Source organism: Hippoglossus hippoglossus, chromosome 11, assembly GCF_009819705.1.
Source record: "Hippoglossus hippoglossus isolate fHipHip1 chromosome 11, fHipHip1.pri, whole genome shotgun sequence".
Taxonomy (NCBI): domain Eukaryota; kingdom Metazoa; phylum Chordata; class Actinopteri; order Pleuronectiformes; family Pleuronectidae; genus Hippoglossus; species Hippoglossus hippoglossus.
Genome location: NC_047161.1, coordinates 16,870,740 through 17,014,918, shown reverse-complemented (window position 1 = coordinate 17,014,918; position 144,179 = coordinate 16,870,740). Strand labels below are relative to the sequence as shown.

Here is a 144,179-nt window from a genome sequence, read left to right as displayed (position 1 = left end):
GTCTAAACCCATTTTAGGTGTTGCAAATAACTTTTACATTATTTCCTCATACAATTGCAAATACGGCACTTCATTTTCCTTGACTTGAGGGCTCTGCACTTAGAAGTGACACATTAAAAAGCCATTTCCTTAAATTGTTGTCAAGTTGGAACCAATCAAAAGACGTGCGAGTGCCGGAGAGTGCAAATTAGGTTCAGTTATTTTTAATATGCCACACAGATTGTGAGGACCTGTATTTCGTGCCAACTCTGAATCGCAGTCACTGGATTAACTGAATGATTTAAAAGCATGAAAATATTAGACAGAACACTCCACTATCTAACTATTATATTTAGGTTTTAATGAATTATTGTTTTGATGAGGAGTGGATGGTGCGGAGAGACATAATTTGAATAGAAATCCAATTGAAATGGATTTGTGCTTTGCGTCATGAGTCCGTAGCCTGAGGAAGGGCTTCTTTTGAAAAATGTAATAAAGATTATAATGAACACAGTCCCATGTGGAGATGCTTTGATTTAACAATTTAATACACACAAGGACACTTGCAAATTTGCAAGATAGTGCATGCTGTACCTCTGCACTTAGAATATCTTAAACTGTTTTTTCTGAGGCTTCGTTCATGCTTTTCCCCCCCGTAATGAATAATAAATTAGTGATGTTGTCTCAGTGCACTCAATGAAGTGTTGAACTTAGACTAATTCTGTTCAGAGGGTCCTCCTCTTCACCCTCAGGCTCTGTGAGGTGAAGCTTAAGATCGGACTAAGGAAGAAAATACCCTGAACTGAATTTGCCTCATTGTTGTGAGCTTCAGACTCAGTTTGTTTCCGAGGCCACAACCATGAATAACAAGTCACTGAGAGAATATTTAAGACATTGCATTCGGTCAGAGTGACAGTCCAAGGATATTTATATATATATATATATATATATATATATATCCATATATAAATCAAATATATATATATATATTGTTAGCATTGTACTAGCTAACAGTTATCATTGAAGTAGACACAGAACAATGTTAGTTTGTAGTCATATATCTTGCCACCTCATGTCAATATTTATTCTTGTTTTATCTCTGTTTGTCTGAAAAAAAACATTTGGCTCTTTAACTTGTAAATGCTGCACAATGTTCACCAGCTCGTTGCTGACTGAGTTCACTTTTGCTTTGGACTTCAAGTGGTGTTCATGGCCAGGCGTACACTTTTTAGTACAGGGGGGTGCGAGGAGCCATCAGATGCTCCCGACCGCACTCCAGGCTCTCACACAGTTGAACCAGAGTGACAAGTTTCTGCATTATTTCTTGAGAAATCCACAAAGATGTTGAAAAATGAACACAATGTTAAAGAAAGTGATAACAATATTCTGGATCCACCCTCTTAAATGAATCCACCACAAAAGTCAATGGTTTATCCTTGGCCCGATCGTCCAGTCGGACAAACAGACAGCAATCAAAAGATAACCTCCTTGGTGGAGGAAATAAACCTGCAACTTGCAATGTTGTGTAGCATCACTCCTCTGTGAATAAGCCTACAACTAATATCAGAGTTTTGTCCTCTCATTATTGGATTGGGGAACTAAAACAGTAGAAGTTATGGCTTTAAGCCCCATAAAGCTGAGCAGAGCTGCAAAATTCAGCTGCAAATTCCCTGTGGATTCACTATTAAATGACCCCACTTTCACATTATACTGCCATTTATCCAATAATATACAAAAGATATAAATGAGCTATTTTAAGAGGCGCAGCTCTCTAGGTAGCAGTATACGAGATACTGAGTTTAAAAAGAGTTCCTGCCGTTACATCTGGTGTGATGCAGCGATGCACTTTTGAAGAAAGCAAGTACGTACTCAGCACAAGGCACTGGAGGATTTTCAAAAGATAGTACCAGACAGTATTTATCACACAGGGAAGCTCTTTCCCACCCACACACAGTCCTGAGGCATCGAGCACAACTCAGACTCTTGCATTGTGATGCTGACTTTACGTTAGAGATTAAAGTTTCAACACACTTCTGTCAGCGAGGGCCCATGAGAATCATGTACAGCAAATGTATGTATTATAGATAAGACATTTATAGGATTTTCTTTGTGTCATGATTTTTTTGCTGAGCTGATTAAAACGGTAAAAGCGACTTACATCAACAAAAAAGAAAAACAATGCACAAAGGTTCTTCAAGTCTAATCCATGAGAGGCAGACGCGTCTTGGTTAATGGCACATTGAAGAACTCTCGAAAAAGATTCATGAATCTGTATCAGCAGTTAGAAAATGGCTTTTCATATCCATCTTTTTGCCCCCGTCTGGCTGGGACATCTATTATCAGCGGAGAGCCCAGCACATTACAATTTATGTGCTTATTACTGCTTCAGACGGCATATGCCCAAAGCAGGGCCTCGGCTGGTGGTCTTATTCTTCTTTTGACAATTGATGTCTGCCAGAGCTGCACCGCTGACTGGAGCAATGGTGCAGCTCTGCACACGACAAACAACACAAACATTTTTCAAAACACGACGCATGAGTCTCTCCTCGTCCTCTTTAATAGGCTGACAATGCCAGGTTAGATTCCAGACAATACATAGTGTTTAAACAGCCTGAAGTGTTGGTAGATGTTGTTACTGACAGGTGGGCTGCTGCTGGCATTTTAATAGTAAACTGAAATACATACAAACAGATGTAACATAGTAAAAACTGCATATATGAAATATATTTGAGAACATGAACAAACTAAGTGTGGGGTTCACAGGTATAGGACAATATGCAAACCTTGGTGGTTCCTATGGGAAAACACATTAAACAAATTATACAAAGCAGGTAACAAATAAAAGTAAACTCATGTACATAGAATGAAACTGTGAAATTTCGATCACAACAACAACATACCAGGTATCTCACATTTTCCATACAACAGTCACCCTCACCGCATTCTGAATAAAGAACATGAGAACCATCCCTTATATTGACATTTTAAGATTATAAAAAACAGTAATGACAAAAGAAATGGGCTGGCAAAATAGGGTAAAAGCAAACACTGCACCTCCACTACTAACATACCAAGGAGTCATCCATCATGTCCTTTTTTAACTATTCATAGAAAACTCCTGTGTTGTCCCAGTGGAACAAAAAGGGAAGTTTTCTTTTCTTGAGGCTTTGAAGACGAGGGCAGAATCGGATCTGCTCTGGTCCTCAGTTCACTGAAGGACTGACGGACATACATCTCCTGGTTTGGCATTTCCTCCACAACCCAGAGAAACATTACAAAGCAACAACAACAGCATAAAAAATCTTCACTGCAGTTGCGTCTGAACAGGAAATTAATATCTCATGACAAAATGTTGATGAGAACACCCTGCCAAAGAAGCACAGAAGCTCAGTCATGAGGATGGGCCTCAGGGGATGTTATTGAATTTGCAATATAAATTATAATAAAATGGACAGTCTGTGTTATCCATTGGCAATATGACGATGTAAAAGATAGGGGCATAGTCAAGTATTAGTCTGTAAAGGGAACATCTCCTAGACTGGAGTTCAAAATGGACAAAATTGCAAAAATAATTCCATTTCTTCCTCATATTGTTAAGACTTTAAATCAGAGTAAATGGGGTCAAAATGTGTCCCTTCAGTCTCCTAGTTGTAATTCGGCACAAGCTACGATATCTCCCACTCCCACTTGGCAGAAAGAACTACACTAGCAGTTACTTCCAAACTTAATCATACATACGATTCAACTCATAGTTGATAAAAAGGAGTTTCAGTTTTTCTGCATCTGATTTTACATTAGTTAACCAGCCACTACAAATCTGCATCACATAGGCTTTATATAAAGATCGATCAATCAATCAATCTAATTTAAATGTATAGCCCATATTCACAAATCACAATTTGTCTCATAGGGCTTTGACACATCTTCATGTCCTACCACTGTCCATAATTGAGGACAAATTATCCGCTATGATGCCATTTAGAGGTACCACCCTCATGAGCACTTGACCAATGGCGAGTCGGTCTAAGCTGTCAATCATGACACTTCACCCTGTTTTTATAGCATCAAGTTTAAAACACAACTGATCAGTTGGAAACACAGTGCTAAGAACTACCTAAAATTACAGAATCGATGTGTATTTGGACTTTTTAGTTTGGTCCATGTCCAATCTACTAACATGGAGAATACAGCCAGTCACCAGGGGGCAATTAAGATACTTTGGCTTCACTTTTGGGGAGCTGTCACATCATCCATATTTACATACAGTCTATGGTGCAACAGCAAAATAGTCTATAAACTAAAGAGCGTGACTACTGAATGGTTCCCGTTTTTCCCCCATTGTGCCAACGTCACCTAAATGCAGCACACGACCAAAGTTGAGTTATTTTTTAAAGAGGTTAGAACTTAATCAAGATCAATTCTATGATGATCCTCTGGTGGAAATGCTGTTTTCATTCTAAAGGGAGAGTAAGAGAAAGAGTTCAGACTGAATGAGGAGCTACTGGGTTATTTGAGCACCAGAGTGCTTCTGCAGACCCCCTTGATTCGCCTCAGAGACCTTAAGAAATTGACAGTCAGACATCTGTTGGAAGAAGCCAGCAGCCGACAGTGAGTGTCTCTGTGTTGTTTGTGTGACAGCTGTCATCTCAGAACTCAGCAGGAACTCCAGTTTTCCTTGTTTGTCACTCCAGTGTCTCCCATTCTCTTTCTATTCTTCATCTACCTGTATGGCATAGATTCATAAAAACAAAGTTTGGATTCAGTCGGCTTAAATGAACACATTTTCAACTTGTGACGACTCGTCCTTGTCCCAGACTACATTTGCATTTCCATGCTTCAAAAGACAGTGTGTGCTGCTGAGCTTTGTTTAAAGTTTACTTTAGTGTTCAGTCTGGATGTGCTTTAAAAACTCCGGGATCCAGGAACTAAACGGATTCCTTTGTTTTGTATTTTTAAAGATTCATGGTGTGAGAATGATGAAAATGATAAACAAAAAACAACTTCAGTACAAAAACGTTGGCATCAGCTCCTGAAAAACCCATGCAGGTCAAAAACTGGTCGATGGGGTTTCATCCCGTTTCCTTCATCTCGACACCTTTGCTTCAGGCAGAAGACTGATCTGACGTTGTTTACATCTCTCTGTCAGTCTGAAGGCCACTGATGTTCAAGACTACTTGTCTTAGAAGCCAGTGCATTGCATCTCCAAACCCGTGGGGGTTTTCTTCTTTTGGAAAAAATTGATTGCCTCTTGTTTCGTCCCACATAGGTATGTATTTCATAGGTGGTAGTCTGAGCAGCATTTCTCCACCGTGCTGAGGAAAACCACTAAATAACAAAGTACTTTCTGCACATTCCGTAATCATGATTTGTTTTAATTTATTCAAACCAAAGACTGTATAAAATATGGACAGCGCCTCTCCTCTTCATCCTAGTATACTGAAATGAAGCCCAAATATCCCGGGTACTAATGCAGCCATCTTGCACATTTTGAGCCAGAGTCTGAGCAGCAGCGATGGAGCCGTGGTAAGACGGTCTCACTTATACACGCGCTTGACCAATCGTGAGTCAGTCACAGCAGGTAATCATGATGTTCTACCACGTTTCAATATCATCAAATAATAACTTTAATTAAAAAAAAATTAAAAAAAAAAAAAACTTCCTGGAAAATTGTGCTCCTAAACAAACAAACAAAAGAAGAAAAAAATCATTTGACATATACTTTGACTTTTTAGTTTGGTCCATGTCCTATCCACAAACATAGAGGACGCAGGATGTATGAACGATACCACCGCCAGCCACCAGAGTGACATTGAAACGCTTTGGCTTCACATTTTGGGAGCAGTCATGTGGTCCGTCTTCATATACAGTCTAAAGATTCATACATTTATATTGCTGGTAATGCAGCAAGCCATGTTTGAATGTGTGTGTGTGTGTGTTTTAAGGCAGAGGGTCCATGCAACAATCATCAGTGTATAGGGACAAAAAAATAAGCTGGTCCGCCTTTTCCTTGAGCCTGATATTTCAGTGCATACATCTGCAGTTCGTATATACTCTATATTCATGTGCATAATATTTTCCACATGCACAGATTGATTCAAGGATATATTCTTTGAGATGTCTGCATTCCAAGACACAAGCCAAGTCCCATTGAGAGGAAGTCAGCAAGATAATGAATAAAACAAAAAGGTCAAGTTTGGGTGTAACATGTCCTTCAGGTCTCACTGCAGACACCACCACCACCACCAGGTGTCTGTGTATCTTCATGACTTATTTATGGGTGTGTTTGTGTCTTAATGTATACTCAGAGGGGACAGTGAGCAGCCCACATCATCTCAAGGTGCTTTGGTACTCATGTATGTTTATACATGTCCACAGTTCCTCAGCAAGGCCTTCTCACTGCTGTTTTGAAGTGACCTCGGAGGGCTTGCAGGGGGGGGGGGATGGGGCTCTCAGAGGGCTTTGGCACTGGTGGTGTGGGAGACGGTGTGGGAGACAGGTTTCTGTGGGTAGCGGCTGTAGTAGTAAACCTGGAACAGAATTGCTATGTCGACCATGACCTGCAGCAGGCCGCATGTCCAGAACTGCACGGGAGCCTGGGTGATCAGGAAGTAGCCCGTTTTAAAGGTGTCGCCACTGGTCCACATCAGCACCATCTTGATACTAGGGAGAAAGAATAAAGGAGACTGATTAAAAACAGAAATTAATAAAACTCAACAGCAAGTAACATTTCATCATTCAAATCTTCGTGGTTACTAGTGTTTATTTTTGGAGGAATATGCACGTTTAATTCCAAAATGCGCATCTTTATGTCTGTTTTTATGTTGAAATATGGCATTGTCCTGAATTATTAGTTTCAATGACGTCACTTTTTATTTCACTATAGCCGGAGAATGTCTGCACAATCCTGACATTCTCCGGAGTTTGTCTTTCACACATGAACAATGGAGCAGGAGATTCTCCGTTCAGACGTGTTCAAAACGGCACAGAAATCTCCGGAGTGTTGCGGTGGGGGGGGGGCTGCAGCAGGCAGAGGCAGGACGCAACGTATAAATTCATATTTATTTTATATTTTACAGGACTTTGTTATTATTAATGTCAAAATTACTTATTTACTTATTTCATATCAATTTTTCATGAGCCATAGCATCTTCTTCTGTTACTTTATCTTGCTTGAACAGACCTTTACTGCATCTTGGAATCATTTCCTCTTGATTTATATTAACTCTATATAAATTGAATTTGTCACCAAGTGTGGATGTTAATGACAGTAAGAAATTGGGTCAGGGAATTGCAATATCAGTCCAGGCAAGTAGGGAATAGGAAATTTGCCACAATAACAACCATGGGAAATTGAAATAATGAATCTTCTCAGGGAGCAGACTTCTCATCAAATCGACATCCTGTGGCATATTTCCAACTGCAAAACTCATGAGTGTTTCTGACACATACTGAGTCGGATGTTCGTAGGGTTCGTGGATCATGAGAAACATCCAGAGGACGAGTTTTACAATAACCTAAAAGTTATTATTTTAGCCCATATGATTTTAAAAGGCAAAGCACTTTATAGGCATAATCTTTGTCCCCTTGATGGCACTGAGAAGCATGTGAACCCAACTAATGAGATGGAAAAGGAAGTCTAACGAGAGAAGAGGACACAGGAAAGGAACTAAGCCCTGGGGTCCAAACACAAAACTTTATATACATGTAATACCTTCCTAAAATAGAAAAATACACAGTATACCACTGCATGCAAGAAATATGGGGACATCACCTCTAAACATCCTGTAAAGTTCCATTAAAAGTGTTCCCGCTTGAGGTCATGATTATTTTTGTTACCAGCGTCTCACAGCAGCAACACATCTATTTTCTTTTTCTTCCCATAAAACTTTTATGTTTTGCTTGAGATAGAGGATACAATGTGGGCAATGTTGACAATGAAAGGACTGAGCCAGCGCTGTGTCTACAATGCACCACTGTGCACACAAACACACACAGGACTCTTTTCTAAAGCAACCTGCCTACAACAATATGAACACATGCTGAGACATTTGAAATCCTTTCGCTCAAGCGTGTCTGTTTGGTTGGTCAGCACTATTTGGTTAAGCTTTGCAGGAGATTCTTTGTCCCTGAGCTGAGTGCTACACTGAATTTGAAGGTTTACACTCAGTGTTATCTTAGTATGCAAGGTGGCTCTGGTTGTATTTATCCAGGTGTTTGTGGTACCTGTCTGAGATTTCAACATCCACCCAATACAATACAGGGCTTCTCCCTTTCCTCCCCTCACTTGAGTGTGTTACTGCGACAACATGGCAAACTGACGTCACCAGCCTAGCTGCAGAACATTTGTGGATAATGTAGCGACTGAGGCATTGATTTTCTAGTGACTACTTTCATATGTTGAAAAGGGAATATGAAATACTGTTGATTTTAACTAAGCCTTTATCCAAGAAAATATACAGCTAAAAAAAGATTGTGACAATATTGAACCATCATCAAGGTACAAGAGCGGTTGTTACTGCTTTAACCATATAGAAAAATGATTAATCACTTTTCATAGTGTTCCTGATATCAATATCAACAACATGCTACCAAACAACAATAATAACAATCAGCGTTTCCCCTTTATTAGTACAGCCACATTTAGCCAGGGAGCATGCTCGTGGACACCCATAGCTGCCTACCCTTTTTCCACTGGCTTGCTATTCTGTATCCTTGTCAAAATCCCTGCATAATATGCACCTTATAATGCAACTACACACCTACGGTCAATTTATACCTGTGTTACACCGAAAATTAGCGGATATGCATGAATTTTTATAAATACAGATAAAAGGCGATCGTCTCCTTTCACATTGCCAGAAGAGGAGTGTCATGACTGCTGGTATGTTATAACAGTCCGGGACCAGTAGAGGGCTCTAGCACTATTTGCATAGTGGGTATTTAAAGAATCGTGTAGTCCTGCATCTTTCAAAATGCGAAGATGTGAAGAGTTCCGCCGTGCACATGTTTCACAAGATGTAAAAACAGTACAGAAACTTTCATGACACATATGCCTAGAAGTTCAATGTACGTTGTAACGCCATGAAGAAAAAGTGCAGCGTCAGATCCTCGACTGCCAAAATAAAGAGTATGAATAAATTAGTGCGTTTACCCAGGTGTCATGTTTCCATCCAATAAAAACCCTGGTATACTGCAATCTGAATGTCTTTGGACTGTGGTGAGAAGAACATGCAAACTCTGCATATCATGAAGTTTTTCTCCAAACCAAGGAAGATAAAGTGAATCACGCGCAACCTGTTCATGATAGGCCATTTTTGCAAAAAGGTCATTGGTTATGCAGCCTTTAACTGTTTTAAATGAAAGTGAAGCTTTTTGCTTCTAATGCATAGTGATAAAACATCCTTGGAGAAACGGTGTTAATTATAATAATAATGAAATCTATTCGGATCCCTCTCGCTTTTTACTTTTCATACATTTTATTGTACTGTGGAATTCATTTCAAAGGGATAAAATTCAATTTTTTTCAATCTACACTCAATAAACCATATTGACAAGTGAAAATGTGCTTCTATAAAGTTTTTAAAAACTGAAATATCTCATTTCATCTCAATTCAATACTTTGTACAGTTACTGTTGAGTCTTCTTGCACAGCTCTGCCTTTCTGTGACCTTAAGTGTAAATCTTTATAGTTGTGTGAAAAGGTAATTGAGAAACTCATCTAGTCTGTCTCACTCCCTTTATTCTCCACATCCCGTGCTCAACATTTGACCTCAGGTTGATGTTCACGATATATTCCACTGCTTTCAATTTAATTTCCCTCTGATGTAAGACAGATCAATCAGAGCGGTAATCTCATAATAGGGTCATAACCATTAATCCACAGCGGGGTCAACTATTACCCATAAATTCACAACTGAATATTGTCACATGTTCCGATCCCTGTGGAGCCTCTGATGTAACCTACAGAAATAAACGTGTCACAGAGTGAAACATGGTGGTGTGTCAATGAGTCTTGGTGTTTTTTTTCCAGATTCCCTGCCTTTCTGTAAGCCGCTTAACAGATGTAAAGAATGGATGAGAGGTAATCTAGTGCCGGCCCCCCACCTCACCCCGTTGGGTTTAGTGTAACCCCAACTGCCTGTCTGTCTTTTAGCCTCTTCGGGGGAAAAGCTTTACAGCCAAATATCCTTTTGCAATATTCATGCTTCCAGTTTCAGCTCAGGCTTTTTCATTTGTACGGCCAATTTGTGCAAAACCTGCTATTTTCCCTTCTTTTTTTAATACATTTTTCGTTTTTTTTCCATTTTCACTTCTTACTTTCCCCGCAGCCTCTCCGAATGTTCCCTCTGGCTCCCATTTTCACACACTTTCTTTTTCATAAGCCCACACTCCACTACACTGCTCCTTCCTCCCCATTTATTCATCTTCTCACCACCACCTTCCAGCGTCTCCCCTCGTCTCTACACCTCCTTGCTTTCGCCTCCCCCCTGCCTGCCGTCCTCACACTCCTCTCTCTGTCTCTCAGTTAAGAACTTGTTAGGTCTGTGCGAAGTGACCCTCGCCCCCAACCTCCCTCCTCTCCTCCCGCCTGCTCCTCGGCGGCTGCTGTCTGAGTTATGGCGATGTTTTCCAGCAGGTAATGATGAGAAAGGCAGGATTCGTGTTTGATCAATTCCTCTGCTGGCTCCCTAATAAGAGGTAACACAGGGAGGACCGGGGAACAGGGCGCCATCATGTCTGGCTACTTATTTGTCACCTTCTCTGAGACACAGTATATAGAGGAAAGAAGTTAGAAAACACACTGAGCTCCTGGTATAAATTATGGTAGTGCAGAAGTGAAGCTGCACTGGACAAAACCATTTCTACAATAGGCCGCAGATGCACTGAATAGCTGCACTGGCTTTGTATATGTATGCTTTGATTTAAAAATAGAAACATTAAAGATTAAAGCACAGACCGGTGGATGTATTTATACATTACTTTAAGATAAGATTAATTTATTGGTAAATAGTCATTTGGGACTGCTTCAGGGGGAACATTTATTTTGAAAGTATAAAATTGACAAGGGAGATGAAGTGGAGCTATAGTGGGTCGTACATTTTTACAGTGCAAGTTCTTTACATGACTGGGTTGTAGTGGCTGTAAATCCATCACCAGAGCCGCTGGTGATGGATTATCCAGCACTGAGCTCCGGATAATCTCCTGACATTCTCCGGAGTATGTGAGAAGGTGAGAACGCAAATGTCTGAGTGAGAGGCTGAGAGTGAGAGATTCTCCTCCCTGCCCCCTATAGTGAAAACTCCAGAGGCAAACTCAAGAGAAAGTCCAGACACAGTTGTGTGGATATTCTCAGGGGAAAAGTACATACATTGAAAAAAAGACTCTAAATTCTATTTGATTCAGTTGTGCCATATTACTGGACCATAGAACCTCTAGCTGGTGTGCACATTCAAACACAAGGATCCAAGAGCCATTTAACCATTATTAGTGGTGAAGTTGATGAAGGGATGGAGGAAGCGGAGGAAAGATGGTGTAATGGACGATACGTTACGTTACGATACGTGTACATTGTTTTTCCAACATTTATTTTATAAATATCTGTATGTGTATGTGCATTAAGTTAGTTACATATAACTAATATATGGGTCACCTTGTTGAATGCTGAACATTTGCAGAGGTCTGAAACTCTCACTTTGCCTTTGCTGAAACTCATCACTTAACTTTTAAATACAGTGTCTGAGCTGGAAGTGCATTGTTATTTAGTGGATGAGGCACTTAACTAAGTTGCACTTACTTTTAGAATTATAAAGAAACCCAGTTGTTCTGCACAAACTGTTCTGAAAGAGGCTGTGCCACTTTCTGAAAATGTATATTGCAGTTCTTTTTAGGTCCTTACCGTCTGTTGGCTTTTCAATATGTTTAATTTGTTCTATGGGGGAAATACAAAGCACACACAAAGCAAAGACATTCCCTCACAAAATAACACTTCCCTTCCATCCCTAAACGGCAACAAAATGTTCACCCTGGAGAAACAGAAACCGACAGATTCATTTCCATCTATTGCAAGGAAGAGAAAGCGTGCCCCTGGTGACGTTGGCAGATGGCGGGTGGATGGGTTGGACAGATGGTCTGAAGGTTCTCCAGCTGCAGTGATCCACTGCAGGGAGCTGCGGCTGTTCAGTTCTACCGCCCAGCTACACACAGCAGCACCATGCACCCAGCCACAGGGGTGATGGCCCAGTACCATGACATGTCAATACACATCTATACAAGCACTTGGCTCTGTGAGAGTGTGTGTGTGCGACTGTGTGTGCATGTGACAGCAGCCTACAGGCTAAATAAGGTTCTGGCACTCTTATCTAGCATACTGGGACACAGCTCTGGGCCACAAGCCTTATAAGGCTGTAGTTGGCTGTCTGGATGTCCCATCTCCCGGTTTTTGTTTGTCTGTGTGTGTGTGCACGTGTGTGTTTTCTGTCTGTGTTGTTGTATTTTATTTGTTTTATGGCAGGCTGGTCAGTATCAGTATGTACCTCTGGCTCTGAAGGCCTAGGACAATCTAATAATAGTAGCAGCCTGAAAACTATTACCACAAAACCTTCAACACACTCTCATCCCCCTCGCACTGTACAAACACAAACACATGCCTCTTATCCAGCCTAATGTCCCCCATACAGTATCTGTGTTCACGTGTTTCTACAGTAGCTAGAGCTGGTTTCTCTTGGTTACAAATCCAGTTTCAATTAGTTCAGGGATTCAAGAAAATGCTTTCAGTTTATTAATTATGTCAAATTAAACTGAAACAAAACGTAAAAACAAAAAATTGTAGGAATGATAAATTAAGCCATTATTACACAGCCAGCATTTGTTTTGTTTCGCTTTGTTCTTTAAATGATGGAGGACTTGCTTTGGCAACAAATTAAAGTAAGTAAACAAGCCTATTCCCAACAACACTGGCAGCCTCTCTGTGCTCCTATGCTGCATTTTATATCATTACATAGCTTAGGTTTGATATCTCTGTTTTCAGTTCACTGAGTCATGGCTGCTATCCTTATTATTCTGTTCTCTAGGGGGGATGAGGTGTAAAATGACAGGCCTGTGCTTTCACTGACTGTATATGAGCTGTATGGGCTTGATACATCAGAAAGGGTGGAGCCTGATTAAGGGCTCAAGGACACTGCAAACCCAACTACACCTGCGACCTGCACCCTTTAGACAGTACCCAGTGTCAATCACACGGTATCCATGATTTACAAAATGAAAATCATGCTGTATTGAAGAAAACTTGAAACTTGCGATTGAAACCATTAACTCCTCAGGAAAATGTTTACTCACATTATGAATGGATTGAATGAAATGAGAAGTAGTCATTTTCTCAGAGACTTCTACAGAAATTGACTTCTTTTATAAACTGGTCAAATCGAGAGAATATAGCTTTCAGGCACTTTCGCTTTGGCTTCACTTTCCAGATCTGCAGTCTCTCCGATTGGTCCAAAGTAAGACCCTGCATGTTAACACAACTCGTGGAGCTAATGTAATTAGCTGGCTAACTGTAGGTAGCTAAAGCAGATGAAAGTAGTTGTAAAATTGTTGTTATTTCATTATTAAAACTGCTGCTGCCTTGTCTGACAGTGTGTTCTGTTGTGCAAACACACTGAGGACATCCAAGATGATTCATTCTACTGGCTACTTTTAATCTGCTCTGACTCCATCTCCCACGTTTATAAGGTGCTGAAGCTTTGTACTTCCAGCCTGAATATGCTAATGCTGGGAAGGTAGTCTAACACTTAATATGTGACTCTATTTGGAGTGAGGACCACACTGGCTGGGTCATTAAGTTGGAGGAAATCAGTGTGATGCTTTTCTCCATAGATGTTGGTGCATGAGATCTGATGGCTCTTACAGGAAAGGGCACTCTGCTTTTCCCCTCCTGTCTGTTTGTTTTTGTCTCTGCAAAATGCATGTGCGTGCTTATTGCACTAACACTGACACTCGCACATTCATTCTTTCACCCTTATATCTCACTTCTGCAGAACTCAAAATAACCTCAGCTCAAAAACGACCCGATCACAACCCTGCAGCCGAGCTCTAACCTTGAAAAATACACTTTAAAAGCAAAATAACCCTCCCTTTATAGGATTCAGCTTCCTATCCCTGCACAGATGCACGCACGCACGCACGCACGCACGCACGCACACGCACACGCACACACACACACACACACACAGAGAGAGAGAGATACCTTGAATGAAGTGCTGAGGTAATGTAACCTAGCAACAGCTTGCCAGACTCAACAGGTTGTACACAGAGGGACGACACACAAACAATCAACAACCTTCTATGGCAGCGTTTATCTGCAGGCTAAGAGAGACAAAGCTTCCTGTCTCATACTGACTGGGTATTACAGTATATTTTACACTTTGAACTACAGTAATTCCTATTTTAATAAAAGGTAAAATGATGATTGTGACTGTACTTCACTGCATGCTCAGCACCAAAACCATGGATAAAAAAAAAATTTTTAACAAACACAGGAATGCTAGAAACATAGAGTATAGCAATAAACCACAACTGTAATAGACACTCCGTATATTTCAGTATATTTCAAAGTGAAAGAAGTTTCCTTTCTTTTTCACATTTTATGGCAACATATTAGAACAAAATGGCAGTGATGATGAAGTTGTTTGCAAATGCTCCTCACTGAGGTGACGTTGATGAACTCAGACAAAATCCCTGCAAGCACATAAATGGTCTGTACGCTCGGTAACAATGAACTGATATGAACCTGCATTCTGAGAACACACGATTCAGTGTTTTGCACGTGCATGGAGCCAGATCTTGTGTTTGAACTTCATGGTTTGTATTTCAAGGGAGAATCTTTTTCATTAAATCAGTTTCTGATCATCTGCATTTGATCTGTTGTATCCATTACAGCCATTACCACCGTGAATTAAATCTCTTGTTTCTGCTGTATCACATTCAACATCATGATCTTGCTGGGAAACAGGGTAAGCATCATGGAGGCCAGAGACTTACATCAGTTACTTCCTTTATATTTTGGACTTCAGTCCGTTCAAATTCAACACTGACTGAACGATGGTGGAGCACCGCTAGAACAGAAAAATGTGTGGCAGAGATGGCACAGAGTCAAAGAAGTTACTGAGGGAGGCATCTGAGTGATGCACGTCATAGCACTGCTGCCGTTACAGGGGTTAAGAAATAACTTGTCCACCTGCCGATCGGAGCTGGAGGTGATAAGTACCCATGACTGCAGAGGCATTTGATTGTACCCTTTCCCACTGAAGACAAAATCCAGTTGTTAGTGGGCGTTAGTGGTTTTTTTGTCCACTGTGAAAGAGGCTTTACTGAAATAATGTGTCTTTGTTCGTCACTTCTATATCAATTACATCGTTTAGACATGCATCTTATTTCTATGGGTTTTATTGTGGGTGGGTAGGAGATGAAATAAATACCGCCCTCCCCCAAATTATTAGATTAATAATAAATTCCAAAATAAATGGGACAGATAGGGTAGGGGAAGGCCCAGTGCGGGAGCTGTCAAGGCCAGTTAGGTGGACAGACAGCCATGCTGGAGCCGTTATCTGTCTGCTGCAGTAACCAACAGAGAGAGAGAGAAGGGGGGGCAGTGCTCTGAGGCAGCACACACACGGCGAGGAAGCTTTTTCATCAGGCCTGTGTGTTCTCTGGACAATCTCAACCTCACACATCTTTAAATAAATACATTGTCACTTCAATATCTTCCCTTACATTTCTCTTAATCACATTTCCTTCATGCTGTATCTTATTTGAATCTTATTAATGTGTTGTCGGGTTCTATTTGAAATCTAATTTACGTCTCATTGTTTTTCATTGACCGTAGTACTATACAAGTAGTTGTATACGCTATTTGGAAAAGCTACATCATAGATTCTGAAACTGTGCATGCTTTCAAAAATCAATTTTACATTAAAGCCTCTAATTACAGCCTGACACTAGATGCAAATCAACAATCAGCCAAAATGATACATTAGCAATAGATACTGCACAGAGACACTTCAGAGGGCCAGTTGTCATGTTAGCATAATAAATGGTTGTCAGGAGCTCCGTCCTTACTTCCTGCTCGGCAGGTGCCAGAAATACTTAATAACCACATGTCAGTGTTAATGATCAGAGGTGAGACAATATAATCTGGAGCTATTATTCACAAGTGTGTGCTACAGTACAACACGCCCCCAGAGCTGCCTCTGATGGAAGCTGCACTCATAAATAATACAGCACTCATCAGGATAAAGGCGTTACGATAAATCCCAGATAAAACAGGCTTGGCTTTGATTTTTCTGATTTCTCTTGGTAAATAATCCTTAAGGCCCAAATAGTTGAGAAAACTAGGGACAGTAAATAACCCGTCTGCATTCAAAGTGTGTTTACACTGAGATTTTCAGGCTGTCGGAGACTTGGAAAGAAAACAGAATCCCACACACTGTCCATCACTTGTACTTTAAGTACAGTCACTAACAAACTTTTTGGAAATTGTGACCTGACTGTGAGAAAAATAAGTCGTGAGAGAAATGTGGTAATAATATCTGCTTGTCAATCCAAAATGTAGGTCCTGGATTTCACTGGGGCACATGTCTGCTGATGGCTGATTTGGAAAGCGGAGGGGGGGCTTTGCAGCACATATTACCTCTGAAATATATATATTTTTTAAGTGAAACGGTTTAGAGAGTTTCTGAATGCGTATATGTCTGCAAGTATACTACACGCACTTAAAAAAGAAATCGAAATATTACCTCTGCACTGTTTGAGCAGATGACGAAAACTAAAAGCAAGAGGGAATATATTTCAATGACTTGTAACTTGTTAAAGGCCCCATATTTGACACCTTTCTGGGATTTAATTTGAGGTATTGGTACCCCTAAGATGTGTTGATTAGTTGATTCAGATTAGTGGTTTAAAGTCGAAAAAACTGCTGCAATGTGTATTTCCATGTCCTCTCTTCTGCCTCTCTCTGGAGCTGCAGACAGAACGGGCTGTTTTCACCTGCCTCTTGAGCCCCTCCTCTGATTGCCTGACTGCACTTTGAGTGACATGCGACCAGGCCTATCACGGGTCTCATTCTGGCGGATTTGACGATCTCTCTGGTAAACACAGCTGAAAGTCACATTTTGTTTGGATACCGCTATAGAAGACCAGCCACATATTTACAGTCGGTAATAACAGGATGTTTCTGAACGGTAAGTTACACGGTCCTCATGTTTGTTAAAGTTTTAGCAGGACAGTCGGCCAATGTAGGAGTATCGTCCCAAGTTACAGTTCCGAGTTTCACACCGGAGTTTCAATACGGAGTAACGTAGACTTTATTCCGTACGGAGCACAGCGACACGGCACGTCAGAAGAAATAAAGCGTAACCCCTGGTCTCGAACAGTAACGTTCTCAGGAGGAAGGTGCACGGACACACTCTCTTCCTTGCATCCCTCCACGCTGCAATGTTGTCATGGTAAAAAACAGTTAAGTTTTTTTAAATTATGGAGACATTCCTAACAAGCTGCTAGCTCAGCAACAAGTCTCTGGGGCTGAGAGACGAGTGCGAACCCATATGACTCATACAGGGGAGGAAGTACGAAATGAGGCATTTCTATAACATATTTCTTAGAATGGACTGAGTGAAAAAGTCCGTGGAGTGACTGTTTTCATACTTTGAGGGTCCCTACTGACCCCCTTCAAGTCATTACATAAAGAAAACCCTGTCGTTATTTATTGGCCATTTAATTTAATCTATATCTAAAAGCCCAGAAAATGTATTTTACACCATATGGGCCCTTTAATATTAGAGTAGCCTACAGTTTATACCATGCAACTGCAAAATGAATATCACTCACTGTACTGACAAACAGCCCTTATACATCTATTTTATGTTTCTGTTGTGGCTCATAAAGGCTATAGTTCATAATGAAGGAAATTCTATGAGAATATGAAGGTAACCAGCCATTGCAGTTCAGTATTAAATCCATACCTCATGCCCTCAGTGGACTTGTTCTGATAATTGCAGTAGAGCTGCGGCGTGCCCAGCATTGCTTCGGCGAACACGGCCAGGAAGCCCAGAGACTCCACGAACAGCGTCGAGTCCAGGAGGACGTAGGTGATGTAGGCCGCCATGAGCGTGAAGGCCAGCACGCACTGCACATAGTCCACGAAGCGGCTCCACGACCAGAAGTAGCTCCAGTCAAAGTCTAAATGGTGCAAAACACAAGGGAACCAGAGATGAGTATATTGTGTTTTTTACAAATAGCCACTCAAGAAGTTTACTGACAAGATTCCTGTTGAATCTCTGAATGATGACGCTTATTGTTTAAAGTAGAATTGGTGGCTTATAAGCAGGACAAAACTCTAAATGAGTTTTATACTTACAGAAACTCCTACTTTCATAACATATATATATGGTGGTTGCGATTTCAGGTCACCTTGTCCTTAACTGTGAGACATGTCTTTATTATCCATATGTCCCTTTGTACTTGCATGAAATCAAATTCCCTCCTTCTCCTCAGTTCTCATTTTCTAGCACAGGAGGAAATAATTATCTTCTAATCCCGACTTTTCTTTTTCGAGCAGTATCTAGTTAATAAAAGGAAGCATAAAGTCTACTGCTGTGAACATTTCTAACTTCACACATGAGTTGCAAATTTTCACACGACTCCCACAATCTCCATCTTGTATTCAGGAAAGAAAAAAAATATATGTCACAGCTACAAATAGGCCGTTCAAACTGTGCACGACTTGGACCTGTTCTCATTCAGATTCTTGCAGAAGAAGGAGCAGCTTGTAAATCCAGGGTCTCGAGGGAGAAGGCTTGAGTTAAGGTAGTGAAAACCCCTAAGAGGCAGGGGGGGGGGGGACAGTCAGATTAAGTTACAGTATTTTCCACACAGTATTAATGGCCTGGATGGGAATCTGGACACTGATGAATGATTTGGAGCCCATTTAATGCCCTAACACCTCATGTGCCCTTTTCTCTAAGGAAATGATCAGATAAAGATTCCAAGCACAACATCAACTGCTTCCTGTAATAAGCAATAGAGCCAGTACTAATCACATTGTGATAATACTGTATCTCCGCGCTTCAAAGCATTGACTGCCTCAGGTACTACCCTACTGTAGCTGATAAGGGACTAGACACAATGAGCAACAGTAAAAAATCTGAACATATCTTTATGGTACGGGTGCTGTGAAAACAGTTTACTTGTAGCTGCTGGTTTAATGTGAGAGCAGAGGAGATTGAAAAAGTTAATCATGGAAATCTAATCATGAGAGAAAGATGTTGCTGCCTGTCTCTTAAATAGGGTTTCTACAAGCCTCAAATGCAATAAAGCCGATTCAGTTATGTTTAAATGAGGATCTGATTATCTGAGAGGCACATGTAGGCATTGAGGCCGACTGAGGCCTGTCTAGGCCTCCTGGAAAGGGCCTGACAGAGATTAAAGCAAAAAGAAAAGACAAATCATTGTTTAACAGTATTAATAAAGACATTAAATTGGCTAAATTAAACTAAATGGTTGCTTTCCAAAGCTTCATTAAGTTGGGAGTGAAATAAAAGCATTTATGACATTTCAGTTTATGATTGAAGGAAGTATTGTTGAGAAAATTAACAGTGAGTGATTTTGACATTTGGATGGCATTTCTAAACGAATACGCATGGGTGTATGCGTGCAAAGTAACCTGGCAGTCCAGCCAATCCAATCCAATTGTTGAATGTAACCGAGTAAATCTTAAAGAGCAGTTGAAACCAAGTCACAGCCGTCTGTCAACCCACCACTATGCACCGTGATTTACCATGGCAAAATCTTACAGTCATGTGGGATGGCGACACAATGCAGCATGCTAAACAAAAGGCGAGCAAACCGTTCAGAGTACAATCAACACTAAGACTATCCTTTGAGAGCGGTTATGTGTGCTGCTGTATAGCAGTGTTTACTCTGTAGGTATTTTGGCTGTAGATGCCTGGTGTAGCTGTGGCACCTTGCTGGCAACAGAGCCAGCGGACTGTGGATCTGGGCCAGCTCGCACCAGGCTGGCGCTGTGTGATAACAGCCAAACACTGGGGGAAGCAATCAAGGGCAACAAAGCAGATTTCAGCGCCAACCTGGCTGCTGAAAGCATGAGGAGCTTCACACTGAACATATGATACATGTAATGCATGGCTCCGAGTGATGATACAACCTTAGGCTGGGACTTCACGCAGTAGTAAAACCTGGCAGCAGCATTAACCTTTACATTGTGTTGTTTCGCTAATCTGCTGGCTAGGTAGCTAGTTTACAGTATGTTCCACCAAACTAAGCTGATCTTTGGAGTAGAGACCATGAGCTTTAACATAATTAGTGTGTATTGCACAAAACAGAGCACTGTAAAGGAAAATGCTAATGCTACTCTGTGCCTGCACTGTAAATAAGCCTCTGTTAGCAAACCCCTTTGTAATCTCCACAAACAGTTTCTACATGCGAATCAGCAGAATCTGTAGGCGAGGGGCAAGAATTTGGGTCCAGAAGTCTTCTTGTTTCCGTACCTACTTCGACTAATCACATTTGAGTGTTTTTGTGGAGAAACGTTCGACTTGTGTGAAGAAACTAGTCAGGCTATTGACAGTGTACATCGAATGGAAGACCTGGATCTTGGCCTGGATACCTGTTGTCTACACCTGAACCCCCATTCGCAATAGCAAGTCCACTGTATGTCTGTTAGCTTGTTTCTAGATTTCTTGTTTCTTCTGCCCCCGACTGGCTTAATGAAACTAACTATTCAGATAATAGTATAAGCTGTAACTGTAAAATGCAGCTACACTTTTAACGGTACTCCAATATTGACTTGTTCATACAAAAATGCTGCGGATATTTTAGCTTCATGTCTGAATGGGAGGAGGTGGAGAAGCAGAATAATAAATCATTTATTTACAGCAAATGGTAAACATGTCCTACAATATTTTACCTTGAATTTCTAATGGTAAGGCTAAGGTATGAGTTTTGTCTCCCCACAGTCACCAAAGTGCTTGCTCACTGTGGTAACTGTTGGGTTTCTCTGCGATGTTTACGGTCTCGGCCTTAATATGGAAAGTGCCTTGAGGTAATGTTTATTGAGATTTGTTGCTATACAAATAAAATTGAATTGAATGGTTTGGGTTGTAGACCTAACGACCTAATCTCATTGATTCGGGACATAATTGGAAAGACAAAATATGCACGAGCACAGCTTTTCTTTCCCATGATTTCTTTTTCCGTTCTTCAAATAAAAAGGAAAAAGTCTTTCTTAACTTTTGCCATTTCCAGGACTGGAATTGGGGTTGGAGGACAGTTAATACATGAAATTGCGACTTAATGTGGAGGGCAGGGACTCTGCAAAACTGGACACGTTTCCTCAAAAAAAGCTAGATTGTAATTATGACATCCTGTACAAGTCCTTGTCTCAGCCTCATGTTTTAGTAATTGCATTCCTTCATGTCACAATGTTCTGTCACTATATCTCAATCTTTAATGTGCAGACTTTCAGGATAAATCCGCCTCTAATTCTGAGCAGTTATTTGTGCATGGAAACAGCATCTTGTGGGCAGAGCTACATGTGACCTCATTCCACATTGACCGAAATGGGATGTTTATCACTGCACTGCACCGCAGATATATCCTGCCACACGCCATCTCTTGCTGAGCCACTTGTGTACCCTGGAGCATTTTCCTCTTCCCCTTTCATCCCTGCACGGTGTAGCTGCAGCGGTGGCTCTGTGTGGGCACAAACTGGAGCTGCACACAACAGACTCCCTGTGGTGGCTAAACATCTTGCACGCAGCTCGGTATGAAGTCCCACAGAGTCGTGGTACGTGTGTAGGAAGACTCAGGTCAGAGAATTGGAGATTTCAATTGCTTGTTTACCTAGAGTTCCCAGTCAGCTTCGGTTAGGCCCCGGAAAGTCTACGGGGGAAAGTGAAATTATGGCTTGCCGTCACTCAAAAGCACCCGTGGGAGAAGCAAGAAAATTATTATGAAAGACAGTTATAACTGCACTGCACGGAAAATTGAACTCAGAATTCAACAAGCTTCATTTTCAGACATTTGGACAGGGAACTTTGTCACAATGACTAATGGCCTTTCACTGCAAAAATCAAAGTACTGCCACCTGACTTAATGCCATGTCTTTTCTTTAAAATGGACTCAGGCTAAACGTTAGGACTCTAAGGGAGGGAATAACTGCACCCACAGGATAAAGTGATTTATTCAAACGTGCCATTCTCAATGAAGGTACAGGCAGAAACCCCTGAGGGACAAAAATGAGAGATGAGTCATTACCAGACAGAAGGACGTGTACTGCCATGTAGCTGAGTAACATCATTACACCAACTTGTCTGTGGTACAGGACAGGCATTGTGACAATCTACATAACTGAGGTTATGAATTTCTACCTGATTCGTTTTTGGGCAAGTCATTGACAGTGCTCTACACTTTTTGTAAGTTAGGTAACGAAATGTGTTATTTTTCAATTTAAAACTTATAAATTCCGTTGTTTAAATCTGTTTTTTTTATAACTTCAGGGTGGAACAAATGATTCAGATGTACTGAGATAGAGAAATCACAATTTGGTGTTTTACCACAAATGTGTTAATGCGATGTTCTGTCAAAAAACGGGTTCTGAAGGTTGTTTCATTTTACACTCAACTTTCCTGGATGCAAGACCATTTTGGAAACAACCATAGAGCAGAAACATCTATAAGAGCGGTTCAGTTTTACCATTAGGTAATATTCTCAATGTAATTTGTACATAAATTTGGTGCAAATGTTCCAATGTTATCATTTCCTAGTGACCATATGAGTTTTGTGTTCGCTTTATCATCGTAAGCACCATGTTTAATGAAAAGTATGATGCTAATATCTGAGTCGAAAGAGAAATGCCATGCAGATGGATCTGCAGATGATCTGCCAAAAGACAAATTGAGCTCAATCTACTACGTTTCACATTGATCGGTTCTCTCAAGATGGATATTAATACCAGGTTTGAACAGAGCCTGACTGGGATAAATGTTGAGAATGACAGTGAATGAGGATGTGTTGTTAAAAGCTTCTGCTCTTTGGAACAAACAGGGGAGCTACTCCACCGCCTGAAACCAGAGGGCCTTTTGCCTTTTGCATAGAGAAAATTGAATCTTTAAGCAGAACCTTATTTGAAGGTTTGCTTGCTGAAGTAAATTCATTTTTCTGCTGCTGGAGATTTTGAAAAATCCAATCAGTGTTTCTGATATAACTACAAGTAAAGTTTGACTCAAAGTCTCGACTGTTTCCTCACTGTCACTGCCAAGACTTTATATTTCTTACTTTTCCCCCTTCCTTCCAAACCCGTTTACCTGCACCTGAGCGATCACCAGCATTTCTGATTCTGACACAGCCAAATGATCTGATCTTTTAATCTCCTTAAAGGCTTGCAGCAGGCATTCATCCATATAAATCACACTGAGCTGCTATTACACCAGGACAATTCCCCCGTCTGACATCTAAAACTAGACATGCTATAAGAAAAGACGTACTGTACAGTGCAGATGTGGCCATTAGTGTGACTGTAGCTACAGAGCCACAGGCCTTCTCCGAGCCTATGACGACTTTCAGTCACAGCTTTCAAATTATGAGGCACAATGGCTCAGTGCTCACAGCTAGTAGTACCTATTAAGAATCCATCCTTATTCAGGCATGCTATAAAGTTCTATTAAAAGTCAGCAGCATTGTGTTTTTCTATCTGGGGTACAAATGCCCAGCTGTTTGATGGAGGTGCAGGGTGTTATAATGATTCTGCGCTGCTGTGAGAACAAATATGTGCTACCTAAAGCATACATAAAGGGAGCAAACTGAGCAATCAGAGAAATGCACAGGTTGAGATTTTCTCCTGCTGACTAAACAACACTCTGGTGAGTCACTGCAGAGAGCTACAACGTGAAGCTGCCCCCCCTGACAGCTGCACACTCATACCGGTTTGATGATTTGCTGTACTGCGAGGACCCTGAACCTGACCAGAGGTTCTGCAGGCCTCGGAGTGAAGATCTGTGTCTCACAAACTCTCATCCTTTTCTTCACCATTTATTCCTCCTGATGAGTGTTTTAACTCGCTCTATAAATAGTGGTGTACAACATGCTCACCCTTCCTCTGATATTACCACTAGTGGATCAATGAGCAGGTGCACACCAGCAAAGCTGCGACACAGGAACATGGCTTTCTGTTAATTCTAATGATGCTTGGCAGAGCTCACTGATCGATGAGCGTTCAGAAGAAGAAGCTTGAGCTGCTGGGGCCAGATTCAACATGCAGGGAAATTGAGGCGGCCGCCGGCCGGCAGCACCTTACCTGGGCACCGAAGAGGAGCAGATATCCTGCTGCTCCTCCTCTGATGCCAGAAACTGACAAAGAGGCAGAGGCACTGAACGCCACAAGACAAGGGGGAACTGTTCTGACTTTTCAGATTCTGTTGCTCTTAAAAAGGATTGGAAGTTGTAATAGACATCATAAAACCCTGAGCCAAGTCCACTCTGTCCAAATATTGTTTCCTACTGCCATCTAGTGTCTTTTCCAGGAACAACAGCCTTCTCTCCATTAATCCTGATTCGATAATACATACTCAGTGTGTCCAGTGTACACTACAGTATCAAGCTTTGGCTAGACAGGCAGTTCAAGAGTGCACAGATTATTGATTAGTTGATCATTTCAACAAGCTCAAACAAAACTTGCTTTACAGCAGATCCCAAACCACAGATTTCTTGACATACCTACTATAAAAGTGACATGATCTGTAAAACCAAGTGTAGTTCAAAGAATGTTTTAAAAAGCCAGTTAGAAGAAAACACAGATTAAAAAGTCATTCGCAATAAAAAGAAAAATCAACCATGAGAAAAGATTTTCATTCACAGTTCAGGGCAGGATAAGATGCAGACACGCAGGTTTAGGTGTCATCAAACACACAAAAACACTCAGTTTGAGAGGAAACAATTCATGCATCTCAAACCACAACTACTAAGCGTAACAGTAAGTGGTGAGTGGATAGCGACTGTATTATATCAACAGGTTAGTCTACTGTTAATCAATGATTACTAATGAATTGATGATTTCAGTCTGAACTGTCATTTCACATAAATAACAGGTTTAAAGCCAGAAGTAATACATGCAAAAAAATCTCATCCACACAGGTTTGTCACTGCAGATCAATCCGTCATTAGTACGTGTGAAGGGCAACATGCATCGCAAGCATCACAGCAGTGGCAACAATGGAAGCATTCATCAATGAATGCAGCAAACATGTCGTTGATGGCGTTAGTGATCGTCGGTTAGTGTCGGGCGGCAGCCACACTGGGTCATCATGCATGAAGACAGGGAAATGGAGAGGGGACAAGCGAATGAACTACAGCTGATGTTTCATGGCAGACACAGTAAGTTCTGTACATACCCAGAAAGAGCCTCTTAGGGATTCTGACCTCCTCGTCCTTAATGTCTGTTGCTACAGACAAAAACAAAAAATAAGAAGGAAAAAAAACAGGGAAAGAAAAAAAAAAAAAAGAGCTTGGTTTTCTTTGTTTCTTTCTGCAAATCCAGAGCTGACCCCTGATCTTCCAGGTTAATGAACATGGGCATTGCTCTGTAATACTCAGACATTTGAAATATAAAGGAGGGGGAAGGAGTTTGGGTGGGAGGGGGAAGGAGTTTGGGTGGGAAGTGGTGACACTGAAAGAATACTGATCGTCTGATTCCCTGATCAGTCATATCATTGTAGGGAAAATAGTACAAAGGTCTATGGAAGAGCAGCATTGTTTTGCAAGAAACATTGGTACCTTTGCACCATTAAAGGCCCTGAAAATATATTTTCTCAATTAGCTACATGGGACAATGTGCATAAAATATATGAATAAAAATAACACATTTAATTTTAGCACTTATACAGCACTTTTCAAGCTGTCCAAATCAAGAAATTAAGTTGCAATATAAATAAATAAAAATTCTAATGTTAGTTTAAACAGTTTTGGTTATATGACAGGAACAACTTGAGTAGAAAAAACAGAATTTAGACTGCTTATGTTGTTGGGTCACTGTCAATCAAACCACACCAACACGTACCTCATTGATGAATCGAGTTAAAAAGAGACAAAATAAACAAATAATAAATAAAGTTCCAGGCATGTTTACCTGATAGCATTGTTTTTTTTATATAGATACTACTGTTGTGAATTTTTTATTGTGACAGCCCAACTTCACAGTGACTTCAAGAAGTTTATCTAGAAGCCGTCTGGGAAAAAAATTGTTTTAATGCTGCGCTTGTTTCCTGACTCTGGTTGGGGAGATGTCTAAATGACGCTGCACGTTTTCCTCTCTGAATGGAGATGACCACAGTTTTGTGCTTTGTGCTAGTTTCTCTGTGATTTCTGAGTATTTTGAAATCACACAACTCATTTCTACTACATGTCCCTATGTTCAGACTGCCACAGGAAGCACAGACATCCAGTCCTGGATGTACAGTGTGTGTAGATGAGGGAAATGCGAGCTCTACATACAACATATCCTGCAGCCTTTGAGCACATGACTGAACAACTGTGGGCTGTTCCCTGTGTACACAGGCATGTAAATGCACCACAAAGAATGTAGTTTTTCTACATGCAGGTTACTGAATAACTTTATGAGACAAGCTAAATGCTAGTTGATTTACAAGTTATGTATTGTATTTGTTGTTTGTGCTTTGCATTGAGGTGCTAAATGAAACATGGTCAATCTGCCTTCTCATTTTCAATAGAGGGGAAGTGGAATTCTAAAACCACAAACATTAGAGACTCAGGAAGCTTTGCAGTATTTAAAACTCAAGCTCTGGCTAAAATCAACACAAAATTGTCATCAATGACAGCCTTGTATTTTTATGTATTGTGGTGCGTTATGACATGTAAAGCTCAAATTGATGGCCTCTATGTATTGTGTATGCGTTACAGTGCTGTTGTTGTTATCATTATTATTCTCCTGTTTCACCTACACAGGGATGAGAGATGCTATCGAGCTGCAAGCTAACTGCTTTTAGTTGTACATTGTCCTTGTAAAATAAAGTTAAAACATTTTTTTTTTTTTTTTTTCAAACCCATCCTGAACACCATAGGTGCATTCAGATGTGCACGGAAAATTCTCCAGAGGGGCTGTATGTGAGAATGCTACTCTCCAAGTGAGAGGCTCTGGAATTTCTGCTGTGTGTGAGAACACAGCAGGAGATCCTCCTTTTAAATGATAAAAACAAAAATAATACAAATATCTCAGGATCATAATTCACATAGTAGACAGTGACAAGAATGTTAAGAGAACGTTTAAGGGGCCAACGCTGGCGTCTATGTGGTGTTAACAAAAACATGTGATCTCCACAGTGGAGTTAACCCGGGATTGATGTGAACGCCTGTACTGGAGAATCTCCTGCTGCGTTCTTCACATGTGAAAGACAAACTCCAGAGAAAGCCCTGACCCTACCGGTAGAAATTCTTTAGGATTTATGTCTGAAACAGCTTTCAAGACTGACCCTGTGGACATTTACACTGGGGAGGAAGGGCAAGGTTATCTATTAACACCATGCAGGCACACACCCCCTTTCTCAACAACCATCAATGCACCTGCCTACACACTCACCCTCAGGCACATTCATACACAAACAGACCTCTAACACATTCTCTCTCCGTCACTCCCACACACTCCCACACACAGCCACTCTTTTCATGCAGAAACACTTGAAAGGACACACTCACTCGTTCACTCACACAGCGCTGATGTCACTAAGCTTTATCTGCACTGTGAAGAGGCCCTGTATTGGATTTCTGACCTAAGAAGGAGCGTCTCTTGGTGTTGAGTTCGGTGGCCATGCGGACGCTGGTGCACAGATTGAGCATGATGAGCATGGTGGCGATCATGATGATGCTCTGCCACAGCAGCAGCGTCTCGAAGTAGCGGCCAAATCTGAAGAAGAAAAACAGAAGAATGTTTAGACAATATTTCCCTTGGCAAATTTTTGCCACCTGGAATACTGCACTTAATATTCCAGTTTTCTAAGTGCAATTGTGCTGAAGTCAACCTGAATGATTGTATTCAGCTGCAGCATGTGCTAGTTTTTGTATACCTTGAGGTAATATAATAGAAAAATCTCATTTTGTTTACCCCCACCACACAGGGATTACACAGGGATAAACATTGTTTTTATACATTTTACAGATCTTTAACATTTAACAGAGCATCAAAAGGTGGGGACATTGCTATATGTTCCAACCTTTACCATCAAAAGAGCCATTTTGCCCCCTCTTCTACCAAATAAAATTTGTCTGGAGCCGCAAAACATATTTCATAGCACAGCTTATAAAGTTGTATTTATAGTTTTACTCAGTGTTGTGCCAGTTCACACTTAAAATGTACTAGTTCAAAGTTCAGTTCATGCAGATGAAAATACACTAGTTCACGTTCACAGTTCAATTTTAAAATGCTTAACTAAGTTCACGGTTCCAGAAATGAACTAGTTCACGTTCATTTGTTCCAGTTGTACTGGTTGTGTTTAAATTCAGCCTCATAGACTTTGGAGCGAAATCAAACAAACACTACGTTACTTCATGTACTGATCAGGTCCTGATAACTAGTGATGAGTGTGTATTAGTTCAAGTGAGAACAGGTCAGAGTGGAGGAGGACACAGAAACTCCAGCTCGGTACAAACCACCTGCAGCTTCTGCTCTGATCACGGAGCAGCTGTGGCCAGAGAAACTCGTTTTTTTCGGCTGCTTCACATGAACAAGCTCTGATCTTACTGCGTGTGTCGCTCTGAGCGAGTGAGAGGGGGCGGAGCCTCTGGGCCTGTGTGCGTACACGCTGTCTGGGAGCACCCACACACACATTTTCTATCGCTCCTGGTATTTCACATGATGGTCTCATACGATGATGATTTAAAAAATGTACGTGAGTGACGTTCACTTTCGCTGGAGTGGACGTCACTCACGTTCACCATATGAAAACTGATTCGTTCAGTTCATTGTTCATGAAAAATATAATTGTTCATTCATAACACTGTACTGGGAGCCACTGGGAGCCACTGGGAGCCACTGCAGTGGCCGCATGCGGCTCCAGAGCCGGGGGTTGCCGGCCCCTGCTATAGCCACATACACATACATCTTCTGAATGGCTGATCATAAACTACTTGAAGCTTCTTCAGTTTTGCTTGACTAGTTGCACCACAGGTTTACTGTGTAAAGTGGAGAACAGTAGGCTATTCAAAATATTTTCATTGAGGTGAAATATCTGTGTCCCCTCTTAAAAAAGGTTCAGTGTGTGAGATTTAGGTGAAAGGGATCTATTGGCAGCAATTGAACATAAAATAATCCTCACTATGATGCATTGTAGCAGCCCTTCATCATCACATAAATAGATGGATCAGTTATATGCTGAGCTGAACTTCAGGTAATACTTACAATTCTCAAAAACATAAACTGTTGCTCCAGAGGACATTTAGGCTAAAAGCTTAGGGACACTTGGATGACACCACAGGAGCAGTATGGAGGTCTCTTTTTCTGTTTTTTGTTTTTGTTTGAAGAAGTGGTCAATAGTTACTTTAATTGTATTGGATTTGGCCGCAGCACTGTTTACCCCTGAAACTCCAAAAGTGTTCTGTGGACTCAAACACTTCACCCACCCCTCCACCGGCATAGTGGGTGAGTAGATAATGAGTGAATTTCTATTTTAGGGTGAACTATCCCTTTGAATATTCTGTAGATTATATTCAATGAATAATATGCAAGTGAGCATCAAATTGGCAGATTTTAGACTGAGGTTTGGTCAGGGTACAACCTGATCTGCTGCAGGAGAACACACGGGGCGTGAGTGATTACCTGAAGAGTATTCTCAGGATGTTGGCCACCAGGAGCACCAGGCACACGTAGGTGGAGAAGCCCTCTGCGTTCTGTGTCCGGCGGATGTCCCTGTACTGCGGGATGTAGGGCACCAGACCGCCGAACACCATGGCCCCGGCGGCGACCCACGACACCAGCGAGTTGAACACGTACACGATCTGGTCGAAGAGCTCCTCGTCCTCCATGTTTCAGCTGCTGCTCACAACGCCTGGGGGTGTGAAGTGAGATCAACTGCCTGTCTCTGGCTCTGCGGAGACTGTCCTTAGGTGTCTGTCCTACTCTGGCTCTGTGGAGACTGTCCTCAGGTGTCTGTCCTCATCTGGGTCTGTCCTCCTCTGGCAGTGTGGAGACAGTCCTCAGGTGTCTGTCCTCATCTGGGTCTGTCCTCCTCTGGCTGGGTTGAGACTGTCCTCAGGTGTCTGTCCTCCTGAGTCTGTGAGGTGTCTATCCTCAGGTGTCTGTCCTCCTCTGGGTCTGTGAGGTGTCTGTCCTCAGGTGTCTGTTTTCCTCTGGGTCTTTGAGGTGTCTGTCCTCCTCTGGGTCTGTGAGGTGTCTGTCCTCCTCTGGGTCTGTGGAGACTGTCCTCAGGTGTCTGTCCTCCTCTGGGTCTCTGAGGTGTCTGTCCTCTGGCTGTGTGGAGACAGTCCTCAGGTGTCTGTCCTCCTCTGGGTCTGTGAGGTGTCCGTCCTCTGGCTCTGTGGAGACTGTCCTCCTCTGGCTGTGTGGAGACTGTCCTCGGCTGTCTGTCCTCCTGTGGCTCTGTGTAAAGGCTTTTTGAAGGTAAAGAGAGGAACATCCGTGTTTGTCGAGCATACCCCCCCCGCCCCCCCCTCACACGGACAAAGCAGCAGCTACTGCCACGCCATCATAGGCACGAGTGAGGCGACGACCCCGGGAGGAACCTGGGTGACAGCAGACAACAAGCAGAGGGAGACACCATGAGGGAGAAACTAGGCTAACTAGTGTCAGCAGTAACTTGGAGCCCGGTCGCTAAATTCAACTCTTGATGCTAGCTAGCGTTGTTTATAAAGGCTGCACTCAACTCAAGAGGAGAAACCTCCCCTCGCTTCCTGACGCTGTACAAACAGCCCTTGGTTGAAATCACCGGTAAACACGGAGTAACACTTGTAATCTGGTTTCTGCGCAGCTCCCCCTCGGTAACGTTACTCACAGTTTATTCTCTGACCGGTTTACTGCTGTTTAATCTCCGGTTTCTCCCAACACTTCCTGAAACGTCACGCCTTCCACACAAAGGGTCATCAACCGAGTCAAGATAGTTCCCGGCAAACTCTGTCTGAATCGCTTTTGAACGGCGTCAACACACATGACAAAACATGTAATAATAAACATATCAGTCCGAATGGAAAATCATGTCTTTCCTACAATCTGCAGATATGCGGATATTGATCCTTCTCGTTTGTTTTGTGGACATGTTGATGAAACTTCTATCCTTTTATTTTTCTGTGTAAAATAAGATAATTCTGGTCTGATTTATAAGTGGAGCATTTTAAAGTGTAAACGTCTCCCTGCTGGAGAAACTCCATAAAGTGACACCTTTGCTCAATCTAGTCTGGAGTTTATTGGTGCTTATCTGCACAGTTTGTGCACCAGTGAATATATCAGCTACTATCAGCCGAACAGCTGTAAAAGATATGTATCACCAGTTTTATCATCATGCTTGAGCAGGAAAACCACCATAATGACGGTTGTTGGTATCAGTTCCAGACATACTTTGTTTAAACAGAAGGATTCACTGAAGCATTTTTAACTTGTGTTCAGAAACTTGAGTTACATCTCCACAGAAGTTGTTTCTCATCAAAAGATGGATGTGCACTCTGCATCTGGACAGAGTAAAACCCATGTTTTCAATAGCACAAATGTGTTTTCTGCTCCAAAAATGTAATTTAATGTTAGGCTATGGCAACGCCAGTAACATGTCTCTAAACTATATGTTTTTTTGTTCTTTATTTCTTTAAGACGTTTGCAAGTGCACAGACCTCGTTGCCCCTTTTTGATTGAATTTAACCCTTTTAAAGATTTTTATTCAGTTTTTTGTTATTTTTTCTTTAAATATTTAGAATATTTAGAATATTATTGCAATAAAGTTGCAAGCAGCATTGAAGGGCCCTCAAACCTTTGTGTACGTGGGGGGCTGGTACAGATTCTGTGCCTTTACTGCAGAAACACATGATTCAAAACCTTTATGACCTTTAAATTCTGCACAAAGGAGCCGACTGTTCTGTTGTGTGAATGGATCATGCACATGACTTTTACTTTCTAAAGCAGCAATGCTTCATGAATGGAGAACAAGATGCTGTGAAACATTTCAGAGTGACAACTGAAGGAGAAGAAGTTACCAACAATATCAGAAATCATGTGGCGCTGAATGATACATTGTCTTTATGCACATATGAACTTAGAGGAAGTTTCAGGAGGATGTCAAAGTGGTAAAGCAGAAGTTTCCTGTTGCCACCAGTTGGAAATGTGACTGAGAGGAAATATTTCCATGTAGATGTGGACTTTATATAAAGATGGACAACATGATGGCTCCCAGAATTAAAGCCAAAGTGTCTTGATCGCCACCTTGTGGATGGCTGCAGTACAGGTCATTGATCCTGCCTCCTTCGTGTTAATGGATGGGACATCGGCCCAATTAAAAAGTCAATGAACATGTGAAATACATTTTCTCTCAAAGAAAGTTTCTGTCATTTTAAGGTAGTTCTTATCACACTGATGTTTGTTCATATGCTCATTTTTTCAGGTTAGTTTAATTTGAATTAGTTGACAGCTCAGACTGACTCGTGATTAGTTTAGTGCACGTATTGGTGGGTATTCAAAAAACGTTAAACCCTAAAAAATGCATAGAGATGAAAAATTAAGGAAACAAAATTTGAATTCTTATAATAATAGTGCTTAGTAATAACAACAACAACAACAACAACAACAATAATAACAAACTGACTGATATCCAGCAAATGTGTGGCAGGTATTACAATATAGAGCTACTGGCTGGTTTCTGTGACTGAGACAGATGTGTGAGGGGGAGCTCAGTTGAGGCAATACAAATACAAACTGTCGACAATAAATATTGCATAGAGGAGAAACTTCCATTACAAGAGGACGTTTTCTGCGCTGACTGTGGAGCCACATCTTCCTAAAATTTTCATGCAACCTGGTTTATTTAAAGTCACGACTGGGGAACACACACCACATCCTTTTAAAGGTGACTCCAAAGGCCTCTCCAACATCACACACAGTAGCTATGAGTTAAACATATTCAGAGGGAGTGAACAGGGACTGACTCTGACACAAGATCCACATTATGAAGATTATAATGGTTTAATGGAAGTTATATAATCCCCGTGGCAGACAGTCAGTCATCTGTCACTATGATCCAGGATAATCTCTTGTATAAAAACCAAAGCCTCAGTGTGGAGAGAGGAAACATTCCTACTCATCTGCAGGAAACAGAACACACAGTTGTCTGTCTGTCAGGCTGAACCAGTTCACATAGAGTTAACTAAAAAATGTTCTTCCTGTTTGGAACTATGCATACAAATCACCACAGATATCCATCAAGGCAGCCAAAGTAAGCTCACGTTCAACCGGAAATGTGGCAGCATTTACCTTCACAATAAAAGCACTACACTTGTGGAAAGGGACTTTTTTGGGATGCCAGTGTATGATAAAACATTTTTAATTTATGAATTTTTGTATTTATTGCATTGCAGATAAGATAAAATTAAGAAGCAAATGCTGATCCCGATTAAAAAAATGATGGGTATTTAATCAGTAACTGTGTTTCAATCATAGGGATTACAATCATTATCCTTTGGAAAAAAGTGTTATGTATCCATATATTCTGGGATATTTGACATTGGCTTTTTTCTGTGCCTGTTTTGAATGTCAAAGATCCAATTCAAGCCTGATTTTAGCACGTTCGATATGAATAAAGTTCATTTGTATGAACCACTGTATATAGAGATGCTGTAAGCACATAGCATTTTCTGCCAGGCTTTTAACCAATATATCAGGTTAGAACACAAGGTTTTAGCCTATTTACACTGGCTTTCAGTTAGTTTAGAAATTAAAAGGTTCTTTTAATTACTTAAAAGGCACTTTCTGTAGTATATTGCAGATATTGTTTCCCCACACTACCCTGCTCACACTTTGAGATCCTCTGGCAGGGGCCTTTTAATTGCTCCGGGTTCTCGGCTGGAGACATAGGGGGGCAGAGCTTTTAATACACACTGCCTGAGAAAATACAGCAGGCTGAGTCAGTACAGTCCTTTTGATCAAAGCTCAAAATGTACTTTTATTGTATACCGCATTCCCTGATTTGACCGTATTCTAGTTTTGTTTAGTGTTATGTGTGGTGATGATTAAATGTCTGCCGTACATTTAGCGTTTATATTCTTTTATTTATTATTTTATGACTTTGTTTTTGTTTGCTGTTTGTTTGTTTGTTTTTATGTTATTCTGTAATGTGTTTCCACTTGCGTGTTTTTGATCTGTGAAGCACTTTTTAACTTTGTAACTTGCGAAGTGCTGTATAAATAAACATATATTATCATTACTCGGAAACAAGACTACAGTGAAGAGGAAGAAAAACGGAAAAGTAATACCTTCCTGAAATGACTTTTATTGTGAAATGACGGGCACTGGAAGCGGAAGTGGTACAGTTTTCAGTCTGTGGAGTCACGTCACCGGCTGACGTCACTGAATGAGAGTGGTGACAGTTCCTCAGTTTAACCAAACTAATAAATGACTGGGACAGAAGATAAACTCCAGCAAAGATCAGCGATGTCGAAGACAGAGAGTAAAGACATGACAGAGGCGGTGAGTGTGTGTGAGTGAGTGAGTGTGTGTGTGTGTGTGTGTTTGAGTGTGTTTGACCTGAGCTGGTTGTGTTGTTGTTTTTTTTACACCTTCTTTTTAACCCCAACACTTTGTGACGTGTTTGTTCAGATGGAGGAAACGATGCAGAGACTTCAGGGAAGGTTTCAGGGCATCTCCGAACAGCTGGAGTCCAGACATATCCTTTGTTTCCGCATTAAGTCTTTACATCCGGAACACAAACTCTACACTGTTCCACACTTTCTGTTTCAGGAATGACGCCGGAAGCAGTTTTGGTTCAGGCAGCTGTGAGGTCTGTTAGTTTACACACACACACACACCTGAGGACGTGTGTCAGAACATGGCCATTGAGGGGCATTCACATTTAGTCTCAAGGGGAAAATGTTTGCTAATTCTGAATGTTAGATTTACATTTGTCAAATTCAAATTACATTAGAATGAGCGAAACAAAAAGAGTTTTGAAAAAAAGTGAGAATTGGTTTATGGGTAGAACTTTATATAAAAAACACGTTCTATTCACTACGGTCATTGAAGGAGCAGGTGTTACACATCACATTTCCAGTTTTATTATTTACACTTATTTACAATTGTACAATAAGAATATGTATTAATACATTTGTGTGGAAATGATTTTATTAAAATGTAAAATGACCAAGTAGTAAATATGTAGTTGTTATTTTATGGGGCAATGAAAAGAGTAATTATGAAGAATGATTTACAAATAAAATATTATGAATAACTGTAAAATTACATTATTGAATTCATGAATAGATAATGGAATATAGAAAGCGAAAACAGTAACTGGATGAATTGAAATGAAAACACAGAATTTAATCAGGCTTTAAAAAGAGAGTTTCCTTCTGCATTTCCATTTCCCTACTGCCTTTCCTTTTCCTGTTAGCCATTCGAGCTGTTTAGCCATTCAGCTTCCTAAGCTACTTATAAATAGATTAACATTTTATTAGTTATAATTTCTTATTTATTGCCCATTTTTGATTTAATATCATGAATTATTTGCACATTTATTTTGTCTTTTCGTTTATAGATTAACAAATTAATTTGTAAACAATTCTTAATTCCTATTTCTACCGTACAATTAGTTGTTAATTAATGCAATTATTAGTGTTTCCATGACAATTATGATCTTCCATTGCCTTGTCTTCATTTAAAGGTCCAAATTTCAAACAAATAAATAATGTAGTTTTTACACATATACTTTATTTGCAGTCCAACAGCACATTTTAATTATGATCTCAATAATAAACATAATTTACACAATAATCTTAGAAATGAAATAATTATGAAATGTCTCAGTCCCATTCACTTAAATGTTGTTTACAGTGAACTAGTGGGACTCTTGTAAAATAAACTCTCGAGCAGGGACAACTTCTTTAGATGTTGTGTTATGCACGTCGCTGTCAACCATTAACAGAGTATACCATTTTACCTTTGAGAATGTACTTACAATTGATGATTGTGCTGTACTGTGTTGTTGTTGTTGTTGCTGTTGTACTGTGTTGTTGCTTTGTACTGTGTTGTACTGTGTTGTTCTGTGTTGTTGTTCTGTGTTGTTGGTGTTGTTCTGTGTTGTTGTTCTGTGTCGTTGCTGTTTTACTGTGTTGTTCTTCTGCGTTGTTGTTTTATGTTGTTGCTGTTGTTCTGTGTTGTTGTTCTGTGTGGTTTCTGTCTGTTTGATGTGCAGATTTTTCCTTCATTTTCACACTAAATCAAATGGGAACCCGCATCAATGACCTTGAGAAAAACGTCTCCGACCTGATGACACAGGCTGGTATGGAGGAGCAGGCAGTTTCAAAGTGACAGCAGGCCCACAGTTCATCTGACACATGAGCTCTTTAAATGAAACCTTCAACAACTGTGGGTTCACTGTGGCTCTGCTGGCAGTGACTTCACTTTGCCTCTGAAGTTTCACTTTCATCAAACATCCTGAGGTCTTTGAGTTGGCATTAGTTTACCTCTACAGATGATATCACTTTAAGGGTTTGGCCTAATGTCAGTGTTTTCCAAGGTGCTACAATACTCCTAACAAATGTGTATCTCTCAGTAGCAACACTAATCACAGGCTAAAGAGCCTCCTATCACCATGTTGGCAGAGCATTTATTTTGTAGTAACACTCGTAATTGTTTTTCAAAGCATGTACAATCCAATCGTCAGGCATTACCTCCTTTGGTGTGGCCAAAAGAAGGAAGAGCCAAGAAATAGCATGGGTGAGAATAGAGTTTAATTCACGATTTATTGTTTACAGTCTATTTTCTTACTAAAAAATCTTCCTCATATCCTCAAAGTCTAACTAACAGATTTCAATGCATTTACTACCTCATATATAATATTTTCAAAATGTTTTAATATCTTTAATGCAGCATTGTTTACACATTGTGGTCTTCCTCTCCCCTGTTAGTTCCACCAACCTGTATGTGCATGTACGCACATTATGGGCATGTGTTGTTACAGCAAGAAATATAGTGCAGGACATTGTAGCTCAACAGTGCCTCTATTGGTCAAACACTCAACAAGCTTAAACACCTGGAAGAAGGATCCTCACTTACAGAAAACACTACAGAAGATGTATTCAGTGTATTAAAAGCAGTAGATTAACTGTTACCAGTTGAACTACTTACTTCAGTTGTTCCTCAACATTACTCTGAAACCAATGTTAGTCTGTGCGCTGCTTTGGTCACAGTAGTAATGTAGTAATCACAGTCTGAAACACTTTTTGTAACTATGCACACTGTTCATCTAAAACTATGAATGATGGGGGGAAAAAAAGTCAAGTTTTGGGAAATATCTCAAAGCTAAGATCCAATATTTTCACGGAATAGACCATTATCTCTCTTCTTGAGAAAGAACTACACAGTTCAGACCAACACAGGTTCAGTTTAAAACAGCTCCTGATTGGTTTATCAATGATTATTCCTTTATTTTTTTCACATAACCACTTAAACATTGCAATACAAAGTGACCAGTCGCTGTAAAATCTCCATATGTTGTTTTTTGGATGGCACTGCTACAGACTGAGGTATTGTTTAATTGAGGCCTGTAGTTTATCTTGATTTCAGAGAGATCACACTCTTGATCACATCTATGCAGTTTATTCCTGAGTACAACACACAGAACTAGGTAACATACAACTATGTGCTATATTTCACATCTTCCATCTTCCTCTGACATGTTTAATGCACATTATGTTGCACTCAGATTAGCCATCAGATAAACCCGAAGTATATTCTGTGTTTTTCACTGTGCACCAAAGTTAATCAAATGGCCAAATAAAGACTTTTCTGAACATTTTCGGTTACTGCTTCTTGGAATCACTTAATTATGTTTTACCTCACAGTAGTTTTTCCACAGAGCACCAATCATAAAATTATTCCTTTACTGTTTATATATGTATGTTAGCTACAGAATTGTAATTTCATTCTTTGTCACTACAGAGGTCACTTACAATATCAATTAACAATTAAATTCCTACAATCTTCTGGAACGAATTTTTAGAATCTGTCTACGGTAAGTTGAAGACCAGAGAACAGTCTACCTCTATTGGCCTTGTCAAATTCCCAGATTAGTGCAAATATTTGTGATTTTCTATTGGGGTTTTTTCACCCTATTTTCTAATTTTAAGAAATCTTAAAGTTGGTTATTTATTTATATGAAATGTATATGAAATGTACACTGAAATCTATTTTGCCCTGTATTTTGCAACTTTAACTTGTTTAATTGACATTTTTCAAACGACACCAATGTCTTCACTTGCTACATGCTAACTCTGAGTTGTCACACACGTCTAGCATCTGTTCCGTTTTATACGACAAAGAAGAAACGGTTAGATCCATAAGACAAGACGATGTGATATATGTTGTTATTTAGAATTTAAAACCTGCACACGTGACTGCAGTGTCAACTAGATTCAAGTTTTGGTTGTTTTCCCTCCTAGGTAGAAATTCACAGCAATCTTTCCAATAGTCTGTCCCATCAGTCATATGGCAGCATAAAGGATGTGGAAAGCAGATAAAAAAAATGTCATAACTCCACCATGTCCAAGCGGTGCCTTTAAATTCAATCAAGCTGCACCAAATTTCACCTACTCATAAATATCGGTCGTCTAAATATGCCTGATTTAAATCAATCAATCAATAAAACCTATCTTCATAAAAGAAATATGAAGATAATTGCTGTTGTTGAACCTTTCTATCCTGTTTCTTATACTTTTCAGTCTTGCGGAGAAGGGTTAAAGAGGTTTAAAAAGATTTTAAATTTGGTTCCAATACCAAGTAATTCACAAAAGACAAATCCACTGAAGACGTTACAGTGACGTAAACCCTGTTAATATGAAACTATAGTCCCCTCTAGTGGTCACACGTGGTCATTACAGTGAGTGGATGTGTCGCTGACCATGGTGCTGAAATTGAATTTGCTCAGCTTGCTGTTCAGCTCAAAGGTTTAGCTGCTTATGTTACTGGTACATCTGTACAACCCAGTGCAATCCAAATCTACCTTTTTATGATGAGACAAACAATCAGAAACACCTTTCAATATACTGTAGTTCAGTTTAGCACAACATTTTAATTATAGTCTTAGTAATAAACATATCATTTACAAATTATGATTTAAGGCCTGTAAGTGACCAAAAGAATTTGGGCTGCCCTCACATTTCTGTATATTTTGATCCGTTTGCCCCCTTGGCTCAAATTAAGAGTTGTAGTTACTACAGTATATAAAGTGATTAGTTACAACATTAACGTCAGTTACCTGCTTTATATGTTGGAGCTGATCAGTGTTATTTTAGACAATACTGTGCCTCTAACTGTGTGGTTTTAATATGGTTATGACGTAAAGACATGACGGTACATGAAGAAATGCTTTTCCCAGTTTGATGTAGAAGAAATAGAGTGACCTGCACACAACCCTGATCTCAACTCCATCCAACACATTTGAGCCTGTGAGCCAGGCCTTAATATTTGTTTATATCACTAATGCTTAATGGGAGTAAATCCCTGCAGCCACATTCCATAATCTTGTGGAAAGCCTGAAACGAGACACTGCCTGTTGCTTAGGAACAAGATGTCCAATAATCACACATGGGTCACTGTTCAGGTGACCATATATAAAATACATACATGATGTGGTGGTGGATGCACTTCCAGTGTTTGTGCTGTAGATGGCAGCTTACTGCCAAGGACTCTGCTCTAAGACTGTATAAATGTGAATGTATGTGCATGGCATGGGGCGCCCATGTGCACGTGCATGTGTGTACTTCAAATACTAATAAGCCTCACTGTCATGCTCAACACAGCCAAAGAGCAACAACACTGCTGACTGTGTTGCCATGGCAACTTGCACAGGAGCAGACACTTGTCTGCTTGAGTAAGTGTAATTATGTGTGTGTGATTGTGTGTTTATGTGTGTACACGTGTGTTTACCCATGTGTGGGGATATGTCTACTACTACTGGAAGACAGCCAAGACAGGGGGAGAGAGGAGAGGGGCTTTACAGTGTTTTAGGCTGATGCATTGAGTATCTTTGCAGAGCGTGAGCAACAGAGACACTTTTAGCTTTTTTGCACGACACAACTTTAGCAGTTGGGGCAGTGAGCAAGTTCACACAATCTTCTGTTGGCGGTGGAGTGGTGTGTGGGTGTGTGGAGAGCTGGGCTGGCAGTGAGGGGAGGCTAAGTGGTTCAGCCCTGTGGCCCACGCCGGGTACTCTCCACTGGGATGGTGGTAGGTGGAGCTCTAATGGCCGTCTGCATGGTTAGCACTCTGCACTGGATAGGGGCAAGCACTCCAGATAAAGAGAGAGAGAGAGTGTGTGTGTGTGTGTGTGTGTGTGTGTGTGTGTGTGTGATTGCATGTGGCTGCGTACACTCGTCTGCCATGTTTCTCCCTCTCCCTAATGCCACTGTTGTACACTTCACTTACGGGGTGAAACACAAAGTAAATGTCAATTGCCTCAAGTGGCTTCCTCTCTTCTATCTATCTATCTATCTATCTATCTATCTATCTATCTATCTATCTATCTATCTATCTATCTATCTAGTGATTAGTAATTTTGTTTTATTATCACTACAGAAGATTCATAAAACAAACATTAGCTTTTTAAACCCATTGCTCTGTTTTAATCTCCACCAAGCTGAGAGAGAAAACGTAATTTATTTTAGCACCTGATTCATTCAATGGCATTACACTACAAACAATTGGTTACGTCAGTCACACATATTTGCACCCGGAGCACCATCAGTGGTACAGGTGACTCTTGTGCAAAGCAGAATGCTGCACATGGTAAAACGTTCGTCACATGTTGTACCTTCTGTCGACGTCTACAAGGTCAACCCCCCCCCCCCCCCCCCCCCCCCCCCCACACACACACACACACACACACAGCAGCTCTGCGGGGGCACTCTCTTCATCTTTGACAATACTTCCACACTGAAAGTCCTGAATCGCTCAGACAAACCACAGAGAACAAGAACCCACAGAGGTGTTGGCAGAGATAAGAGTTAAAAATAGATGGGCTCTCTCTCTCTCTCTCTTCTACAACACACAAACATGCACACATGCATGCACCCAAACACACACACACAAACACACACACACACACACAAACACACACTCCCAGGCGTTCGGGGGACACCTGTGTGTTCCCAACCACCTGAGGCTCTTTGATTCCTGGTGTGCTTTAATCTGCGCTGTGCTCTCGTCTGCTTTTGAAGTGAAAATCCCTGCTCTCAACACACACACACACACACACACACACACACACACACACACACACACACACACACACACACACACACACACACACACACACACACACACACACACAAAACAAACCACAGATGACCACCACCTGTTATCTTTGTCATAGTAAATACAGACTCACGGCTCATCCGGGAGCCCAGCTCCCAATCATATATTCTCTTCTGTTCTATTCTGTTCTGCTGGATGGGCGAAGGGCCGTGCCTAAAATTACCCCAGCAGTTATTTCAGGGCCTTTGTAACATACATCACCTTCTGTCTGCTGTAATACATTTATATCTACAAGAATAGAAACTGATTTCCAGCTTGGCTCTGCCACAGATGTCCTTTCGCGGCTGCTGGAATAGGGATAGAGGTTTTGGTGAAGAGCAGGAGGGACCAGGTCTGCAGGAGAGGAGGGGAAAAATGACATGATGTTTTTATAAACATAGAAATGTTCTTTTTTAACAACACGTTTACCACCTCTCATCATGTACACACAGCATGGAATGTTATCCAAATGGATGTAATTTGTCATAAAACATAAAAATAAAAATACATTTTGGGAAATACGTTCATTTTTGCGAGTTAGATGAGAACAAAGAAATGATCACGCACATACCTTCCTGTTGGATGATACAGAACCAAGGAAGATTTGATTGTTGGCTTGTATGTTTTTTTGAAAACAAGATTACAGACAAACAACAGAATGGGTTTCAACAAAATTCATAATTCATGGTTCTTGATGACAAAAAAATCAGGCATGTTTAGGGAAACAAATCTGGATCTAGTGAGTTTAAATGTGGTTTCATAAGTGGACTGTTTGGCCTTGGCAGGGTTATGCACTCTGAATTCCATTCTGGTCTTTATTGTTTCCTCAAAGCAATCATGATTGCTTGTCTCACCAAAATTGCATAGGAATGCTAACTGTCACAATATATATGTACAAAACCTTATTATATATTGACAATTTACATAATCTCAATTTTCAAAAATAAGTTGTTCTTTTTAACAACATTTAGAATCAAGTCCATACAGTAACATGGTTGTATATCATACTGTGTAACGTCTCCATATATAACCAATATTTTCTATAAGAATGCACTGCATCTCCAGAGGTTGCATTAAAAACATCCAGTCACCTCACATTTGAATTCGCATCCATCCCCTAGATTGGTGCTTCCCAACCCTTCCATAGGGTGACAACATCATTTCACAGAACAGGAATAAAAATGAAAACCTATTTGTGCTACACCAAACTGAATATTTTCCATATTTTCTTAAAGATATTTTTTTGTCTCAAGTAAAACAATCTCAGAACATAAAATCTCTCTCCAGTGGTGGAACTACTCACAACTCAGTGACACACTGTATGCAATGTATAACATGGGGTCATAAACATAGACAAACCTCCCAGACCCTAACCCCTGAAACAACACAGGGCCAGACCCTCATTATCCCTGGAGGTGGTTGAAGTTCACACAAAAGGATGATTGATTTGATTCGAGCTAAAAGTCACCTGCGTGCACATGTCACGATGTCTCCTGTGGCGCTCTGAAAGAACCTCCTACATCTGATACCGCTAATCGGTCAGGATCACATCGGGTGTCATTTGGGGACAAAAACAAATCAGACAGCTCATGACATTCTTTGATTTTGATTGTTTTATTTTAAATTCAACTGTAGTTTTCATCTTTTGTAAAGATTGTGACTAGATTATACATTTTCTAATTTATCGGATTTCTGAAAAACATCTTGCGGTCGCCTAAGGGGTCCAGCTGCTGTTCTGGGTAAGTATAAGATTTGCACAAAAACCTAAATAGCTCAAAAGATTCAAAGCTCCTGATGCCTGAAATAGTGGCAGGCAGACTTCCAGCATATTCATCCATAGGCATGTTATGGTATAGGATAGAGTGACAGAATAAACCTAATTACTTCAATTTTTTACTTGAATGTACTTTCATGAAACTGTATATTTTAAAAATATCTCCACAACAACTGTTTTATTTCAAACCCTTCTCTATTTCCTCACTCCACCCAACTTCTTCTTCCTCTCTTTTTTTTCAAACTGCTTTCCTATTCACTCCTATTCATTCTCCCTCGTCTCTCTCTTCATCCCTCACTACTCATCATCCCTCCATCGGTCTCTCTTTCATCACTCGGTTCCTCTGTCTGCATCTTTCTTTCTATTTCACTCCTCATCTCTCCATCCCTCTCTCGATGTGGATACGTGAAACGTGGGTGTGTCCGATGGATCGGCAGCCAGCGACCAACCCCGTCTCTGTCGCCATGGAAACTGGGTCAGCTTCATGGTAGCCATGGCCGTGAAAAGTGCTCTCTTGCGACAGGTGTGTGTGTGTATCTGCGTTTGTGTGTGCATGTGCTTGATTCTGAGAGGAAATATACAGGTCAGGGAGATAAAAAGGAAGTGTTTGAACAGTTGTGCAGCTGTGTGCACATGTTTGTGGTCATTTGTAGAGCTGTGTGAGAGCATAGGTACATATTGCCTTTGAATGTATTAATATCTGAGGATATTAACATCATGTGGATATCCCACTAATGAAACCCACAAATAATAGATACAAATAATAATTATATTTCTATTTGTATAGCAACACATTACAGTAAGAAATCCAACAGTTCCCACAACCAGCAGACACTTGCCGGCTGTGGAGAGCATAGCAGCTGAGCAGATTAGGTCAGATTCTCGCACTCGGTTGAGACGTATACTTCTGTTCTGAAATAATTTTTCATGTTTTGTAAAATAAAAACTTTATTCAAAAGATGCTGCACAGTCAATGAACGCATTAAGGTGCTGATTATCGTCCCTCCCTCACCTCGCCCCTCGTTTCTTCCTCCCGCTCTCCTCTGCTACTCATTACCACTGCTAATTAAAAATCTGTCACACTACCTTCTCCTCCTTTCCCCCTTTTTTTTTCGTATCATTTCTCTCACTCCTCTTCTCTCTCTATGTGAGGTCACCGGAGTGGAATCAATGTCCGATTCAAAGGTGGTCGTCATGGTCGCCTCGGCCCCCCTCCCCTCCCCACTTTCCCCCCTTTTATGTCTCCCTGTCCGTTCCCATTTTGTCCCCACATGATTAAGCGGTTCAGTGCCCAAGGTGGTTCATCCATTGCTGTGCTTAAAGACAGGGTCATTAACACCAGCGAACTGAGACGCTAGAGTCGTTAGCTGTCTGGGAAAAAAAAGGTTATGAATGACTAGTGAAAGAAGCCAAATGTAATATGGGATTTTTAAAGCCGATGATGATGTAATATCCAAGGTTTTATATCACACCTTTAGAGTGACGAATCGAGGAGGTGTTGAAGTTGCGGCAAATGAAAGGAAACACATTGTAGTAAATAAAAGACACAACAATGTATCAGGTAACAACAAGAGCTGACAGTAGGTTAGATGCTGATGCTGATGCTGATGATGATGATGATGATGATGATGATGATGATGATGATGATGATGATGATGATGATCAGATACAGCCCAGAGGACATAGAAAGCAGGGTTCTCAGCACTTCATTCTGATCAACAGGAGAAATGTAAACTATACACTGTACATGAGTAGTCATCAGTGCCCCGTATGGAACTTTTCATGTTTTCATTTATTTTAAGGCCATACAAGACCAGCCATGTGTTTAACAAGGGGTCAGTTCACTAAAATTATATTTTCCCATTGAATTCCTGAAGCTGCCTGTTTGTTTGGTTTCTGAACTAAACCGCAGTCGGCCACAAGGGGATGATCAAGAGGATTTGGCTTCACTTTTGGGGAGCTGTCATGTCGTCAGTCTTTATATACGGTCCATGGTTCAAATTCACATGGAGCCAGTCATCGTTGTAAACACAGCAGGCAAAAAGTGATGCAAGCTTTACTAACCGTTCCAAAGAAAGTCTTGCAACTGAAATGGTGAGAGATGAGACAATACACAAAGGGGGGATAATTAGCCGATGAGCCAAAGGTGACAGAAATCGGGTGGGAAATAAACCACAAAGGCAGGAAGTCATGACCACATATAAGCTGTGTCTTAATTCAGGGGCAGCAACCTTCGTAGGCTGCATTTGAAGACTAATTGCGTCACAGTGAAGCAACTAGGCTCTCCCATTTTGAAAGGTCGGCACATGTTTCCTCCCTGAGAAACGAAGACTCCAATGGTGGATCCAGCTGTAGCTCTAGGCAACAACAATTAGGGGGCTGGTGACGCAGATCACGGAAAGCCTCTGTAGACCAGACCGTCTTATTTCGGTTCTGCCGTCGTAGTCTACGAGGCCCGAGAAGGAGGCGTTCTCGTGGGCCAGGTAGAAATGAGACACAGCTGTTGTAGGTGAAACAGGAAACAACTTCAAACAAGATGTCCTAGGTAACATATGTTCTAAATTCAGTGCAGGTTTTTAAAAATATGAGGGACAGTTAGTTGTATATACATAAATCGTGTAAAATTTAAATAAGGGTGGTAGGGTGGTGCAGCACGAAGGTTTCCGGTTCAAATCCAGGAACTCCAGCTTCCTACCACAGTCCAAAGACTGAAGACCGGGGTTCGGTCAGTTGGAGAATTTAAATTGACCTAAGGTTCGAGTGTAATTTCGAATGGTTGTTTGTCTCTATATGTTGACCCTGTGATAAGATAGCGACCTGTCCCAGTTGTACCCTGCCTCTCACCCAATGACACCTGGGATTGGCTCCAGTACTTCCCCTCGCAAACCTCAAAGTACAAGCGGTACTTATGGAAAATTAAGGCTATATCAGAGTGTACCTTGCACTGCAACGCAAGTTGAGAAGATAACATTTTTATAATTCTGCGAATTCCTTGACGCAGGTTTTACAGCAGATTTTAAAGCTCGACAAATTTAGGCAGCCTGTCTCTCAGTTTCAATCGGCACCGTGAAACAAAATGGCAGATGTTGCAACAGAGGGGTCATCACTAGACATTTTTCCTGATCTCATTACATTGCCATGAAACATGAAAGGGGACAAAAAGTAGAAAGAATTGATGGAGAGGAGAGAAAAGAAGGATCATTAGAACAGAGATGAGAGGAATGTTACTGCTCATTTTTGAAAGGTCACCAGTCTCTGTTTCCGACAACGGCAAGTTCGATACCCGAAAAGGTGATAGTGACAGTTGGAGTACACTACAGGCCTATAGGTAACATAGGTAAGTGAGCCTTGACACTCTTTTGCAAAATCACTTGACAATCACTGAGCAGACACAGTGTTCGCGCTCTGTGTGTGTAATCATCAGTGGACAGCTAGGACACACTTCTGTCTACAAGAAACTCACTCACCATCTCTCTCTCTCTCTCTCCAACACACACTCGCTTCACACTGCTCACCCTTGACAGCCAGTGAGAATATGAATTAAGTGTGAGGAGGAGAAGGAAGAACAGAGAAGATAAGTGAATGATAAAGGACAAAACTTTCTCTCCTCTATGTTTACCGTTGTAGTCGCGGTTGTAATACAATTTTCTGCATCACTGCCTCCTGGTGGACTGTAGGTGAAGCCATATGTTGTTCATAGGTCAGCAGGCTGATTTGCCTAATCTCTGCCTGTTCTTCAGACTGTGGAGGAAATGCAGGCGAACACCGTCTGCAGAAACCTTCTAGTTATTTGAGAATAGTTCCTGGGACTAAAACTTCCAGGTACTTTTGGTCAAAATGGGGGTTACATGTATTAAAGTTATGGTTGGTACGTTATTTCTAAAACAGTAACTCCCATTTGTTGAAATCCTCTTCACGTCCCGATAGCAATCAATAAAGTTGTCAGAAAGAAAAAGAAAAGAGCGTCTATGGCCCTCGCGGGACTGTAATTTAAACACTTATTCATGTCGTGATTCGGTCTGAATGCAATGATTGGCTGGCGTACCTGTCTGTCACTAACCGACTTGCCTGCCTGTACCCACCCAGTATGTGTTCTCCCTGGGCAGGACTGGAGTCTTCAGCCGCGGACACATAAACCGTTGAAGCAGAAAAGTCATCTTTTAGCAGTTTTCAGGCAGCGTGCATGTTTTGGGATCGTGGCTTTGACGAGAGGGCCGATGGGAGAGGGTGGGATGTATCACTTGCATATTGTAGCAAACTCTTGAAAGCTTTTCCAGGATTACCAACCCGGGATTTTATCCTGATAAAAGACACAAGAGGTGACGATTGTAATAAAGCTTGTAGAAATACTGTGGTCATCGTGGACACTAACAGCACTGCACACTGGATGCAAACAACAATTTGCAGTGCCAAGGTCAGATGCTTTGTTAAAAAAGATAATATGACCATTGCTCGAGCCTACACCAGAACCTATTTAGTGGAAAAACGAAATTTCGAAATTTCAAATCAAATTAAAGATATCAGGGATTTTGTGTGTGATGACAAAAGGGATCGATAAAAAGGGATAAAAATGGGGAGGAGAAGCCAGAGGACAGTGACGAGCTGAAGTGTCTGGGGAGAATCGAAAAGGAGGATGGAGGACAGAGGAGAAAGAGGGAATAACAGGGGGAAGGAGACGGGTGGAGGAGCCGTCCTTTGTGGAGTGTGGAAAGGTCAATTAGACAGTTTACTAGCCGCCATGGAACAGAATTACATACCACACACACACACACACACACACACACACACACACACACACACACACACACACACACACACACACACACACACACACACACACACACACACACGCACACGCACACGCACACAACCCCAGCCAGACGCTCACTTAGACATGAGTAGAGGTTTGGATTTCATTATCAGGCTGCCGGCTTGCCCATCAATTAGCACGGATAAGATTGTATCACCTTTCGCTGAGGGAATAGATCTGCAATCACAGCTCCGTGCTGTGATCTACACACACTGTCTCTCCGAGTCTGCCCTTGTTATAATACATTCACATTGTTTCAACAAATATTAAATCTTTTTTTTTCCCACTGGACCAAATATTATCATCTTAAATATTGAGGTACGGAGCAACATAAAAACCTTGCAGGGTCAATGGATTAAGTGGGCAATAGAGGACTTGAGGAAAGTACAACAGTGAACAGTGTCCAAGTGAGGAGATTAATGGTAGAATGGTGGCACAGGACAGGAGAGATGAAAGAGAGAAGAGAGGGATGAGAGGATGAGATGGGTTGGCTCCCATGGCAACCCTGTGTTGCCGAGGGACACACGCACGCACGTAGTCATGCATATTCATAGCAGTAAAATGGAAAGAGGCTCATACTATATTCGTGCCATTTTCAATGGAGCCTATTTCAATTAGAGGCCGGGAAATTCATTTCATATCAATTAATTTGATTTCAATAATACATATATGAAATTAGAGGAAGCAGAGGCAGAAAGAAAAACTGGAGAATGGAGATTTTGCGATAACACCAACAGGAATAGTTGGACATTTTGTGGAATATTTTGTTTTCATGTGGGAATTAAATGTGATAGGACAAGAGAAAATAACGTCACATTTATAAGCTTAATTCTGCAAAACGATATCAAAGGAAAAAGGTTGTTAAATCTTTTTTTTAATCTTATTTTTGATGGATTAAGGAAACAACATGAAACCTTTTAATTAGTTTTGAAGAAATTAGCTCCAACTAGCTTCACATCTCTGTGAAGGAATTAAAACTGTTGTTGTTGTAATGCTCCTCTAAAGTGAGATAGCATTACGCTGGACTCACATGTATGTGTTGTGCTTGACGCTGGGCGCTCCCTACGCTTGGTGCCGGTGTGATTGGGGTTAGCCTAACCCTAACCCTAGGGACAACAACCACGGTTAATGCTTAGGACATACATGGGCGGCTTTAAGCTAACGTGCCATGCCATAGTTATCAATGCAATGCTAAATAGAAGTACACAGGAAATAAAATCCACAACCAGAGGAACACACACCAGGTTCACCAGCTTCCTCTGCGACCACTCTGCTTCTGTTGACGTATGCAGTGCGAGCAACGCAACGCAACGGAACCCCGATGCAGTCTGGCAACTCATTACGTCATCCCAATTCAAGTGGATGAGTTCAGGTTGACACATCCAACGCATGCACGTGAGTCAAGTGCCACATCTTCCCATAGGCCTACAGATGTGTACTTCTGTAAGTCCAAACTGAAACTGGTTGTTTTAGCTGGTTATCTCTCTTTCAGAAGGATTGATGCCTACCTTGGGTGAAGGACACACACACACACACACACACACACACACACACACACACACACACACACACACACACACACACACACACACACACACACACGTAACATAGAATACAAAAAGTGTGTGTTGCATTGGTTGCTCAGGGGGATGGACGTTTACCTTGTGCTAAAGGTTATATAAATCCCAGCGAGGGGGAGAGAGGGGCCTCAGATGACCTCGATGATCACACTGTAACACACTGTAACCAAAATTCACACCTGCAACACTCCCTTACAGTAAGGTAAACACACACACACACACACACATTTGTTGTGTTCTGTCTGATTAAAAAGTGTGAGCATGTGTGTTTTTTGTCACTTACTACACCATATAAGAACAATAGTAAAACTATCTTTGTTATCAAGCTGTTGAGTAAATGGAGACAGAACACCAAAATAATGCGAAAATCGTCAATAAACATGCTCCCCCCCACTGACCCTTTTACACACTTTGATATTCACATGCTGTTCTAACAGTGAAATTATATCCATCTAAGATTTGTAAGTTTTCTAAAGCACATCACAGAGCAAATGTGAGCATAAGTTAATATAGCAGTGTTAACTGTTAATCTGCCACATGTTGTTGTGTATGTAGCTCATGTACGTTTAGTTCAAGTCAAATCGGCTTTATTGTAATATGTACAGCTTATATAAACCCCAGATAGATGAAAATGGTCACAGTCAATGAACTCTGCTAACTACAACAACAGTGTAAAACTATGTCACTGTAGCAGAATCAATACAGGAACTACAGTAGAAACCATTATATAACCATTCAGGATATTATGTTGCTGATAATAAATCCAATCAATGCGTATACTATTGTTTATTTGTGCATCCAACTCATGCGTGAATATTTTACAAGTCCTTGCTTGATAATGCAGATAATCGGAATAATCCAACATACTTTAATCCAACACTGTTTGTGAATCTGCATCACTGAATAAAAGAAAATCAACTTATTTTACAACAAAATCTGCCATGATGTTGGATTCAAGAGAGACTTAGCTTCTCGGGTTCAACCAGGACAGAGGGGATCACGGCCCAATCCGAGAAGGTTAGACCGATTTTCAAATCCTCTTCATCAAGCTCCGGGGATCAGCTCCTTTTCCATCCAAAAAAAACATCCAGTTCTTGGATCAACTGTCCAGAAACTAGTTTATCTTTTTGTGATCTCCCTTCTTCAGTGACTCTCACTTCACATGTTCTCTTTCATGCTGCCTTGGTTTGATTTTCCCTCTTTTGTGGCTCACAGGTGTGTCCAACTCATCATCTTCCTTCTTTTCCTGTTCAGGTGTAAAGGGTCATTCTGTCTATTTAATTTTTTCCTTACTGCTACATTGTTATGATGAAGGAATAACTGAGTGATCATGTAATAATGTAGGAATAACTACTGAGTACTGAGTGCTCATGTAATGATGTAGAAATAACTACTGAGTACTGAGTGCTCATGTAATGATGTAGAAATAACTACTGAGTACTGAGTACTCATGTAATGATGTAGAAATAACTACTGACTACTGAGTACTCATGTAATTAATACAGGAATGTCTACTAATTTCATAATGTCACAATACTGAATACTGAATACTGATACAACAATGTAGTAATTACTACTGAGTACTGATACAATATAGTGGTATATGACTTGTGAGTAGGCCACGCGTGTAATGTAGTAATGACTACTTAGTACTTAAACCATGGTGTAGTAATGATTACTGCATATTTATACAATAATGAAGTAATGACTACTCAGTACTTATACAATATTGTAGTAATGACTAATGAGTACTGGTACAATAATGTAGAAAAGACAACTCAGTACTCATGTAATTAAGCAATGACTACTTAGTACTTATACAATAATGTAGTAATGACTTGTGAGTAAGCCACGCGTGTGATGTAGTAATAACTGCTTAGTACTTAAATCATAGTGTAGTAATGACTGCTGCAATAATACAATAATGTAGTTTATCTCTCCATTCTTCTCCCTCTCTTTCTTTCTCCCTTTCTCCCTCCCTCTTTCCCTCTATCTTTCTAATTCCCGCTCTGTCTCTCTCTCTCTCTCTCTCTCTCTCTCTCTATCCATCTATCTATCTTTCCCTCCCTCCTTCTCTCTCTCTCTTTCTCTCTCTCTCCTTATCTTTTCCTCTCTCTCGATCTCCCCCCCCCTCTCTCTCTCTCTCTCTCTCTCTCTCTCTCTCTCTCTCTCTCCTTCCTCTCTCCCTCCTTCTCTCCCTCTCTCCCTCCTTTTCTCCCTCTTTGTCTCTCCCTCCCCTTCCCCTCTCTCTCTCTCTGTCTCTCCCTCCTTCTCTCCTTCTCTCCTTCTCTCACTCTCACTCTCACTCTCACTCTCACTCTCACTCTCTATCCATCTATCTATCTTTCCCTCCCTCCTTCTCTCTCTCTCTCATTATCTTTTCCTCTCTCTCTCTCTCTCTCTCTCTCTCTCTCTCTCTCTCTCTCTCTCTCTCTCTCTCTCTGTAAGAGCGTTTTCTTTTTGTTTTGATTGACAGGCGACATTGTCGAATCAGCTGGTCGGCATCCACCTTTGAGCAGCAGCCCGTCCAATGGGCCCTCGGGGGCGGGGCCTCCATGCTAATGTGTTGGCAGGGGAGACGCAGCGGTTCATTCATCTTCTTCCTCAGAGGTGAGTTAACGCGAAGGTTATTTTACACGAGGGAGGAAACTGATTCTGGAGCCAAACGTCACGTTGACAGGAGCTGGGAGGAAAACAAGAGGTTTTATTTTGTAGCCTAACAGGAGCTCATTCTCTTCCAAACATTACAAGGTAAGTGGAGGACATTGTTTATTTATTTGGAAACCAGCGTCACGTTAATGTGTGTAAGTGTTGGCAAACATTTGTCTAAAATAGCTTTACTTGCTCAAGCAATTAGTGATGAGACCGGAAGTCATGGGTTTTATTTTTATTGTGATGGGCAGAAATCCAAGGTGTTTTTTTCTGGAAGAGAACAGTGTCAGTGTTTAACATTTATTTATTCCTAGAAATGAGTAAAGTCGAGGTTTCACTTAGACTCTGCAGAGGAGTTAGTGGCTTCACTGACTTGCTCAAGGACACTCAGGGCTGCAGAGGCAATTGAACCTGGGATCATTGTTTCCTGTTGATATTAAAAGAGGCACATTGGTGAGCATATGGTGACAGGAAACACTTCCCCTACCACTACCAGTGTATTGTGCAGGTATGTGTCAAAGTATAATATGCTCTATATACTGTATGTCCGATGGATGATTAAACCGTTCAGAGTTAATGTCCTTTATTCTGTGGGAGAATAAGGGAACGTGCGTGTCGCACCGCCTCAACTGGACTCACATGCAGATAAATAAGCATGAATGAATGGATGGAAAATTGCCTTTTAATTGAAGCAGATGTTTGCTTCTGCATATTAATGAGAATGCAGTTGCAGGATCTGTGCATCTCCATCAAAAGTGTATTTTGCAGATTAAATTCTAAACTGTTTTGCCCCCAAAGTCTTGACTTGTTGAGCTGTGTGAGTAAAGCGGTTTCATTTTTATCAGTACTACCCAGTCCTCTGTGGATGACACCAGGACCTGCACAATCAATAGCACCAGCTTCCAGCGAGGGCTATGTGTGAACGAGTTGTCAGTACTGATGGCCCCTCATGTGGCTGTGCATCAAAGGGTCATATCAGATGTGTTACTGCATCATAGTAACTGACCGTGTGTGTGTGCGTGTGTGTGTGTCTGCATATTTGTATGCCTCACTGGGTCTGTATGTAATGTGGTGTTAATTGATTGTGTTCCTATACAGAACAAAGTCAGCAAAGCAGAGATGAATGGAAACTAAGACACACACACACACACCCCCATGACAGACAGCTGGTGACAGTGACGGCTCAGTTTGGTTCTGTAGCCCTTTGGCTGTCGGCCTTTAACTGAACCAGAGCAGGTCTTCAGTGCATGATGGGTAATAGAGCTGAAAGATATCACATTTTAGAGCTCAGTTGTTGTTTTTAAAGGTAAATATATGTTGTATATAAAAGTAGTAGAATACGGATGTATCGATGCTGTATATAGAAATATGACTGATTGTAACCTGGGGTTTTAATTTTGCCCGAATATGGCTGGACAGTATGGACAAAAAATATATCAGGATAAAATAAGTGATAAAAATCAATATTGATAATTATCACAATAATCATATTATAATTATACATGATCATAAATGTCACATTATTATTTCTGTTTAGTGTAAAGGCAGATTTTGAACTCTTCTTTATGAGCAGAGAATCACAAACGCTTGACAAACATTTTACATATGTGTTTGTAAGGATCGACAATGTCAGACCATTATATAGATATGTGTTACCCTCATGGTTAAATGCAATTTTTATTGTTGTATTGCTCAGTCCTATGCCCAAAGCACTGACTTTAACTTTTAGCACAACCCACTCTTACACTCATAAGAGATTGTTTATAGTCAGGCAAGTCAAGAGTCAGGCTGTCTCAAGTGGTGCTGAGGCTTCAGTGAGGGAGCTATTGCAGTGGTTTGATTAGGACCTCTTTCCATACTAATCCTCTCCTTCAAAATGTACCAGAATATCTCCTCAAACCCATCACATAATTAATAGAATAGAATAGAATGTAGGTCTTTCTGTGTCGAGTATGTCATGCCCTGCGATACAATGGCGAGCTGCACAGGGTGTAACACATGTCAGCTTGGATTGGCTAATGTATTATAATATAATATAATATAATATAATATAATGTAATATGCCTGTAAATGCTTAACCAAACATTAGTTTCACCATATAAACTACAGGATTCTTCACATACTGTACAAAAAGTATTTGAGATTGAATTTTCATGAGATATAAATATGCCTTCTGTTTATTTCCCTCAATTCTCAGTGTCACACACTGAAATAACTTTGATTTAATTGTTGTTAAGCAGTAGCTCATGTTTGTGTTTTGAAATTTGTATTAAAGCTATTGTTAGTTTATACTTGGCTCTCAGATTGTGCGTCTAATGTTGAGATCATAAATTGCAACGTCATGCCTCCATTCCAGCCTGGCTCCAACTCTTAAGTAGCCTCGGCAGAGTGATAACTCAAGAGCTACAATAAAATGTTTAAGTGTTCTCTTATTGATCCACACTTTAAGACTTTACATTAAAACAGGCTCCCATTTGTCTTTTCTTTTGTCATTATAAACCTGTACATTGTTACTGTTAATAAAAATAACCCTCAGTAGCATTTACAAAATGGCTACTCAGCGCTATATATTGTTTAGCTTTAGTGCTGTGACAGCAATCCACCACAGACACATGGGTACTGTTGGTTTCATCACATAGGATTAGACACAGGCCATTTCCTACAGATGCAGTAAGTTGATTACTTGGTTTTTGCAGTGATCTTAGACATAGACCGTCGCTCCTGGTTATTTACAGTAGAGAGAAGCTGCAGTTACACACAAAAGCTGAGTAACAAATCACTGAATGGGAAAACACATGATTGTAGGTTTGTAGGATTGTAGATGTAGATACGTACTTCCTCTACTCTGGAAATACCTATTGATTCCCATTCAGCTCCGAGCGACATGTTACGCTACAATTTCCTGTGTGTGTGAGTGTGTGTTGTTTGTTTTTCCAGCCCTAATCTTTAGTCCACTTTTCTGATGGCGGTAGATGAATGATCCTATGACACTCACAACCATCCTGCTCTCCTCTTCCTCTCTCTGCCTTTGTATCACTTACATTTTGTTGTTAGCCTGTGGGCAGGTGTACAAGGCATCTGTCTCATGCTTCACTGGCTCATTGTGCGCATCTGCTGTGCATGTGTGTTGCTGCATGTGTGTCTTTTGACTGATTGATTCATCCATTTCTGTCACATACTTTATAACCCTGGGATATTGATGTTGTAATACTATATATATATATATATATATATGTATGTGAGTGTGTGTCTGTGTGTGTGACACACTCTCTTGCTCCTGCTGATAATGGCTGTGCAACAATAAAGGAGTTTGGCGTAACTGGCGGATAAAGTCACAGTTATCCATATAGTACAATGGAAATGCAACACAACAGAAACATGATAATAAATATGCCAGTTCCTTTTTAAGATCATGTTTTTATCAGAGACATGTATAAGAGGGAGTATTCTGGTCACTTCTGGATTTCGAGAATCAAGACGTAACAAGGAAAAAGTGGTAAATTTACAAGAATCCAGTCATAATGTTATGAGAAAACGTAATAAATATATGAGAATAAAGCTGTAATATTACAGGAAAAAGATTTATTTACAATAAGGTCATAATATTACAGGTCATTGTTTAACAAAAAAAATCTGAATATTGCAAATATAAAGAAAAGAAAACTTTTTTTTAGAAAATAAGCAGCAAGAGGAACTTGACTCCCTCTCGATAAAATGTTTTTGAGCCAATCTCACTGTTTTTTGAGAAACTATGAGATCCCTTTGAATATCACACGGATGTAACCATGTGATGGCCTCACAGTCCTCGACCACTTCTAAATATTATGACTTTCATCTCAAATTCTCTGATGTTGTTTTCCCTTGCATGTGTCCTTGAAGGTGAAGGTGTATAGCCATCTGTAGCTGAACTGTGCGGCACATGTTTTGTTATATAACATCCCTGAGTGGTTCAGTGGGAATGTGTGAATAGTCTCCCGCAGGTGCGCCTCAAAATGGTCCATAGGTATGAACCTGAGTGTGAACCTGATGGTCTTTCTATATATATATCCCCCGGTGAGGTGATAGATTGACAACCCGTTAAGGTATACCCCCGCCTCTGGCCCAGTGCATGCTGGGACAGGCTTCAGCCTCTTATGACCCTGAACAAGATAAGTGGGTAAAATAATACAGTCTACAACAGATAAACTAAAGCGTAGGCAAAAAATTACCAAGTCAAATCAGTGGTGTGTTTTCAGGCTCATCTGTTTGCTGTAGCTTTGTATATGTGTGTATTTTGCTCTCTGTTCACTTTTTCTTATTTCAAATTTGAACACACACACTCCACTGCTTATTACCCTCTCTGCATATGACATGCATCCGATTGATTTTCACAACATACCCTTCTGTACATGGTAGGCTAATAGATAATTGTGTAGTTGCCATACTATGCTTATTGCATAAGCTGAGAAGTTTGCCAGGAATGACCCCATTCGTGCCGGTGGATACGGAGAAGTGAAAAACAAGTCAGCGCCAAAGTTAGGTTGAAATCAAGGAGTGCTGCCAAAACAAAAACAATACAAATACCTGGGGACGAAAAAGCAGAGCCATATACATAAAGAAGACACAGACGAGGATGTCAGGAGAGTTCGTGATGATAACAGAGCAAACGCTGGCGGAATGAATGCGTTACGTCCTGCCTCTGCCTGCTGCACCACCCCTCACCTGAATCCTCCGGAGGAGTCGTTGCTGTTGTGAATGCGTCTGAGCTGAGAATCTCCTGCTGCGTTGCTCGTGTGCGAAAGGAAACCTCTGGAGAAAGTCCGGACCCAATTCTCCGGAGTTTCCCCAGAGGTCTGAACACGCTTTACACTACTGTCAACATGCCTACACTACTCAACTGTCTGTGTGCCTGTGTGAGTGTAGGCTTATGGGAAATGGGCGTGTTTGTTCTCAAAAGTGTTTTCGTCTAATGCTGAAAAACACCTGAGCCTTGCATCCAAACAACTGTCCACCTTGGGTTTGTGTGTATGCGTGTGGGCTTCTGCCTGGGTTCAGAGTTGTCGCTGGAATATTATTAGCAACATTTTACAAGGTTGTACAGGTCTGACAGTCTGCAGACAGAAACAGTAGTGGACATTAAGTGCAGCACTCAGACATGAGGCACCGGGATTTTAGTACGTGTAACAATCGTGGCGATAAATACAACACTGAGGTGAATAAATGGGGGTTTTGGAGATATGGGAGGTAAAGTTTTGCAGAGAGGCAGACTCATAAGTTCACACGCACACAGCCGGTTTGTCCCCTGCGTTTCTCCCCAGGCTCGACATGCTGCCTGGTCTTAAATTAGAGTGAGTGCTGCACTGAGTTGAGCTGCGTTTCTATAGCGATGGATCCTGCGTGCTCCGGTCTCCAGAGGAATCTATGTCGATTAAAAAGATATGTAGATCACACTGATACGAGGCAACACCTCAGCTCCAACACCTTTCGCATGTCTGTAAGCACTTACATGTTCATGCAAATCCTATTCACTTTATGCTCACATGACTGTAACTGTTGGAGTCATGGATACCAACAGCATAAGGACATTTTGGATTCAAGTGTTGATTGCTGATAATTTTTGTTTACATTTTGCCAAAATTTTTTATCCAAGTCCTCCCTTTCCTGTTCCTCCGACGACTGCCACCACTACTTTTAACTAAGTATGTTTTCACACCTGACCACACCTGACCACACCTGACCAGGTCTCAGCTGGACCAAGGTCTCAGCTAAGCTTCATGTCTTTGTTGTTTACATTTGATCAGGTTAGTGTTGGTTTCACATTGCATTTTGTATGACATAAGTACGTCTTGTCATCATAGACTACGTGGGCTGTGTCTATCGATAGTTGACATTAATTGGTCTGTTGACGGGCATGAATCGGTTTTCTGCGTGTTGTCAATTTGATGGACTGAACTATCCAAAAGATGTTCCCAACTGCAAACGAAAACAAATCTGGATTCAGTTTGAAATCTCCGAAGGTGGGAATTAAAAAGGTAGGTGTGAAAGCGCCTTAACACTACTGCTACTGAGCCCCTACCACTAAAGTAGATCTCCTCCTCCCTCTCGTCCTCCTGTTCTGACTACTACCTACTTCCACTAGTTAGGGCTGGACAACATGTTTGAAATCAATATTATCACCTTATGGAATAAATGAATGGTGATGATAAGATTTTTTTTTCTGTTGAATGGTGCACATTGTAGTAGTGTACATTTTATGAACATTCAATGGAAAATCTAATCGCCCAAATAACCAAATGGGATGATACTGGTTCATTTCATTTCAAGGTGTTTGACAGGTCTTGAATATATATATTTTTTGTTCCAGAATTTGACCAGGTCAAATGATATATTGAATCAATGTAACAATAAATATCGAATCAAACATGGGGCATCATGTGGGATGAGGAAGCCTGCCCAACCCACGGCACACTGATGTATCAGCAAGCCAAACGGTCTGGTCCAGTTGGCAGATGGACGGTTTCGATTCGCCAAAAGCATCATCCTTTGCCGGATGGCTGTTTGGCAGTGAGCCAGGGCAATTGTTGTCATGACAACGTATTGTTCCATTTTACTTTTGTTGGTTTGGTGAGTTGCAATGACGACCTGTCAGAGTGCAGTTTATCACTCGCATATCAATATGTCTGCTGTCCGCTTCTCCACAGATGTGTCCATCTTTCTACTGTATAGTGTAATCTTACTCTCTGTAACACACTCACACACACACACACGCACACACACACACACGCACACACGCACACACACACACACACACACACACACACACACACACACACACACACACACACACACACACACACACACACACACACACAAACGTCACAGTGTAGTTCATGGTGCCGGCTGGTATTGGACTGGTTTCCTATTGATTGTTCCCCGCATTGTACATTTCCATTCTCACAACGGTTATTGCCACTGCAAACACACAACACACATCAATGCGCACATGCACCCACACAGGAAATGGATACTGAGGCCTAGCCTCCCGTTTTTGCTCTCTTTCCAACTCAATTACAGCTTTTGCCAGCTAATCATTTTTATTCACGGGGACACCGGCACATTTCCCCCTCCGGGCTACGTTCAGTTAAAGCCTGAGTGCATCATGACTGTGGAAGCCCACTGCTTTCCAACCCTGTTTTCTTCCTTGTGTACACTTGTGCTGTGAGGGCCCAGAAAGAGGGAACAATGTTTTTAAGAGAAGTGATAAAGTATAACTGGTGTGATCTGAGGTCAGATCATATCCTGTTTCCACAACTAAATTGGTGCGACAAAGAATTATACCAAGATAAGAATTTTCTGTTGATATGGATAATTATCAAGATCAATGTCACCTTCTTATTTGTTTTAAGTTTAAAACTTTTTTTTCCCTGAGTGAAGGTTGAGGTTTTAAACTATTCTTAATGGGCAGAGACACCTGCTGAACAGCAACACATTTTGATAAAATATTTCTATTACTATTAATGAAAAATATTGCGATTGATGAAAATTATATTGCGATAATTGATATTGTTGTATTGCCCAGTCGCACCCACAAAGAGCAACCACTCCTTTAACGGGAAGAAACCTGGAGCAGGACTGGACTCGGTGTGGGTGGCCGTCTGCAGCTACCATTCGGGGTGAGAGGAAAGAAATGGGGAAGAAAAGAGGTGAGGGAAAGGGAAGGGAGAGTGGAGAGTCTACTATATTATTATAGTATTAATATTATATAGTTTACAGTAGTCAGACTGAATGAAGCTAATTCTTAATAGTTGCATTAAAACTAATAATTTAGCACAAAAGGTGGTACTGCACCTAAGGGGGGTCAGTATTTTTCTGTTTATTATCCACTAAAGTGCTTCATTAAATAACTGTAGAAAGTTACAACCTAATTATCTTTATATTATTGTGCTAACGACCCCTCCTTTACTTGTGGCCAACATGTCCTCCACGTTAAACAACCGAAACGTGTTGTCCGTCCACGACCTCTACATTGACACAGTGAAGTGTTTTCAGCAGTATGACATCATCTGCCTGTGCCTTTCAAAGCTGTTACAAATCTTAGTTACCTTCACCAAGGTGGTGATGTTTTCATTGCTGTGTGGTGGCCTGTGTCCGTCTCTCTCTGAGCACCCCTCTATTTACAAATAAGGCTCGGCTATAGTTTGGTCAGGTTTCGGCACAAAAACATCTAGATAAGGGAACAATTAACAGTTTGGGTTGAAAAATTTGCTTCAAAAACTTTTGGCATCCTGGTGACAGTAAATCTAAATGTTGAGTAAATGTGAATCTAACACATATAACAGAAACTTTTTCAGACACACTTATTGTTTCACTAGCCACTCGATCCAAGGACTCACAACTACAAACCTGATCCTCTTAAATATTCAAATGAAGGGTTGGGTATAGTTAATTTTTTTTTTCGATACTGGTGCTAAATTGAAAATGGTACCAGTGCCTGAATGGTGCCAGAACCAATGCACATTTCTTAAAAACAATCACAAAACAGTCAATGATAAGAAGGGCTTTGTTATTTCAGTACTCAACCCTATTGCGATGACATAAATGAAAGTTTAACTGGGAAGAAGACACCTGAACTGTGAAGTAACGCAAGCCTCTGGAGAGACAAATCAATCATTCTCTTGGATTTGTTGGATCAACTATTACACTATTCTCTACAGGTGGTATAACAGAGCTGTTGCTTAGTTCCAGAACTGTCACCTAACCAGATCGTTTTTTCAGATTCACACTGATTTTCATTCATATATGTAGCAGAAGCTCTGTATTAGCATCCCCTGACTTCTTCCTTTGCTTCCTAATGACTATGGCCATAGGGAGCTGTCTCACTTGAACATAAACGTTGTTGCTGTCTTTCCTCTTGGGAGGACACTCTCCAACAGCTGATACATTTAAGTGATTTGAACTCACTCAGAAGAACCACTGCTGCTGAATTACAGCACTTGTGTTATCCAACAGTGGGAAGGTCCTTGAGTTTGAGAAAACAGTCGTGAAAATGTAAGCTTTAATAATACTGACTCTGGCACGCAAACATGTTGGCGTGTCCAATCAGCTAGATCACCATCAAACTGGACTGGAACACACATACACACAGTGACACGCCGCACTCACAGTCTCCCACGCGTTTACAACTCAGATTAGACTTCGTGTTTCCTATCAGTCTGACAGCTGGAATGAACATGCGTTAAGGCCCCTTCAGACTCGGTGAGATACGCGTCTTTCTCTATTGAACGCCTGCTGGGACAATTTTCTACAAGCCCTGCTTATCTGCCTGCTGCCTCCCATTTCTCTCCGTCCTTCCATCTTCATTTCCTTTTCACTCCGAGTCTAGTATCTCCCTGTCTATTTGTCTTCTCCCTCAGAGGTGTGAATCCAGATTGAGTCATCCTTCCCTCTCGTATTTTTTTTCCACTCAGAGCATCTCTCATCTTTCCTCGCTGTGTCTTTTCCCCTCCTTTAAACGTTGTCGTGCCACTTCATGATTGTTTCGATATGTGCAGGAATGTACGAGACAACCCGTGTGTGATGGAACTAATATGTCCTTGATGTCCCATGTGGAAACTGGCATGTTTGTGTGTCTATGTTATGTTGTGTCTGCTTTGTGTTGACGTGAACAGATTGTTAATGATGTCAGTGTGCACAGTAACAGCCTGTTGCCGGGCCAATTGATCCCCTTTGGTGGGATTTGCAGAGCAAGCGTTGAGGGCTGTATGTTTTAGGCAAATTGCAGCATTTAAGATTAAGATTTAAGATTTATGTTCGCCCCAGAGGGCTTGGAATGAGCAGTGTGACTTTGACTGCGTGTCATTGTTATTAGAGAGCATAAAGGGCTCCCTCCTGGGATTTGTTCCTTTCATAGGTTCTTATGGGCTTAGGACGCTAAGACTTAAATTGGCATTTTTGAGTTAAAGATAGTTAACATTTTAATGCGAACATCCAGTATTCAAAATGATCGCAGACCCATTGACAACTTGGGAGCAGTGAAACAATCTATAAACAAAACACTGACATCATTATCATATAAAGTTGATAAGAAGCGCAAGTATTTTGCTATGTGATCCAGCAGAGGGTTTTCACGATCAGCTTGACCTATTGCATGCTTCTTGGCCCATCAGTAAACTAAGTCAGTAATGTTACGTTGTTTTGCTTCGAAAACGGAGGGCGCTAGCAAGCAAAGGCATCCTGAGCCGACAATCACGACGACACAATTATCTGAGAAGCAGTGTGTCGAAGTGTTGTGATCGCAAAGTAATGACCAAAGATAAGGCTGTTTGTCGACTTTGTGCAAAGCAGCTTGCAGACTCTTATAGGACAACAAATCTGTCAGCTCACTTGATAGCTTTCCACCCCACACAGGAGGCACAATAGACAATCGGACCAACAACAACCATATCTGACAGTGCAATCCAAATCCATTCAAATATATTGTGAAGTTAAATCCATTCAATATAATCTTTTTGGAGAAGTGACAGCCCTTAAATTATCCCAACTATCTTTTTCTGCATGTTCTGTAACATATACAACAACACCTATTTATCTGTGACAGGCTAAAGGCTTCCAATACACGCATAGCCTAATTTGACATACATGTCCATCCACATATATGTGCATGTGCACTCAGATAAGCATCACCTTCACCGAAGCAGCCATAATAAGAAAATGTCATGGCTCTTTGACTCCCCAGAGATTTGATTTATTTGCTCTGAAAGGCAGCATAATCCCAGACTGAGAAACAGCCAGCGTTACCTCCAGACTACCTCCAACACCTGAACACTCTCCCACAGCAGATTTCTGCCTCAGTAAAATGAGCCGGCAGAGATGTGCGCACCTGACGTGAAGACACGGTGTGACCTGGGGACAATTAGAATGAACCCACAGGCTTCCTGACTTGTCAGTGTGAACTGTGTCTCTTTTGATTCTCACAGATGGGATAAGTTTCCAATGTGTTTGCTCGCATGGCTGGTCGCGCCTCTTGCTATCTTCAACAGGAAACTCTATTATCTGCTACATTTACTTCTCTAATAGAGGGATACGATCTCATCTGCCTCAGTCAGTGGCAAGAAACAAAGTTAGAAGTGTGTGTGTGTGTGTGTGTGTGTGTGTGTGTGTGTGTGTGTGTGTGTGTGTGTGTGTGTGTGTGTGTGTGTGTGTGCGTGTGTGTGGTGGAGCTCAGGAGGGTTTCAGCCAAAATAAGCTCACAGTTTGGTGCACATGAGGTGTGTGTGCCTCTCTTGATGCAGTGAATGATTTATAGAGCGACCTGAGTGAATGTCGTCAGTGATTTGGAGATATGGTTAAATATTCATTCCAAGTGTCTGCTGCTTAAGGCAGAATCAAACACATTTAAGGTTCTACACAATAAATTGTGTTATTATTATTGTTACAACATATAGAAACCGTAATATATAAAGAAATACTTTGTCTTTCTTGATGGTATTGAAATTGGCACGATTTCTGTTTTAAATACCAAAGCATAAGCCAATATGGGCTTATTACTGCCCAACCCTCTGCTTTTATGAATGACTCATGCTGGTTTGTATTAGAAAAACATGGTAAAAGTCAAAGCTTTTCTCCTGCAGCTACTGAAAAAAGACAAAGTTGTTTGAATTGCACAGTTCCAACAGGACTGCAGTGAACGCCCAGCTGAGTCATTCACTTTCTTAAAGCAGTGACCGTTTCATTGCACCTTTATCATGTGCCATCTATTTTACAGGCACATTTTCTCTTCATTTTCCTCTTTAACTGTGGAATCTGAGGGAATCATTCATTTTAGTGTTGCAGCTTCATAAAATCACAGGTAACCTTTTCTCCCACAGTGCCTCCCACATGTCACGGAAAGTCCAAAATATTTTGTGCGACTCTCCGTGACTTGGGTTTTTCGCTGCCTCTTTCCACATGACTCGCTTCGCCATAAAGCAGGACATGGTGTTATTTCAGCCACTGCCCCGCACCCGGCACGCTCATTCCTCAATTCAGAGGAGGATTTGTAGACGCTTAGCTCGGCTGCATCGGCTGTGTCCCGGTGTCAAAGTGCGAACGCTGTCAGGCAGGGCTGTGAGTCAGCGGTGGCGTCATGAAGGCACTGCAGTGCTCCCCAGCTGTGTGTGTGTGGTGAGGAGTCAGTTTATGGCCAATATAGCAGCAAATCACAGGCTCGCATTCACACAAGGTGATTAAAGAGGTAGAATATTATGAGTTGCTGTGGAAATCGAAAGACCTTTTGTATCATATGTCGGCAAATCATGTGCACCTCTGAAACAATCCATTTCAACCAATCATTTTAACAGATGATTCCGTGGATGAACTTTACCCTTATAGAGTGATGCGGGCACTTTTCCATTTTTAAAAGTTTTGACACACATAGCCATATCAAGACTATAGAATGGCACTCAGTAAAGTGCGTACCTCCACTACCAGTCCTCTTGATTTCCCAATCAAGCTGCACTAAATCGCATACTCATAGATATCAGTTCCCTAAACATGGCTGCTCTTTTCATCAATAGCCTTGCATTATTCCCTAGGACATCTATGACAATATCAAAACACGTCCTTATTATAAGTATCAGGATTATGTAAGAAAGAATTCTGAAGAAATGTCCTCTTGTGTATGGGTGAATTGTTCGATAGTGGTTGACTGTGAGGATATTGTTGGCTATATCTGTGTGATATTCAAAGGAGTTTCATATTTTCTCAAGAAGCAATGAGATTTGTTCAAGATTTTGGATCCAGGAGTAAAACTCTGGTGAGCACTGGTTCTCCATGGTGGTTATTTGCTAGATGGTGGTTACTTGTGTCGGGAAGAATCCAGGTTTTACTCTGCGTGTATGTCCTGTGCTGACACAACCGCACAGGGGAATTAGAGCTGCGGCTGTTGTTTTGTCTCTCACCTGCTCATCTTCACGCTCACCCTGTCTCTCTCTCTCCCTCTCTCTCTCTGCCCCCCTCCCCAGAGAGGTGAATTCGTCATGGGTAAACACAACAGTAAGCTGGCTCCGGAGGTCCTGGACGACCTGACCAAGAGCACGGAATTCAACGAGGTAGAGCTCAAGCAGTGGTACAAAGGCTTCCTCAAGGACTGTCCCTCTGGCATCCTCAACCTGGAGGAGTTTCAGCAGCTCTATGTGAAGGTGAGGCTGAGGTGGAGGGCAGGAGGGGAGGAAATCATGGCAGGAAATCATGGCAGTTTATGACTTAGTTATTCAGTTTCTTTACAACTGGATAATACTGTTTTTCATTCCCTGCTCTACCTACGTGCTCTGTTTTTTTCCTGTAGTTATTGTGAAATGAAACAAAATGACTCATAACATTGTCTGGTAGTTAGATAGAAAGCTGATGTTACTGTTGCTCTGGGGCATTCAGAGGAGCTAGAGCCTACAACACTGGCAGCTGTTGTTCTATGAAACTCTGACATTAATATTCTGGAGATTTTACGGTGGACAGATTTTTCATGGATGCACAATGGTTAAAGATGTTTTTAAATGAGTTATGAATATGGTCTCTCATTCATAGCTAAAGGGCTCAGAAGACATCTGTTTTTTCTGCTCTGACAATGGTGATATTAAGTTAGTGTAATAAATTTTCCATAAACACACTTACAACGTACTTCAGAGTAAATAAATTATAAATGAATGAAAACTGTCTTCCATCAGTTAGTTTGCACTGACATGATCTCAAGCAACTGACACTACAGCGCCCCACCTCTCCAAAATCATTGCCGCTATACTTCAGGATTGTGGCGGACGCACATTGCAGGCTCACTTTACAGGTTAACAATAAACACATTTTATGAAACAAGTATTTAAACACGTTAAAAAAAAAGTCCAACATTTCGCGCATACGCAGTAAAACACCAGACAAGACGTGAGGCGCACAGAACATATCTCTATGTGACACTCTAATCTGTTAACACGGACGCTGAGATGTTGTATTTTTCTTTAAAGTTCAATAAATGCATGATTCCAAAGTCACTATATTACAATATTACTATATACAATTATGATTTTTGCCATAATTGAGCAGCCATAATACATAACATATTTTTATTCAAATGATACATATGAATAATAATACACTGAAGGGCGATTGAAGCATGCTTACCCCTTACGTCTTATTTCACCATGTTAAGGAAAGTGACAAAGAATTCCTGGCTCCTCCTTTCTATTCTGATCCACTCCAAAATAAAATGTGTTCTTTGTTGGTCCATGCTCCACTCCTCCACTGCGTGTGTGTGTGTGTGTGTGTGTGTGTGTGTGTGTGTGTGTGTGTGTGTGTGTGTGTGTGTGTGTGTGTGTGTGTGTGTGTGTGTGTTATATATAAAACAGCATAAGCATACTAGGACTTTCAATAAATTTCTACTGCCCTTTTCAAGCATGGTATAATAGCACATCACACTGCTGCAAATGTTATATTAAGATTAATTAAATGATGTCTATAATAAGATTATGTTAAGTCTGTGATGAATAGTCGTTTCCCTTTTCACCAACATTTAGGAGGAGCTGCACAATTCAACAGACACGCCATTTATGTTGCCTTGTTTTTGTCATTTTCCACACTCCAGTTTTTCCCATACGGCGACGCCTCCAAGTTCGCCCAGCATGCGTTTCGGACGTTTGACAAGAACGGTGATGGGACCATTGACTTCAGGGAGTTCATTTGTGCCCTGTCCATCACCTCCAGAGGCAGCTTCGAGCAGAAACTCAACTGGGCCTTCAACATGTATGATCTGGACGGGGATGGAAAGATCACACGCATGGAGATGCTTGAGATCATAGAGGTGTGTTTGTGCCTTATTTAGGAAGGAATCCTCTCTGATAGTTAAAGATGTTCAGACAAAGCCCATCAGTTTTGTTTTCCCTTTCCCTACCTCTGCAGGCCATCTACAAGATGGTGGGCACGGTGATCATGATGCGCATGAACGAGGACGGGCTGACTCCTCAGCAGCGCGTCGACAAAATCTTCTCCAAGATGGACAAAGACCACAATGATGAGATCAGCCTGGAAGAGTTCAAAGAGGCCGCCAAGTCTGACCCCTCCATCGTCCTACTGCTGCAGTGTGACATGCAGAAGTAGAGAGGGATGGGTGGAGATGCAGAGGGAGGGAAGGGACGGGGAAAGGGTTGAACTGAAACAGGGATATGAGAACAGAGAGGTAGGAGAAGAAAAGGGGGATGCAGCTGAGGTAGGAGGAGGAGGAGGAGGAGGAGGAGGAGGAAGAGAGAGGTAGGGAAGATTTTTTTTGTGAGGCAGCGATGACAAGGAATGAGCCATATTTGGAACATAATGAACTGCTGATTGATGCCATTCTTTTCTTCCAACCCATCCCACTGTGCAGTACACTCCTGCAGGAGAGATTTACAGAGGAAATATATAGAGGTGCCACATTCCCACTGTCAGGCCCCCTGCTCAGCATGTGAGATTACAAGGCTGTGAGGTGGCTCAAGTGCAAATGTCAGCTATCTAACAGTTACTACTACACAATACTCTTAATTTTTTAATTCGTCTTCTTTTTACTTGGGAAATAACACAAGGTGTGCTGCCCTTTCCGGGATCTCTTCATTATGAGACTTCATGAAATGCCTTATTTCAGTTGTCATGAGTCTGCACCTGTTGCCTGGCAACCTCACAGTGATAAATGACGACGATTTAAGAAAACCATTGCTCCTGGCAAAGAAATAACAACTGGTAAAAGTGCAGCTTCTTGATTTGTCCGATTCTTTTTACACCTTTGGACTGAACCAGGCTAGCAGCACCGATGACAACATTAGGGTGGTGATATACGTATAATGTTATTAGCAACCAAAAAAGAATATTTCCCTAAAATGTCATTGAATGTAAGTTCTGCCAACCAGAATGCCAATTTCTAATCACACATGTGCTGCGGGATATTCTGAAAAAAAGAATAGCATCAAATCAACAAAGAGCCTGTTTGGTCCTTATAGAGCGACAAGAGAGAAACAAATGTGTTGATATACAGAAAATTACTTAAATGAACAATCACATTAGATGTGTGTGGGTTAGTCTGTCGTGAGCTGTGTCTCAATTCAGGGGCCACATCCTTCAGAGGCTGCACAGAGTGAAGAGTGAAGAGTGAAGAGTGAAGAGTGAAGAGTGAAGAGTGAAGAGTGCATCACAGTGGCATGACTAGGCTAAAACCCCCCAAAGGAGGAGCTCTTCAGAGGCCGGGTAGCCCTTGAATTTAAACACAGCTATAGTGTCTATAACACCATGAATGTGTGCATGTATGAGTGTGAGAATATGTTACAATCCAAATACACTTGCCCACAGATCAAAGTCAGATCACACTGCCCCACGCCCCGTGTGTGTTTTTGTGTGTGCAGTCGCATTTCTTATTACCTCAACGGCAAAATCCACCACCAGTTACATGACACTTTCAGAGAGCGTTTCTGATAGATTTCAAAGCAGCGTCCAGATGCTTTACACTCCACGTACGAGGCAGGTGATGAATGTCTCAGACGACTGCCTCCAGCCGAACGGTGACGCATGCTGATGTGTTGGTCAGGGGCTTCTAGCTGCGTCTACAGCTTTTTCCACATATGCTAACAAAATCAATATCTTATCGAAATGATTACGCATTTCATTCAAGGGACATGTAATTAGGTTAGAATAAAGCCCTGTACCTGACATAATGTAATCTGGATGGTCCATGCTCCCTGCATGGCTCTCCTTATGGTTTTGTTAGGTAACGTTTGTACTATAGTTTCTTTCGCATTCTTCAAATGATATATGTACTGTTTGCAGAATAATGCAGTTTTGCCAGTGCCTATTCTATTTATTTTAAGGTCAGAATTTTTCTAATTACTGGCTCACTAAAGATGCACATGCACTGAACTCCTTAGATCCTCCATATTTTCTCCCTGGAGGAGTTGCATGTGTAAACACAAATGTTTCACATACAAATTTTTGGCCCCCTAGTCTTAAATCAGGGGAATCCCCTGGTGGATTCATCACAAGCGAGTACGGGGGGTTTGATGACGAGTCTAACACGCGACTGACGCAATAATGAAAAAAGCTAAACGAAAACAAATACCTCCCTGTGAAAAAGCGGTGACACACACACAGAAGACAGTGATGAAGATGTCAAATAGAGTTTGTGGTGATAAGAGCTGACAACGGCGCCGGGCTGCTGTAGACATGATCACTTGATCTCCGCAGTGGAATAAATACGTCACTTCCTGCCCCTGCCTGCTGCAACCGGCTGCTCCACCACCAATGGCTGAAGCTACAATCCATGATTAAGGTTGGAAAGTAGCTTCCTTAGATATCTATACATTTATCAAAAGTTTAGTATTTAGCAAAATCTAAGCTAAAGGATGTGTTGTCCTTTTAAAGTAAGTTTGAATTGCAGACCTGAGATGGTGTCGGCAGTAGAACCAGATATAGGTAAAACACACAGAGTAAAATGAGATGTGGTTTTCCCTCAATAAGACCAGCAATTACAGCAACTAAAACCGTGTGGAGAGGGGCGATAATCGGGACTGTAATTACTGGCCCTATGACAGAAACAGTATTTCTCAGAAAGGCCAAAGCTGCCTCCATAAAAAACTAAAATAACCGTCTCTTCCTCTCCCACAGTCCTGCTCTTCCCCCTTTTGTCTTCCTCCTCTTTAAATGTCAGAGAGGAAGCGCTTTGATAATAGGTGAAGGGAGAGGAACTTTGCTGAACTCAGCTCAGATCTAAAATCAATTTGAAAAAGAGCAAAAGGTTGAAGAGGAAGCTTGTTGTGTGTGTGTGTGTGTGTGTGTGTGTGTGTGTGTGTGTGTGTGTGTGTGTGTGTGTGTGTGTGTGTGTGTGTGTGTGTGGTCACCTGTTTGTGCCTGTGAAGGAAAGATGACAACTTAAGTACATTGACCTCAAATGTCATAAATTCCCAGCCTGTAGATTATAATTACAACCTCTATGTAGTCAAGTGGATCAACCTAAGAAATGCAGGGGAACAAATTGACACAAGATTTAACTTCATGCATAAAATATTATCCAATATAATTAAAAAAACAAATGACTGGTCCTATTTAACGTCCCTTGTTTATGTTAAACCAAATCCAGAAGTGGCGGAATGATCACTCTGATTATAAAATTAAGCGCTGGACAATCTTTAGTCTAATCTGAGTTCTGTGTTGTGCCCTCTACTGGAACTCTCCAGTAACACGGGTAGGTCCATGACGCAGCCGGTTGCCCCAGTGTACGTGTGGTTGAACAGAAGCCCTTACTGGCCACAGACCATTGTGGGGTTCTTTTGTGGGTGCGTTTGCTGTCTCATCAAGCATTTGACTTCTCTCCTGTCAGTCAATCAGATTTATCTCCTCCTCCTCACTCAGCCAATGAGAGCCCTCGCTTCCTAAAGCTACAGAAGGTGGCCCCATTTGTTTGATAATGTAACGATAAAACTACATGTACATTGTAATACAACTGTAATCGTATTTATGAATATAAACTAATATAAGATGTAAATGTACCACTAGCTTAGACTTAATTTCATATGACGACTACTGTGTGCGTGTGTGTGTGTGTGTGTGTGTGCGCACTTGAGAGAGAGTGACAGAGTGAGTCTGACTAACTGTGAGTGCTTGTGAAAGCTCAGTGTGTGTGTGTGTGTGTGTGTGTGTGACACTTTTGTGAGTGCTCACATGTGTTTTGTATTTGTATCATTTGTGTGACAAGAGATGCCTCAGTCTGGTTGAACTTTGTAAAGATTTGGGTGGAAACCCTCACACTGAAGTATTATTACTCACACCTACACTTGCTTTTGTGGTCCGCTGGTACACATGTGGCTCTTGTTGCTTTGTTTGCTGTAGCAGTTTTAACAAGTAACCGTCACAGGCAGACGTCAGAGTTGACAGGTCAATAGGCAGCGGGGGGGGGGAATAGAATGTCATTTGAACTATTATACAGCTGTCCTTTGTTTACATGTGATGAACACGTCTGAAGATCAAGACTAGCAACATTATATGATATGAACCACTTAACCCTTGTGCATCCTTTCGGACATTTCTTTCTTTTCACTTTTTCTTTATCATGTTTGCTTTGTTAATACATTTGTGTCTATGTGGACACAAGACAGTCACCCTCAGGAAAATGATCCAATCAAATTTGTTGATCCTTCTGCCAATTATAGAATCGAATTTACTGGTGTCCACTCGGGTTATTGATGCTCTATTATTTTGTATCACTCTAGGCCAAAAGGAAATATGTATTTGCTACTAACAGATGTTTCTAATTCGGTGTGTTTACCTCTTCTGCAAAAAACTTACTCCATGTGTTTCTGATCCCATGTCTATATGAGCTGAGATCAAGTGGATCTGATGACACTACTTAAGATGATTTGACAAAATATTTGCCGTTAGCATTTAGCATATGGGAGCTGAATCATAAAAACTGGGATTTGAGTGTAAGTTTGGTAAAAGGATGCACAAGGGTTAATCAGGCTGTATGCAGTCTCACCATCTTAGCTTTCTCGTAACAAATTCAAAAAGTGGAAAATGTTTTCTACTACACATCAAGTTTTCCTCTATCACTAAATGTGGCACAAATGCAGATCTTCGTAACTGAGACAAATGAGAAGAAGCTAAACTTAACCAGAAATTACATTTTTTGGGGGGGGAAATATGTAAAGGAAAGTATAAAGTGAAGACCATCATGTAGAGATAAAAAAACAAAAGAGACAACTGTTTTATAGAGCCTTTAGAACTATTGGAATGAACTGCTAAAAGGAATCTTTCTTTTAAAAGTTCAGAGTTTAAATTTATTGACCTCGGTCAGTGATTAGTCAGTGAACATAGTAAATCTACAAAAATGCAAAAAGAAAGACATATTGGACATATTTTTGTCCCCCATGTGTTTTGCTGTCTCTCCACTACCATGTATAATGGTCATTGTCTTGTTCAGGCTTCAGCCGACGTCGGGCGGTGTGCTGCAAAACAGCTTTGATTAGAACAGATTGGTTCACAAAGTGGCTTCACAATGTTTTGATCTCCCTTCTCCTCCGCTCATTAGCTTTCTGTCCATCTTCATCAGCTTTGACTTTCCTATCCAAGTCACAAAAGTGTTTTTGTTTTGATTGTTTTCACATCTGTTGGGTTTTTTTCATGTAGAATCCAACTCAACAACATTGACTCTGCAGATGTAATGTGCCAAAGATGGGATTGTGTTGCGTTAGAAAAGCTGAAGTGTGTTGTTGCTTTGGTTGTATCAGGTGCAGTTAGACATGTTGTGTGTCTGCATTGATCACATATGATGCAGCTCATCAGTCCTCAGAGAGATCGGGACAGACGCTCTGAGCTGTTTGACGTTAACATGAACACGGATATTGTACCTTTTTTTTGACAGGGGACCATTTGTGCTCAGTTGTGCAATAGAATTTCATCATTCAACATTTCTCTATGACGTTGATGTAAATGTCTTTTGGTCGGATGATTTTGCGTTTGTTTTCTTTTCATTTTCAATATTGTCACTGTAGGCGTCTAGAACAAAGACAATGTAATTATTTTTGTTACATAGAATAAAACACATAAATGTCAAGAGAAAGTGTATTGTGTGTCCTCCGGTATTTTCACACACACACACACACACACACACACTGTTAGCTAAGAGCATGAGTCACTATCCAGCAATGACGTCACACTGCTGCAGTGACGTCACCGCTCATGCTGTTCTCATGGTAACCACCCCGAGGCTACAAGACAGGGAGGACATAAACACACACTATACGCTTGCACACCTACGTTATGACACATTTTCATACACGCACACACTTCACAGTAAAATTTAATGACTGCGGAAATTAATTTTCCCCTCTGGTATCTGCGGACACACACTCACTCAGCTGGACAGAGAAATTGTTCAACACAATGACTCATGCAGCCTTGACTACAGGAATCATAACAAACATTTACTTTGTGCCATTTTTATTCGCATGAAAAATGCAAAATGCTGCGTCTACATTTGGTGTGGAACCATACAGCCTGGGGCCTTGTTCAGTACCAGACCTCTGGATCATCTGGCGTCGTCAGGGTTACCTCTGCCTCCAGCTCACTTTCAGAGAACAACTTGCCCCACTCCTCGGCTACCAGACTGGGCGCTGAGGACCGTAAGTGGCCTGAGATCAGCATGGACCTCGGGGAGGTGGGTGAAGGGGACAGATTGGACACTGCTAGGACAGTAAGAGTGGAAGACTGCACGTGTGAGATATGCTTTGTTTCAGCAGCAGCTACGGACACAAAGCCATGAAGCAGTTTATCCTTTTTCTCTGGATTCCATCGCTTACCTGCAAATGAACAAGTCTACAGTCACCACACATGCAGCCATAATAATAGCTGGTCCTCAGCAAAAAGTGAAACAGAAAACAGGAAACTTAAACAGTAAGACAAATGTGATCCAATAATCAGTAGAAGAAAAGTGAAAAGATTGATGGAGAGGCTTGAACAATACTCACATGGTAAATGAATTGTACTTATTTGGAGCTTGTCCAGTCCTATAGACAATTCAAAGTGCTTTACAGCACAGGTCGCATTCCCCCATTCACACACATAATCATACAGTGCTCCTATATGCAGCACTTATTCTACTACACACCATTTACACACTCAGCACAACTATCAGGGGAAACTTTGGGTTCAGTATCTTGCCCAAGGACTGGAGGAACCAGGAATCGAACCACCTACCTTATAGTGGATGACCCTCTCTGCCTCCTGAGCCCTCCCTGACTAAGATTTCAGGTAAACATCTGCAGAAACCAAACCCTGCATGGTTGCATGGTGTTGTATGGCCGAGGGCGGTGACTGTTTCCCAGTGACATCACAAAGTTAACACAAGTCCTGGCAGATCATGTTAAGACTCAGTGTCTGGATACATGGATTGAACGGTTTGATTCTTTTATTATATTTCTATAACACTCAGACCTGCTTTATAATAAATAAAAAAAACATGGAATCTGACTTTATACAATATGGCACCGTTGACTAAACCTGCTTTTTTTATTTTTCCATTGCCCACCCCTCCAGCCGCTCATCATGGATCAATATGAATCTATTCTGAGCCTGCGTGTATCAGGCTTCAACTCAGTGGAAAACCAAACAATCACAAATGCACACGCTGAGCAGCAGAGAAACAGTGAATCACACTGCAGCAATAGAGGTCACGGTGAGGAGGTGCAGTTTGCAGAGCGGCCACAGGATGGGGCTGCAAGCTCAGGTACACACACATACAGATACAAATGCCCCTTCTTCCTCACAACATTCTAGTGTGTGTGTGTAAAAACAAAATGCAGCACAAAGAAAATCTCTAATTATGTTCTGGTGAAAAGATGCTGACATTTGGATATTCACCACCTCCTGTTACTACTAGTGCTACTATCACCACGGTTACCACCACAGATACTACTACTACCACTAACATTACACTAATACTACTACGTAATGTGTTTTTTGAAATGTTTGATGCAACAAATAAATTTAATTGTGGAGACATTAATTTTTGTCCCTCTCCTATTTATTCACTTGTAATAAGCATCCCCTTATGCCGCAAACTTATTATATAATGTTTGATTTCGAAGAAAGGTTGATCTAACATGTCAGTTTAACACCAGCCGTGTCGATGGCACTACAACAGTAAGTGCAACTACTATAATACAGTTTTATTACTTTACTAATCAAACAGTGTAACTACAAACACCAACATTGATTTCAATCATAACCACATTCGAAGGAGCCTTCGAAATGGGACGGTCAAGTTGCCCCGCTATGACGCAATCGCTCTTTAGAAGCGGCATTTGATTTATCATTCGATTTGTTTATTTCCTGTCGTCAATAAGGCCATACTGGTGCTCCATAGATCAGTGGTGTCGTTGGGCAATAAAAACCAGCACATTGAGAACAACGTGTTCATTAAACCTCAACCACATGAGGCAGTGAGGTGAAGTGAACATGGAGGATCGGCGCCATGTTCTCTCTTCCTTCGCTCTGTCCTCACATCAGCCTTGCAGCTATAAAGCATGTGTGATTTTTTTGCTCTGGTTAAAACATGTGAAGTCACTAATGGCCCTGTGCTTAACACGCTGTACAACCTTGGTTTTAAATGAAGGTTACATCCATTATCTGAGACCTTTAGGCCAATTTAACTCCCCTCCTCTCCGCACCGCCTGCCTCGCTCAATCCCACTCACTCTTAGCTTTAACAGCCTCACAGTTTTAAACTTAATGATTCATGTTACTTTTGCTGATACTGTGTTATAGAAGACAAATGACTTGTTGTCGCATATCCCAGATATTTTTATTTAGAGGTAAAATAAAGACAAATTCTGCCACTTTGAGTTGAAATATTCATAATTTATCATAATTTTTATTTCTAAATTATGTTTTTTATTTAGGTGTTATAACAGTACCTAGTTAGTGCCTCTAAATTAAATGGCTGATCATGTTGGCTATTTGTTGTTAAGTGTGTGACTGGTTGTCCCATGAGCCTCTTCGGCAAATTGCACCGTCAACAGAGGACAGCGGGGGGTGGGGGCAGGGTCACGCTGAATAAGGAAGCAGGGCTGTGATTGGTCAGAGGCAGGAGGGGGATTGGACGAAGCTGAGCGAGTTATTGAATGGGGACCAAGAGGAATGGAGGGAGGGAGGGAGAGAGAGCGAGAGAGCGAGAGAGCGAGAGCGAGAGAGAGAGAGAGAGATAGCAGCAGATGGATTGCTGCAGACTGACGAAGGGTGGACTGTATGTGTGACAGTGTGAGTGTGTGGATAACAGAGAAGTGTGTGTGTGTGTGTGTGTATAGGATCATGGCTGTGAATGAGTGAGTGTCTTTCATGTGCTCTGGTACTGGATGCAGAGTATCCTCCTGAGGAAAAAGGACACAGAGTGAACAGGAGGCTGAACACGCTCCACACTTCAGCTGCTTTCAGTGCAGGTGCAAGCTCAGCAAACTGTAGTGAGACTAGAAGGAGTTTCTCCATAGATGCTGGAGACTGTAGCAGGACTCCTTGGTCCCATCTTGTTTTTACTTTTGCCTGAGAGGACAAGTTTGTCTTCATCAGCAGCCAGGACTGTTTGCGGTTTGCACCTTTGGGAGCACGAGAAGACGCCATAGAGAAGATTCTCTATGATGAAGATGAGTCTGGACCCGGTGCAGGTGATGAGCGGACAGGTCAAGGAGCTCAGAGTTGCCCCCTCGTCCAACGGGGACAGCAGAGGATCATGGGAGGAGAAGGAAGCGTTTGAACAGGATAACTTGGGCCTCAGCACCAAGCCAAAACCAGTGAGTGTCACTGACTGTTTTCTGTGTCCATATGTCATAGTTAGTGTGAAAGTTCCACCTCATCCGGGAGCGAGGGCCTCTTGTTGAAACAATTACCTGACGACAAGTTTCTCCCTCTCTCCTCTGGCCCTGCTCATCCTCCTCATTCAGTTGTTTACATTGTCCACGTGCAGATTTAAGCGTAGCTTATAACTAGGGGGCCAGTGGGAGGGAGGGTTGGGGTCAGGCAAGGTGAGACGGTGTCTGAGTCATCCGGTTTGGAGTCGCACTTCTGCGATACCCCTCTCTGCGATTAAGAAATGGATTGAAGCAATAGTGTTAAAGTTTGAGAGCAGAGCAGATAAATGTGAATTCACGATCCTAAGTATTCTATTTTCACTGGAGTTTGGTTTAATGATTACACACTAGTTTGTTCTTAATACAATTCAGTTCAGTGGTTTTATTAGGGACAACTAATGACTAATAAAATGAATAAATGTATAAATAAATATAAAAATGTTAAATATATAAAAAATGTGTTGATAAATAGATGTATGTATTCTTTAAACAGACTAGGTGTTGTTCTATGAAGTGAACATTTTGATCATTCAAACTTCTGTGAAGCAACTTTCCTGCTGAGAAACTCAACTCCAGCCTGTGAAAGGTTATCGTGCATCTGATCTGATGATTAAAGAGAGAACCAGACTCACTGACTGGCAGAGTTCGCTGCTGTTTATAGCACCGCAGGATGTCAACATACTGCACAGGGCACAGGGCATTTTCCAGGGTATTGGGGTGGGGGGTGGGGGGGAGGCTGCTAAGCCTGACAGAGATCTATGACAGAGAACATTTAAAACTTAATGCACAAGAGAAAAGAGGGAGATATAAGAGGAAAAGAGCAAAGAGTAAAGAGTAAGGAGAAGACCGGTGAGGAGGGCAAACTGAGAGCAAGGTCTCAGTGCTAAATGTGGATAAAAGCAGAGTAATCTCTGCTGCTGGAGGATTAGTGTGACCACGCTGGTGTATTTTCAGACTGTAAATATCCATGATACCATGTCGCAGTCATACCCCTGATCTACTGCTTTACAATATTATAATAGAGATATGAGTCTAATGGAGAGCACAGATACATCTCTGGGTTAAAGTTGCTTTATTTAAAGACACATAACGGCATTAGGGTGGAGCACGTGATTATTCATCAGAGGTAATGGACCTGACAGATTACAGGGATTTTATTCTAATGAGATGGTTATATGACGGTTATAACTGAGCAGGATCCAGCTGTGGCCCTCATGACATCATAATTCTTTATTTTTCTTAGTGTGACATATACACATATGATTCCTGGTTGTAAACATAAAACAGGCTGAAAATGTATACAGTATTAAGAGTGCTCTTATATTTATCTTTATTTCATCGTAGAATATTTGATTGACCCTTTGCTTTCTCAAAAAAAAACCAAGAGACCGCATTCACCTCCTTTTATGTAATCATATATTTCCATGGATGAATGCCCTGTCATGAAAAACTGCCTCCCCCCCAAGAGGATGAATCTGAAAGATCAATAAGGAACAAAGGAAGGGAAGAAGGGGGAGGATTGGCAGAGGGGAGGCTGAGGATGTGAGCTGGCCGACGGGGATGCAGGTGATCCTGGAAATGAGGAGAACTGGTGTAAGGCAGGCCGACCATGAACTGAAGAGTGAATCATTGTTAACCTAAGTATGGCTAACATTCTAGTGCTGATACAATCTGCCAACCATAGGTGTCTTTTCAGTACAATGGAGTATTAGGGCCAGTTTAAGGGAAACAAATCTGACATTTTGAGAATAAAAATGTAATATGTTGAGAAAAAGGTAATATATTTACAAGGATAAAGTCATAAATGTTTCACTTAATTGTCATTTCAGTACAATGGAGTATTATGGCCACTTCATAGTTAAGATTTCGAGAATAAAGTCGCAATATCATGAGAATAAAGTCGTAACTTAGGCTACGTGGAGAAATATCATAAGATCAGTCTGTCACCTGCATTAAAATGACGAATGAGCATTAAGTTAAGTTTCACTATAGTTTTCACTCCTAATATTAGTTTTTTGTTGTTAAATTAAAACTTTTTATTCTTTTAATAGTCTGACCTTTTCTGATTAAATTACGACTTTATTCTCCAAATATGACAACTTTCTTCTATATTACAACTTTATTCTTATATTATTACAAAGTTATTCTTGAAATCTCTTATTATATTTTTCTCCATATGGCCCATTTTATTTCAGTGGAAAGACAAACTGAATATATATATAGATATATATAATAAAACTAAATTAACTGAGCAATCATTTAGACGTGCTTTGTGTATTTGTGCGTGAAAATATATATATTTTCAGTATAGGCTCATAGTAGATGGATTCCAGGGAAACCGGGACATTAACATTGTTGTTACTGGCAGCAAGTTCCTTCACACTCCTGTGTTGCCATATCTGCTGAAGCCTCAACCTTTTACTCATCTATAAATATCAGTCCCACCACCTGCGCTCCCAGTGGAGACGAGGCTCATTGAGAGAGGACAGACAGTTAACACTACCAGTATCAGATCACAGCAGAGAAGTATGGATCAAGCCCAAAGTGTGTGAGGTGTTATTCATGGACTAAACTGACTTGAATGGATAAGCAGTCTGTATTTTCTGCTGTAAACGGAGCCCTTTAAAAAGTATATTTGACCAGACTGTGTCGCACCTCTACAGCTTTTAATAGCTTCTAAAGAATGTGTTGACATCTATGTGTCAGACGTTGCAAAGACAATAACAGGCCACAAATAATCCCGTAGGGGAAATGTAAAGATGTGGGGAATTCTTTCTGATGAATAAAAAAAACAACTGTCATTCTGCTAAGGTGACAGGGAGACGAGCCCGGAAGGTGGAGGGAGGCGTGTTCTTCGTAAGTATGCCCCATCATCACGTGTGGTCACTGGTTGTGTCCGTGTCGGCTGAACGACCATCACCGCCGCCCTTTCACCTTTGCTTAACCTCCCCCACCGTGCCTGCATGGTCACAGACCCACCCACTCTACTAACCCGCAGCCTGACCTGATGCTCCATCACATGTGCCGTCATGTTGATTTATCGCCCAATGGGCAGTCACTGAGCTGATGAATCAACTCCCTGCGTCCCAACCACCACTTCGCTCTTTGATCTCATGCTGCTGCCATTTTGGGGTTTTGAGACTGACTGCATGCGCTGCCACAGGGTGAAAGTAAATTTGTCTTATTGTGCGTCTGAGCCTAAATCCAAAACATAAATACATACTACAATGATATTTAAGTATTTTTTAAATTTCTAAAACCTGTTCTTGGACACATTTGTGGAAGAAAGGCTGAGGCTTTAAATTGGTGGGCGTTCCCCATGCAGCTGATTGGCATTTGAGGTCCGGCCTTGGAGACATGCTCCATAGTCATAGCTCTATTTATTCTATACAAACATTGATTCAAGATGTGTTTTTCTGTCTGTCCCTTTATAACAATATTTTTAAAGAACCATTGTGTCATGTTAGGTCAACTAGCTTCCACTCTAGTGATGCTAGAAATTTATTGTCCACCAAAGTGGAAAGATTGTCTTTGGCTCACCAATAAATGAGCAACAACATGAAGACAGATAATCATAAAAGCATGCAAAAAGATGTCTACCTACTGACGCCACCAACTTCTGTCTGTAAATGGAATGCATGTCTTGCGAACCTCTCATCTAATTGGCTTCATATTTGACTTGTGGGTTGTTAATTGCCCGAGGATGTGCAGTGCCGAGTTTGGTGTGACATGTAATACGTTAGTAACAGACAGTCAGGATTCGGTAGCAGTCAGTGGGGGCAGGGCAGTGTGCCAACAGTCTGCAGACTGAGTTGAAAATGTCTTCTCCGATGTCCTGGGATAAACTATAGCAGCGGTCGACAGCTGGGTCAAACCGCCGCCAGATCATTTTGATAATGTGATTCTTTTTATTATCACCATATCAGAGATTCAGACACAGACACAAAGCACAGGTGCTGGTCTCTGTCATGGCAACAACATCCACAGAATCACTTCCTGTTTGGCAATTTGTCTTTGCAGTAAAAGCACTTTGTTTGTTTTGTTAGTGCAATGCTTTATATTGAACCGAATTACAGAGCTTTTATTTAGAAAAGTTGTGGACTTGAAAGTCTGACGATGGTGTTGATTGCTGAACAGACCTCTGAAATAGCTGACATGCAATGTATGAAAAAATAACTCTTATAATATATATAAACCACACATATGAACAATAAATAAAATTTAGTTTAATTTAATGAAAAACATTGACTATAAAATCTACACTGCAGGTAAACCAGGCAAGATGAACACAAAGTTTTCTAACTTCACTGCGCACCATGTTGATAAGAAGCTCTGAACACAACGTCCATCACACAAACAATAAAAAGAGTCAGTAGCTCCAGAGCATTAACACAGGACAAGAGAACAGCCTATTACAAACAGGTTCAGAACGGGCATAATACTATTATAATAGTATAATATGATTTTTATATATACTTATATGCATGTATATACAGCAAAAATGCATTTGAATTTCAGTTAAACTAAAAATAGATATAATTAGTAAATATTGTCATGAAATGAGCAATAGATCTCAAGTTATTCTTCTGAAGAGGACAACCTTTACTTGCAGCCTGGGGAGAAACTCTTTCTCTCTGGTGAGAAAGTAAAGCTACATGCTTCTGTGCGTGTGTGGTAACCTTTACACACACACATGGTTATATGCACCATCAGTTTATTAGGTACAATAGCTAAACCTAATGCAGTCAGGTTTCAGATTTGATGGAACTGTGTCAGACAGTTGTTGATTAGTCGGATCAGTTCTGGAGGATGTAGGTTGTAGGGCTGATGAACTGTATTGCATTATGGTGCATTATTATGTTCACCTCATTCAAATCAATGAGGGTAGGCTTATTAATAGGTGGACCTCTTTGTATAACGAATTTCAGTGTAAAAATCTGTTCAGTTGAATTATTTTTCCATCTGATGTGGGTCAGGATTAATCCTGACAAGGCAACCTGTGTGTGCATGTGTGTAACAGGTAAGTAGGGGACATGTCAGCATGCAGCATAGTTGTGATGGAACTGGGCTAAATACAGAAACAATGGCTCAGTGAGCCCGTCGGCCTGTGGCCCAATTACCAGCACACAGCCGTCGAGGCAAAGACACAACATTCATGTGTCTTAATACACAAATCTCTGCCCCAAATGGGAACAAACACAAATTGTGTGTATGTGTGTGTGTGTATTATTTTGTGCATTTGTTCTCTTGCACTACAGGTTATCCATTGAAATAATGCAATCACATTTCAAGTAATAAAAAGTATTAATAATGATGATTAATAATGATCAATACAATCTCTATTATTAGATTTATAAGAGTGCAGAAGGAAAGATAAGTTCACCAATATTACACGCATGCATTCACACACGTGGGCAAAGTTATGTGAACTTGTACAACCATCAAACACACACACACACACACACTTTCACGTACACATTTCTCTGCTTTAAATGAGTTGAGTCAGCTGAGTTCCGTTGCCCGCTGTGGGCGCCAGTGCCGGGTGCCCCCGTAGGAATGCTGCCCTCCCCCCCCGAGACCCAACCACTGAAGCGTAAACACACACACTTCAGGAAACATGAGCACAACACAAGGCAATGGCACCATCACCAACTGTTCACAGAGGGTGTGTGGAGAAATAATCTCATAAATGAGGAGGGCATTGTCCTCTCATGCTTTTTTGTTTAGAGTTTAAATAATTCCTCGTATGATCAGTACAGCAAACACAATTTCAATCCCCTGGTTACTTGGACACATGTTACTGTCAATTCTTCTATAACTGCAGCTCTTTTTTACCCATAGCTTTTGTTTACATGTCTAAATGTACACAAGCAAAGTGTATGTATAAAATAAGACTTTATGGTAGTGCCTGCTGTTTCATACACCAACAGAGGCTGAAATATTTGGGATATGAGATGCATCATTTTCTTGCCATAAATTACAGACAGTTGTTTATTTGATTTATATTGTGCATGTAGGTAGCAGACATTGTATGAAAAAAAATAATTTAATTTAAGGTTTAAATAGAGTACTTAAATTAGGACAAATCATCTTCAATTATTTTCTGTTCTTTATTTATTCCTTTTTTTATATTTTTCAAAATTGTCCCTGTATAATTATGATTCTTTTATTCATTATTGTATTAATATTATTGTTATTATTATTATTATTTCAGTAATCTTTTAAGTAATTTAACATCTCAATACTATCATGTTATTCTAAAATATTGGTGGGAGGTTATAGTATTTTTACCTCTAAGTAAATAGGATGGTTCAATAATAATAATAATAATTAATAAAAGCAGTTCTGAAACATGGTCAAGTCATCAACAAGCCTTCGTCCTCGCAAATAATTTTCATACAGTCCCTCCGAGAGTTTAAAAGAAGCTATTAATAAAGTGCCTTCAGTTGTAGTGAATGAAACTGGTCACATTGCTGAATAGTTTTATTATCTAATACTTATAGATAACACCATTCTACTAATGATAGATCACTTGTACACAGTGATAGTGGAATGACATTACTAAACATAACAGGCATGACAAGGAGCAACATGTGTCAGGTTTCTGCATGTAGCCCAGCATGTATTGTGATGAGTTCTAATAAATCCTTTAACTGCATCTAAATAAAGTTTTAATGATGTTTCCCACGAGGTCTTTAAAAAATAACAAGTGTCACAGCAGCTCTTGCATGCAGTTGTAAAAAGGACATGTTTAAAGTATTTATAGCAGGGTTTCCTTTGAGGGTCACCAGAGGTTAAATAAAGAGTCATCATCTTTTACTAGTCGTCCCCCACATGTTTCCCAGTCATCGTTTCAGTGGCTCGCTCATCTTGCCTTATTTTCAGTCCTCAACATACTCTATCCTGTCTGTTTTTCCCCCGCAGCCGAAGCCAGAGAACGCAGTGACTATTGCTGTCTCCTCTCGCGTCATGTTTCGGACTGAGCGCGAGCAGAAGGTGTTTGAGCAGAAAGGAGTGGAGGAGTATCTGAGATACCAGATCGAGCACGAGAACGAGCCCTTCGCCCCTGGGCCTGCTCTCCCATTTGTCAAAGTAAAAGTCACACCAACACACCAATGCACTTAACAGACACAAACACGAACAGTGCAGACCATGACGGAGTCTGTACTGACTGGTGGTTTTCGACTTTTGTCTTCCGACAGGCTCTGGAGACAGTCAACGCTCGTCTGCGGGAGCTTTACCCACAAAGTGAAGAACTGTTCGACATTGTTTTGGTGACATACAACCACGCGCACGTAGGAATTCGACTCATCAACACAATCAACCATCACAGTAAGCCTGAGCCTCGGTTTCCCAGTGCAAAGAAAAGGTGCTTTGTTCCAACAATCTCTTTCAGAGTTAGACAACATGGCAATAAGACATCAGCCACAATATGAAGAACTGTAAAGTTTATGGCTTTGGCGACAGTCAGGGGCCTCGTCATGAGATACTATGTGGCAGACAGTAAAAGGGCCTTTAAATAACTTTCTGTCATGGAGAAATGACCATTGATTGGTTCATAACATATCAACTTTCAAGCTCCAACACACATAGTACGCATGAGCCTGACAAGCTCATTATCGCTCCATCAGACAAACTAGGCACAAAATCACTTCACAATCACAACAATAATTCCATTCATCAATCAATCATCATCACCATTTTACAAGTGCAGTGCATGTTCTACACATGCCAGACAGACATATATGGAGTTATTAAACAGATCAAATGCTCTGAACGATCTGTTTTATCTCTCCTTTCCATATAGTGAATAATAGAATGTCTATTATCATTTTTAGAATAAGTCGACATCAGAATTAGTCCTTGTCATTAGTGAGTCCTCCTCAAACAGTTCTACAATATACAGACACTTTTAATTGTTTGTGTGCTGGATGTTGTGTGCAGAGCTTTTTATAAACATTCTATGGTGCAGAGTGAAGTTAGAAAAATGTGTGTTCATCCTGCCTGGTTTATCTGCAGTGAAGATTTTATAGTCAGTGTTTTTCATAAAGTGAAACTGAATTTGCTTCATTACTGTTTGCGTGTGTGGCTTACCTGTAAAGTTTGAATGATTTACTTAACTTTTTCACACATTACATGTTGGCTATTTCAGACGTCTGTTAAGCAATTGACACAATCTTTAGACCCAAGTCTCAACTTTTCAAAATAAAAGCTGTGTAATTCAGCTCAATATAATACCTGGTGATACAGGCATAGAGTAAGGAGACATTATCAAAAATCGATGAATCGCTTGGTACTGCAGCTTTGTTATTTTATGTTATCCAAGCTTACTTAAAGTTGACTTCTTTCTTTTTTTTTTTAAATGAAGGTTCTTATGGAACAGTTATGTCGCACGAGCACACATAACACTGCTGGTTTAAGTGTTTATGATCATATTCTCCCATCCAGTTTGTTTTCATAGATCCCAAACTTTGCATGAGAAGCGGTACACCAGCTTTCAGACACAGTTTTGTGCCTACACAGCGGTTATAAGACCCCAGGTCTGTATCTGGATAAATTATAATCCAGAGTCTGACTTCAGTCATGGGAACCGAAATGTTATGTAATTATACTTTCAGTGAGTACAAGGTTTCCCACTGATGTTCCAGCCCAAACCATGAAATTAATTATGTCTGGTTTTTACTAAATGTCGCCGCGTCCATTTTTGTGTGTTTTTATTGAACCCTTTCCTGATGAAACATTAAGGAGAGAAAAAAACATCCAGCACTAAAAGACTGATGCAATGAGATAATCCAGGTCGGTCAGGATCCTGAAGCAGACGTGAGCTCAGCTGAGGGACAAACAAACAAGTATCAACAGCTGACTATAGGATCCTTCCCAGGGAAATCTTTAGACCCTGTGCTGTGGCGACATCTTCCTTCGCAGACCGCTTCCTGTTCCTCAGAGCTGCGGGCCGGGGTGAGCTCAGAGAGTACGTCCTCCGGGAGGCAGGAATAATCCAAGGGGCCCCAAACAAAAACAGGTCCGAGCGGGGCCGACAAAACAACGCACGGCCTTCCAGATGCTTCGTCGTTAGATCTCACTGGTGGCTCTCTGCATGAGGGGCCCCGACGCATTCAAACAGTCCCCTGACCTCTGCTTCTTTGCTGCAGAGCTGAAGGAAAACATGGTTCCTCTCATGTCACGGAGATTAGAGCTTGATGAGCATCATTCAGTCCTTGGTCTTCGCTGGTGACATAACTATAAGAAGTGACTGAAATATCGACATGTTCCTTTTCACATTCAAAAGTGCAATGTGAAATACACGTCGAAATATTTAGCATCTACTCTCACTGGCTATTTATAACAGCAGCAGGATGGAGTGTAAAGTTTCCCTCCTTGCATTTGGATGACTCGGTACAACCCTGCTGTTCGCACATAGCCGTGAATGACAAACATAGGTGACCGCCAGAAATTCGATACATCTCTTTAGCATGTATATGATCATAGGGCCCGAGGGCGGAGATGACTGACAGCTCCTGTAATGTTCGCCATGTGAGGTAAATTGAGACTTCATGTTATGACATTATCGTTCTCGGTGGAAATCAGAAGTGCAGCCACGACATGACCTCAAATAAGCATCAGTATTCATAACATCTGACACCTGGCTGCCGGCAGAGGAAAGTATTAAACTGAACGATGAAAGCTTCACGTATGTGGACGAGACAGCGGCGGCGTCACAGTCCTGCTGAGTTCCTGCTCCCTGCCTCAGATCTTCAGAGCAAGCAAATAAATCATGCAAACATAACTGATATGAAAACATTTTTGCAGAGGAAGAAGAAAAAAGAAGACACAAAGACATCAAGGGTGAGGACATTTTCCGTCGGGTGACTCCCACGCTCCAGCACCCATGTTAGAGGCAGAGGACGCGGGGGGGGGGGGGGGGTACAGTACAGAGCCATGTAGGGGTTAAAACCCTACGAGGGCTTCACTACAAAGCTAAATAAACTGTTTGGGAAATCAAATGGTTCTTTGAATGATGGAGGGATAACCTAGGGGACGTAAAGCAACAGTGTCCCTCTGTTTGTTTTGCTTTCTGTCCGCCTCCAGCCTGTTTATGAGTCATATCAAACAGTATCTGTTTCTGCTTCAGCCTGCATCGTAGTTTTCACTCGAGTTCAGCACCACAGAAATCATCTGTCCACACATATCACTGGCTCATGCTCATTTGGACACAGTTGAAACTTTGGTTAGCCACACATGCGTCTCAAGATCAGATCTCACCTCGTCGCTCTATATTCAAATAAACACGTACGTCGTTTCCGCTCGCAAAGATGCAGTGCATGATGGGAAGCAACAAAAAGAGGAAGAAATCACAATTACACAGACTACGTGTTCAACAGGTATGACGGAAGGTCAAATGAAAAGACACTTCTGGTTGCATCATGGGAAGTGTAGGATTCATCTGTTTTGAGGAGTAAAAGTCAGGATATCTCGGCTTCGATTTTCATCATCTGCTTGTAAATTCAATGTCAACTTGTTCTTTTTTAGTATGAATTAAATCTTAGACAGGTTTCTTATCTACATTTTTGATTAAATGTTAAAGTTTGAAACTTGAATGTTCAAAAATTCAAAGGTAACTTTGAATAAATGCCATGGCCTTGTAGTTTCTTTTAGTTAATGATGAGAAAATAAATGTCCCAACCACTGACCTTCTCTTTCACTATATTACATATAATAAACTATATACTTCTGTCCCCTTTATAACAGCCCCTCGTTCTCTCTGTTCCCCTCATATATAACAGCTCGTTTAAAGAGAACTGAAATGATCTACATGATCTGTTGACCTAATGGTCCCCCTCTCTCGTCACGTCGCGTCTCTCTGCTTCGGACAGAATTAAGAGACGGAGCCTGCCCTCTGCCAAAATGCAAACAGACACTTTCCCACCAGTCTTAATTCCTCCTGGCCCTCATTTGTACAGCCCTGCCCCTCCCCTTCCCCCCTCTGGTCCACTTTATCCGTGCTTGTAAGTTTATCCTGTCACCCTGTCTGTACCCCTTCACCCCTCCACTTCAGCTCCCGAGACTCCTGAACCTACGCATCACGAATTCCAACAGCTTCAAAGCCTCAGTCTCCAGTAGAAATGAGGATCTTAACATCAGCCTAATAAACACTGTAATGGATCTGTGACGCAGAGAAAATTCTGACATTTAAAACTGAGTAATGTACCTGCTGCTGTTTGTTTCTCTGTCCTCAGACCTGTTCATCGAGAGGTTTTGTATGACGGGGGGAAGCAGTCCTATCGGCTACCTGAAGGCCTGGCAGACCAACCTCTACCTGTCCGCTGACGCCGACAAGGTCAGGGAGGCACTGGCTGAAGGTGAGCACGCACGCACACATGCTTTGGAATGAAAGATGGCAACTTACAGTATAGTCACAGTTAGATATGTCATCTCTTATTCTGGTTTTAACCATGATATGATGGCTGTGTGGGACATGAGAAAATGATTATTGATGTTCCTGTAAAGAGGTTTTAAATGTGGTTTCACAAAGGGACAGTATGTGAGGTGTTTGCTCTCTGAGTGCTGTTCTATTTATCAAATGTAGATGAATTACTCTTAAGGATTAGCTAAGACAAGTAAAAAGTAAAAGTACAACAGACTCACTTTTATCAATTAAAGGGCCCATATTGTGTAACATACATTTTCTGGGCTTTTACTATCCGTAATGACTTGATTATGTATGGATCCTCAAAGTATGAAGACAGTCACTCCACGGACTGTTTCACTCAGTCCATTCTAAGAAATATGTTATAGAAATGCCTCATTTCGTACTTCCTCCCCCGTATGAGTCATATGGGGTCACACTCGTCTCTCCAGCCTCCTGACCCACCACCCCCGCTCCCCACCACCACGCCTCCACACCGAACATGACACCAAGCAGACTTGTTGCTGAGCTAGCAGCTTGTTAGCTACCACAGGCTAACCACAACAAACAGCACTGAAGAAACACTGCAGCGTGGAGGGATGCGAGGAAGAGAATGTGTCCGTGCACCTTCCTCCTAAGAGCGTTACTGTTCGAGTCCAGCGGTTACGCTTTATTTCTTCTGACGTGCCGTGTCGCTGTGCTCAGTACGGAGTAACGCAGACATGCTAAAATTTGAACAAACATGAGGACGTTGTAACCGACTGTAAATATGTGGCTGGTCTTCTGTAGCGGTATCCAAACATAGCGTGACTTTCAGCCAGAGATCGTCAAATCCGCCAGAATGAGACCGGTGATAGGCCTGGTTGCGTGTCCCTCAAAGTGCAGTCAGTCAATCAGAGGAGGGGCTCAAGAGGCAGGTGAAAACAGCCCGTTCTGCCTGCAGCTCCAGAGAGAGGCAGGAGAGAGGACATGGAAATACACATTGCAGCAGTTTGTGTGACTTTAAACCACTGATATATCGTCTTAGGGAACCAATACCTCAAATTAAATCCCAGAAAGGTGTGAAATATGGGGCCTTTAAGAATGGCTTTCAAGTGACGGCTATTAGTTATGTCAGGATTTACTCAGTCAGGATTTACTCATATGCAGGGCAATACGTCCTCTCAATTATGATCTTCTTCAAAAGCTCAAGTGTTTAAGCTGAATGTTCCCCTGTTTGTTTAATACATGCAAAAATTCAACACGCAACACATTATTTCTGTACCAGCTGGGTTGGTTTCAAATATGATTGTCCCTCAGAATCTGCACATCAAATGAACTGAGGGGAGCTCTTTTAATGCAAATGTGGAGACATACATTTGCTTTACATACTGTACATGCTCTAATCCATCCAGCATGTCTAGTTTTACTGTTGTCCTTGTTATTTGGTCATTGTGTGCAGAATAATTTAAAATGCAAGCTGTGAGCAGGTCATCAGATTTCTGATGAATAGAATAAAATAAAAAGTCTGGATGTCCCTTTAAACGTCAATTTAAATGGACATAATTATAAAGATAAAATTCTTGCACGCACTCTGACTCACATTAAGTGTGTCTCAACGTGCAGGGGGTATAGGTTGTGAATTATCCCTCTCCTGTTTGCATAATAAGTACCAGTGACTGACATCTTCTCCAATGCTATCGTGACATTACCATAAATCAGCATATTTATTTTCCCTTCTTTGTATTTGCTTGATGGATTCCTGCGTGCTACACAGGATATCAAGTCCTACACTCAGAGGGAGAGCAGGAGGCAGAACGATCCCATTTGCTCAGACTGAGGCTCTGAATATGTAGGATTATTTGAAGACACATGGATATGCTTCAGAAGGTTTTATATTTGTACAGTGCAGAACATTTCATGCTGCCTTCTTGTTGCTTTCAAAAAGGAATAGGACAGAGTGAGATACGGAGACGGACAAAGCTGAAAAAAGCATGTAAACAAAAAAGGATGAAACCAGTTACAGACTGATGATGCAAACTGAACAACAGTGTTGTGCAGCATTTTACACTGCAGGCCAATAGGTGTGAGACACCATATCTCATGGCATGTCTGTTTTAACATTCCTGAAAAAGTGCAGTACCAGGTTTTGTGCAATTGGTCATACGATACGTTAAATATAAATAAACTTTATTTATCACACGATCAGCACACTGTAGGGCGGTGGGTCAGTGTGCTATCAGCCTGTGGGCCGAGTTAAACATGTCTTCTTCTACGTACTCTGATAAACCTCAGCAGCCGTCTGTAGCTGGGACAAACCGCAGGTCAAAATCCCCCCGAGATCATTTTATAATTTCGTTTTTTTAAATTCACCATCAGACTTGCACAGACATTCATGGGAGTCACGGAAGCTGATTTCCATCATAATTACTTCCTCTTTCCCTTCCTCTTTCTCCAGAGTAAATTCACATCACTCTTTTGTTGCTGCAAAGCTTTAAATCAATTTGAATTACAGAGCTTTTACTTTGTAAAGTTGTGAACTTAAAAAAATAACACCAGTTCTGTAAATCACTCAAACTCAGAACAGTAATAAAGCAAATTCAGTTTAATTTTATTTTAACATCGAAAATAGAATTTTCACTGCAGATAAACCAGGTAGGATGAACACAAAGTTCTCTAACTTCACTCTGCACCACAGACTACAGAGCATTAACACAGGGCAAGTTAACAGCCCATTCCAAACAGGTTTAGAATGGACACTGCACTAGTATGTTCAAATGTTCCATGAATAGCAATTTAGTTTTTGAACAGCAATGTTAAGGCATTGACAATTATATTTATATTTATTATACATATATATTATATTGTTTGTTCTTTGTTGGTGTTTTTATTGTGTTATATGGTCAAATAAATGTAATGTCCTCATATGAGGAAATACTGTAATGCCAAAAATGACCTGTTCAAACACAAAGCTTTTTATTCGAGTTTTTATACTTTTATACTATTAATCACAGATACGTAGAAGAAATAAAAAATGCATGCTGAAACAAAAGCTCTGTTTCAGTGGGTCAAAATAGGATTGGACTTGGTCTGCTGACCCATATTCAATATGTTCTAGATTTTCACTGTCTAGCAACATGTATAGAACACAAAATACATCTGCTAATCTGTGCAGTGGCCTGAGGGGAAACAAACTGCGCCTCTAACTAATCACAGCGTGACCACAAACCTCTCAAGGTGACTTCAAGGACACTCTTCATGTGACTTACAGGCTTAATGTCACTAATGCAGAGAGGCGCGCGCACACGCACACACACACACACACACACACACACACACACACACACACACACACACACACAAAGTGAAGTACCCTTGACATTTTATTTGAAAGGTCTATCTAATTAGTTATAAAGCCATGAGTCAATACTTTGTGTACGCTGCTGAAGGCCTCCACAAGTGTTTCTTTTTTTAAGAGCACTGAAGCTGTAACGACGTCAGTGAAAACCTTCCCCTGCTTTGTTCCAGTTACTGTAAGGACGTGAAGAGAAAGGGCAGGCTGCTTTCACTGCACATGAGCGAGTACAATGCTTCTCTCCCCTCGTCTCTGATCCAACCAGCTTGTGAAGTACTGTCTCATCTTCACCTCGGCAAGGGAGGTCGTGTTTTTCGCCCCTGGTTGTTTTTGTTTTTTCTAGGGACATTCTAGTTGTAAAATAAATACTTGATGCTTCAATGTAATTATTATCTGATCAGTGCTGCTCTGCTGGTCTCTATTTTTCCTGCAGTGCAGGGTGAACAGGAAGGAGGTCTAACTTTCAGATATAGTCAGAGATATGGTTATGGTTACGGTTGGGTTGATTGGACACTCCTTTGCTGCTATGACTGCTGCAAATAAGAATAGCTGTAGTTTGAAAGGTGTGTGAGGCTCTTCTGAACAGAGCATAACTGAGAGAATATCAAGAACACCCTCTGCTGGACCAGAAGGCAAACTACTTCAAACCAAATTTTGAATTCACATTAGTTATTAGAGTTATATTTTCCACACATCAGAACTATAACTAAAAAACTGTCAGCCCTGTTTGATTTAGTCAAGAGAAATGAAGCAAAGTAACGTGCAATGTACATGTGAATGTCTGCAGGTATTCAAGTATCTATGGCTTTAGTTTAAAGTGAACCAAATTAGGTGGAGGTAGAGTAAATTAAAGGGAAGTAATGTGAAAGTAAAACAAGAAGACAAAGTCAAAGTTTCTTGTAACCCATTGTTACCTCTGTGTGTGTGTGTCTGTGTTCAGGCATCGCAGCAGCCACCATGTTCATGCCAGGGAAGCTGACGGAGGTATCGGAGTCCCAGCTGAGGGTGGCGTTTGACGGGGACGCCGTCCTCTTCTCTGATGAGTCAGAGCGCATCTTCAAGGCCCACGGGCTGGACAAGTTCTTCGAACACGAGAGGGAGAATGAGGACACGCTGTTGGATCATGTGTGTAGTTTTAACTGGACATTTTTCCCTTGAATAGTAGCTTATGTGCTGTGACAATGGATTTATTATACCAGCTCAGACTAAATAATCATAGTGCAGTTTGCATTTCACTCTGAAGTTTGTTTTAAACCCTAATCTTATTTGCAGCCTTAAACTGCCATGCAGCTTTAATCACCTGCAAAGGATTATGCAGATGTTGATGATATCAAATCCATTTCATTTTCTGATTATTCGATGAATAAATTATGCAGATTAATGTGATAATAGTTTAAAAAGTGACTGGGAGCCAGACTGTTAGTGTGTCATTCTGTCAGACAACCTGCAATTTTTCAAATTGGCTGCGACCTGTGCAGTCTTCACACTGTGCTCCATTAAACTAAAAATGATGATATAAAACATAAAATACACAAAACGCAAGACACTGAAACACTAGAGAACACACAATCTCACCAGTGCTCATCGTAAACTGTTCCTCTCTGGCAGGGTCCCCTGAAGGGCTTTCTGGAGGCACTGGGGAAGCTCCAAAAAAAGTTTTACGCCAAAGGCCAACGCATGTCCTGCCCCATCCGGACCTACCTGGTGACGGCTCGCAGCGCGGCCAGCTCTGGGATTCGGGCGCTGAAGACTCTCCGGGCATGGGGCCTGGAGATCGACGAGGCCCTGTTTCTGGCGGGAGCGCCGAAGGGCCCGATGCTGGAGAAGATCAGGCCTCACATCTACTTCGACGATCAGATGTTTCACGTGGAGGGAGCGGCAGAGATGGGCACCGTCGCTGCCCACGTGCCCTACGGCATTGCACAGAAACACAACGCCAAACAGAAACCCGGTGTGGGGAAGTAGACAGCAGGACTTCAGGATTCAGCTGGAAACGGAACAAGAGAAGAAGGATTGAGTGGAGGACGTCTGGAGAGGTCGGAAAGATGAACTTTTACTGTAATATTGTATGTGGAAATGTATCATTTCCACATTGTAGGAATTGTATTTTAAGTGTCTTTTATCACTGTGGAAACTGTTTTAGCGTATAATCTTAGTCCAGGTAGAGGTCTGGTACCTGATGTGACATTTTTAAGTGTTTTGTGTGAACTTGATTCATATGCAGGGGTGCACATAACTTTTTTGGTCTGGTTCTCGAGAGATCAGCAGAGAGATGTTGCTTGGTGCCGACACTTTAAAGTGGAACTATGACCCTACAAGCTCCTGACTGCTGTGTTCATGTGATGACCAGAAACTCAAAATCTGATTCAGCTGGGATCACACCAAACAATGGAAGTAAAATTAAACCTATCAAAAGGTGCTTAACCCCCAAGGGAATACTTGGAAAATAGATAAATGGCTGAAAAGCTAGTCTAAAGGTGGAATAAAGACAAACTGGCAACAGGCCTTCTGCTGTCTCCCTGATTATGGTCAAACATTTTCTACAAGTGGCAAAAAGGTGAGAGTCCGACAGGCAGGATCTGCACTTGTAACTTTGTGTCTTGGACTACAAACAGACTTCCTGAATGTTGGAGGAGCTATCTGAATTTGCTGGTTTTCACCATGTTGGCCAAGTCCTACACAGAAGAGGCTGCAAAACGTTTCCTGATTCCTGATTTAAACGCATCCAGTCACTGACAGTGGAGTCTCTGTGAGCAGAAAAGCTGGCCTCGGGTCCCTGAAGGATGAAATGTTGAGTTGCTAAAATCTGTGGAGGTCTAGCCTTTTACTTTTGAGGGATAAAAATAAAAAAAGTATCACTTTTAATTTGCATAGCCTTATTCACAAATCACAAGTTTTTCTCATAGGGCTTAACAAGGTGGAACATCCTCTGCCTTCAACCCTAGGGTGAGGAAAAACTACCCCAAAAAACGTTTTGACGGAAAAAATTCACAAATCTCAGAGGGAGTTACAAGTGAGGGATCCCTTTCTCCGAATGGACAGAAGAGCAACAGATGTCATGTGTAACAGAGCACTTCAACAAAAACAACCATATTTACAACACTCGTTGGGAAAAAAATTGTTGAGCATAATTAGAAAGGTATCAATGTAAAAACTATTTATACAAAGGAAAAGTCTGACAGCTGAAAGGAGCAGCACTGACAAGTGTAATGATAGAGGTACTGTCAGTAATGGTAGTACATGTCAGTAGTCATATTGTATATCTAAGCAATCTAGCTAGTAATCATAATCCATGATCAGATGACAGACCTGCAACGTTGAAGCACAAGGACTCCGGGGAAGAATTCAAGTCAATAATGAAAGGATTCATATCTAATTTTAAGCTCATGAATTGGTCCTCTCAGTTGACCAGCCTTGTCCCTGTCAGCTGCATTGTCTTTCCTGTACTTGTGTCATCCAGTGGGAACCATCAGCTCATCTTTGCTGGGAGCAGAAGAGGGAGACCATATTAAATCTTTCCCAGTTCCACAAAGGCATGTTCTGTTAATGCTCCAGTTATGTGCCCCCCTGAATATGTCTTCACAGGATTTTCAAAGGTGCTTGATTGCCATGGCAACCTGAACGTCTTTCTCTCACTACCGCATGCATTCATGAAGAAGAAGCCCCTTCAGCTGGAGGATACAGAGTGAATGGATTCGCTTTTTAGGTAAAGCACAGACCCGACTCTGTCAGTGAATGGGCCATAAGCACAACACAGAGACACCATAAGGTGTGATGTGCATGAGAGTAACTCACAGTTTATGTGTAATTCATTTCAGATTGACTTCATGAGAATGTGTTTTAACGTATATTACTGCAGATAGAGATATGATTTACCATTGTGTTTGTCCAAAACAAACACAGGAAGCCATACATTTCAGTTGGGGCCTTAGTTTCAAGTGAGACACGAGATTTGAACCAGACCAGCAGTTGTGGTCGGTGCAGCACTTGAACTGTGGGATGCACCAAAACTCAGAGCAGACATTAATGGTCACCACTATGAAACCTCCAAAATCCATGATTGATTTCCATCACCATTAAGGTTAGTTTCCTCAAAGGCCATCGGAGCCTGTACACCAGAGGTCAATACAGGACACAGCAGCCTGATCAAGGTGGAGTGAATTCTGATAATTCTGTTCTGAAATGGAATGAAATGTTTGATAAGAACCGGCTCAGGCCAAAATGGAAGGTGACAACCCCAGTATCAAATGTATGGAGTAGACTGTGTATATACAGTAGGGGGGGGGAACAGGGTAAGATGAGCCACTTTTTACATTTGATGATTTTACTGCAAAACAGAAGTGTATTTGTTTCAAACAACAGTTACTATGAATACCTCAGGTTGTTGTGTACCCATGGGAATTAAAACAAGTTATCTAATTATTACGGTTTCAGAACAATGAACCATCAACCTTTGGCACAACTAGCTCCAAGGTGGGGGTAAAATGATCATAGCGATGGGGTAAACTGAGCCCTCTATGGGTAAATGGTGCCACTATTAAAAAATGACACAAAATCAAACAATTTTGAGATCATTTTCAACTCTGATATTGCCATCAATTTAACAAAGGGAAAAATGTTTACTTAAAGTTAAACCATATATTTGTTTACTGTTGTTCAACGTGTTGCTCAAACATTTGAGCGAAGGATTAAACTTTGATCTTTGTGTGTAAGAAAGAATGTATGTGTACATGTACTTTTGTGTACGTGCAGCATGTTTGTACATGAACATTGTAACACTTGTAACAGTGATCGAACATCAACATGAACTTGTAAAAGTGACACAGAAAGAGTTAGTGTACGTATATGTATGCATGTCTATGTGTCTATGTGTCTATGTGTGTGTGTGTGTCTGTGTGTGTGTGTGTGTATGAACGCAGTGAACAATGACTGACCATTGGTTCAATTTACCCCCACATCACTGGCTCGTTTTACCCCACAACCACCAATTTAACAAAACTGTTTCACACAGCAGCCCAGATCAACAGTTATGTTAACTTAATATCCTTGTTTTGTAGCTTACATTGACTAAATGTCATATACATCTATATAAATGTATATACAAGACTGATAACATGATGATGTCACTTTGCATGACAAAAATCTGTTTTTTGCACTGGTTTGTCTACCACTCTCTCCATGTGCTTGAGTCAAAGATGGACTACACTTCCTTAATTTGTGGTCACATGATTACTTTTTTAAAGGTGACCTAGATACAGGGGGTGGCTCATCTTACCCACTGGCTCGACTTCTCCCCTACTTTTACAGCCAATCAGTGGGGCAACCTGGGAGTTCAGGGCCTTGCCCAAAGACACTTCGGCATACGGACTGGAAGAGCTGGGGTTTCGAACCTCCGACCCTCTGGTGGACGACCCGCTGTATCTCCTGAGCCACAGTTGCCCCTTACTGTCCAGGGGCCTTTAGCATGGTTTGCCTTGTATGAAAATCAACTAAGAAGGGAATTAAAGTTATGATCCATTAAATGTGCATGAAGCATCGATCGTTAAAGACTTAATGATTCTACTGCCCCCTCCTGTTTGCTGAGGCTAGTACAAACTCTGCTTAGGTGCTGATCAATGGTGTGAAAAACCACTTTAACTCCATCTGGCAATCAATACCCAATCGGTAATCAATAACTCATTCCGGTCACAGTGTGACTTATGTTGGACTGGAAAACACAAATTCGTCGTCCTTTGACAATAAAGGCGGCACTGGCCTTTTGTAAATGCCAATCCAGTTGAAGTTGCTCTGTCACCGCTGGCAAGTCGCTGCGGATCTTCCACCTGGTTTGTCATTATTAAACATGATTACATCCCATCAGGCTGCAGAGGAACCCGGAGCTCAGGAAAATGAAAAGGTTTCATTTCACATCCAAAACATGGACATAAAAACAGATTTGTCTTTTGGCCTAAAATTGAGTTGAGCTGAGTTATCGGAGGATGAAAGTTCAGCGGGATGAACTAATCAGTCAGGACAGTTTGGACAATCAGGAGCAGATTAACACAGGAGAAGCAGTGTTTACACATTTTAAGTGCAGGTATAAGACGACTACAGATCCTTAAACAAAGGCATTGCAATGAGAAAATGTAAATGAACAATGTGATCAATAAATAAAGACAATAACTATCATACTCAGCCACAGACTGAAAGACTTCTATAGCCAAGGCCCAACGGTCACCTTATGAAACCACAGATCTGGCATTTTATTTTGGATCTGCACTGAATCACGCACACTCATAAATATCAGTCCCCCAAACATGCCAGATTTTTCATGATCAAAGAATCAGTCTCTGAAAAAAATCAATGAAAATGTTGAAAAACGCTCGCAGTGTTAAGTAACACTGATCTAGATGTGTTCGTTCCTGACCTATGACACATCCTTGCATCATCATCATGGTAATCCACCCGGAAGGTATTAGTGTAATACATATGAAAGAGGTAAATGATCTGCATTTATAGATCCAGTTTTGATGACCAGTACAGTTTTTGCCATTCACCCATTCACAAACACAATCATGCAGTGCATCTATGTGCAGGACTTTCTCTATCACACACTGCCAGCACACTCGTCAGAGGCAATTTGGAGAGTATCTTGCCCAAGGACACTTCAGCAAGCGGAATGGTACGACTGGGATCAAACCGCACACTTTATGTTTAGTGGACGACCCGCTCTTCTTCCTGAGCCACAGCCGCAAACAAACAAACAAACAGACAAACAAAAGAAACCATTAAAAAAACATGCAAATTGAACACATTACTCCTGCATGGAGACTCAGTGCCATGCACTTCTTCACTCCACCATGGGGTAGCAGCACTAGATTGAGAAATGTCCTGCTGCTGCTGCCGCTCCTCTGTCAGTATTTCTTGATTTGATTTAATTAAGATGAAACATGTGAAGAAAATCATCATTAATCAAAGAGCTGCATGTTTACTGCCGTTAACTTTAATAATGATCAATTATATCTGGATATGTTTCCTTCTTTCCCTCCATCCTAATTTCTTATTACTCCTTCCTTTTGTCACATCTCTTTCCACATCGTTTCCCCTGTTCACTCTCTTCCCAGCGAGCAGAATCATATTACTACCCACACTTTCCTTCCCACTTTCACATCTCTCTGACAAATGAGTTCATATTCCCAATCATTCCCGGCTGAATTGAATCTTCCCAGCAGAGTCTGTGTGATAAAAGCCAGAAAGCGGCAACATCCAGCGCTGGTCTAACTGGCGCCATTATGCTAACAACACCGCAGGGATGGGCCCTGCTGGTAAACGCTGATTGATTGACAATTCATGAGGATTTTCTAAGCTGCAAAAATAAACAAAAGAAACAGCAAGGAGATGATAGTCACAGGCTGAAGGGGCAGATAGATAAAAATAGAGCCAGGTGGCCAACTCTGCCAAGCCCATGCACAGTTCATAATGACAAGATATGCGCAGGCGGCCAGCTGTACCCATAAACAGACAGTAACCATCAGCAGGAATGGAGGAGAGGGAAAGAGGATACCAGATTGAGAGATGGCGCCTGGAGACAGAAAAGATCATAACAAGCCACAATCCTGCGTCCTGCAGATACAGCAGGTAAATGGTAAAAGGTGAAGCAGCAGGAGACAGTTTGTGGATCTCTTTTCTTCTTTTCTTCAGAGGTCAGAGGTCAGACAGCTGGTTTTTGTGATGCGAGGACAATCAGGCCAGAACAGAAGTGCAACAGATCCAAGAGGGGGAGATGCGTTCCATCTACTGCAATTGATGACCAACCGTGGGACATTATGTAACAGCCCATAAGCTCAAACATAAGCTGTCTTACTGCCAGATGTGACCTAGAGAGGGGAGGCTGAGTACGGGGGGGGGGGGGGGTTGGTTGGATAACAACACGAAGAAAGACAGGGGAGAGGAGCACTTGCCCCAAAGACACAGATATGCAGAGTGTTGTTTTCCTTCTGCTCAGTTACAGAGCAGCGTGGCTCCTGTGGAGGGAGAAGATGGGTGACTCATCTGCCTCTGCAGAGGAGCTGGTCAGACTCAGAGTGGCTCTGCAGTGGGAGAGCAGCCCGCAAAATCTTTTCCATCTGTTTCAGCACACTTATTATTTTTTTCTCTGTCGAGCGTTTTGCTTTTACACTTTTCTCTGACATCCCTTTTCTTTAATTAGCAGCGGGGTGAGCGCACCTTTCAGGAGGGCTCCTCCCTCATCAACGTGTCACTTCTCAAAATGAAAAAGAAGACAGCGGAGTTAGTGACCCAGCTCCTGGATGTTGAGTCAACATGTTGAACTTTCCGTCAGATAAGTAACGTGCAGTATATGCTGCTTCGAAAAGGGAGTGAGTGGGTGTGTGTGTGTGTGTGTGTGTGTGTGTGTGTGTGTGTGTGTGTGTGTGTGTGTGTGTGTGTGTGTGTGAGAGAAGCAGCAATTCTACAGACAAGGTGTATTAGGTATTAACAACGCAAACGGTTTTCGTGTATATATGTGTGTGTGTGTGTGTGTGTGTGTGTGTGTGTGTGTGTGTGTGTGTGTGTGTTGGGAACGTTACTGCTGGATGGTGAAATAACCTTCACTTTCACAAGTGAGAAAACTACTGAAATAGCAGCTCATATCAAGAAACCATATAACACTGCTGCTGTTGACTAAGGGATAGGTCTGGTGTGTTTTTCATGTTATTTTTCAAAGTTTTCCTCATTCTGCTCGGTTTTCTTTCAGCTCCAGCCCCTCAGCCGAGCCTGATAGTGGACGAGTTGCGTGTTCTTTTCCTTATTTTTTTCAATTAAGTGCCATGACAAGCACTCAGTGCCACGGAGCTCTATTGTTGTCCAAAAACTAAAAGCACATCAGTGAGCAACGTTCTTGCACTGGGTGTCATGTTCCTTCATTATAACGAACAATTGCACTGTAATTTATCTTGAGTCGATCTTAAATGCATTATCCTGCTGCAGTACATTTCCACTAAATGTGAAATGATCAATAGGTTAGAAGGTCCCGAAAATTCTTCATTTCTCCCTGCTAGAGAAATGTTTGCTAAAAACTACACCGTGCAGCTGGTTTAGCAAAATATTATATTGTCCTGTATATTCATGAGTCGTTTAATATTTTTTACTGTTTTTACAGTTTCAGTTTCATAATACATAACACATTACTAATATAATCTTCAATAATCAAAGACCTGCAAATACACTGGGAATAAAATACACGGATTGATTGAACTTTAATTGCAAATTGATTCATTATAATCAAATTGCAATTGTTTTCATTAGTCATTTGTGGATGAAAAGAAATTGCACTGATATAATAACGTGACAAAACCCGATGTAGGACCAATTATTTTTATAAAAACAATGAGCCATTAATATAAAAAGCTCCACATATATATAAGTTGAAGGTGTTTTCAGAACAAACTGTTTGTACTGACTTAGCTGCCAACCTATTTCAGGCATTTTAATCAAATCCTGACTGTGAGAGAACACTTTGTTCAATGGGCTAATCACGCAGATCCCCATTCTAAGTCACATTCAAAGAAATCACAGTAAACCTCGGAGTGTGAAACAACTCATACCTCCAAATGTAATACTTGACTGTAAATGTGTACTTAGCTTTGACTGTGGAAAAGCTGCTGTTTAAAATGGTAGATGATGATGTTTAGAGCAGCAGGGTGGGATGGATGGTTGAACATATGACGTCACGGAGCAGACCGGGGGAATGTAATGTTAACAATGACAGGAAAAAACGTTTGTCCGAAATCACTCACTAATCACTTTATAGTGAGTTCACCATTTTGTGATGCTGTTCTAATGTTGAGTGAATCTTTTTCTACCCTGTATAGTGGGCTTAATGTTTCCCAGAGTGCATTGTGGAAAGGGGTGTACAACTGATGGTCAAAGCAATAAAGCAAAGCAATATTTACCATTATGCATTGCGCTTGCGGCACTGACTGGAAGAAAAATCTTCGAGAGACGAGAGGATAGAGGACCTCACTTCTAAGCCATTTCTCTCTGTCAATTCTACTCCTTGTTATTCCATTATTCCATTGTTTTAGACTATTTTTGTGAGGATGAAGACAAACAGGTTTATATTTGCAATTTAAAACAGTCTGTTTTAGTTTTAGTGTACATCCCTGATACTCCCAATGTCATAGTTCTAGTTTTATTTTGACTGACATGACACAAATCTGTGAGCTGTAGCGGTAAAACGTGACAAACATATGATAATAAGAGCAGAGAAACGCATCACAGCACAAACTGCAGCAAGCAGGTCTATTTCTACATTCAAACAACATTTCAACGAGAAGTTGATCAGCACGACGTTCTCCTTAAAAAACACCTCCTCTTTCATGCAGATCTTTTTGAAGTGCTTAAAAGTTTCTTACAGAAGGATTCATCGCCCTCCCAATGTTGGTATCCATAGCAACAGATTAAGGCCATCCCTCAGGAGAGATAAGAGGAGAGATGGGAAAGTTGTAGTGCGCGTGTGTGTGTGTGTGTGTGTGTGTGTGTGTGTGTGTGTGTGTGTGTGTGTGTGTGCGTGTGAGTGTGTGTGCTGCAGGTAAGTAGTAATCCATGGTTCGGCCTTTACAAAATCTATTTTGTCACCAACACACTTGGACAGTTTCCATGGCTACAGTACCTTACCCAATGTTCAGGAGGGGGGAGATGAAATTGGAGACCAGGTGGATCTATGCACGGAGAAAAAAAAGAGGTTGAAAGAAGACAAAGGTGAAACAGTTTGAAAAAAAAAAAGTAGACAATAAAATGATAATATAAAGACAGACAGGAAGTAGAAAGTATAAATTAGTAGAAGGCATACATTGACGGTATATTAAATGGAAGTGTATAAAGAATAGCTGATTTACATGTACATATGTTACACGTAGAAAAGGTGTTTAAGAATTTCCGGGGGCTGCCTGCAGACACCTGAGGCAAACACACAACACGGTGCAACACGAGTGTCGCATGAAGTGTGTGCACCTGTAGCCGGTCGGGATCACTTCACTGACAGCATGGTGAGGCATGTTGCTAAGCACTGACAAATCCATAGAGATAGAGGGGATGAAAGTGTGGGGAGCGGAGGGATGAAGGAGGGAGAAGTGGTTGGAGAGGGAGATAGCGAGCGCAGGTCTGGCAGAGGCGTTTTACTTGACAGAGCTCCATCAGATAGATTGATTTTTCCTCACACAACATATGAGCAGGGGCTTATGGCCAAGACTGATTCAACCATATCCAACTGCAGCCCCGTCTGAGGTGGACCGAATAAACGGCCCGACTTCACATTCAAGTCCCCCAGAAATCGATTTAAATATTTCATGAAAGTGAATCTAATTCAATCTAAATGAGACTAATCTAATTCTCTAAATCGTTAGATGAGAAGATTAATATGGCCCCAGTATTTGAGTGTTAACTCTGGAGCCTGTGCTGGGAGCTGATTAGTTTAGAATAATGGTGAGACTGGAGACAGAGGGACACATCGAAGGTGGTTCTTTTCAAAGCTTCAAAATGTACCTAGTAAGACCTAATATTTATACACCCTTCCTCTGTGTTTCAGTCTCTCGTCCACACTCAAATGGCATTTGAAGTTATTAAATAGCTAATGAAAAGTGCAGATTTTGGTTCCAGTTTCCAGAAATGCTAATATCACAGCTTATTGTGCACATGCTCACTGTGCTTTGTCTAATGAAATGCACCAGAAACAACAACAATGGCGTCTATACACCGGTTTCTCTACATTTAGTAAGCAGGGGTCTAAGTTCGCAGCTAAATTTAGCATCACTGCGCCACAATCCACAGACCTGCCTCTCCCAGTATTGCTATTGTTCTTCTCTGGTACTTGACAGATCTTTGATGCTGACTTTACTTCCACCTACTGGCCTGGCATGCTTGTTTGTGCATTTTTACTAGTTTGCAGTAGTGTAGACAAGGATTTAACATGTTGTGCCTTGTTACTTCTGTGAGCCTGGCAACGACACAATGACAACAAGATTCCCAGATGTCACCATCGCATGCCAACACAAAGTTCCAGCCAGTAACCGCCTGCAAAACTAAATCGAGTCATGAACCCTGCCTACTCCTTTAAAGCAGATGGGACAAGGACAAAAAAAAAAAAAAAGTAAACGTTATATAAAACTTTCTCATAAAACGGTTCCTGTCATTTTAGGTTGTTCTTATCTCAGTGATGTTTGTTCAAGTGTTAATTTTCCAGTAGGTTTGGTTTTAAGTAGCTATTTAATGAAATGGAAACGGAGCTAAACAGCTGAGACTCAGACAACATCTGTATCCAAGATATTTTAGCTTCATTTTTTTTGCAGTGGGATGAAATGGAAACACATCGTCCATCTTTCTCTACAGTGTACAGTATGTGATAAAGGGATGTGAGTGGTTGTTCTGATCTAACTCTAATTTCCAAAATGTTTCCTTTAGGCAATAAATGCACTGCAGACCAGTCTCAGGGGCAGTAGCATTAACTTTATTTATACAAATATGTGTCAGAGCTCCTACAGTAGCTAGGATCATTTTAAAGTCCGCGGATGACTCGGTGATTGTGAGTCTGCTTCAGGCACACGAGAACAGCCATGGGCCGGTTGTTGAGCACTTTGTTAAGTGGTGCGAGGAGTCATTCCTCCAACTCAACATGTCCTCAAAAACCAAGGATACGGCCATTGATTTTAGAAAACTTGCCCACACACACTTTGAGGGCACTGTGATCAAAGGTCAAACTGTCCGCAATCTTATAAATACCTTGGGACTATTGTTGACTCCAAACCACAGACTGTAAATAAAGAATACAAGCTGAACTTTAAGGCAAACAGTGAAGCTTAGTGCAAAAAGGGGCACCAGCGTTTGAACTGTTCAAGGGAAATGTCTTATTTTCATATTGACAAACCCACGCTGACACTATTTTATCATGCTTTTGTTTTATCATTTTCTTGGGTGCCATGGTTTGGTAACCTGTCCTTAAAGGATAAAAAACAAACTGAGTCCAGGTTGTGAAATGGTCCAGTCGGCTGATTGGTGAGCCTCAGATGAGCCTCGAGTCCCTGTCCACCAGGCAGTTACAGAGGATGGCCTGCTCCATTACAAATGATGACTTGCATCCTCTGCATGGGGAATTTCAGCTTCCACCATCTGGTCGAAGGTTTACAGTCCCAAGGGGTAAAACCAACAGCGTAGGAATAGTTTTGTTCCAGCTGCAATTGTTCACTTGAATGGGTTATAGCCATATTTGCACATTTGTCCTTATCCAATTTTTATATTAATAGCGAACGATTTTTAGCACTTTTTGTCATGGTTTTTGTGGTCTTTTCTTCTGTCAGTGTGTTATAATTCTGAACTGTGTTTTGGATGGAGGCCTTCTCCTTGCTGCAAAACAAATCTAACTACAGGTACAAATAAAGCAACCTAACCTAACTTAATAGCAACACAAAGGCCAGTTTTAATTATCAAAGCAGTTCTCATGAAAGCAGATCACGTCAGTCTCATTGATTGAGCCTTTTTTGTATTATTCCTTTTTGTAACACAGACTACAAATTAAACATGACCACCTGGGCAGGAAATTAGTATAATTTGTATTCGGGTTCAAATGATTGTTTTACTTTCCAACTGGGCATCAATTATGCAAAGCAGACTTTAGTAAGAGTGTCCTCTAATTAATGTGTGCCGCCTGCGTACAGCTGATTCATAGAGGTGCTGGCAAAAGCAGGAATAAAGTAAATTCAAAAGAAATGAGCAGTGAGCCACATGTACAGGGTCACAACTCTAATTTCTTCTGCTATATTTTGTTTCTCAGTCTTCTACAGTTCTGCAGAGACACATGCGTGAGGATGAAAACAGTATGAGCTAAATATGTTGTTTTCCTCAATGTCATTGAAAAATAAAATATGTGAATAAATGACAGTGTGAAGCACACTGGCTGGGAAGCTGCCACTTGCTTGATTATTATATTCAAGGCGTTTTATTGTGTTAAGATGACATGATTTGTAGCTTTGTTGGTACAATTTAACTCAAGTGACACTTTGAAAGTTTGAGTGACTTGTGAGATGTGATAATAGCCACATGCATCACATCTTCTTTTCATAGTCTCTGAATGGTGCATTTCTGCAGCATGGCTTTACAGAATTGTGCATTTTATTTGAAATACACCTCACACATATAACACACATCTACCTATTAATTCCATAAGCATCTGTCTGTCTGTGTGTATGTTGAACGCATATCTCGGGATCCGTTCATCTAATCAGCTTCACACTTGGCATGTGTATTGTAAATTGCAGAGAATGTGCAGTGCTGAGTTTGGTGATTTAGACTCGCAATACGTTTCAATATTAATACAATTTTAATAAACATGCAACCAACGCTCTGTAGCAGAGTTGAACATGTCTATGTCCTAGAATAAACTCCAGTAGCTTAATATCGAGTTAAAGAGCTTTTATTTAGAAAAGTTGTGAACTAAGGTCTAAAGATTTGGTCAGTTGCCGAATGCACCTCTGAAATAGCTGACGTGCAAAACATTGACTATAAAATCCTCATTGCAGATAAAGCAGGTAGGATGAACACAACGTTTTCCAACTTCACTCCGCACCATAGACAGTGTATAAAAAAAGTTCTGCACACAACAATAGCATTCTCTATGGCACATCATCCAAAATACTTAATAAACTACAGCACATCCAGAACTCTGCTGCCCGCCTGCTCACCCACTCCCGTGACCACATCACCCCTGTTCTTCAGAATCTCCACTGGCTCCCTGTCCCACAATGCATCCAATACAAAGTCTTTCTCCTCACCCACAAAGCCCTTCAGGCCCCCTCCTACCTCACCGACCTCCTCCATCACCACACTCCATCTCAAAACTCACCTTTTTAGAAGTGCTTTTAATGTGAATGTTTGATATGTGCTCTATGTTTTTATTGTGCTACTTGTTATGCTAAACTTTTAATGTTGTAAAGTGTCTTTGAGTATCATGAAAAGCGCTCGATAAATAAAATGTGTTGTTATTATTATTATTATTATTATTATTATTATTATTATTATGTGAAATGAAAACTTAGTCAAACACAACATTATCTTTTGTGTCCTTTGGTTTTCTCCATCTGAGCCTTCACACTTGAGGACTTTCTTATGAGGAGATAATCCTTTAGAAGTGCATCATTCTTCAACCCTCAGCTGTTTGTTGTTTGCTCTCATGAGGTGCAGCATTTCCCTCAGTCAGGATTTGAAAAGGACAACACTGATGCAAAACTGTAAAGCAGATGTTTTGTTCACATTTCCAGTACGTCAGTACAAAGTATTGTAATCTGTATTTGATTTTTTCATGCCAAGGTGATAAAACATCTAATGTGACATTAGGCCATAGACAGAAAAGGCTTTTGTGTTGCCAATAGTTCACCGCTGTCAGCGGGGAAGGCTTCAGCCTTTTATCTCTTTAGAGACTGACTTAAAGTTGAAATTTCACCCTTTCATGTGAAAACCCAAAGGAGTCGAATATAACATGAATAAATATTCAAATCAATGTGAAATGACTTGAGATTTCTTAGAAATAAACATTTAGGTTTGTGTTTTTTCCTACTCAAGAGTGTGATCTTTCAGTTTGCCAGCTTTTACTCAAACCCCTGAGCTCGCGCTTGAATAGATTTGCTCTTCTTGTGCTCCAACTGCACTCAGATATTCTGTTGCTTGGAAATTGTTCCTATTATCCACCTTCAGTGTGCCAGTGTGCACAGGAAATATCTGCTCAGATATTTCTCCTTTGCGAATGGATTTTTGTGCAACAAGTCTGTCATTCCTCCCCAAACAATAGAATGCCAAGTATAATGTTGACAAATTACATTTTCCATGCACCCACTTGCCCTGCCTGTATCTCAACAGACGGAATATACTGTTCATACATTTAGGTTCATGTTGGGTTAACTTTAGGCTCGGTTTAGTTACTACTCACAAACCAACGGACAGGGACAAAAACATAATCTCCTTGACGTAGGTAAAAATGTTGGCTGTCTGTAAGAAATTGGAAACGAAAAGCAATCTCTCATGTCCAAGTCCAACACTTAAAGGTTGAGTGTGTAGGATTTAGTGATATCTAGTGGTGAGGTTCCGTGTTGGAGCTGAACCCCCCTAACCTCTCCCTCCCCTTCCAAACATGAAAGAGAACCTGTGGTAGCCTTCAGTTGTCATAAAGACTCATGGCAGCCTCCGTAGAGAGGACCAGCTCCCTATGTATATGTATAGTATTTAAATATAAAGGGCCTATTTTAGGGTAAAGAAAACAACAGTTTGTACAATTTAGAGGAAACATCCTAGTGAAAACATAACTGGGATTATTTCATATTCAATTTCTGACAATAGATCCCTGTCACCTAAATCGTACACACTGGACATTTAAATTCAAATCAGGTCAAGTTTAGGTTTAGGTTCAGATTAGGTTATGTTTAATATCAGGCTCTGTTAAATTTAGGTTTAGGCTAGGTTAAGTACAGGTTGTAATTTATACTCAGGTTAGGTTAAAGTGAAACAGACATCGCCTGGGTTCTGCAGATATAATCTCTACCTTTCTCTGTGCATTGATGTGCACTGTGGCGCATTAACGGCAACTGCTCAAGTATTCATTGCATGAACCTTGGGCAAAATACTACACCTCTATGTATTATTATGAAATGTTATTTCATCATTCTTACATCAATATTAATAGTTTTGTTTAATTATGGATTTCATTTTGTATCATAATGACATTTTTCATGATAGTGGAGAAGTCTTCAGTTTGTGGCCCTCACCGCACATCCAATTACATGTCCCCTGCCTCCTGTAACAGTGTGTTACAGCAGAATCCATAAAGACTGATATTAAGATATGAAAAATGTGTCAACAAAACAGCAGTTACAAACCTCATTGGTACATTATTTAAATGTGAAGCAAATGTTGTTGGGTTTAATATCTGCTGCTCCACTGTGTCTCTGACCACTACAGACAAAGCTATGTACAGTCCTGTTGATTCAAAAATGCAAATTTAACATGAATCAGAGAGAAATGCTCCATTCTCCCTGAAACCAAAATGAAACATTTGCAGTTTGTCAGAAAGGGTGAGATATAATTCTACAGGCAGCCAGTTTGGTTCAGCAAATTACATGAGAGACATAGGTGATGGAGTAGAAAATATTAACCAAGCACATCGATGCTTTCATGATCTTCAGGATTCATCATCGCGTTGTTCATCCTGTGACTTTTAAAAATGCTCAATTTGAATTTATGACTCATTGCATAATTGAGGGAGCAGGAGAACTCATTTACTCAAGCCTCTAATTCTCATGTCACTTCCCATGCATTGAGAGTATCTTCTGCAGTTACCACAGCAACGCCACAAACTAATCTGGTTAAGTAGGATAAACCTGAAGTGGCTTGGCTCTCCTCCTTGATTGCACCAACTGCTGAAATTCAAACCGCAATATTAGATCTGCAAAATTGTGATGGCAGGAAGTGGAGAAAAAAGCCCTGAAGTGTTTGAGGTTTGACTTCCCCTTGGTGCGATGAGTAGGATGAGTTAGTACGGAGACAATCAACACCTCCTCTTACGTGTGAAAAAAAGAGATATACCATCTGGTGTTGTCTGCTGAAACGCTGGCACCGAACTTTGTCCCGCTGATTGGTTTGTTGTGTCACTTCGCTATTCACTTTCTGGGTTAAAGGAAGCAGCACATTTTTCTTGTATTATAGTGTATTATCAATTTCATCAAAAGTTGTTTTTTTTCTTCTCTAATGGTGCAGGAAGGGGTCAACGGCATCCTCACATGATCTAAAGCACTCTGAACTTGCTAATAGGCCTCATTGCAGCTCTGGTGCAGTATATGGCTGCTGTAATCTCTTAACAAAGAGATAATGTTCCCTCTAATGGACTAATGTGCACAGATTAGCCACAATAATCGAGTGTGCATCCGACTTTCTGTAGTATACTGTACATGTTTCTGATTTGTAGTGTGTGTGTGTGTGTCGGTGACCTGTTTAGCCATTTTTGTGTTTTTATGATCATCTCTCTTTCTTTCTGTGTGTGTGTGTGTGTGTGTGTCCGTGTGTGCTTGTCTTTCTATAGTTATAAGGGCCAATTTTGTCTCGATAACTTTGTCGTGACGACATTTTGGCTGGTCCTCACAAATTCGCAAAAGACTTGGTTGTAGGGTTAGAATTAGGTTTAGGTTAGGTAAGGGTTAGGGGTTAGGCATTTAGTTGTGATGGTTAAGGTTAGGGTAAGGGGCTAGGGGATGTATTATGCAACTGAGTGTCCTCACAACTATAGACAGACACGTGTGTGTGTGTGTGTGTGGCCATATTATCAGAACTGTATGTGTTTCAGATTTTGAGTGTGTGTGGGTGACCTGTACAGCCATTTGTGTTTTAATGAGCATCCGTGTGTGTGTGTGTCCTGACAATTAGAAAAGAGACTGACAGTAAATTGCATGTTTGAGCTATAATAAGACACATCCATTCTCCACTGTGTGACACACTCTTTCAAACACGTTCACACACATTTGTTTTCTGTCTTAGTGGCGACCACAGTGTATCTGTACCGGCTGCAGGGGGATCAACACGGCATTACATTTTCTCTGACACTGCTGAACTTTGATTCAGACATCCAGTGAGTTATTTCCTCCATATGGTCGGACAGCTCCTTTGGACCAGCAGCTTCACTAAGCCCCGTTCAAACACACTGACTCAAAGACTAGAGATGACACATGATGGCAGTCTGCGTGTTGTTACACATATTGGCACTCGTCACCCAGACTCCCTCCAGGTACAGTCAGAGGGCGCCCTAAATAAATGTAGGCCAATTCTGCAAGGGTGGAAAGCGATCGTGCTAATTTCAGTTTTTTTTGTGATGATAGTTTTCTCTATTCTGCTGCACTTTCCTACACAGTCTCCCGTACGCTTGTAAAAGACGACACACACAGAAGAAACGATGCCAGAACAACAAAAACAATCACTGTTACCAGATTGTGGATCATTATCGGCATGCGGCTGGTATTGTTTCCACCTTGTGAATCAGTGTGCGTGTGTGCGTGTGTGTGGTGGTAAACACAGTTGCTCCTCACACACATATAAGTATAGTGCCACCACACACACACACAGTCAGTGGCATGAGTCACAGAGCTGCTGGAGCATACAGGTGACAGATAAAGAAGAGGAAAATTGGAGGGCACATAGATTTAGATACTGTAAATTTGCCAAAGGAGAAGAGGTGTAGAGATAAAGAGAATTAAAAAGCGGTGAGGAGTAAAGAGGGAGCAGAGAGAATGGATAATTAAAGGAGGTGTGTGTGTGTTTCCTCGGTCCTGTAGAACTGGTCACTGATTTATTTAACCAAGTGGTCCCAGCAGCCAGCTGTCACTCCAGCAACCATAACCCACCCGCCATTCACATCCATACATTTGCATGAACATTCACATACACGCTGTATAAACACATATACACACACACACACACATACATATATATATATATATATATATATATATAACCTTGTACAGACCCCAGTCCATCACTGCATCTCTCTGTCTCACAGAGGGCCACCTGGCAGCAACCACTCCCACCCGCCGCAGCACAGGGATCCAATCATGACTGATGGCCTGTCACATACACATGACACCACACACAGCAAACGAGTGAATACACTTGTGTGTTGTAAGCACGCACACGCACACGCACACGCACAGACACACACACACTCACTTCCTATTTTATTGAGGTTGGCAAGGTCTCGGCAGAGTGTGTGCTTGTCGAGGTGGAAATGGTCTGCGGGTGAGAGGTGCTCAGGTTCAGGAGATTTTTCATTCTGTATCTTCCTGGAAACCCTTCATTGTTTCACCCCGCAGTTTCCACATTTTCTTCTGCAGTCAATTGACTTATTGTCTGGGTTTTTACAGTCATGTGAGCAGCCAATCCCTGTAATGATGCACCCTTAAGGGGACGCTTGTATGTTTTTTCTGTTCTGACCACTGTGTCTTGGTCTTTACTTCAGGAAACCTATATTTACATATGGTGTACTGTGTAGATAGACTGATCAGCGGAGGTAAACAGAGACAAGGCCAGCTCTATAACTTTATTTTCTCCCTTGGTACACAGTGTCAGTATAAATACATCTGCAAAACCTTTACTGACAACACCTTTGATTTGTTTGCCAAAAATATTTGTTCATGGCAGCTAAAGCATTGGTAATTGCGGCAAGTGAAAGAGCTTCTCACATTAGGGAAAGATTGTGATTTAGGTGAAAGAGTTAAAATGTCAATGTTGACTTGAAGCAGTAGATGGGACTTGTTGATGGGACATAGATATAATATATATAATATTTCACTAGGTACAACCAAGGTTTTTTAGCATGTTGGCATTCTGTTCTATGAATCTACTGGGTTACACCAAATATTCATACGTTCATCATAATATTTGTTTGTTAAATCATCAAAAATACAAGCTAGTTTCCTACTAAAAATTATGATTTTTAACTGATAAGGTAATCACAAACGTTTGTCTTCTGAAAAAATGAAGCAAAGGAAACAAGGATTAAAGTAAAGATTCTGATAAAAAAGTATTTCAAATACTTTCGTCATCCAAACTTGGTTTTAATCCATTTTCAGAAAACCGGAGAAATCTGATTTTCCCAATCATCTGATTTTTCTAAGTTGCAATCTCTGCCATCTCTCCAGTTGGTATTTGAGTCAGGCTTGAGCTAACCAAGGCAACATCTACATAGTTATTGAATACACACAAAGTTCTCTACATGCAAAACACCTCAGTGAAAAGGTTAAAAGGGAGACTATGTCCTCAAGTCCAACAAGGAAGCAGAAAATTTGGTTATTCTTCAGATCCTTAATAACCATGTACAATTGAATAAGACTTATAATAATGATTTTAAATAAATATAGAAATAAGCATCTGTGGTCAACCTTAAGGATTCTTTTGTCCAACCTTACACTTGTCTTGTGTGAAACCAAACAGTGATTAAGTGCAGTGCCTCCCCTTGTAGCCTTCTGTATTGAACACCTCTTGTCACATGAGGGGAATGAGAGTATGTCCGTGTTTGGCCTGTATCCATTAGCTGCTCATTCTACCTGGGTGGCTGAACACACATTGGCGCACACGTTGATAATCACTGGCGTGCACGAGGGCCCACATGCACATCGATCCGTAAGGTGTTCAATATGTGCTAAGTGAAGTGCACAGGCTTGTGGACTCACAGGTCTATCTAAATGCCTGGGTGGAGAAGAGGGACGGAAGGGGAGGTCAGGAGTTTTATTAGTGGGAGGAGGTGATGAGTCGTTTGTTAACCGAGTTGGATACACATTAAAGAGTAAATACTGGTATTTCAAGCAGTTCATTCATTTCATTAATAGACTTTTCTGTGTTTCCAAGTGCGGTATCATAGTTAAAAACATATTTCATATTATGCAATGAATCAATAAAGAGCTACTGAATTTACTTTCCTTAAGTTTTTACTGAAGTAAAAGTTTCATAATTATCATACTTCCAGAATTTAATAATTGACTCAATTGAAAAGAAAGGTGTTTTTTTTGGTTGTTAAACATCCGAACTAGTGTAAAATATTACCACAGCACGTAAGAAGACTTCCTGTTTTCCAGCAGTCAACCCCAGGGGGTGTGCTGCAGATGAATCATCACTATTCTTACAAAATGAACAAAACAAACCAGCTCTTTAGAGGTTCTCCTCACACTAACACTCAATGTCCCACCAGAGATTCCTCCTCATTCTTGTCTGCTAACCAGCTTCTGGCTGTAGCTTCATATCGTTTCACCTGAGTCGATATTTCCCAAAATGTCACTCGATTTCTTTTAAACCTGCCCTAGTTTGGGGTAAACATGAAAACAAGCTGTGAAACCAGCCGTCGTAAATGCAGCTTTTAATCTGTTGTTTTTATTGACTTGTTAGTTTATATTCACAATTAATTCCTCTGCTCTTTAGTTTTACTTTTATTGCTGCAATATCACAATTTCTACAGAGATCGATTCAAATTTTTATGTTGTTTCTACTTTTATATAACTGTAGTACATTTTAGATTTCACTGCAGAAGTTCACAGATCCAGATAAATTTGGATTATTTAGCTCATGGGTTTTAGCATAATTTCACTCTGACGCTTTCTTCTTTAAGTCAAAGAAAGTTTATATGCTCAAAAATTTTCTGTTTAAATGTGTACTTAATACTTCAACACATCAGTACAGACAGTGAGCTGGCTGGATACGACATGTAGAGAAGTTTGAATCAAACCTTTGTCAAACGTCTGCTTTTCTTGGACAGCATATAGTTTACACTGATAACTGTTGTAACAATGGTTTCTTGATTCCAGAGAAGCAGGTATCTAGGTAGTTAGCAAGCTACCTGCCACGTTCTGGGGAAAAACAACTCCGATGAGACAACTTGGGCATAATGCAGGCAAAGTCCAAAAACCAGTAGATAAGTCCAAACCAATGAACTAATCCAAATGGGGAAGGCTAAAAACAGGTAATAGAAATACACTAGGGAGACTGTGTCCACTGATATACAAAGGAAAGACAAAGCATGGTATATATGGGGTTTCTAGGGGGGGACTCAGGGGCTGGATTAATCAGGTGACCGGTGAATATGAGTCAAGTGACAGGGAAGCAAGAACTGAAATGACAGGATGAGAAGTAACAAGACCAAAAATCAATGCATAATTTAACAAAACAGGAAATCCAACAACAAAAAGGCAGAGGCAGGAGGTGGATCACGACACTACCTATCTCTGCCTCTACTCATGGTTTTGGAATGGTTTGGGAATTCAAAATAAAAAATAATACCTCCGAAAACTTTTCGTACTCAATGTCTCTCCAGCCTCATGCATGATGCTTCACTGTGTGGAGAAAGAAACTTTTTTGATGAGGTTTGATAGTTTGCACAATCTTGGGGGATTTGTGCACCGAACGCAGCTTCCCCAGTCTGCAAGAAGATGTTGCAGAGTTAGTTTGCAAAGCCTCATCCCCCACGAGAGTGCCGATGGTACCTCCAGGTGAATGTACCAGACGTGGTGTTTGAAACCTGGCAACACTGGGGATCATTCCGCCGCCACCGCTCCCAGCTGCAGTCCTCACAACGGATTACACAAACCCCGGTGGAAACCTCGCTCGTCCCACTGCCTGTGGGAACGATTCTCTGGATGGCCCTTCAAATGGAGAGAAGTGGTGCTCTCGGCTGCATAGCGGAGCATATTTTTGCAATGCAGCCAGTGGTCATCGTGGCTTGTGTGAAGGGGCTGTTCAAGTCAGGTATTGAAAAGGAATATCTGTGTCAACTGTATCTGTGCACAATGAGCGGAATGTCGCCCCACTTATCAGCACTTTCAACTCTACGTTTGGTACACGCTCTTCAAAACAACATGAGCACACTAACTTCAACAGCAGGAGGTTCAGCGAGGTCGGTGTGCGCTGACGATCTTCCGTTTTGATCATCCCCGTGTTATAGCACCTGCTTGCTGCCCTACAATGGGTAAGTAGAGCTGCTTTGTTCCGTTGCTTACTAACTAGCACGCGTCACAAAGAAGAGATCTCTAACCTACTAAATAAAACACAAGCCTCTGGGCACTAAATATACCAGTATGCTGTCAAAACACAGACAGTACTAGACAAGTGATGTTTATTTATGTCAAGGGGATATAGTGAATTGATTCATCACTCAACTATGCAGCTGTACCACTGTACTGTACTCCTAACAGGCTGCTGTGTGCTGTATACTGACAGCCATGGATTGCAAATGCCAAAGACAAGATGTGCCCGAACCCCTGGTGCCAACCATGTAGAGGCAGCTCGCCATTGTGTTTGGATTATTAGGTTTCCATTTAAACATGAACTCTGAATGAAGGCTACATACATCATCTATCATAAAGAAGTGTCCCACCATGCATCTGTCGCTGAGTGGCTCATTACAAAGAAGATTCAGATGCTTATTGCTTGACAAACCAAATGAGTGGGACAAATGACAACCATGGGACTGTGATGACACTGTGCCCTTTTATGTTCAACTTCAGAGATGTTAACGGAAACAGAAGGAGCCGTCTGTCCATACTCTGCTTTAACTTCGTTTGTATTTATGCACATCTTCTTAAAGCTTGCAATAAGGAAGAAAAAGGCTAGCAGTACAACTGGAAATCGTGGGGGGGGGGGGGGCAGTGTAGCCAAAAGTTCAACTGAGAGACGACTATAGGACACCAGGAAGAGATTTATATTTTGGCTGAAGTTTTTGACGAGAGACTTTATTAGTTTGTAAGAAAGCACAGGCGCCTGTATGTTGTTACTTTGCCCCGGCACAGGGACAAATATCTGCTTTTGGAACATTATCACAACCTCATCCACCATTGCCATGTTTGTTGAAACTCTTGACTCCACTTCCACCAACCTTTCTTACATCGAACAGCATACAAACACAGTTTAGTGCCACTGCGGTCAAATACCAGGGTCAAAACACCGATACAACATCACATGGTCACCTACCCTTATACATGAGCTGCACAGCACTACACAATGATTATACCGCAAAATTCCATTTTATCCCCAACACCCTTATTTGAGCACACTGTATAACACTTGTCATGTTTGAACAGCCTCCTACTCTGAAAGTGAATGTGTATATCACGTCTGGCTGAGGCATCCGAGAGCCTAGAAATGATATGAGTGAAAACAGCCAAAGATTCCGCAGGTTAAGGTCCATGGGGAAGAATACATGAAGTCAATCAAAAAACTGTAGCTTCTCAGTGACTGACAGCAGTTTGTTTTACTGATCAGCGCTGAGTTACTGTCTGTCACTGTGGGAATGTAAAGCAGCACTTTCTCTGCATAAATGTTAAAAAGCTGCTGCCAGGTCTATGATGACCCCATGCCTTTCATCACTATGCTCCCAGCAGCCCAGCCCTTCCCCAGTGCAACTATATTTAGATCCAGGGCTCAGAATACAGTGGCCAAGTAATCACCCTCATCCTGTGTGAGTGATGAACTGCTCCCAGCCTCCCTCCGGGGCTCTACGGGGGGCTGAGGAGCCTCTGCCAAGCACTACAGTGGTCTGTATCAGCGTCACTTCAGTGTCTGCAACCAGAGGCTCACACTCACATAAACACCCACAGGACCACCAATCTGTGAATGAAATCATCTGAAATATGTATACACACACACACACACTTCACACTGATTACAAACGGACTGAAAATCAAGCACATTTACTGAAATACCAAAGTAAACGTTGGAGATTCCTCCCCCGTTGAAACTGCTGGAAAAATCTTTGATTTATAAAATGCTTGATTTTCAGTCTGTTTGTGGTCAGAGTTAATCTCAACTCAAATGTTTTACTTGTTATCACAAAGTATTTATTTTATATTTTCCCAGATCATTATTTTTAATGTTTTTCCCGAACTCAGAGAAAAAGAATGAGGGATTTTGTAATTTATAAGAGGCAAAGGTAGCGTACTTCATACTTGCAATTAATCTGATTTCCACATATGTATTCGGTTTATACATTGTCTTGATTTATTTCTAATTTGGATGTAGTCACATGTATTTTCTTGCTCTAAATTTGCCAAGTCCGTCACATGTTTATTCATGTGTTTCAATATATATATATATATATATATATACATACACGCATATATATTTACACTCTCTCTCTATATGGTCACTCCTTGCTCCAACCAAAGTCACCGCATTGAAGATGATACAAGATCTCAGTCAAGCCAAACTTGGTTGCCATGGTAAAAGTCCCCTCCTCTTTCTTCCTCTCTCCCTCTCTCTTCATCTCCAATCTATTTTAATTAAAGCGTGAGAGATGCCAAAGGCCAGTCAGCCTGTCTGGTCATTGCCGTGTCGACTCTGTCCTGTCATGTTTGCTCAGACTCAAGCAGACATTTCCCCTCCATCGTTCCTGTATGTACTGTATGTGTACAGCGTTTCCCCTTTGTTTACTTTCTCCCAGTCCCGCTCTCTGAGTCATACATTTTAAACTCCACCCTCTAAAGCTAATAATAGACATCTATCAGACTATGCCTAAATGAAAGCAATATATCACCTGACCGCGCTGTTTCCTATAAAGTTTAAATTGATTTTGTAGTTTACTGCCCACTTGTGGTGGCAACAGGCTGTTGTCTCTAAAACTAGCTTGACTACCGGTTGATGCATCTGTCGTTTCTGTCAGAAAGAGAGTTCTGTTTTCAGCAGAGGGGAGAGCAGATAGTTTTGGACTTTTGCACATTGAGGCTTTGTAAAGCTGTTTTCAGACATGACCTCCGGGGGAAATCCGGAGAGTTGGCCACGGACTTTACCCCCAGTTTGCCTTTCACAGATGCACAACACAGCAGGAGGTTCTCTGCACAGACGCGTTCGCATCAGCAGCAAATCCTCTGCATTATTCAGGCGAGAGGTGGAGCAGTCCGAGGCAGGAAGTGACGTATTAACTCTGCTGCGTAGATCACGTGATTTTGTTTACAGCGCCCCAACACCGCCGTCAGATCTTATCACCACCATCTCTCCTGACATCGTCGTCAGCGTCTTCTTAGAGATATTGGTTTTCTTTGAGTTTTTTTCATTTTTTGCATCATCAACTCCCCACGTTCACACATGCACCTCTTCCGGGTAAAATACGGTTTCAGTGTTCAGTGCATGACTGAAAGCAGCTTAAGTGTGGAGAGGGATATTGTCTCTGTGCAACAACTGCAGTACGTTTGAGACAGCATACTGTTACACAAGCGGTGCAGCTGCCTCGAGTGCATGTGTGTGTTGGTGTGTGAGGCAGGGGACTGGAGCAGAGGGTTAGAAGTTATCAGTCCAGCTGTAAACTAGCAGTTGCAGTGTATATACAGCGTTCAGGCTGTTTGTCTGTAAATTAATGCGGCTACTCCTCAGGAGCCAATACGACAAGTTCCCTTCAATTGATACCCAGAGCATTACCATAATTTGAAATGAAAATTAAATGTCAGAAACTTTCTAACAACATGTCACCCCCTCCCCCACACCCCTGGAGGTCAGATTGGAGGAATCAGATATCAGACCACTCATCTGTCACATCACATTCTTTACGCAGGCGAATCACAGCTAATTAATGTGCAGAGAGAGCAAACATTTGACCTCCTCCGGCTCAAAAATAGTCCCACAATCCTTTGGGTTGGCAGAACTGCGCAACGGGATGTCCCGATTTCCAGCCCATAAATGTGTGCGATAATTACTGCAGTGCAGAGGCTAATTGGGCCAATGCATATTAATTCATTATAATGTCTCCCTTCTGGTCTCCTCTTCAAATCTGGGCCTCATCTGTTGGAAGGGAGTTTGTCCTGGCAGATTCCTGAGAGACACAGAGGTATTATTCTCAGGTAATATCCAGAGATATCCAGATGTCTGTCTGAGCTAATATAGATATTCAAAGCCACCCTCTGTGTTTTCAAGTGTGCTTGAAATAGAAATCTTAAGAACACATTTTAATCCCAAAACTGGAGATGAGATTTCTCATCTCTATGACACGGTTTACTCTCTCACTTCCTTCCTGCAAGTAAGACTTCAAAGACAACTGATGTTCACACGAGAAAAAGTCCTTAAGCTTTGTAATGATCAGCGGATGAGTGTGTACACGTGTGTAAGAGAAACAACTAGTAGAGCCTGGACCGAGAATGGTTGCCATAGGATACTGCTTAGTATTGACTTCTGGCAAAGACTGAGATCCTCAGGTTTTGTGTGTGTGTGTGTGTGTGTGTGTGTGTGTGTGTGTGTGTGTGTATTCTTCAGCCGTTCGTCTGAGAAAGCCTTTATTACATGTTAAATGAACCAAATGAGCAGATAGCAATCAGCCAAAGGGCAAAATGAGCTTCGGCACAGCAACCCTGAATACAATAGAGGCAGGCTGTGACCTTAAGCCATGGTGACTGTGTATTTGTGTGTTCATCTTACCTGAGGCCACATTATGCACATGCAGATACATACAGAGTATAAAGCTCCATCAACATGTCCTCCATAGACAGCACCAACTAACCAATCTGAGCCGTATTATTATCAAAGCATTATCCATTTTTCTTTATGAAATTCTTTGTCATTTATTTGAAGAGGACATAATTGAGCCTGTAGGCGAGAAGGCTGTTTACTAGGATGGAAGAAGGAGATGGCAGGAAAAAAAATCAAATTATGGCTAATCAATGGCCTAATAGTGCATTTGAAAAGGAGCTGAAAAGAAACGTAGTTAAATGGAGGAAAGAGTAAAAGTCGGAGGGAGAGATATATGACGGAGCCGTGTCAGAGGAAACGAGGAGAATGTTCGGGTGGTTTATGAGAATGGGATGATGGTGATGAGACAAACTAAGTGGAAGAGGAGGGAGAGGAGTGTGTCTCTGCAGGGGCATGAAAGGGAGAAGAGCCAATGGCTAAAACTTGGATTATTACAGTGTCTGTAACAAGGGAGAGGAGAACAGACAAAAACACAGCTTAAAGACAGAGTACATACTCCACATACAGCCTGTTCCACCATTTCATTGCAGCTACATGATATTTACTTAGCGTGAAATATTCATTTCCATGGCAGGAGGGAAACATCTGAGATTTGTCATGCATCATTTTACTGGCCCAAAATTCACCCACACGAATGCAAGTACATTTAAAAACACAGTGTCTAAATAAACACAGATAAAAGGAAATACCGTTATGAAATGAAATATCTAATGACAATTCCACATATGTCTGCCGGTCTGTGGAAAACATTTTTGTGAACCATTCATCTTATCAGCACCACACTGAAGGCGTGTTATATTTGGACAAACGGTACGTTCAATATTAATACAATTTAAAAGAATAGGCAACCAGTGCTTTGTAGCAGTCAGTGGGGGTGCATTAGTGTGCCTTCGGTCTGCGAACAGAGTTGAATCTTCTTCTACGGCCACAAATAAAATACAGCTGTGTTCAGCAACTGGCAGCCTGGGGTAAAATAATATCTGGCCCGCAAGATCATTTTACGATAATTAGATTTTTTTTTATTTCAGCGTATTAGACTGACAATTGGGTGTATCGCTGGTGCTGTTCTCCATCATGGCAGCAACATTTATAGCATCAAATGTTTGTTGCTACAATGCTTTTTTGAGCTGAATTACGAAGCTTTTATTTGGAAAAGTCGTGAACATGGGTCTGAAGATTGTGTCGATTGCTTAACAGACCTGTGAAATAGCCAACACGCAAAAATATAACACCAGTTAAAGCCACCACAAGGATTTTTTAACTGGTTATGAAACAGTCTTATTTTAATGTTGCTGCCTCTTTAAGCCCTACAACAGCAAACTTGCTTTTTCTATAAACTATTCTCAATGTCTGCGGTCGGTCTATGGCAGTCAGGCTGGAAAAGCCTATGTTTAGGCTAAAGGCTAAAGGCTAGGCTTAAGGCTAGGCTAAAGGCTAGGCTAAAGGCTAACCCGCACAGACCAGCACTCCCGAGTTTGTTCCTCGCCAACTCCAGGTCTCTTACAAACAAGATGGAGGATATCAGAATGAGAATTACGAAATATTACCTCATAGCTATGCTTCCTACAAACAGCTGTGTTATGGTGTGGTTTGATATTCCAACCAACTTTGAGCCCCTATATATTCAGCGACTTATTATTGTCTCAGGTGGGATGTTCCATTTGCCCACAATAAGAGGAGGGGAAAGTATGGATTTCTTGGGTTCATTTTTTATGCATCTTTGTTTTATGTGAATATGTTGAGTATTTTTATTTTTCACGACTTCTAAACAAATGCACATGCCGTCTGGACCATGGTTTATACATCAAGTGACAGTGGAAACAGTACCACGTTTTGTCCACAGAGGTGCAAAACTCAACAAAAATGAAAAGTTCCTTGTAGGAGCTTTAAGTAAATCCTTCTAACTTGTATATAAGCCACACATGTGAACAGTTATATAGCTAATTCAGTTTCATTTGATGGAAAACATTCACTAAAAATCTTTACTGCATATAAACCAGGTAGGATGAACACACGTCACTCTGACTGTTTATAAAAAGTCAGTTCAAGCAAATAGCCGAGGTCAAGCAAATAGCCCACTCCAAACAGGCAGGTTTAAAACAGGTAATTTTATATAAATACCACAGTAAACACTGTAATAGCAGGATTGGGATAATAATAATACTAATAGCATCAAGTCTGAAGGAGCTTTTTGACATGGCCTGATATGGCTATATCATATAGCCTATATCATGAGGTGTGTTTTAGTTTTGAAGACAAAGTAAAAATACCAAAAATCTAACTGTAGCTACACTAAAAGTTTAAATCAAGAGCAATGTCAGAATTGTTTAAAATATAAGTGAGAGTGTCATTTGTACAAAAAGCAAAAATGTGGTGAGCTGCTTATTCTCTGAGGAATTTACAGGCACAATGTGATGAGTGAAATCTTTTCTTCATGCTGCACAGAGAGAAGACTCACATGTTCTTATCTTTTAAACTCTATCTATAGCATGTGTACCCTCAGGGAAACAAAGTCAAGAACACAATTACTAACCAACCTCATGACAAGGACGATTCAGTCAGTCATACTTCCAGGTGTTAATCATGCGTTCCTCAGTTCAATGACCTTTTCATGTCACAGTTCAGTTGGCTGTCAGCTGACTCTCATCTGACCTCAGCTTGAACACACAGAATCACATAGCCAGAAGCAAAAATCTATATATTGGTTAAAAACTAAACCAAAATGATTATTTCTCACACATCAGGGTCAAAAACGAGGAAATTAACACGCACTTCACATGGAATGAAGGCAGCCTTGGTTTACCCCAGAGAAGAAAAGAAGAGAATTTGTTACATTCAAGTGCGACTGTGACATCACCCATTGGTTTTCAAACTGTTGTTTTCGAAGCCTTTGGCATTTTGACAAGTGCCACCTTGGTTTTTTGAAAGTACTAAAAGTAATCATATTTGGAGGAGCAGGTGTTAAGCCTGACAGAGCTCGAGGACACCGCATGCCCGCCTACACCTGCGATCTCCACCCATTGGAGGATACTTACTGTCAGTCACATGCCCCAATGCATATCATGGTTCATTGAAGACTTGAGAAAGCGATTAAGACCATAAACCCCTGAGGAAAATGTTTACCGATGCTATAAATCAAGAGAGAAATAGGGTAATTTTCTTATAGACTTCTATAGAAATTGATTATGCAGCCAGTGGAGTCGTCCTCTGCTGGTCATTCAAGAAAATACAAATTTCAGGCACTTCTGCATTGGCACCACTTTCTGTATCTGGAGTCTATGTCCATTTTTACGTCTATGGCTACGTATTCAGTTGCAAAGCCGTGCAGGGGAACCAATGACCACATTTACCAAATGTCAACATACTCGGACAAAGCATGCAACCTGTAGAGGCATTATCCAGCATATTTGCTACTTTATGCAAGTTTCAACTCACCACTGAGGGGAACAAAATCTAGGCTGAAAGAAGGCAAAGGGGGGGAACTACTTCATAAACAGACATGCAGAAAGAGATAAGGAAGGAGGAGCTAAAAGATACAATCTGATTCAGATCTCTCCTTCGTTCAAGTGTGAAGGCGGCAGAGGAAGCAATAATTCCAACTCTCTCCAGCATCCAACTCAGCCCTCATTTTCCACTAACATATTCTGGGCAGCGTTCCTGATGGAACTCCTCACAACTGTCCGACAAAAAGTCACGGGGAAGATGCTGAAAGTTTCAAGAGATTTATCTAGAATTTAAGGGAACGTTGCTGTAATTAATTGATGCTGTAGCGAGCGCAGTGCAGAAGGTTTTCATCTTTAATGGTGCCGCTCGGGAACGCACTCAGGCAAAGTGTGCATTACTGCTTATTCATAATTGATGTGTCACATTCACCACACAGAGCTCTGGTTGGGTTGACTGTGTAAAGGGATATGCCACACACTCCAGATTGAAATGGAGGCACTCTGCAGCACAGCCTCTCTCTCGCTCTCTCTCGCTCTCTCTCTCTCACACACAAAGCACATGTTTCTTTTACTACTCCATATTTTGTTACATAACAGTATTTATAACTCTTTACCATGCCTCATTACAATTTTCAGCAGTTTCACATATATAAATCATACATTATACTTTGCCGAATTATGTTTGATAATGTAATGCTTTCCACTTGTATGAAAAGGCGACAAGTGATGTCACGTTTATTTGATCTAAAACTGGCAACAATAACATACATACATATCGCAGGCAAGTCCCCCTCCCTCAGTGAAAGGACAGTGAAAATGGGTCTGGTTAAGCCTCTTCTAGGCAGGCCCCCCCATACTTATCTTGTTAAGGGCCCCCAAATGTACAGGGCCGGCCCTGATTCAGACGACATACAGTATGTCTGAGACAAGATCGTCTTTTGAGGTTGTATGACTCATTAAATGTTTAATTAATGGTTAATATAGAGAAATTCATGTTCACCACTGTAGCTATATTGACCAGACAGTTAACCACATGGGGAGGAGACATAGAAGCTCTGATAATGAGGTGAGAGAAAGCTCAAGCTATCAAGTTATTGAATTTATTGACTTAAATATCACAAATATAGTGGCTTTGAAAAGTATTCGGAAGCATTCACCGTTAAGTGTTTATCTATCTTATAATTCCAAACATCTCTGTCCGTCTGTATGTGGAACAGATATCCCGAGAACTGTTCATCTTTTTGGCTTCACTGCGTTCAATATCAATGAACTTTGTGTAAACATGCAACTTGGGTTAATAACAGGCACTGCATTAATTGATGTAATTTCAAGTGGATGCAACTGCCAATCTACACATAATTGCGAGGTGGAAATATGCCTTCATAATTTATTTGCAAAGTCACTAAAAATGTAAAACTGAAATCACCCATTGGCAAAGTAAATTAAACATAAAGAAAGACAATTTTGTCCATTTAAAATTAAATCTACAACACAACTAAGTGCACAAAGTGATGAAGCCACTGTATATGAAATAAGTTTTCAAACTCAAAACTAAAACAACATTCCAAATACAATCATTTCAAAATTTGTTTATCTGGCAGACTCCTGTAATGTTTTGAAACGGCAAAACAAGAAGGCTGAAAGGAATTCATACCCATCAATAGTAGCAGCAGGTTGCCACCTCAACTGACGACATAACTGGCTCAGACCCTAAATTAACTCCTTCATGTGTGCAAGAGCTTTTTTTAACACACTCATTCACCCAGATATTCTAGGAACATTTAATCCAGCAGAATCCATGAAAGTGTGTGACTAAAGTCAATCCTCTCTCTGGGCTGGTTGGCTTTTTTAGCGCAGGCATATTTTGGCCAGGGTTTACAGGAGTGGCCAAATGTTGCCTAGGCAACAGACAACCGCATTTGCTCAACACCACACACACACACACACACACACACTCTAAATGAAGAAAATTCATGAAGGGGTGAATGAGCACAAACACACAGACACAACACAAAATAATCCCTTTATCCTAATACACTCAAACACACATCACTTGTGTTGAGTGAGATGTGCGATCAATTGTCCACAACAGCACTAATGAGTTACTATAGTGAGTTGCAGCTGGGCGACCTGTCCCTGACTCTCTACACAACAGCTACAGGCGGATTATGCTAATGCTCGCACTTAAAACAAGAACATGTTGACAGTGACTTATTTTAATGTGCTTTGTTGCATTATAGGACGCATTCATCAAATATGGAAAGTTGCTGCTTTTATGCTGGTGGCTGTGTCGCCTTAGTCTGAGCCAAAATAGCCTGATGTGTTTGTTGCTGAGGTGGGTATTGTTTTATTGAGTGGGTGCAAAGCCTGATATTTAGATAGAGAAAGGCAATGGGAGAACTAATGGTGAGATATTGTGTGATGACAGGCTTATCTAAGGGCATCTGTTTGTGTTTGTGTATGTATGTGTGTGTGGAATAATTTTTTTATTTTGGTTTATATTGTAGTTAAAGTGACTTTTTCATTAAAATAAATGTCTGTAAATGTCTGAATGAGTTAACACAATGGTTATTGAGCCTATGGCCCATTGAGATATATATATATATATATATATACGCAGTATTATGAACTGAACCTTTTCTTCCTGCTGCAGCTTGACATTGGAAGCATTTGAAAATCAAATTGACTTTTATTATGAAATGCAATGTGTTTGTAAGTGAGCTTAGTACTTACTGTGATAGCTGGAGGAAGAGGTTTTCCTCCCTTCGTCTGATTGTTTGTTGGTTGGTTGGGTTGTGAAGATTCAAGTATTTCCATGAAATTGGGAAGAAGGATGGAACATGAGTCAAAAGAGAACCCAGTAAATCTTAGCATGGAGCTGGACAAAGATGCATATCATTTTTTTTTATTTATAATTTTCTTGCAAGACATTGTCACCAATTTCCCAGAGAGTAATGCACAAGGCAAATTTTGAGAATATCTGAGTGTATGCAATTTGGTGCGGCTTGATTGAATTCAAAGGGGGCCTACTGGGCCTAAGCGGACAGACACGCCACCCCCATTATGCCAAAAGTTGTTTTTCGGAGCCAGTTCACAAACAAATCAACTATAGTGCACATGTTGAAATGTTTGCTGTGGTGCTTTAAAATAACCTGCTACAACTAATGCTCTCGCTTATCACCTCTGGAGTCACACGGAGACTGAGAAAATCATAAGGCAGATGATTATTTGCACCACTATGTTTTTTGTTTTGTTGCTGACGTTTAAAATGTACTTGATTTTTGGAAATCAACTTGCGACCCTCCCTCTGTGTCTTGTGACCCCCCCAGGGGGTCCCGACCCCTAGTTTGGGAACCACTGGCTCTATTTAGAACCATTGGTTTAAAAATGCAACAACAAAACAAGGAAGGTTTTGGTATTTTGTAATACTGTGAAATATTGTGGGCACTAATGGAACAAGAAGGAGCAGCCTCTGTGAGCCGTTAGGTGAGGAGCTGCAGGCGACAGACAGCAAACCTCTAACCTCGTAGCAAGGTAACCAGCTCGGTTCACTGTGCCTAGCTGCTCTCAGTGGACACTGTGGGCAGCTTAAATTAGATCACAGTTTCTCGAATAGTGATGGGAAAAGGACTATTTGATTAAAAGCAACAATTGTCTGTTTCAGTGCCCCCAGAATTCCACAAGTAACAAGTGACGCCAAATCTAATTAAGTCTTCAACACCACTACCACTTGTACATCCACGATTTGTGTGTGTGTGCGTGTGCGTGTGTATAGAGAGCATAGAACGGAGCTCTTTCTTGAACCACCCACCCTTAAATCCAAGGACGCATTACTCACTCAAGGTTCAGTCGCTCTGATGCAAAACAAAAAAGCAACCCTCCATTCATTTAAATAAAAATGACTCAAGTTGCTCGTTTGATGCTCTTGGATTGCACATGGTTTTCATCAGCTTGCTTCTCCCTCCTTGTTATTACAGGTAGGTTGGCAGGTATGACTCACTGCTGCAGCTCATTACTCAACCCAGCAATCAGACTTACCAACAGCTAAAATCAATTTGTGCCAGCTGTATAGTCACGTACTTCCACTGCCAGCAGAAAGAAATGACATAAGAACAAACAGTGCACTTACTGCGTTTCCTTACTGTGTTGTGTCTGAACGAAAGGTTGAGGCGACGATCATTATTCACCTTAACACAATGAGACAACCATACGCCGGGCAATGCAAATGACGATTTGATGTTAAGACACAAACATTTGTGTCTCTTATGTCCGCATCTGACATTATTAGACACTAAGCAAACTTGGTTAGAGGTAAGGGAGAGATCACAGTTTTGGTTTAAACAAGCAATTTGTCAAAGTTAGGGAAAAATTCTTGCCGTGTTTTAAAAAAACTAACTTAAATGTCATTCAGTATACCTTTGCCAAAAGCACAATAGTCCTGCACCAATGTTTTAAATATACCAGTCCCCTTAATATGTCAGATTTTTATTACTACTCACAAACCAACGGACAGGGACAAAAACATAATCTCCTTGATGTAGGTAAAAATGTTGGCTGTCTGTAAGAAATTGGAAACGAAAAGCAATCTCTCATGTCCAAGTCCAACACTTAAAGGTTCAGTGTGTAAGATTTAGTGACATCTAGTGGTGAAGTATCATGTTGCAGCTGAATACCCCTCATACCTCACCCTCCCCTTTCAAACATGAGAGAACCTGTGGTAGCTTTCAGTTGCCATAAAAACTGGAAGGTTTTTAGTTTGTCCAGTTTGGACTACTGTAAAAAAACATGGCTGAGCCGCTCCTGATGTCAACATAAAGTATTACTTTACCGATTCTAGGGTAAAGAAAACAACGATTTGTACAATTAAGATGATTACACACTAGTGAAAACATCACTAGCATTATTTTATATTCAATTTATGTCAATAGATTCCTTTAACCTAAACCGTTACAACAAAAACCTCAAGCAAATTCCTCCTTTGGTCCTAATTGAAAAAAGTTATAACTCATTGTTGATGCTGTTGCTTTTGTTATGAGGACAGTCTCCACCCACAGTTTTCAGTATTAAGGTTTTTTTGAGGTTTGAACAATGTGGTGGCCATTACACTCTCTATGTGAAGGAGTTACTGTCAAATATACAAAAAGACACATTGTGTGATTTCTATACATAATAATGTGATAGTACCATCGACCTAGGTAAACTTTAATAGCATCTGTACTGTGTTCTTTTTTGTACTAGTGCTCAAAGTACTTACAATGACCTTAGTGTGTTATATATATTTCAAGTACTAAGTAAATGCTGTGGCTGTTTAAACAGCTGGAGGGTGAAAAGTTGAGCTTTTCATCACCATAAAATTAAATTGTTGGGATGATTACCATCAGTCATCAAATTTGTCAACATACATTAGTCTTCTGTCGCCCCCCCCCCCCCCCCCACGAGTTTCTACGCTGCTCTGATGTCCCGGGGCTCGCTATTAACTGCCCGCTGCGCTGTAGTATGCTAATGAGGCGGAAATCCAATATATTAGGATCCATAGCTGAGGCCTCTGGAGGTTGCAGCTCTTTAACTTGTAGTGTGAGCATCAAATCAGCAGTACATGTGTGAAAGGAAGGAATATAGATATGATGATATAGGCAGGCACACACATACACACAAATTAATGAACCACTGCGAAAGGTCCAAGGAGTGATGTAACATCTGCTTTACCTGCATTTTCAAGTTTGGGGAAAGATGCTTTTGGTTAAATATTGAAAATGTAAATTGCAGAACAAGACAGGTCATGTTGACTTTCTCAATACTTTGCCAAATCTGACATTTCCTAGTCTTAGTCTTTTATCAGCTTTATCTAACGGTAACAAGAGGAATCAAACTCTGGTGTCTCATTTCCTGAGCTCCGTACGCCGCTCACAATCCAACCCAAACAAAAATCCAAGTCTTCAAGCGTATCTCGTTGTAAGCAAGTAGTTGCATATAAACATTTTTTGTAGGAGATGGGGTTGTCTACAAAACTAGGTGAGAAATATAAGTGTATTTAACGTAGATGGTTACTGAAAAACAATTCACAGTGCAAAGTGGCTTATTTTTTTATCTCTGTTTCAGTGACCACTTTGTGTCACCATGGTCACTATTCAATAAATCAGAAATGATTTGTGTTGGCTCTGAGTGCAACATGTTGGAGCAGCTGTAGCTCGGGAGCAGCTGAAATCATTAGTCTGAGTATTCATTTAGAACAGAGACAAAGCAGCTACATCAGAGGCCATAATGAAAACGTGTATCCTCTGTGGTCATCAGAGGCCAAAACCATGTCATCGTGACTGTATGACAATGAGTGTGCCACGGAGTCAGTGATCATTATCAACCATTTGTGTTGTGTGAACAGTTTAGACCAGTGTGTGATAGTATTATCTATTAGTAGCTCCCCGGGCTTGGACAGTTTCAGCAGCAGATTTTCAACATGACTCACAGGCAGCCGTTTTAGCTCAGTGATACAGTGACACACTTCTTTACTCATGTACTATAAGCGTCCGTTTCTGACGTCCACGGAATAATATTAAAGAACGTCCCGTAAACATGCTTAGTCATCATCACAGTAGATTTATTAATTGAGCCTTGGGGGGTCTGCAGATGCTGGACAAAGAGTTTCAATATATTGATGTATCTGTTGCCAGAGGGGTTCATTCTTTTCAGCACATTCATGTCTTCTAACGGTTATGTAGAAACAACTGTTCTGCATCACCTCAAAAAAAAAAACCAAAAAAGGTATTCGCACTGTGCATTGCAGTATAAAAGTGACAACTCCAGGAGCAGAACATGCACTTTTTGACAGAAAAGTCTATTTTGCTTATGAGGTTTCCTAACAGAGTGACATAACCCAGACATATCGCATAAGTGGGAACTGTTGGGTCTCACATAAATTGAAGGTCTTGACCTATTCATGTCGGGATTTGGCTCTTTAAATTGAACTGAATACCTTTTTATTATAATTCATTTCTCATTTTACCATGGATTTTTTGTGTGAAGCACTTTGTAACCTTGTGCTATACAAATAAAGTTATTATACAAGTGGCAGCCGTGCTAAAAAGCTGGTCCAATTCTCTAAATAATGAAGGACATATTTAGAAACACTTGTTCTTTCCATACAAAAGGAAAGAACATAATGCTGGCCAACAATTCCTCACAGCAGCAACATTTAAAGAGACATAAAGTAGAGGCAGACTGGGGCAGACCCATATATGTATGAAGAAACAACAGCTCACCCGTTTCATTCCTGTTACATGAAAACACCAAAACCTGTGGAAATCTTTGAATGACTGGCTGAGCTCCAAATCCCTGAATATAGATTTATTCAGTTTCAAATCTGTCCAGTCAGGAACCACATCAATCAATCTATAACATTTATCATTTGAAGGTCGTCGGGGGCCTGGAGCCGGTCACAGCTCACTGTTGAATAACAAGCACATTGAATTCAGTTGTTTGCAATTTGATTAGCTTGACAAAATGCATGTACAGATGATAGATTACTGACTGTCTCTGTCTGAAAAACATTTCTTCACAGGAGGTGTGATTCTGTTTGACATTTTGCTTTGATTTGCAGGTGAACTGAACCGAGTCTGTCACTGTATATTATCGTCAATGTGTTGTAAGGTTGATTGAAGTGTAAGTGCAGTCAGATTCTCTCAGGACAATTCTTTTCTCTTCATAAATACACATCTTTCTTTAACCTCTGTTTTCCTTTGGAGTCAAGGAAAGAGAGATTTCTCTTTCCGACGGTTCCTCCATCGCCCATGTGTACAACAATGGTGTCGAGGGGTTAACTTGGCTAATTTGGCTTATTTTAAAAGAAAACACTACGAAAGACGTACAGTACATCAACCTTTGTGATTGCATTTCTCAAATTTTGCCATTTGTAGCATGTTGGTTCTCATCTCAGAGGTCGCTGTCATTGTTTCCTATAATGAAGGGGATTTTGAAAATGGTCTGGAATAAGGCAGGTTGATACTCACACTGTGGGGAGGTTTTTTGTTTGTGCTATGATTTAGAGATTTGGGTTAAAAAAAAAAAATCATTTCATGACATGTACTGTAGATTTGTATGTGCTCCTTCATCTCCAGCTCTGGATGAGTCATTCCCTCTGCACTCAACTCATCAATATTACAAAACCCTCCCTCCTCATGCCAGTGGGCCCAGGCCGCATTACTAATTTAACTTTTATTTTTCTGTTTTCTGTGCCTACCTCACCTCTGCCTGCTGAGATGAGTCAAAGAGGTTAGAAGGTGCATAGTGATGGGCTGATGGTCCCTGCTTCCGATAGCTGAATGTCAGGGAGTACTGGTTTGCTGTCCTTGAAGTGTATTGTTAATCAGCATCTCCAGCGTTGGGATCCGTCACTGTAACTACCACAAAGGTCACGCTCAGCCTCACCTCATTGGTCTCCTGCAGTTTTGACACTTTGGGCATTATTGGACATTGATCCTTCATTTTGCATCCTTGGGCCTGACTTGTATTTCAAGGCAACTCCTGTACAAGATGAATATTCTACAGTTGCATTCCAATGATAAAGTATTAATATCGATCACTGGGGTTAGTGTTCTATTGATTAGCCGGGGGGGGTTTTGTATTGAAAAGCCATCGCATGCAATAGGTAATTTGTCTCTGTGTGTGTGTGTGTGTGTGTGTGTGTGTGTGTGTGTGTGTGTGTGTGTGTGTGTGTGTGTGGTCTACTAGAGGCTATTAACTAGCCCTGGGCATATAGCCAGGTCTAATCCTTTAATACCATCAGTGGTGAAGTCATAGCTTGTGAATGTGTGTATCAAGTGCTACATATATTGTCATAGTACTCCATTATAAATTATAAATGTATTAAGGACAGTGAAGTATGCAGCATGTACAATTCACATGCATCTCCTCTGCATCACTGGATGCTGTGGAGGCTTTTACTCCGTAACTGTCCCCTGGTTGTAACAGAACTTATTACTATACTTACTATATTCAGTCGCTAGCGCTTGGTTTACCACGATTAGCTACGCCAGTGAATTACCAAGAGGGATTAAACAGAGTTGCAACTTCCCACACGGTCGTTTGTTATGTACCGTGATACCTTTGCTTTTTCCAAGTCCTGAATTCAAAATGTTACGAAAGTAAAAGTACATAAGTACGCAAAATGTGTTCAAGGATTTAAAAGAATTAATCCCCTCGGAGAATAGTCCAAAAAACAACTCTTGACTCTGCGCTGCCCTCTAGTGGATGTAATGCTTAACAGCCATGCCAACGAAAAAGACGCAAGTAATTTGGGCAGTAACAGTTACATCTTTTGAAATGGACGCATTAAGAAAAGGCAGCATAAATATTTGTTGTTGCTAACATGTTGCATTCAAATATTAAAGTTTATTTGTAATTTGCATGTAGTTTGCATGTTTAATTGTTAATGTTTACTTCTTTACAGTTTGATGTTAACATTTTGTTGTTAACTTGTTGTTTAGTAGTCGTTTACATGTTGCTTAATTAGTTGTTGCTGTTTACATTTTAATGTCTTGCTGTTTGCATGTCGTTAACTTTTTAAAGCACATTTTTGCTCAAAGTTAGATAAGTATAGAGGAAATGAACAGAGCCCTCTGTCCATACTCTGCACTCATTTCATCCATATTTGTGCAAGTTTTCAGAAAGCTTACGGGCACGGAGCAGTACCACAGGATATCACTTATGGTTCAAGCAACAAAATTTGCGAGGTTGTAAGACACTACAGGCGTCAATAAGATGTTACTCACCCTGGGCACAGGGACAAACAACTGCTTTTACCTTTATCAACAGGTACATTGTCATATTTCATCCTGTAATTTCAGATACTGGACTCATTACTCACCTGATACCCGATTAGCTCAGTTACCAAGAAACTCCTTATACTGTATACTATATACTCTAGTTTGTTCATTTCCTGTTGCCAGATCGTCATTGTTCTGTTTTTCCCAGTGTAGACCTCTTGTGTTGTCATTTTGGTTTCCAGATTTTACCTGCTCCTTGCATTTTGCACCCTGTGTTCTGTGTGTTCTGTGCATCTGATTCTTGGCTCCTTGCCAGTGTCACACGTTCATCATTAACTGTTTTTTTCTGATGCAAAACATTATAGTGGTGTCGTGGACACATGTGATAGACAGAATTTACCAAAGACTGTTGATGTGGTTTACACTGCATTTGATTTGCACTATGTGATTTGCACTATTACTCACTCCTGTAAGGAGCTGTGGGGTTACCATGGCAACAAGGGCACCAGTAGGGGTTAAAAGCGGATGTTTTGATGACACCCGGAGGTTCTCTGTCGTTTGTATAATGTAAATGAACGCACACCGAAAAAAAACGCAACGACTCTTACAGTGGAACATAATTCATTATGTGGCTCTTGAACACAATTCTTTCATAATGTGAAAGTATGTGAAGTTTAATCTCATCGCTCGCTATTGATGAAATTTACTGATGCTTGTCGATGGTTTAAATAATTTTGAACAATATTTTTTCGGTTAGGTTATTTTTATGTTATAGATGTAAAATTTTACATTTTAAAATAATAATAAATGGTGTAAAATAAACTATGCCTTGGTGCTCAAGTACAGATCATCAAAATTACACTTGAGTAAATGGACTTAATTACTTTCCATCACAAATCTATGATGACAAAGAAAGTGTTAATTAGCACAATATCCAGCAGAATGATAGTCAGATCCAGTCAGAATAAATTATACATATATACACGGTGAAGTACCTTTGTGTGCATCTCCTCATTTTTACTGGGAGGCCCACATCTCAAACTCAAAACTGGAGAAATTGGAAAGTAAAATCGATGTGTTGTCATCTAAATTACAAGGGAGCGCACTCAAAGCCAAAGACATTCAGAGAGAAAAGCCTCATTATAACAGGAAACTTGAATCACGATGGGGCGATGGGCCACGCGCTCGCAAATGAACACTCTCCCAGTCTTATTTGCAGCATTAGGCTCAGTCACTCGCCTTCATCTGAGAGATGACACTCTTCATCTCGACAAAGACACCGCTGCTCTGCTTCATTAGCGGGAAGCAAAACACGGAAAGCTTTTCACCTCGGTCTATGAGACCTGGGACCGTCTGCCAGTTCTTGATTGGGTTGTGATGCAAACACTGTTGTGGGGGTGAAATGCACTCTCCTATAGAGTGGCTTTTTTTTTTTTATCAGAATGTAGTTCACCGACATAAAAAAAAAAAAAAGAAACAGGCTAGAGGAATGCAAACTATTCAGTTTTATTCAGTGCATGTGGATACTGATCAGTAAAACATGACCTGGAGAGCCACACTTACATTTTTCGAGGTCAGACAGGTTATCTTAAAGTGGTTTATTGAATCTCATCCACAGTGGGGTGCAGAGGTCCCACATCACCAAATATCATGTGTTTAAAAGTACACATTTCAAGTACAGACTGTGTAGTTAAGGAGCTTAAGGATATTCATTCATCATTATCAGTTCAGTCACAGCTCCCTGCCCTCCACACATGCATCGAGTCATCCTGTGCTGATCTTACAGGTGAGGACATCCTCTCCCTAACAGCCAAAGCAGATTAGGAAGCATTACAGTGTGCAGTGGAAGCTTTAGAGAGAGGTGCAATTAAAACTACCCGCCTCAGTCTGGCTGGACGTCATCGTTTGAGTCTGTAACACCATGAGAGTTACACACCGCTCATACAGGAAGCCATTTTCAACTCTGACTCATTGCACTGGGCATTATGTATCCACTGCTGCTCTTAATTGGTTGTAACATTTGAACTGGGACTTTATTTTTTTGGGGTTTTTTTACAGCTGCATTGTGTTTCACACAGTCACATCTCGTTACAGGAAGTGTTTGCATATTTCAAACAAGTTGAGTGAAATAGCTTCCGGGGATGTTTTACAGTGGCATTTCAAGAAAGACAGTCCCTGAACACCAGTGATATCAGCTGCTGCAGGATTAACCGTCACACACACTGAACAGTCGTTGAGGGAAACCTGCTTTCCTCCTTACAAATCATCTGGGGCCTCATTTATAAATACGTAGGAGTCATACTCAAAGTGTACGTGCGCAGAAAAATCGCAAAAAAAGAGGATGAGAGGAGGAAGCAAAACTTTCTGACACTGATATTGAGGTGTTTGTTAGTGAGGTGGAGGTGAAGGGCGATATTATGGGACAGCAAGGATGTCACTAATAAAGAAAATACACTGATACACTGCTGCTGCTGTTAATGCAATTAGTGAGAGTGAGTAAGATAGAAAGAATGGTGCCTGAAATAAAAAAAAGATCCAATTCAAAGGTGAGAGAACTTTTTGTATCACCTGTTCGTAACTTCATCATCCAAAACTTCAGGATTATTAAATTCAGATGTAACTGTGATGTCCCCAATTTATAAAATTGAACAGAATTATTATTATACGCTTGTGTTTGCACTGGGATTGTTTGGTTTCATCGGTCGATCTGTGTAATACTGATTCAGTTCAGCACCAAGATCACAGATCTATAGAATCTATATCAGCTGATTAGTCATCGTCATGGGACACAAAAATCGTTGTGATCGCTGAACCCCTCGTTTCCTCCTCATCCTTCCAATCGCCTGCATCCATTATGCAGCATTATGCACGAGTGCCAGCGCAGTATTTATTAAGTTAGATCAATCGGACCAATTACTTCACACATCAGCATCCTAACCTCCACTCTGGGATATAGAAGTTTGAAAGTGAATAGTTTTTCTTTATTTTTGTGATTGATCCCCTGTGCGCTCTGTGTTCCTGATGCCACAGTCACGAACACTTCAGCAATTTGACACACACTCGTCCTCGATGATACACGCACAGTGTTAGAAGATATTATTAAAAACTAGTAATGACTCGATTAACTGTAGGTTGTTTTATATCTTTTTCAATTGAAGGTTCTTATGGAACAGTTATGTCACGCAAGCACAATTAATGCTGTTGTATTTAATGTAAATGATGAAGTAGATCAATAATCTGCTTCAGTTCACCACCTCACGTATCGTAGAGTCCTGGCATTTAGTTGAGTACATAGGCTACTTTTATTTGAGGAAATACAAGTCATACCAGAAACCTCACGTAGCAGCTCCACAGCAGACACACTGCCTGTTTGAACAATAGACACCTGTGCATACACACCTAGTGTCGCCCAGACGTTGAACATCTGTGACAAAGTGGGTGTGACCACACCATTTATCCTCCTTTTCAAAGGCTATTAATCATATAATTTACTATGTTTGTTTGTTGTCTGTTGTTTGTTTCAACCTTTAAGTTGCAGCTGGCAGACACACACTATCCCAGGTGTGTTTGTGTTTTGCACAATGCAGTAACAGTTCACATACCATCATCAAAAACAGACAAGCAGAGTTAAGATTAGTTAGTGGTCATTGGTTCAGTTTTTCCTTAATCTCTATTTCTTTGCTACTCACCTTTTCTACCATGTGTTGCAGGTACTAGAGGAGCAACAGGTGCAACACTTCCTGTATTTATTTAGTGACATCATTAGTGATGTCACTGGGAGCAACCATGTGTGGGGGGAGGTGTATATCTATTTTTTTTAACTATTATTTACTGTATTTTGTGTTTAGTGTTGCAGTCACGCTGACAAAGGTATACGTCTTTCACAGGCTTCTTAAAAGTTGGTTGTACTAGATAACCTTCACTTACCTGTTTTGAGAAGAGGCGTGGCTAGAGAAGATGGTATGGTCTGGGTTGGATCCTGCTGATAGATGGGGCTTTAAAAGCAGTCCCCTTTTAGGAGGAAATTATATAATGTGTAGCCATGTGCACATCATGTGAATTAAGTTACCTGAGTTGAGGTTTATTTAATAAAGCTGAGTTAACTTATTTAGTTTCTTTTCCTTTGTACATATTGTGTGTCACATGTATATATATATAACTGTTTTCTACCAGTTCTGAAAGCCACTCTTCTCAGGTTTGCTTCAACATGAGTTACTTTTAAATATTCAAATTGTAAATGCCTTTGCTTATACCAACAATCTAAAATGTTCTATATGTGAAAATGTAGAATATTAACATACATTTTCAAATGTATGTATAAATTACCCAATATAATGAAAAACTATTTTACATTATTTTTATATATAGCAATATAATTAGTACTGTTTTACATTTACTCTGAATTCGTCCTTGTCATATTGTGTCTTAATATGTCAAGATAATTATACATTTTAATATCTGCAGTCACATTACAATGTAGAGTAATAAGACAAATTAAAATGAGAAATATTTCAATGGGAAAATATTTAAGACCAATCCTCATTCAGAGATTTGCTGTATATTTGATGTGCACATAAGGTACAAATATTACCATGTTCTGCATAACTAGATTACTACCAACCTCCAAGGCATCTTTGTGGGTTTGCAGGTTACTTTACTCTATATTCAACTAACATCAGCTACAGTCAATCAGTGTTGAGTAGTATTTTCCTAAAGACTGACTAAGGCTGTACTGTGTGATATAAAGATAATCCACATCATCAACTTATGTGGATTTGTTTTTAGCCTGGCACATATTTAGTTTTAAACAACTTTAGTACTTACATCTCGGGACACCCAGAAGCATCAGGTTGGTTGACCTCAGTGCTCGGAATGGAGTATGAAGTGATCAATTAAATAAAGTGGTGCCTGCCCTTTTCAAAATCTTAAAAACAAGCAATAACATCAAGCCTGAATTTGACGGGATGCCAGTGAAGAGAGGCCAGTACTGTGTGAACATGCTTTCTCTGTCCAGTTAGAGGTGCTGCCTTCTCTACTGACTGCAAACGACAAAGAGGCGACTGTTCTACAATAGAATACAGGGAATTATCTTACAGAGAGGTAAAGCATGAATATTTCTCATGCGCTCAGGGACTTTGTAAAAATGTGTCTACATAATCAGCCCGGGTACAACACTTCAAAAGAAGCACGATTCTGAGGGAAGACCCCAGACCTGCTCACCCCGGGGCAGAGCCCCCCTGCAGAGCCAGTATCTGTGCTGCAGATGAAGGTGAAGCTCAGTGCCACGCAGCTGCCATTGTCTTTCCTGAAAAGACAAATATCCAGTTACACGTCCAGCTCTGTTCATTGATTTTCCACAGGTCATGGAGATTGGGTCAAACGAAGCAGTGGAAACTCTGAAAGCTATGATCATTTATTTTACAGTTAGCACCTGTCATGAAGGAGAATGGAGTTAGTGCCAGCTATAAATACGTTGAATAATGTGTTCTATAAAAAGTCAACTTACTTTCTGTTTTATGTTGTGGTGTTTGTCTATATCAGGAGCAGGAATGAGCATGAATCGAAGCTGTTCTCAAGCAGTGCAATTACAAAGATCCATAAACTGGATCCGGGTCCTTGAACGCACCGTAGCTGTGTTTGTTTGTTGTGCGACTTTGGTTTATTGCTGACTGCAGCAGTGCACTGGGAGGTGGAAAACAGACCCCGAGCACTTCAGCTTGGTAAGAAAAGTTTAGTGTGAAAGTGATGCCTGCAGGACTGAACGTGTATACGCTGTTAAAACCTGATGGTAACTCACAGGAGGAAATATCAGCTTTTTGGCAAAATGCAACAGACCTGCAGCTTGAGGGGATGTTTGGATGTGCGGAGGGAGTTGTGGAATTAAACATCTTTAGTCAGTTTCTCTCCTCTGGTGTATATATAAATAAATAAATCATCCTTTGGATAATTTAGCGGCTTTTGAATTGTCAGGCACGTTACATTGGTGTTGGCAAAATACTCACCTTAAGAGCAAAATAGTAGTGTTACTTTTATGCTGGTGGTATAATTTATAGTGTTTTGCCTTTGTTTCTGCTTTTGGCTGAGATGAAGCCTTCAATAGATCCGAGCTCATAACTACTGTCTGTTGTTCCTCTGCTAGTGCCAGTAGTGTTTCTCCCATGGCTCTGGACTACCCTCTTGTTTTGTTGGGAAGACTGCCTCATGAAGCCTGAGAAGGGACTCATTAATTTTTTAATCAGTAAAATCAAATTATTAGTCATTTTCACAATTATTACTTTTCTAATTAATATTTGATATTAACAATATAGATAGTGTGAAAAAAATCCAAACCTTCTTTACGTTATATAGTGACTTAAAAGAGCAGAGGCAAATGCTAATATATGCCTGCAGTGTCACCCTCCAGTATTAAACAAAAACTAATTCAAATTTAGCTACCCTCCAGAAACATACTAAGAAAAATTGTAACCCTCAAAGACACCTGTCAGATCATATTAGCACTGTTATATCCAAAATCATTAAATCTCATAGCATTGGAATTTCTACAGTTCAATTTTGTGATCCTGGTAGCCAGCTCTATTAATAATACCATGGGCTTTGTATTAAGACTATTGAATGAATATCCGTTTTCATGGTCAACCCCCATAATTCCACACAGTAAGTTATGTAAGGAAGTATAAGTGAGCAGTAATAGAAGGCCACATGATTTTGCATATTTCACGCCGAGTGGCCCGTCTGACACGCCCGCTCAGATTTCAGACAGAGGCTGAAAAGAGGAGCTGCAGCAATGGACAGTAGGAAAGGGATGTGTTTTCTAAACATTAGAGCATAGACCTTATCGTAAAACCTTTTCAAATAATAACCCGTGGAAAAATATGAACCTGAATATTAGCATAATATGTTGTAAATCTAAATATTTTGATTTAGTCTATGAACTCAAACAGGATGAAGCAGCTAAGCAGCAGCGGAGAAGGACACAAGGATATTTATTGAATTCTTAATATACTGAGGTGCTTGTTCACGTGTGTATCAGTTCTCTCCTCAGAGCCATCACTGCTGCTCGGTTTCATTCAGAGTTCCCAGCAGATGTCTCGTAGCATCACTTCACTCTCACTCCACGCTTCCAGAATTTGTTTCCCCTCCATTTTCATAGTTGCAGTCATCAGCTGCCACTGACACTGACTTAAGTGGCATCAATGTGGGCAATTTATCAGACCTGTAAACAGACTTTGATGAATGATGATGACTTCATCCTCATCTAACCTTCCTATGAATTTGAAATAAGAAAGTAGCTAAACAATGAAAAGGGTTTCTTTCATTCTCGTAGGTTAAGTATCTCAGACAGATTTGGACATTAAGGGAATTTTCACACCTGAAAGTACAAACTTAGGTTCATGTCTTTGTTCATTGTTTACATTTGATCCAGTTAGTTTTGGTTTCACAATGCAATTTAGGGAGCAGACTGAATATTCTCGTAGGACATAAGTACATCCCGTCATCATCACTTATGTGGGCTGCCTATACATATATTATTATGGTATTAATACCATCAACACCAACTTCAGACAGAGTACTTGACATTATATCGTCAGAGGCAAAGACTGCAAGCAATCCTGAGAGCATGCATGGGCAACTCTGTTTCTGGAGGGACAAGCAAAGCTTCTGCTTCTTTCCCTTCTTCTATTATTGCCGTCTCTACTTCCGGTAATAAGTAAGTTTTCACATTGCTAACAAACTGAACCATGGTTTAATTTGATCCAGACCAAGACCACCACTTTTGCTTCAGACTGAACTGAAAAGTTTGAAGGTTTGTGTGAAAGTGCCTTTAGTTTAGTTAGTGTTTAATAAAAACATTGTATTGTCTTTGATTTCCTGTGTTGCACCTGTGTGTGTCAGTTGCTGGGGAAGGACACTGAGAACAACAGAAAGCTGAATGCCCCATCAATAAATAATGACATAAACAGATTGCGGCAGCTGTCATTTAAGAGTGTGCGTCTTTGTCTTTATCCTACTCTACTTCAACAAAGGTCAAACAGGTCTAATGACGCACTCCTTCAGGGAGTCGGGCTCCGCACGCAGCAGGGAAAGTCTTTCTAGAATTCTGAAATGAAGGTCAGTTTTCTGGGCCGCCGTTTCCCTCAGTGACCATGCTGCCTAGGGAAGAGGAGAAGGAGGATGCAACGCAACACGACCGCTGCACGGTTACGCAAGACCAGAGAAAGTGCAACAACAGCATGGATCCCTGGTTCAGAGGAGGGAAAGTGCCGACAGTATACAAAAAACAAAGGCCAGAGAGAGAGAGAGAGAGAGGGAAAAGAGAGGGAACGAGAGGAGGAGGGGGTAATTCAATCACATCAGTGTCCTCATTCACAGGACAGAGAGAGCCGGAGTTATGAACAACTAATGAAATAAGCAGAAGCTGAGTCAGATATTTGTCCCTGTCTTACTCTCATGGAAACAACAGAGGTGAGGCAAGGAGAGGTATGAAGGTGTGGGCAGAGAAGACACCAGGAACAAAGCTGGACACATGAGAACAGAGCTTCAGGACAGCACGGCAACGCCTCCATTCCTGCAGGTCAAAAGGTTGTGGGTGAAAGAGCAGAGAAGAATTCCCCCGTGCAACTTCCCATGCACCCTAATCCCTCGAAGCTGAGGCGTGCATGCATGATATCACTCACACACACACACACACACACACACACACACACACACACACACACACACACACACACACACACACACACACACACACACACACACACACACACACATTTCCATGCCTCCCGATCATCCACTCTCCGTAATAATTTCGCTCAAGGTTTCTGGTTTATCCCTAGTCTGAGGCCTCTCTCCTCCGAAACTGATGTCCACAAAACAAACTACTAACTATTCAGATCAATGTTTATGTGATAATGATCTACTGCCAAGACCTGATCAACCCACTTACCCCATGATTAGCGAATAACAGAGGACTACTGGTCATCATTTACAATATAATATGACACACGTATATTCCAACAGTGTTATCAGCACAAATATCAATATTGGAAAACTCTACCAAAGCCTTGATTACCTTTGATGCTAATGTTTTTTGAGTTCTATGTATAACACTGTGACACATGACATGTTAAAACAAATACAGTGGTTGTGGCTTTCGGTAGCTGCAACTACCAGCCACACTGTCAATTCAGAAGATTTTAAAAAGTGATGTTTTCAGTTCCTTAAAATACTGTATTCTTCTATTTTGCTTGCATGTACTTTAGTTGAGTTCAGTTTGGTGTTTGAAGTAAGAAATGAACAACCTTCTTGTCAGTGTCCCTGCAGCCGACAGCTTCCTGGCAACCAGTGGCTGAGCTGTAGCATCACATCAACCTGTGTAGACCAGGCTGGCTAATTGGACTGTACCATCCTACTGCAGACAGAGGGGTGTTCTCAGTTGCTCACATTATCTGTGCTACTTCTTTGAAGAAGAATCTCCCCTGCAATTGACTTTGTACTGGCCAGCAGGGTATAAGTCCTTGCAGTTATCATCCAGAGGAGCATCTATGATGTTACTCTATAAGTTGTGTAAACGAGACATAAAACCTCTACTTTTCTTCCTCCACCAGCTCTCCAAGTTTAACATGTAGCTCTGTGATCTTTGTCAAATCGGTTGTTCTATATGCAGCTTCTCATTCAGGCTTCTTTCATCATTCTGAGAATATGGAATTTACTACCTGGGTAATCTTTTACACTTTTCACTGCATATCCTCACATAAAGGATTATATCCTACTGACTGTAAGAACCTTTTAACAAAGTTAAACAGCAATAATTTCACCACACCTCACCTTACAATTCTACAGTTTGTGATAATAACAGTTCTGCCTCTCTGTTCTCTCCCGGTGGCATCTCTACAGCTGTGTTACTGTAGCTGTGATCTCTCCTGTCTAATATCTTCTACGCCGTCTCATTCCCATAGCGTCAGCGTAGTGACATTTAACCTGCAATGATCTTGGGCTTTTGGGAAATGATGTTAATTAAAGTCATCTACGTAAGAGCCATTTCAAAAGCTGCAGTGGAAACAGTGTGTGAACACAACACTGACATATTAAGTAGATATAGAAAAACGTATAAGCCCACAGTGACCTATTTACACACCCAGCCGGTAATAAGCAGCATTAGTGTTTATTTGGAGTTGTGTTTTTGGCCACCTGGTGAAAATAGGTCTACTCTTAACTTTCTTTATGCCTCTGCTTTCAGCTTCCTGAAGAAAATATCTGTTCAGCTGCAGCAGCAATTTAAATTAAATTGAACTGCAGCTGATGAGAACTTGATAATTGCAAAAGGCATAGGTAACACATAACATTAGCTGCTCTCAGAAATGCACTGAACTCCACTGAAGGCTGTATGTGTGAACGGAGGGAGAGGCTCCAGACTTTCTCTGCACTTTCTCCTGCCAGCTCTCTAGTTAAAAACTCTTGATAATGTTCGAACGAGCCGATGTGAGAACAAAGCAGGAGATCCTCCAGAGATATAAGAAAGAATAAAAAATATCTCAGGATGAAGAAGCAGTGCCACGCACGTAGAAGACACAGACGTAGATGTCAAGAGAGCTTTTGGTGATGAGAGCCAACGCCGGTGTCGATGAGCTGTAAACAAAAACATGTGATCTCTGGGGTGAAATTTGTCCTCAGAGTATTCACACACCGGCCATGTTGCCTGAAACACTGACTTGACTGAATTATTGACAAAATACTAAAACCTTCAGCTTACCGACTTACTTTATACTTTTTTGACGTACATTTACACACATATAGTTCAACTTGGACTTGAGAAAATCCATCCAGTAGAACAAAAAAAATGTCAAGGTTTAATAATATACCTGATGACTTGGCATTGACAAAGAGGGTATCTAGGATGATAGTGAAATCAAAACGTTTAAGGCTGCTTCATTTTTCGTCATGGATTAAATTAGACACCCTCATATCCACAAGTTCAACCTCCTCATCACCATCATCTGGACAGAGACTTTTTTCCCGATAGACTGCATCTCCCCTTTGCAAATAATATTAAATGACACTGCGCATGGAAATTGTGATTCAACTCTCCAGTTGCATCTCACTCTGCTATAGATTGGATCAACCCTGCTGTGATTCCTTCTCTCCTTCATTCATATGCCAGCGTGCGATATCTTGGCAATAACATATAAATGATTCCTTTTAATCAAAGACATAACTTTCAACTTATTCTCATCGTCATCCCCCTCATGTTCACAACAATCCATTCATCCCGCGGTCAGCTTTGCAGTCTAAGTTGTAAATTGTCTGTGGTGTTACGACCACATATTGACAGCCTGGCTATGACTGAGATAAAGGATTCACCTCCCAGCAGAAGCACATGTGGTCAGCAGAGGGCACACACCAGTCACGACAACAGGATGTGTGCTGCCCAAATGACTGAGATCTAATGAGACGTGATCATCACACTCACATTCCTTGTCTAAGACACATCACGGCAGAGATTGACTCAGGAAATAGTTGCCGCTCCAAGC

General features: G+C 40.9%; 4 protein-coding genes and 1 long non-coding RNA gene across 10 annotated transcripts; 4 read left to right on the top strand and 1 right to left on the bottom strand.

Annotated features, from left to right (window-relative positions):
- Nucleotides 1-5,716: 5,716 nt before the first annotated feature.
- On the bottom strand, nucleotides 5,717-30,456 carry LOC117771168 (solute carrier family 66 member 2). Of its 2 annotated transcripts, XM_034601265.1 has the most exons (6): nucleotides 30,346-30,456; nucleotides 29,870-30,096; nucleotides 27,828-27,961; nucleotides 25,437-25,487; nucleotides 17,994-18,210; nucleotides 5,717-6,639 (listed from the first exon to the last, which is right to left on the bottom strand). In XM_034601265.1, exons 2-6 carry the CDS (start codon nucleotides 30,073-30,075, stop codon nucleotides 6,429-6,431), a joined length of 819 nt encoding a protein of 272 aa, XP_034457156.1. In that variant the 5' UTR covers nucleotides 30,076-30,096; nucleotides 30,346-30,456; the 3' UTR covers nucleotides 5,717-6,428. The 2 variants fall into 2 exon arrangements, with proteins under 2 accessions (XP_034457156.1, XP_034457157.1); XM_034601266.1 differs by lacking the exon at nucleotides 25,437-25,487.
- On the top strand, nucleotides 30,122-31,099 carry LOC117771171. The gene is made up of 3 exons (XR_004615526.1): nucleotides 30,122-30,250; nucleotides 30,345-30,568; nucleotides 30,677-31,099. It is a non-coding gene; the product is annotated as an uncharacterized LOC117771171 (long non-coding RNA).
- Nucleotides 31,100-34,468: 3,369 nt separating this feature from the next.
- LOC117771170 (heat shock factor-binding protein 1) lies at nucleotides 34,469-37,340 on the top strand. Of its 2 annotated transcripts, XM_034601270.1 has the most exons (4): nucleotides 34,489-34,729; nucleotides 34,859-34,925; nucleotides 36,471-36,566; nucleotides 36,612-37,340. In XM_034601270.1, exons 1-3 carry the CDS (start codon nucleotides 34,655-34,657, stop codon nucleotides 36,563-36,565), a joined length of 237 nt encoding a protein of 78 aa, XP_034457161.1. In that variant the 5' UTR covers nucleotides 34,489-34,654; the 3' UTR covers nucleotide 36,566; nucleotides 36,612-37,340. The 2 variants fall into 2 exon arrangements, with proteins under 2 accessions (XP_034457162.1, XP_034457161.1); XM_034601271.1 differs by having other exon boundaries at nucleotides 34,469-34,729; nucleotides 36,471-37,340.
- A 14,846-nt stretch (nucleotides 37,341-52,186) lies between these two features.
- LOC117771169 (visinin-like protein 1) lies at nucleotides 52,187-68,018 on the top strand. 2 transcript variants are annotated; one of them, XM_034601269.1, is made up of 4 exons: nucleotides 52,187-52,322; nucleotides 65,345-65,521; nucleotides 66,952-67,167; nucleotides 67,266-68,018. In XM_034601269.1, exons 2-4 carry the CDS (start codon nucleotides 65,360-65,362, stop codon nucleotides 67,461-67,463), a joined length of 576 nt encoding a protein of 191 aa, XP_034457160.1. In that variant the 5' UTR covers nucleotides 52,187-52,322; nucleotides 65,345-65,359; the 3' UTR covers nucleotides 67,464-68,018. The 2 variants fall into 2 exon arrangements, with proteins under 2 accessions (XP_034457160.1, XP_034457159.1); XM_034601268.1 differs by lacking the exon at nucleotides 52,187-52,322 and adding an exon at nucleotides 52,323-52,463.
- A 2,181-nt stretch (nucleotides 68,019-70,199) lies between these two features.
- Nucleotides 70,200-93,971, top strand: nt5c1aa (5'-nucleotidase, cytosolic IAa). Of its 3 annotated transcripts, XM_034601263.1 has the most exons (8): nucleotides 70,200-70,214; nucleotides 76,157-76,659; nucleotides 79,528-79,572; nucleotides 83,641-83,808; nucleotides 83,919-84,048; nucleotides 87,954-88,076; nucleotides 92,398-92,582; nucleotides 93,066-93,971. In XM_034601263.1, exons 2-8 carry the CDS (start codon nucleotides 76,504-76,506, stop codon nucleotides 93,420-93,422), a joined length of 1,164 nt encoding a protein of 387 aa, XP_034457154.1. In that variant the 5' UTR covers nucleotides 70,200-70,214; nucleotides 76,157-76,503; the 3' UTR covers nucleotides 93,423-93,971. The 3 variants fall into 3 exon arrangements, with proteins under 3 accessions (XP_034457154.1, XP_034457155.1, XP_034457153.1); XM_034601262.1 differs by lacking the exon at nucleotides 70,200-70,214 and having other exon boundaries at nucleotides 76,048-76,659; XM_034601264.1 differs by lacking the exons at nucleotides 70,200-70,214; nucleotides 79,528-79,572 and having other exon boundaries at nucleotides 76,047-76,659.
- Nucleotides 93,972-144,179: the final 50,208 nt, after the last annotated feature.

Coding starts and splice junctions, on each gene's coding strand:
- LOC117771170 (XM_034601271.1), top strand. CDS start 34,655: ATGACTGGGACAGAAGATAAACTCCAGCAAAGATCAGCGATGTCGAAG. Junction 34,730..34,858: donor GTAAAGACATGACAGAGGCG/GTGAGTGTGTGT, acceptor GTGTTTGTTCAG/ATGGAGGAAACGATGCAGAG. Junction 34,926..36,470: donor CGAACAGCTGGAGTCCAGAC/ATATCCTTTGTT, acceptor TCATTTTCACAC/TAAATCAAATGGGAACCCGC.
- LOC117771168 (XM_034601265.1), bottom strand. CDS start 30,075: ATGGAGGACGAGGAGCTCTTCGACCAGATCGTGTACGTGTTCAACTCG. Junction 25,488..27,827: donor CAAGAGACGCTCCTTCTTAG/GTCAGAAATCCA, acceptor TTTTGTCTGTAG/CAACAGACATTAAGGACGAG. Junction 18,211..25,436: donor CCCTAAGAGGCTCTTTCTGG/GTATGTACAGAA, acceptor TGCACCATTTAG/ACTTTGACTGGAGCTACTTC.
- LOC117771169 (XM_034601269.1), top strand. CDS start 65,360: ATGGGTAAACACAACAGTAAGCTGGCTCCGGAGGTCCTGGACGACCTG. Junction 65,522..66,951: donor TTCAGCAGCTCTATGTGAAG/GTGAGGCTGAGG, acceptor TCCACACTCCAG/TTTTTCCCATACGGCGACGC. Junction 67,168..67,265: donor AGATGCTTGAGATCATAGAG/GTGTGTTTGTGC, acceptor CTACCTCTGCAG/GCCATCTACAAGATGGTGGG.
- nt5c1aa (XM_034601263.1), top strand. CDS start 76,504: ATGATGAAGATGAGTCTGGACCCGGTGCAGGTGATGAGCGGACAGGTC. Junction 83,809..83,918: donor CTGCTCTCCCATTTGTCAAA/GTAAAAGTCACA, acceptor GTCTTCCGACAG/GCTCTGGAGACAGTCAACGC. Junction 84,049..87,953: donor CAACACAATCAACCATCACA/GTAAGCCTGAGC, acceptor CTCTGTCCTCAG/ACCTGTTCATCGAGAGGTTT.